Genomic DNA, 139079 nt, shown 5'->3' with positions numbered 1-139079 from the left:
TGGAGCCAAGCCCTGGGTTCTTTTCGGATTTTTATTTAACTGTGAACTTGCACACCTCACGAAGCAACGGTCTTGAATGATGCGGAGGTTGTTGTTTCTGCTCGCCACCAGTCTCCTGATAGAAACACAATAAGACGACCTCAACATAAAACACAGGAGACACCCTGGTGTGGGGCTAAGTCTCAATGGAAAAGCACCCTCCGTTGCTTACAGTGGTCGCATATCATAGGACAAATATATTTGTGCAGGACTGTTTGTATAAGCGTGAGTAGCCTTGATGTGTATCTCCTTTATCTGTAGCATGAGGCAGCTTGATGTACAAATACACCCCCTGGACAGGACACTAGTCTATCGCAGAGCCTTCCCTCCAATCTATCTCCTTAATGCTGATTGCCAAACAGACGCGTCAGGTCCCATTTTTACAGTCTTTGGTATGCCTCGGCCGGGGATCGAGCTCCCAACCCTGATCTGCTATGTTTGTCCCTGGTGTGACCCTGTAGCTGTCTGAGGGGATCCGTGTCTGGGACGTGGGTGCGGGGGCGCAGCACACCCTCCTCCTGGCCGATGGGGACTGTTATCAGCCCATCCTTTACTATAGCGGACAGCAGGTCAGAGAGGGGGTGCAGGACACACCCCAGGACCAGACGGAGGGGTACAGCTACACCCAGCAACCAGTGCTGCTCCCCTTCTGCATGAACGTGAGTAGTGGATCACACACACACAGTACTGAACCCCTGCTTTGTTCGACTTTTATTGTAGTAAGCATCTGCTTCGTGATTTCAACTGCCATTTGGCCTGACTGTGGTGTGTGTGGGTTTGTGTATCCGTGTTTTAGTTGGGCTACGTGAGCGGTGTATTTGCAGGGGGCCAGAGCTGCGTGGCGCTAGCCGACCGCAACGCCATGGGTTTCATCGCCAGCCTCCACGAGCTGGCTACTGCCGAGAGGAAGTTCTACTGCAAGCTGAGCTCTGTGAAGAACCACATCCTGCGCCCCCTGTTGGACCTGGGTGAGAACTACAGCTCCGCTGGACAGAGGCCATGGGTCAGAGGTTAGGGAGAGGGGGAAGGATGAGTTTATTATAACGGTAACTATGTCCAATCAAAAGCAACAAAAAAAAAGTGAATGGTCCGTGTTCAAAAAGATCTGGCATAAAGCTTACATTTTGCTTACATAATGTTGTTGTTCGTACAGACCTGTAACTTTTGGTTAACTGTGTGCTGAAATAGAGTAAGTTAGTAAGCATTAGGTTGATTTCTCTTGGATGTGTGTGTTCTTTCGCATAGTGTTTGTTAACAGGTGTATGTGTGGTGTGTTCTCCGTCTACCCCTCAGAGTCGTTGAGTACAGCTCTAGGCCCGGCGTCCACAGTGCTGCTACGGAGCCTGGTGAGGTGTTATAGCCGCCTGTGTCACCTGACTGGCCAGCACTCTGCCTCCATCACCTCCAACCTGCGCCGCCGCCGGGAGTTTAAAAGCCTGGTTATGCTGGAGCATGCCAGCATCTTCCTGGACACGTACAATGAGTATGTACTGTTGTGTACACAAACGCACAATGCCTGACACTCCCACTGGTTTTTAACAGGTTGTTTACATGCAGTTCTGTGTGGATAATGACCTCTCCTTCTCTCCTCTTTCCATTCCTTCTCCCTCCTCATCGCTCTCTGCCAGGTACTGCTGCTCTGTGGGTAACTTCCTGGTGATGGGGGGCTTCCAGGCTCTGGCCAAGCCCTCGCTGTGAGTGTGTGTACACACACACTAGGACATCTAGCAGCCCTAGCTTATTATCCTTACCATTTGCGTGCCCATTATACTATATGTTCATTGACCTAGGCCTGTGTGCTCATTATCCTTGACATTGACCTAGGCCTGTGTGCTCATTATCCTTGACATTGACCTAGGCCTGTGTGCTCATTATCCTTGACATTGACCTAGGCCTGTGTGCTCATTATCCTTGACATTGACCTAGGCCTGTGTGCTCATTATCCTTGACATTGACCTAGGCCTGTGTGCTCATTATCCTTGACATTGACCTAGGCCTGTGTGCTCATTATCATTGACATTGACCTAGGCCTGTGTCAGAGGACAGCTGTTTGATGCCTTGTAATTCTGCACACGAGACTCAGGAAGCTCATGCAGCTTTAATTGGAAAGGGAAAAGTAAAAGGATGAATTCTTATGGATTATTTTTAATTATGAAACGGGTGGTAAGAGTCCTTAATGCTGATTGGCTGACAGTACCACGGGTATGACAAAACTTCTTTTTTTTATACTATTCTAATTACGTGGGTAACCAGTTTATAATCGCGATAGGGCACCTCGGGGGTTTGTGGTATATGGCCAATATATCAGGCTACGGGCTTTATCCAGGGACTTCGTGTTGCGTCGTGGTATATTGGCCATATACCGCAAACCCCCGAGGTGCCTTATTGCTTAATTATAAACCAATGTGTTTCTTCAAGGCTTCAACCAAGAGTGACTAAATTACCCTTCTCATGCTTTTAACTGGAAAAAAACAGAATCTCTTATTTCCTTTTCCATCTCTCCTCTCTTCCCCGTCCTCCCTCCCCTCCCTCCATCCCCTGTTCCTCTGCTCAGAGAATTCTTTGGGAAGTGTCCAGAGCTGTTGCAGCGGCTGGCAGAGTCCAGCGAGGAGAACATTCCTCTGAGTGACCTGTTGGTGACGCTCTTCTACCTGCCCATGAGACACCTTCACGAGTATGGCAGGCTGCTGCTCAAACTGGGAACCTGCTTCGAGGTGGTACGTAGAGGAACTAGGACCGGGGCGTGCACACACATGCTCACACACGCTCACACACGCTCACACACCTTCATACATACATTCACTTTCTTGTCTCTCTCTCTCTCTCTCTCTCTCTCTCTCTCTCTCTCTGTCTCTCTGTCTCTCTGTCTCTCTCTGTCTCTCTCTGTCTCTCTCTGTCTCTCTCTGTCTCTCTCTGTCTCTCTCTGTCTCTCTCTGTCTCTCTCTGTCTCTCTCTGTCTCTGTCTCTCTGTCTCTCTCGGTCTCTCCAGAGCTCAGTGGACTACCAGAAGCTGCAGGACGGCTGCTCTAAGTTTGAGGCCCTAGCTCTTCATCTGAAGAGGAGGAGGAAGGAGGCAGAGTACACATACCACTTCTGGAAGAGCTTCCCTGGCAAGATGACGGTCAGTGGCCTGGTCAGTTGGTTTGACCACAGTAATCAGTGCCAGATTCACACTATTGAGCCAATGCCGACCATACTGTGCTCGCTCAGATATTTTCTTTTCACATTGTCCTTTCAATGGTTCCAGCAACTATGGTGAATTTATAGTCAGGCCACCACAGTACAGCTTGGTTTGGGTTTGGCTCCATAGTGTGAAATGGGTATAAGAGCTTTTATTCAGCCCAAAATCTCCAGTTTATCAACCTCTTATCCCAATTAACCTGGCGTTCCTGTTCTAGGATTCCCTGCGTAAGCCCCGCCGGAGGCTGATCTGTGAGAGCAGTAACAAGGCCCTGACGCTACAGAACTCTGGAAGGTTCTCTGTCAACTGGTTCATCCTCTTCAACGATGCACTCGTCCACGCTCAGGTAAACGCAGCTCCTCACAGCTCTTACGGCTGGCTCTTACAAAGGTGCCAATGTCCTTTTAGTTCGTTCGTTCTTTCTTTCACTTAAAAAATGAGTTAACACCCTCAGAGCATTTGATATGAATATATCTGGTGTGTTGACTGACTCCTATCAAGTTGTGTGTTTGTCTTTGTCCTATCAGGGCGTGGTTCCCTATAAAAGCCTTGTAAGTATGCAGCAGCAGCAGCCAGTGTACTGACCCCTAGTCATATGCAGCGCCCCCATGTGGCCAGGGCTTGGCTTAGGATGTAGGCTTGATGTAGCAGCTCTTTAGGCACCTTCTGCCTGTCCTAAACCACAAACACTGGCTTCCCAGCTTGAAGTAACACCCACACAGACAGACAGTGTTTCTGATCTTCTTCATGCACATATCATGCACATATGGTGTACTAACACCTGGCTGGAATAAGCCTTGATTTCTTGAAGCTCGCAGTAAAGAGTCAAAGAATGGTGGTTATTTACCTTCTCTGCCTTCTCCCTCAGGCTTTAACTAATACAACTGCTCCTGAACATCAGGAGCCCCAGAGCGGGGTCTGTACACCACTCTACAGAGTGCAGCTTCTCCTCAGCCGAGCCCAGTGCCCCCTTGCCCTCTGATGCTAGCTGAACTGATACTTTTTAATAACTAAGGCTCTCTGTAGTATATTGCCGACTTCTATGACCTCGTCATAGCAACATAGACATCAATATAAACACAAGTCTAAAAAGATAAGACTGACGTTATTGGGTCTTCCCACCGTGTGCGTCTTGGTTATTTAACTAAGATGCCTTTTGGCCCACTTTTTGTATTTGTATTTTTTGCTATCTGGAGCCTTAGTTATCATTACTCTGAAACCATGTGACACAACACGTGAGGATCAGCCGTCTCAGGTTCACATCTCTCAAAACAGTTTCTGTTCCTTTTTGATTTATGTTTAATTCCAAGGAGAGCATTTTCTTGTGTTTTGATGACGTAGTGAGCGTTTTTAATCCCCGTCGGTTCCACCTTATGTGTGCTGTGTCTGTCGGCCTGCCTCGTGCCCTGTCGCCCTCGCCTCTCCGTGTGCCATGCATATTGGCATCTCCTAGGTCATGTGACTGTGTTAGCTCCAGTGCCCTGACTACTTCCCTGACTGTTGAACCAGTGTACTGTAGCTGAGTGTATCGGCATACTGAGGTCTCGCTCTCCCCTCCCTGTCCTGCAGTTCTCCACCCACCACGTCTTCCCATTGGCCACACTGTGGGTCGAGCCAATCCCGGAGGAGAACACTGGCCTGTGAGTCTGTCTGTCAATCACCCGATCTGTCCAATCAGAGTGTTTAACTGGTGTGTTATTGACCCCTTAGCTCAGCGTTTCCCGAACTCTGTCCTGGGGACCCCAAAGGGTGCACAATTTTTTTTTGTTCCCAAGCACTACATAGCTGATTCAACTAATCATCAAGCTTTGATCATTTGAAGCAGCTGTGTAGTGCCAGGGCAAAAACCAAAACGTGCACCCCTTGGGGTCCCCAGGACCGAGTTAGGGAAACGCTGCCTCAGCTGAGCTGTGCTATGTTCCATCCAGGCATGGACTGAAGTTGATCTCACCTGAGGAGACCTTCACCCTGTTGGCCTGTTCTTCCATGGAGAAGGTAGGCCACTAGCCAATAGCCAGGCTTCACTACTCACCTGCTCAGGTTACAAGTATGTAGTGGTTTTCTTTGTAGAGCTAAAGCTGCCTAGTTGGGTTCTGTTTGTGGAGCGTGTGGTGACAGACGGTGTAACAACCCATTCAGTTAAATTAAATTCACTTCAATATGACTATTAACCGACCTGTGTTCTTCAGGCCAAGTGGCTTCGCTCAATCAACCAGGCGGTGGACCAGGCCATGACTGGGGCGGGGCAGTCAGGCTCAGGCTCGGGAGCAGGGCAGAGGGCGGAGCCTCCCATCTCCCGGACCGCCTCCTACACCTTCTACAAGGACAGCCGTCTGAAGGAGGCCACCTACGAGGGTCGCTGGCTGGCCGGCAAGCCCAATGGGAGGTGGGTCTAGCTGGCGAAGGAGGGAATCAGGACCTTGTACTTCTGGTTCCACTTCTGTACAGTCACAATTAATAGATAATTGAGGGGTTGTAGGAAAGCGCTGACTTGTTGTGTATGTGTCCTTGTTTCCAGGGGTGTGGTGAAGTGGCTTGATGGGAGAATTTACACGGGGACGTTCAAGAACGGACTGGAGGATGGGTCAGTCAGTGTAAATCGATCAATTAAATCAATGTATCAATCACCCTGGTCAGAAATAAAGGCATTTCTCATTGTTCTGCTGTTTGTTTATGGGTCGTAGTTTTGGAGATTACGTTATGCCCAGCAAGACGTTGAACCTGAACGACCACTATCAAGGCCACTGGAAAGAAGGGAAGATGCACGGCATCGGAACATACAAGTGAGTCTGTTTGGCTTTGTGACGAGTTCCAACATTATTTAACAAAGACCCTTAAGGTTAAAAATCACTTTAAAAAACAAAGCTTGACCTGGAGTTTGCAGGCATGTCTGTGTACATCGGCTGTAGGGTTTCCGCTGTGTAGCCTACCAATGTGACTGTCGTCTATGCAGGTATGCTACAGGTGAGTTGTACGAGGGCTCGTTCCAGGACAACATGCGCCACGGCCACGGGATGCTGCGCAGCGGCACGCTGAACTCCTCCTCCCCCAGCGTCTTCATCGGCCAATGGGTGCACGACAAGAAGACGGGCTACGGCGTCTTTGATGACATCACCAGGTAGTGGACCGCTCCAGCCCACCCTTTTCATCCTGCAGCGCTAAACTGTACCGAACTGGCCTGGTTACGCATCCAGCTAGCTCAGTACGGTTGGGGTTGAATTGATAGTGTGAAAGGGGTATTAGTGTATCTGAAGTGCTGACGGTGTTACGTGGTGACCTGTGTTGTTCCGGTGTGTTCCGTCAGAGGAGAGAAGTACATGGGCATGTGGCAGGATGACCAGCGGCAGGGCACGGGCGTCATAGTAACCCAGTTTGGCCTGTACTACGAGGGAGCCTTCAACAACAACAAGATGCAAGTGAGTTCTGGTCAGTGGGGTTCTTCCTCCTGATGCTAGCTGAACGTTAGCACCAAGGTGTTAGAGGAGAGGAAGAGGATCACTTCTCCATTTAGCCTTTTTGGGGTTTTTTTTCTCGCTGTCTCAGGGCACAGGGGTCCTGCTGTCTGAGGACAACACCACATATGAAGGAGAGTTCTCGGAGGACTGGACTCTCAACGGAAAGGTCAGTGAAAGAGGAGTGGCACACAAACCAGCCTGAACCCTCTGTCTCTCTCTCTCTCACACACACACACAGCTTGCACTCATACACGTTTTCGCTTAGCCACATGCATTTAAGCAGACACGTGTATAATACAGCACATTGCTGTCCCTATCTCTCAGGGTGTGCTGACTATGCCTAATGGGGACTACTTTGAGGGCTCCTTCACCGGGGAGTGGGGCTCCGGCCTGAAGGTCACCGGATCCTTCTTCAAACCCAACCTCTACGACTCAGACGGGGACAAGGGTCGCGCTGTGTACGTCTCTGTGCCATTGGTTTTAGTATGGTGGAGGATTAGCATATTCAAAGATTTTTGGTTTTGATCTTTAGTGTTTAAAAGAAAATGTGTGTGTGTGTGTGTGTACACACACACACACAAATAAATTGTAAGGCTGTCTGTCTGCAGGGCATCTATGCCTTGAAAAAAGGTTTGATTGTTTTGAAATGAACCCGGTCAAGTGAATGTGAACATAGAAAATGTGCATTAATTCCTTGTATGTGCGTCTCCAGTAAGCTGGGGCGCCTGGCAGTGCCTCCGGAGGAGAAGTGGAGGGTAGTGTTTGAGGAGTGTTGGATGAGGCTGGGCTGTGAGGCCCCTGGCCAGGGAGAGAACCAGCGAGCCTGGGAGAACATCGCTGTAGCCTTGACCACCAGCAGGAGACAGCACAGAGACAGGTAGAGAGAACCGAGACCACACATAGTCCTTCCATCTCACATTCACTCGCTATTTCACTCTCACTCACACACAGTACAGTAGTCTAAGTGATATTGGTGTGTGTGTGTTGCAGCCCGGAGATGAACCTGAGTCGGACTCAAAACAGAATGCTGGAGAGTCTGGAGTTCATCCCTCAGCAGCATGTTGGTCCTGTTACCATGGAGAAGTATGACAGTATCCGGCGTTACCTCATCAAGGTGAGCCAACGACCCCCAGGTGACTTACTAATCCCCCTCAGCCAATGGACCCACGCACCAACGTGTCTGCCAAGCAATATCTTTCAGTATCGGTTAAGTTGTTTTTCTAATAATCATGAAGAGATGTCTGAACCGTCGTTCTGAAGTGTCCTTGTTAATACTGATTTACTCTTTAATTCTAACCTCTGACTTAACACCACAAAACATGAATATCCTGAAACTCACATTAACCTTCTCTGTCCTCCATTATGTGCCCCCCCCCCCCAGGCATGTGACATGCCCCTGCACCCCCTGGGCAGGCTGATGGAGACCCTGGTGGCTGTCTACAGGATGACCTACGTGGGGGTGGGGGCCAACCGCCGCCTTCTGCTGCAGGCTGTCAACGAGATCATGTCCTACCTGGCCCGCATCTTCCAGCTCGTCAGGTGTGTGTGTGTGTTGCCTTAAACAGTTGGATACTATTTTTCCATTCCGTTTGGCCCTAGGCTGGCCTGTTTAAGCCATGTGCTGTATGTGTGATGTACTGAATATGTGGTGTTTTGTCTCTCAGGTTCCTGTTTCCAGATCTGCCTGAGGAGGGTGGAGCGATCCCTGAACCCTCCTCTGACCCCCAGGACAAGAAGGACTCCAACTGCGCAGACACCAAACTAGAATCCCCCAAACCTGGGTACGACCATAGCATATCCACCCTCCCTGGTTGGAGCCTGTGGAGAGTCTTCAGTGGTGTGGCTACGCAGCAGTCATAAACTGAATCAATAGTCTTAGAGATGACTTCTAGATAAATATGTAGGCTATGTATTTGGGTGTTTATTTGATTTGAGAACACATCTATATCATGGATCTGTTTTGCAGTGGAGGGTCCAATGGGAGCTACCTAGGGAGGATTATGTACAAAACTATAGAAGATTACGTTACAGTATGTCTTGTGTAAAAAGAGCACATGTCAGTTGTTCTTTAAATACTGTTTCCTTCCAGAAGAAAAATGAAGTATTTAAGCCCCTGAACGTGTGTTGAATGATGTCCTGTGTGTGTGTGGTTTCCCCAGGCGTGTGGTGAGTAGCTCCGCTCTGCTCCTGCCGGTGTTGCTGCCTCGTCTCTACCCCCCTCTCTTCACCCTGTACGCCCTGGAGAAGGAGAAGGAGGACGACGTGTACTGGGAGTGTGTCCTCCGCCTCAACAAACAGCCGGACGTGGCCCTGCTCGCCTTCCTCGGCGTGCAACAGTGAGTCTCTCTTGGACTGACCAATGAGGTTGGGAATGAATAGTAGCCTCTTCTGATCTCACCATCTTACATTCTGTTGAATCCATGTAGCGAAACAGAATGTAGGCTTGTGAGGTCAGGATAGTTGTACGAGGCTAAATGAAAAGGACCCATGTTTTTTTTTGTTTTTTTATTATCGATCATGTAACCTGACTGTCCTGACCTGGAAAAAACTGTAGTTATAACATGTTAAAATGAATCTCTTTTTGCTTTCAGTAAGTTTTGGCCAGTTTCGGTTCCAGTGCTGGGGGAGAAGACCGAGGTATGACACTTAGTACATTCTGAATCACACTGCCCTCCTGTGGGTGAATTACAACATTACATCAAGTACATGTTAGATTGTCCTCTTTCTAGGTTGTGTCCAGCACAAAAGATGCCTGTTTTGCCTCTGCAACGGAGACCTTACAGCAGATCAGGTACGCTTTATCCAGAGCAGTCCTATATCGTCATGAATGAATGGGTCTCATGCACTCTTATGATATTGCAGTTCAATGTGGTTGATGTGTATTAAGACTGTTTTTTTTTGTCAGCACAACGTTCACCCCATCCGACAAGCTGCAGGTGATCCAGCTGACATTCGAGGAGATCACAAAGGAAGTGATGTCATCTCTGGAGGATAACTTCCTGTGGTCCATGGACGACCTGTTTCCTGTGTTCCTCTACGTGGTGCTGCGCGCCCGGTTAGTCGATGAGAACACACCCATGTCTCTATGTTCCTGAGAGATGCACAGAAATCTGATTTTCATCAAATTACAATCAGAACTACAAATATATTTACAGTACCAGTCAAATGTTAGGACACACCTACTCATTCCAGGGTTTTTATTTTTACTATTTTCTACATCGTAGAATAATAGTGAAGACATCAAAACTATGAAATAACACACATGGAATCATGTAGTAACCAAAAAATTGTTAAACAAATCAAAATATATTTGAGATCCTTCAAAGTAGACACCCTTTGCCTTTGACAGCTTTGTACACGCTTGGCATTCTCACAATCAGCTTCATGAGGTAGTCACCTGGAATGCATTTCAGTTAACAGGCGTACCTTGTTAATTTGTGGAATATCTTTTCTTAATGCGTTTGAGCCAATCTGTTGCGACAAGGTAGTGTTGGTATACACAAGATAGCCCTATTTGGTACAATAACAAGTCCATATTATGGCAAAAAAGACAGTCCATCATTATTTTAGACATGGTCAGTCAATCCCGAAAATTTAAAGCACTTTGAACGTTTCTTCAACTGCAGTTGCAAATACCATCAAGCGCTATGATGAAACTGGCTCATGAGGTCCGCCACAGGAAAGGAAGGCCCAGAGTTGCCTCAGAGGACAAGTTCATTAGAGTTACCAGCCTCAGACATTTCAGCCCAAACAAATACTTCAGAGTTCAAGTAACACACATATCAACTGTTCAGAGGAGACTGTGTGAATCAGGCCTTCATGGGCGAATTGCTGAAGAAAAAACCACTGAAGGACACCAATAAGAAGAGACTTGCTTGTGCCAAGAAACACAAGCAATGGACATTGTGGTGGAAATCTGTCCTTTGGTCTGAGTCCAAATTTGAGACTTTTGGTTCCAACCGTCGTGTCTTTGCGAGATGTTGAGTAGGTGAAGGGATGATCTCCGCATATGTGGTTCCCACCATGAAGCATGGAGGAGGAGGTGTGTGGGTGCTTTGATGGTCTGTGAATAATTTAGAATTCAAGGCACACTTAACCAGCATGACTACCACAGCATTCTGCAGCGATACACCATCCCATCTGGTTGGGGCTTAGTGGGACTATCATTTTGTTTTTCAACAGGACAATGACCCAACACACCTCCAGACTGCGTAAAGGGTATTTGACCAAGAAGGATAGTGATGGAATGCTGCTTCAGATGACCTGGCCTCCACAATCACCCAACCTCAACCCAATTGAGATGGTTTGGGATGAATTGGGGGGCAGAGTGAAGGAAAAGCAGCCAACAAGTGCTCCGCTTCAAGACTGTTTGAAAAACATTCCAGGTGAAGCTGCTTGAGAGAATGTCATGTGTGCAAAGCTGTCAAGGCAAAGGGTGACTACTTTGAAGAATCTCATATAAAATATGTTATGATTTGTTTAACACTTTGTTGGTTACTACATGATTCCATGTGTTATTTAATAGGTATATTTATTTATTCTACAAATTTATTCTGTAGAAAATAGTAAAAAAAAAAAAAGAAACCCTTGAATGAGTAGGTGTTCAAACTTTTGACTGGTTGTGTTAACCAAGGCTATGTTTCTCTTAAGGATCAGGAACCTGGGATCAGAGGTGAGTCTGATAGAAGACCTGATGGACCCCTGTGTACAGCACGGAGAACACGGCATCATGTTCACCACACTCAAGGTACACACACACACACACAGCATACATTCTATGGCAGATACCATCCAAATGCATGCACTCAAATTCAACTTATTCAGATACTCATAACATATTAATGTGATCAATGCACACTTTAACACACTGCTTCATAGGGAATAAATACATCTAACTATCTGTATAATATATTCATGTTTATTTCCCTGTCCGTCAGGCGTGTTACTATCAGATCCAGCATGAGAAGACCACATAAGAACCACAGAGAATCTCTGTATTGTATACTGCAGCAGCTCTATGTAAAGTGGCAGTCCGCCAATTAGAGAGCAGGGATTGGAGAGGTTTGGAGTGATGCTGTCTCAGGGTCGTCACAGGAGGGTCACGATGACTGACACAGGCTGCTGACTGTCCATCTGTTCCCCCGTAGCAGGATCCCCTCCCCCTTACATACACACACATACATAAACACACACACACTACACAGCTCCCCGCTCTAACCGCTACCTTTTGGTGACCATGTCATCAGGCTCATACACCTACTTGATTGATCAGGTTGACCTCTGTAAACCCAAGGTGTTGTAAAACTGTATTGGCATTTTGGCCAGTTCACCTGTCCATAGGCTTTGTGACTCCTTAGCCCCTGAATGAAGGAACCTGCTCCTTGAAGCCGTCTGGAATAGGGGCTTACTGTGATGTGCGCCGAGCCAGTGGAGTTTTAGCTTGATGGTGGACTGTTGTGAATATGACTGGCTATTTCCTATTCGCACTACAGTAGTGGCAGAGATGATAACCGCCTCGTTTGTCACCCAGCTAAGGTAGTGAAATGGAAGTCTATGAAGAGAAACTGCAACGTTTAAAATCCAAGTGAGACTCACCCTGAACTTGGAGCCTGTCTAATAACAAGACCCCATCCTGTATGTACAGTATGAGGTGGCAACTTCCATTGGACCTCAGCCCTCAAAAGCACATGTTATTTAATGGACCAACGCAATACGTCACATTGATGCCACTTAAAACACGAAACAGGATTTAACCTCCGTGATATCTGAGGCTGTGTACGGGTCGCTAGCCTGCGCTTAATCAGAGCAACACCAGATGAAGTTGTTTTTGTAGTTGAAATGTCAAATGCACACTCGGTACAGTTTTGGTGTTATTGTTGTGTTCATTGTTCTGGGGGGAGGGAATCTGAACTATACAGCTCTGTATTCAGGTGATTTGTGAAGATGTGAGGTTGGGTGACGCTCTAATGTTTCTCACGTGATGCAGTTCAATGACAGCCAGCTAATGTGCACCTCAAATGCTAGCCTTTTAAAATATTTCCATTCGTACTGCGTCATATGTATTTCTAACCACGCTGTTTGCGCGGTATTTATAATGCTACAAGGTGTTTGTTCAGGTCACTTTGTTATTGTACACCAGAGCTGGAATTCAAATGAACACCTATATGAAATGTTGACATTTGATGGGTAACACACAGTAGAAGACTGTTTCTTTTTCTTTTTTGTTATAAATCTCTTCCTGCAATATATAGCTCATGTAATGTTCATGTTTTGGAGTTCGTCAAATCAGATGGAGGCTATTACCAGGAAGCAATATTGTTAATGTATTTGTTTGGTGTGCTCCTTTTCATGCAGACTGTCTTATGACAGTATGATGCAGTATTTGTTACTACCTGCAAGGCAATCACTACCCTGAAGAAACTGTCTCTGTTCAACTGGTTGGGGGCTGATCATGCTGTAGTGGCATTGTGACAGTTAGACAGTGGTTATACAGTGACATTGAAGTCTACCAAAAGCAGTTTTCTTTTTTTTATATCTCAAATCTAGGCAGAATGATTAATCTGGGGAAAATAGTTTGTTACAACTATGAATTGAGTGTTTGATGGAACACGCAGTACATAAGAATTGCTATTTTAAACAGAATTTGATTGTATCCTGGTATTTGGTTAACTCTTTATTCAGCTTGTTTGTAAATTGTATGGTCATTCCAAGATTTACCTCCATTTTCCCCAATAATTCCTTTGGCATGGACTGGTTATTTCTCTGTATATTTGTTTACACCTGAAACACATGACATGAGGTGCTGCATGATAGGAAATGTATCAAGTGTTTGACCCATAGACTGACTAACATACATCTTCCTTCATAGATTATGTGACTGCTTGTACTGCCAGGTTAAGGTGTGTTCAATTGGGTAGTGTTATCTGTATGTTGTCACATTGGTCTTTTTTAGGGGAATGATGTCAACATTTTGTCTAATGTACATCTTAATGTAAAGAAAGGGCAATAAAGTGAGCTGACAAATTTCCCTTTTAAATGACATTCGTGTCTGTATAAGTTTGCCTTTAAAAATTCAACCGTCTGTTCCCTGTTAGTTTGGTTTAATTGTTTAGATACTTTGGTTTTAACAGTCAGATTAGAGGCCAAAGGTGACTGTTTTGTAAATATTTGTAGTGCTGCTGACAATCCTCTAAGCTTTGTCCCATTTCTAAAAAGCTAGAGGCAGGGGGTGAATTAATGACCATACAAAAATAACGTTTTAAATCCAAAGCCTTTTAAAGTGCAGCAAGATAATCTTAGATTAATAAATTACTTCATGAATCACCATCAACAACCAGTTTCTGATGTTTGATGAAACCTTGGTAAATAAGTCCACAGTAAGGAGTTGACTGTGTGACAGTCTTAGGCTTAGATTCAATCAGACAGAGGATGTTTTGGTGGTGTCAGAAGTGGAACTGCGTTGGAGCCGTCAAATTGGTGAGCAGCTGTTCTGGTGTTCTATTATGCTTGCCCGGGTGGAAATGGGCAAATCAAAATATGTTTTAGATTATTCAATGTAGCCACCCTTTGCTTTAATGACAGCTTTGGACACTTGGCATTCTCTCAACCAGCTTCACTTGGAATGCTTTTCCAACAGTCTTGAAGGAGTTCCCACATATGCTGAGCATTCGTTGGCTGTGTTTCTTTCACAGCGCTCCTGCTCAGTCCTTAAATGAGAGACCAGATGCTGTCGGAAGCGGTTTTGGAGGGCCAGTAGGAGGGACTCTTTCATCTGGTCAAAATAAAAAATATCCACTGGTCTAACGTCCATTGATTGTGTTTCTTGGCCCAAGCAACTCCCTTCCTCTCATTGGTGTCCTTTAGTAGTGGTTTCTTTGCAGCAATTTTATTTTATTTTTATACCCCCTTTTCGTGGTATCCAATTGTTAGTATTTACTATCTTGTCTCATCGCTACAACTTCCGTACGGGCTCGGGAGAGACGAAGGTCGAAAGCCATGTGTCCCCCAAAACAAAACCCAACCAAGCCCCCTGCTTCTTAACACAGCGCGCCTCCAACCCGGAAGCCAGCTGCACCAATGTGTCGGAGGAAACACCGTGCACCTGGCTACCTTGGTTAGCGTGCATGGCGTCCGGCCCGCCACAGGAGTCGCTGGTGCGCGATGAGACAAGGATATCCCTACCGGCCAAACCCTCCCTAACCTGGACGACGCTAGACCATTGCCCCACGGACCTCCCCGTCGTGGCCGGCTGTCGACAGAGCCTGGGCGCGAACCCAAAGTCTCTGGTGGCACAGCTAGCGCTGCGATGCAGTGCCCTAGACCACTGCGCCACCCGGGAGGCCCTCTTTGCAGCACACGTCTCCTCTGAACAGTTGATACAGTGGGGAGAACAAGTATTTGATACACTGCCGATTTTGCAGGTTTTCCTACTTACAAAGCATGTAGAGGTCTGTAATTGTTATCATAGGTACACTTCAACTCAGAGATTGAATCTAAAACAAAAATCCAGAAAATCACATTGTATGATTTTTAAGTAATTAATTTGCATTTGATTGCATGACATAAGTATTTGATACATCAGAAAAACAGAACTAATATTTGGTACAGAAACCTTTGTTTGCAATTACAGAGATCATACGTTTCCTGTAGTTCTTGACCAGGTTTGCACACACTGCAGCAGGGATTTTGGCCCACTCCTCCATACAGACCTTCTCCAGATCCTTCAGGCTTCGGGGCTGTCGCTGGGCAATACGGACTTTCAGCTCCCTCCAAAGATTTTCTATTGGGTTCAGGTCTGGAGACTGGCTAGGCCACTCCAGGACCTTGAGATGCTTCTTACGGAGCCACTCCTTAGTTGCCCTGGCTGTGTGTTTCGGGTCGTTGTCATGCTGGAAGACCCAGCCACGACCCATCTTCAATGCTCTTACTGGGGGAAGGAGGTTGTTGGCCAAGATCTCGCGATACATGGCCCCATCCATCCTCTCCTCAATACGGTGCAGTCGTCCTGTCCCCTTTGCAGAAAAGCATCCCCAAAGATGCTCCATCCCAACCTCCATGCTTCACGGTTGGGATGGATTTCTTGGGGTTGTTCTCATCCTTCTTCCTCTAAACATGGCAGGTAGAGTTTAGACCAAAAAGCTCTATTTTTGTCTAATCAGATCACATGACCTTCTCCCATTCCTCCTGTGGATCATCCAGATGGTCATTGGCAAACTTCAGACGGGCCTGGACATGCGCTGGCTTGCAGGATTTTAATCCATGACGGCGTCGTGTGTTACTAATGGTTTTCTTTGAGACTGTGGTCCCAGCTTTCTTCAGGTCATTGACCAGGTCCTGCCGTGTAGTTCTGGGCTGATCCCTCACCTTCCTCATGATCATTGATGCCCCATGAGGTGAGATCTTGCATGGAGCCCCAGACCGAGGGTGATTGACCGTCATCTTGAACATTTTCTAATTATTGCGCCAACAGTTGTTGCCTTCTCACCAAGCTGCTTGCCTGTTGTCCTGTAGCCCATCCCAGCCTTGTGCAGGTCTACAATTTTATCCTTGATGTCCTTACACAGCTCTCTGGTCTTAGCCATTGTGGAAAGGTTGGAGTCTGTTGATTGAGTGTGTGGACAGGTGTATTTTATACAGGTAACGAGTTCAAACAGGTGTAGTTAATACAGGTAATGAGTGGAGAACAGGAGGGCTTAAAGAAAAACTAACAGGTCTGTGAGAGCCGGAATTCTTACTGGTTGGTAGGTGATCAAATACTTATGTCATGCAATAACATGCAAATGAATTACTTAAAAATCATACAATGTGATTTTTTTTGGATTTTTGTTTTAGATTCCGTCTCTCACAGTTGAAGTGTATCTATGATAAAAATGACAGACCTCTACATGCTTTGTAAGTAGGAAACACTGCTGATTTTGCAGGTTATCAAATACTTGTTCTCCCCACTGTATGTGTCTGTTACTTGAACTCTGTGAAGCATTTATTTGGGCTGCAATTTCTGAGGCTGGTAACTCGAATGAACTCTAATCCTCTGTAGCAGAGATAACTCTGGGTCTTCCTTCCCTGTGGCGGTCCTCGTGAGAGCCGGTTTCATCATAGCGCTTGATGGTTTTTGCGACTGCGCTTGTAGATATTTGAAAGTTATTGACATTTTCTGGATTGATGTACCTTCATGTATTAAAGTAGTAATGTACTGTTGTTTCTCTTTGCTTATTTGAGCAGTTCTTCCCATGATATGGACTTGGTCTTTTACCAAATAGGGGCTATCTTGTGTATACCACCCCTACCTTGTCACAACACAACTGATTGGCTCAAACACATTAAGAAGGAAAGAAATTCCACAAAATAACTTTTAACAAGGCACACCTGTTAATTGAAAATAATTCCAGGTGACTACCAAAATAAGCTGGTTGAGAGAATGCCATGAGTGTGCAAAGCTGTCGTCAAAGCAAAGGGGTGGCTACTTTGAAGAATCTCAAATTTAAAATAATTGTACATTTTTTAAAACAATTTGTTTTAAACTACATGATTACAAATGTGTTATTTCATCGTTTTGATGTTTTCACTATTATTCTACAAAGTAGAAAATAGTAAAAATAAAGAAAAACCCTGGAATGAGTAGGTGTGTCCTAACTTTTAACTGGTACTGTATATATATTATTTCTCATTTTTAAAGGGTTTTATATGGTGTCAAAGTTCAGGGACAGCATTACCACCATAATTCGGGAACGATCGACTAACTATTAGGGAACGGAACCAGAGAGGAAGCTTGTGTAACCTTTCTCACACCACTACAGTATTAATTTCAACAGACCCTGTTGAAATGCCCAGTTGATTATGCTAGTAGTCTTGTAGGACTAGTATTGACGGTCAATTTGAGGTTGACTCATTGATATGCATGCTCAGAGTGAAAGAGCTGTGAACTCACCTGTGGTGACTCATGTCTACCACAGCCTTTCCTAGTGTGTTAGTAAGCACCACAGCATTTAAGGCAGCCATTGTTCAAAATGTGTTCATACGTACAGTACAAAGCGAGGGGGTGTAACATGCACAGAAGTAGACCAGGAGGTTGATCTCAGAATCTATTACACAGAGTCCAAACCTAAAGTCACTGTGTCCTGATTGTGACAGTGGAGGGCAGTTTGCACCGTAGGAACCAGTGATGGCATCAGTGAAGCTGGAAGAACGCAGTCAAACACTGGAGCTGAATGTCAACATTAAAGATGAAGAAGAGGGGGAGATTGGGAAATCTGTTTATCATGGTAAGAGCAGGTTCTATCTGTCTATACGTTATCTTCACAAGTTAGACCTCCATAAGTTATGACCCAGTCTATTGCTAGGTTGAAATCTGCAGTTCTGACATTACATGTCCTTGATGAACTCCAGAATGCACACAAAGCTTGTTGTTCATTGCAACTTCCCACTGTGCATGAAAAGTTCCAATATAATTGTTTTATGATTAACTGTTTCAATGACAAGTTAGATGTTATTTTGTTCTACTAAGACTAACTTGGTTTGACACTAGTATTGCCAGCATGTTTTATTCACTGGGCTGTCTGGAGTGATCAGAGAGTAGACTAAAGAAATGAAGTAGACAAACCGCCATTGTTTAGAAGTTCTATGAAATTAGACCTACAAGAAATGAGACCTACAACGGCTGTGGGCTACACTAGTTCATTTAGGAGACAAGATTTGCTTCTAATTCCATGACATTTTTGTATATTATTTTACAGTATGAAGAATACAATTGGACATAGCTGAATAAAATAGAAAGGATATTTTCTCCAAACAAGTTCCAAGGAAGTGTGCACGTGGTTATTTTGTGTTGAGCGGTTAACAAAGAAACAGGTCCTCCTATATGCTTAATTTAGAGTTAGTTATGCAACTTTAGTCGTGATACAAATGTTGGGCTATATGTTTTGATTTTCAATACATTCCAAGGCTGCATGACGCAACTGATGATGATGATCTTGTGATGGTTGCACCCACTTCATCAGTCTCTCATTCACAAGCACTTGTTAATATTCTCCCTTGTGTTGCCATAATGCCCCCCTAAAAAATCCATGCCTTTTGCGGCCAAGGTGGCTGTTGTGCCCTTGGGTTGAATATAACAATTATAATTTCCTTCTTCCGGCTGCCACGCTTCCGAAGCACCTCTCACTCCCATGGCTCTATCAGATATCTAAATTCTTATTAGCCAATGCCTGTCACGTGATTGGGTCCTTCTCACAGGAATATCAGCTAAGAGGTAGGCTACAAGTGAAGACAGACACATCGGGGACGCAACTGCACCCGTCCCTCTTATCGAATTCCAAGGCCCATATTGGCTTTTCGTCAGCCAACAAGATAAGTAGGCCTAATGAACAGCAAAAGTGCTAGCTTATGTCAATCTACTATCCCCCATAATACAAAAGTTAATACAGTTGAAGTCGGAAGTTTACATATATATTTAAACTTCATTTTTTACAATTCCTGACATTTAATCCTTGAACAAATTCCCTGTCAGTTATGATCACCACTTTATTTTAAGAATGTGAAATGTCCGAATAATCGTAGACAGAATGATTTATTTCAGCTTTTATTTCTTTCATCACATTCCCAGTGGGTCAGAAGTTTACATACACTCAATTAGTATTTGGTAGCATTGCCTTTAATTGTTTAACTTGGGTCAGACGTTTGGGTAGCCTTCCACAAGCTTCCCACAATAAGTTGGGTGAATTTTGGCCCATTCCTCCTGACGGAGCTGGTGTAACTGAGTCAGGTTTGTAGGCCTCCTTGCTTACACACGCTTTTTCAGTTCTGCCCACACATTTGCTATGTGATTGAGGTCAGGGCTTTGTGATGGCCACTCCAATACCTTCACTTTGTTGTCCTTAAACCTGTTGAGGCGATGGGTTCCACCCAGGGAACCCCACCCCCCCGTTCAGCTGAAAAGGTGGCACAGGGAATGCAAAAATATTCTTTAGAAATATTTAGCCTCCACACATTAACAAGTCCAATACCTCAAATGAAAGATAAACACCTTGTTCATCTACCCAACGTGTCAGATTTTTAAAATGTTTTACGGCGAAAACACAACATATATTTATGTAGTTATGGAAAAAGCCTAACATTGCAATAATCTGAGACGCCGCTCAGACGTAACAATATTTCTCCGTCATGTTGGAGTCAACAGAAATACAAAATTACAACATAAATATTCCCTTACCTTTGATCTTTCATCAGAATGTAGTGCAAGGAGTCCTAGTATAATAATACATTGTTTTGTTCCATAATGCTCAATTCTAGTGTCCAAGTAGCAGCATTTGCTATCACTTTCAGCTCACATGCCCAAAAAATTACTTCTGGTCCAGGATAACTTTGCATGAAAACTTCCAAAAGACATATTACAGTTCAAGGGGCTTGAATTCTCGAGCTCTTCCCGTAGATTTTGCGGTGACGTAGTGTCCCCATGAGTGACAGAACACTGAGCCAATCATGGCACAACTAGAGAATATTACCAACTCATACACGCCATATTTTCCTCTGGCTGCCCCACCACCACAGAAAGCACTGAGCTAGGCTGAAACACCTGCCTTCTGGAACTGCCTTACTCAAGAAACAAAAAAGAGACCATGTTTGTATGCAGCTTTGTTAACTTGATGTTGTAGTTTTTTTACAAACTGATATGTGACATGTATTAATGCCAAAATAACATGCAAAACAGGCTTTTTTTATATATATATTTTTTTTAAGTATATACAGTACCAGTCAAAAGTTTGGATTCAAACACAAACACACATCCAGGCGGTGTAAAGGCTATTTGACCAAGAAGGAGAGTGATGGAGTGCTGCATCAGATGACCTGTCCACCACAATCACCCAACCTCACCCCAATTGAGATGGTTTGGGATGAGTTGGACCGCAGAGTGAAGGAAAAGCAGCCAACAAGTGCTCAGCATATATGCAAACTCCTTCAAGCCAGTTGGAAAAGCATTCCAGGTGAAGCTGGTTGAGAGAATGCCAAGAGTGTGCAAAGCTGTCATCAAGGCAAAGGTCGGCTATTTGAAGAATCTCAAATATTAAATATATTTTAATTTGTTTAACACTTTTTTTGGTTACTAGATGATTCCATATGTGTTATTTCATATTTTTGATGTCTTGACTATTATTCTACAATGTAGAAAATAGCAAACATAAAGAAAAACCCTGGAATGAGTTGGTGTGTCCAAACTTTTGACTGGTACTGTGTGTGTGTGTGTGTGTATATATATATTTATATTTATAGTGTGTTATACTGTAGCATTGTATTGATTTATTAATCTTGATTGTTTTCTGCCCAAGGACTACAGATGAAAATTAGCTATCTAGCTAAATCTGGTGCAATGGAATGTTGTACACGATCCCTTACAAATAAACGTGATAATAATAATGCTTTGGTTTTAACAGTCACATTAGAGGTCAAAGATGACTATTTCGTAAATATTTCTAGTGCTACTGATAATCCTCTAGCTTTGACCTATTTCTCTTCCTAAAAAGCTACCCAGACCGAGGGTAAATTAATGACAATACAAAAATAAGAATTTTAAAGCCAAAGCTTTTTACAGTGCAGCAAGATAATCTTAGGTTAAAGTTCATCTCTAAAATCAATTCTGGATTGTCCTCAACATGAAATCATATTTTTTCCCTGGCAGATTACTTCAAAAATCACCAACTGCCACCAGTTTCTGATCAAATAAGTCTAAGTCCACAGCAAGGAGAGGAGTGTGCGACAGACTTCCATGATCATTTGTATGGTTAGAGAAGCAAAAGTAGTTGTAGGGTACTAAAGTATATAATGACAACATCATGTTCTGTCCCCATCTCCTCCAGCTGTTGGGAGCTCAGTACAGTGATGTGTTTAATTACACACTGTGGGATATCCCCTCTTTTCCCTCTATTCAACACAGGGTAGCTGTGTGGCCATGGGTGCGTCCCAAATACACCCTATTCCCTATATAGGGCACAACTGTTGACCAGAGCCCTCCAGGGCCCATAGGGCTCTGATCAAAAGTAGTGCACTGTATAGGGAAAAGGGTGCCATTTAGGACACAAGCTTTATCGGGCCACGGTCTGGCGGGTTTTATAAGCAGAAAGAGTTGAAGCTTTGGGAGCAGAGCTGTAGCATAGCCTTGGACAGGCCAGCAGCAGGTTGGACACGCTTCTGTCAATTCCGGAGAGCGAGAGACAACGGCTCGCCCAGGATTAACTGGGATAGAGAGAGGATTACGCTCTTCTCTCCTTTCTTTCCGGCTCACTACGTAGTAAAAGCACAGACCTGTTACCAGCAGATCCCCTGGGGATTCTCACTCTGCGGCAAAAATCGGTGAACTGTATTATACAGATGATAAATCCTCCTCTGGAACTAAATATTAAGGGTTGAGGAAGCGGGTCAAAGGGACTGCAAGAAAGGAGACCACAGAGGTAAGTAGTGCGCACGCAGGAATGTGTGTTAAGTCTTTTATAGTTGGCACAGAGCCCAGATACAGTAGACTCTCACTCTGACAGTTTCAGGATTTTCATTGTTTTCCCATCAAGGGGATCCACTGTTTTTAATCCAAGTATTACTACATATTAGAGTCAATTGACGCACCCATCCGTCAAGTAACATGATGAAAAATCCTCATACTTCGGTTTAAGATGTAACACGACATCACCAGTATTGTTTTTTATTTCTGTTGAATGGGTGACATTGACCCACACAGGTACATGGTAGCACGTAGAATACGGAATTAGAAGAGACAGTGCTTAAGTGTGCCATTGACCTTTGAACCCTGAGTTTATTTCACACTCAGGGCATTTAAATTACCCCTAGGGCTTTTAACGTGTGACAGTGGAGGCTGTTTTTACCTGGGAAGTTATTAACACCCCGTTGACGTCCATCATAGCAGAACTGATGACTATGTACTATACATGGAGTCTTTTTATTCAGGATAAATGATATGTTATTGTTATCTAAAATGTGTACGAAGATTAGATGTTATCATTCAGATTTTAGATGAACTACTAAACAAGATTATTAAAAAAATAATACAATTATTACATGTTTCTTTGTTCATTTCTTTCTTTCCTATGTCTGGGTTGGGGTGAATTTCCAGCAGTCAGTGCTGGGCGATCACCATGAGGCAGGCTGGGGAAGCCGAGAGGGTGATGTCGTCCCCTAGACCGAGTGACCATGGTCAGTAATAGGAAACAGCCTCTCTCTCAACCTCTAGCTGATGGCAATGCACTTCTCTCCTGTATGTTGTGATAATCCTATGGTTGTTCATCTTTACGATTTACGCTTTTGTTGCTGTTGTCCTCCAGGCCTAAGGCAGATCCTGTCTGACATGGTAGAGGAGGTGAAACATTCCATCAATAAGGAAATCAACGGGGCAAAGCTCCTAAACAGCCTCCTCAACGCCCCAAGGCTTAAGTCTCTGCTCCAAGTTAGTCTGGGAGTCTAGTTTGTGATATACTCTCATCTGGGGTTTAGGAACGCTGTATTTCACCATATCTCTACGTTCTCTCAGTCTCTGCTCCACCCAGTGAGTGGAGGGTGTCTCTGACTTGTGTTTGTCCATACTCTTGTCTTGTTCTGGGTGTAGGTTTAACCTTTTCTCTGTCTCTGCACCACCCAGGTGTATGAGTGTCTGCGGCAACACCAGAGAGAGCCAGCTGCTCCCTTCCTACCCTACACAACACAGCTCATCCAACAGGTAGGACCTTTCCCTCTACTGCTTTGCCTCCTTCCCTCTTTGGCTTGTCAGTGGTGTCAGTCCTGTCCTGTGTCCACTCTGCTGCTGTCTGTGTTCCAACCCGTCTTTCTGCTTCTTCTAGATTCTGGCTGACCTGAGAACAGTTCGGAACACTTCTGCTGAGGCCAGGGAGCTTTACAGTCTCCTCAGGGGACCACATTTCCAGGTGAGAGATCCTGAGGCAACAAGGGCTCCTATGATCCTAACCTTTGTATCTGTTGTTGCAGTAACTAAGGTCTTCTGGGTTGTGTGAGTTATTTATGTGTGTTGAGTCCGCCTGAATGAATGAATGTACTTAATAGTTGTGCTCTGTCCTAGGCTCTGACATCAGCCCATGATACGGTGGCCCAGAAGGACTATGCCCCTGTGCGGCCTCCTATCCCTGACAACCTCGCTGACGATGAGGAGGCCATGAGGATAGTCTGTCTGGTGAAGAACAAGCAGCAGCTGGTAAGTCGTGGATTGGATACAACTGAACGTTTTTATTGCAAGGTTACAGAACTGTTGTACTTTATGCACACCGCATGCAAAGCATCAACTCCTGAGGACCTGACAGAAGCTGTAAGAAAGGGCAGATGATGCTTTCATAACATGTCCTTCGTTTGATTGTTAAATTGTGTGACAGATCGACTTCAATCAGAGTAATAGTAGTAGAGATGGTTTTAATACTTCAACATTTCAGGATGGCTTATGATTAGTGTCACGATGGGTCAGTTTTGGACACCAAAATATACCATTTCCAGTCACTCAATTTGAACACAAAACATTTTCCTATAGTTATTGAGCTGTATATACTCGGAAGCTCCTACCCATCCACATCTGACATTGCGACCTCTTTTGGAACCCATTTGGAGCAAATCTAAATCCAATCCTGGTGGCAGACAGTTTTAGCAGTACCCTGTGTACCCAGATCCCTATTTCAGGGCTATAGAGGTATCTGTGGTCTCAGACAGAGGTAATCTTGTCTAGCCCTGTCTCTCCCCCTGAAAGAGGAGCTCGGGAGAGGGGATCCGCAGTCGCTGGGATACCCTGAGGAAGATGACCCGCCGAAGGCTGATCCACGGTGGGGCCAGGGCTGTGGAGGGCCCCTGGCACGGTGTGGGGGCTCTGGGGGACATAGTGCCCGGGGAGCGACCAGTCATGCCCAGCTCAAGGAGAGTCAGCTACCCACCAGCTGAATTACTATCTTCTGCGGGTCCACCACCTCTGGGCAAGCCCCTCGCTCTGCCACATTTTAAGCCAATGAGTAACTGCAGAACGTACCAGACTGATGAACTCTGGAAAGAAGGTCTTAATCGCTCTGCCCCCTCGGTCTGTAGCTCTGTCCTGATTGGTAAGAACTACAGTTGAAAAGACCCTGAAAACAATATGATGCAATACTGTATCTACTGCCATGAGTTGTACAGTGCTGTACACTGCAAATACATATCAGTTCAGTACATTGTAATACAACACAATGGAACTTCTACTCTAATTCAGGCTAATAGATGACCTTTTTCCAACCTCTCTCTCCTCCCTGCTTCTGGAGATAATGTGATCGAGGAGCTAGACAGCGACGAAGACAGAGAGTCAGCCAACACCCTGTCCCCTCTCCCACACCACGATCCACCCCTCCAGCCCCGGACTCTCACCGCTCCCTGCATGGCTGCATACCATCTCTCCATGGCTGACTACCACCATTCCCCTGGAACTCCTCCGCGGTTCCGGAGCTACAGCGTCAGTCCCCGGGTGTGCACGGCTCCTCCCAGCCCCATGCAGCATCAGCGGGTAGATGAGATGCCTCTCAACCCCCCTGTGGAGCTGGCTAAGCAGAAGAGCCTGGATGAGTTGAGGTCCACGGTGCAGCAGGCTGCCAGCTCTGTGGAGCGCAGCACCAATGATGTCCGGCTGCTGGGGCAGAAGATGGCCGCCGCCACAGAGCGCATGTCTGAGAGTGTCCAGGAGAATGCCCAGGCCCTGACGCTGCTGGCCCAGGTGGTGAGCAGACTGCAGACACTCATCGTTGCCAGCAGGGCGGGAGCAGATACACCGGAACCACACAGAGGAACCAGCAGCAGTAGCCTGCCAGTCAACATATCAGCCAGGGTACAAGAACACACAGCCAGCAGCATGAAGACTCAGACATCCCTTTCACACCAGTCCAGAGTATGCTCCCTGTACACCTCTTCCTCCTCCTCCAGCTCCTTCACTGGCTCTATGGATAGCATATCCACATCCCAGGGGAAGATCTCTCAGCCTCGGTCCCCAGCCTGTAATGGGTCACCCAAAGCAGGGTTGAAGACCAGGGTTCCGCCTATGTCTCCCAAAAAGCATGTTGGTGCTTCCCCCACATCTCAAAAGAAGCATGTGGAACCCCAGCCCCAGCAACCCCACCTCTACAACAGCCTCTCAACACCTTCACCACCTGCCCCACCCGCCCCCAACCACAACAAGACTGGCTGCTGCTCCAGCTCCAGCCAGGGGAAGAAGAAGAAGAAGAAGAAGAAGAGGAAGTGAACCAGCCAGGAGGACAGTGGTGCTCTGGTATCTTCAGGAGATCTTATATTCCTCTGCTTCAGGGAATGGTCCTCTCCTCAAGATTCCCTCAGAGATCTCGGCTTCAAAAGGCATTTAACCTTTCTTCTGTTATCTTCATCACCATCATGTCATTCATCCCGCAATTGTTATGTGTTGGCTATGTTCATTGTTGCATTTCCATCCTCAAGCCGTCCGCCTGTGTTTCATGCTACTCTGTTTCCCGAATGTCATCTGTTATTTTCACATTATTTCATTTTGTAATTGTAAATAAAGCATGTCCATTATTCCTTGATGACTCATGATGTTTTCATCTCATATCACATGACACCCTCCATAACCTGTAATTGGCCAAATGTGTCATTGTTGCTGTTCCACCCCAGCGATAATTCTCTGTTTGCAGTGAGCTTCAAAAGTATTTGGACAGTGACACAATGTTTGTTGTTTTGACTTTGTACTCCAGCACTTTGGATTTGAAATGATACAATGAGGTTGAAGTGCAGACTGTCAGCTTTAATTTGAGGTTATTTTCATCCATATCGGGTGAATCGTTTAGAAATTCCAGCAGTTTTTGCACATTCACTTTTGTGTATTAAAGTAGTAAAAAGTTAAGTATTTGGTCCCAAATTCATAGCACGCAATGACTACATCAAGCTTGTGAGTCTAAAGATTTGTTGGATGCATTTCCTGTTTATAATGTTTGTGTTTCATATTATTTTGTGTCCAATAGAAGAATGGTAAATAATGTATTGTGTCATTTTGGAGTCACTATTATTGTAAATAAGAATATAATGTTTTTAAACACTTGTACATTAATGTGGATGCTACCATGATTAACGATAATCCTGAATGAATCATGAATAATGATGAGTGAGAAAGTTAGATGCACAACTAATGGTATTTGTGCATCTGCAAATTTAAGCTGACAGTCTGCACTTTAACCTCATAATCATTGCATCATTTAAAAACCAAATTGCTGGAGTACAGAGCCAAAGCAACTAAACATTTGCCAAAGTTCCAATACTTTTGGAGCTCACTCTATGTGTGAGAGCTACAGGAAAAGGTTTTAACCCTGGATTTATGTCCCCTCTCTGTCTGTCTCTCTCTTAGGGAGCCACGATAAAGCGAAATGGGATAACAGGTAGAGATCTTTGTGGTACGGATGATCCATGGAGGACTGGCGGACGGTGGCGGTGAGACCACCTCTCTCTCTCTCTCTCTCTCTCACTCTGCCTTTAATCTGTTTCTTCTTTCTCATTTGTGCCCCCCCCCTCTCCCTCTAGGTCTGCTGCATGCAGGGGACAGGATCACAGAGGTGAATGGCTACTCTGTAGATGGCCTGGAGCCTGAGCAGGTCATTGAGACACTGATGAGTAGCAGAACTGTCATGTTTTGTCATTGATTGTCATGTCTTGTCCCTGTGCTTCCCCTTCTATTCGTTTCCCCCTGCTGGTCTTATTAGGTTCTTTCCCTCTTTCTATCCCTCTCTCTCCCCCTCCCTCTCTCCCTCTCTCTCTCTCTCTCTCTCTCTCTCTCTCTCTCTCGTTCCGTTCCTGCTCCCAGCTGTTCCTCATTCTCCTAACTACCTCATTTACTCTTTCACACCTGTTCCCTATTTTGCCCTCTGATTAAGTCCCTATTTCTCTCTCTGTTTTCGCTTCTGTCCTTGTCGGATCCTTGTTTGCTGTTCTGTGTCCTCGTTCTGTCCTGTCGTGTTTTTGCCTTCTTCAGATGCTGCGTGTGAGCAGGTGTCTAGATCAGCTACGGCCTGCACCTTCCCGAAGCGACCCGCAGTCTGTGGTCGCATCTCCAGTTGTTCCCCTCTACTGACTAGAGGGTTTCAGTTTTCCTGTTTTGACTTGGAATAAACTCTGTTTCTGTAAAGTCGCTTTTGGGTCCTCATTCACCTGCATAACAAGAACACTGCCTGGCTGCCCAAACATGCACACATTTCACACAGTCAACACAGATAGTGTCTGTAGTACGTCTTTATCCACCAGTGATGTACATCGTTTGTTTATCTTTCTTCGGACCCACAGGCCCGGTCTCAAGGCACTCTCGTGTTCAACGTGGTTCCCATCACAGATAAACCAGTCAGCAACTAGACGATAGTGAGTAATGGCATGTTTACCGACCTACCCTTCCCTGGTAACAGTATCAGACAAATCATGTAAGCTGATTGAACCATAATGGCACTAAAACCAAAGTCTTTCTCTTGACAATAGGAGGTTACTATTACCAAGAAAACCTATGGCTCAGTTCCTGTCTTCAGTGTTGTAGTAAAGATATTTTCATTGCATTGTCCTTGTGTCTTGTTATCTGTTGTATTGTGTCTCCTGGTGTCCCAGCTGTATGTGCTTGTCATGGCAGACTACAGTCCCCAGCAGGACCCGGCCATCCCCTGCGCCGAGGCAGGTATGGACTTCAGGAAGGGAGACCTGATGGAGATCGTGGACCAGTCAGACACCCTCTGGTGGCATGCCAAGAAACTACCCAGCACCTCGGCCTGTGCTGGACTTATCCCCTCCACCAACCTGCTCAGGAGGAAACAGAAAGAGTTCTGGTGGTCTCAGCCCTACCAGCCTGCATCAAACTCTGTGAGTAGAGTTCCCTACTCATCTTTACATCTGGCTTTTCAGCTCTTGTAGACCAAATTATAAGCAGCTGGTAACAATTATTACTGTATATCCATAACAGTAATACACATGCCAATAATCTTATTCCTCTTGCTTACCTGAATTGAGCACTGTGAATGAAGGTAAGAACTATGATCATTTTTTATGGTGCCAGTTCTCAATTTGAGGCAGTTATTGTTACACTACATGACCAAAAGTACAGTATGTGTACACCTGCTTGTCGAACATCTCATTCCAAAATCATGGACATTATATGGAGTTGGTCTCCCCTTTGCTGCTATAACATCCTCCACTCTTCTGGGAAGGCTTTACACTAGATGTTGGAACATTACTGCGGGGACTTGCTTCCATTCAGCCACAAGAGCATTAGTGAGGTCGGGCACTGATGTTGGGCTCGCAGTCGGCGTTCCAATTCATCCCAAAGGTGTTCAATAGGATTGAGGTCAGGTCTTTGTGCAGGCCAGTCAAGTTCTTCCACACCAATCTTGAACAACCATTTCTGTATGGACCTGACTTTCTGCAAGGGGGTATTGTCATGCTGAAACAGGAAAGGGCCTTCTCCAAACTGTTGTCACAAAGTTGGAAGCACAGAACCATCTAGAATGTCATTGTATGTTGTAGTGTTAAGATTTCCCTTCACTGGAACTAAGGGGCATAGCCAGAACAATGAAAAACAGCCCCAGACCAATATTCCTTATCCACTAGTTGACACTATGCATTGGAGCAGGTAGCGTTCTCCTGGCATCTGCCAAACCCAGATTTGTCTGTCAGAGTCCAATAGCGGCGAGCTTTACAGCTGACGCGCTGCATTGCGCATGGTGATCTTAGGCTTGTGTGCAGCTACTCAGCCTTGGAAAGAAATTTCCACAAGCTCCCGACGAACAATTCTTCTGCTGACTTTTCTTGCAGAGGCAGTTTGGAACTTGGTAGTGTGTGTTGCAACAGAGGACAGGCGATTTTTATGAGCTGCGCTCTTCAGCACTAGGGGATCCCGTTCTATGAGCTTGTGTGGTCTAACCCTTTGCGGCACGTTGTTGCACCTAGACGTTTCCACTTCACAGTAACAGCACTTACAGTTGACTGGGGCAGCTCTAGCAGGGCAGAAATGTGATGAACTGACTTGTTGGAAAGGTGGCATCCTATGAAGGTGCCACGTTGAAAGTAACGGAGCTCTTCAGTAAGGCCATTCTACTGCTAATGTATGTCTATGGAGATTGCATGGCTGTGTGCTCCATTTTATATATCTGTCAGCAACAGGTGTGGCTGAAATAGACGAATCCACTCATTTGAAAGGGTGTCCACGTACTTGTGTATATCTAGTGCATTTCATTATTGACTTTGCACTGACCGGTCATACTTGGCTCTTTTCAGATAAAGACCTGATGGCCATTGATGAAAAGTGTGATAAAGCTGGTAAGATTTCCCGAATTTCCTCTACAATGGATTTTTTTGTATGTTTTTCTTCTATTTTCTAAGAGATGAGGAAGATTTTGAATCTTTTAGGTAAGTCTTTGTTGAAGTTATTCATGTAGCCTGTGGTATACAAAATACAGTATCACTCAACTATAACACTGTTTACTTTTTCTCAATCATTTCTGAATTACAATTTGGAATGTGAGAGGAGCTAAGAGAAGGTGAACATAACTTGCTCTCCTTTGATCTCAATTAGAATCAACTCCAACACCATGTCTAGTGACATACACATTCATCCCATTATCATGCTCCCCCCCTCCCTTTTCCACCCGCTCCTAGAGGAGGGTGAGTTCAGCACTAACATCGAGGGGATCTATCTAACTGGGTTTAGACGTAGCCTGCGTCTGTGCCGGCGCCAGCCCCTAAGCACAGGTTCCAGTCAGCAGTCCTGCTACACCCGCTGCTCCGGCAGCTGCTACAGTGCCCTCAACAACCCATACGAAGAGGTGGTACGATACCAGTGCAACCCGCAGGACAAGCACCGCCTGGTCACCCTGGTGGGTAATTCCCCAGTCTGGCACTAACCAGCTACACAAATAGATTGGCACAAGATTCAAATATGTATTGACTGCCATGAGTACATGCTAACGCGTAAATGGTTCTGTGGCCAATAATGCAGTATGATTCATGTTGTGTCACTGTTTTTGTACATGGGCAGTGTGCCTCTACTTGTATTGGCGCAGAATATGTGTGACGACATGACAGAGACCTCACAAGTGTGTTCTTCTCTCTCAGGTCCCTCTGGCATTGGAGTGAGCGAACTTCGCAGGCGGTTAATCGAAATCAATCCAGTGACCTTTCAAGGGGCCGTGCCTCGTAAGCAAACCACCTAACCTCTGTGAACCTGCCAGTCTATTTGACTTTCTTCCATTGTTGACATGGATACAATCAATGTCTTGTTTGATGTCGTCCTATGATGTCTTGATATGATGATATGACGTCTTGTCTTCCTATGATGTCATCTGAAATATTTGTCCTTCCTGCTCCAGACACAACACGAGCCGCTAAGAGCCATGGGGAGTCTGATAAAGAGTATCACTTCATCAACAGAGAACTGTTTGAGAACATGGTTTACAACAACAAGTAGGCACTCACTGAATAACAGCTTATCACTTTCCTCTCACAAACACATGAATGGGGACAAAGAGGATTAAGTAAGTTAATAACATTGATGTGGACCACCTGATATTAAGCCAGGGGTTTGTGTTGCATTTGTTTTAAACCATGTTTCTGGAAAATGGGGAGTACAAAGGTAATTTCTACAGCACAAGCTTTGACGCTGTGAAGGATGTGTTGAACAGTGGAAGAATCTGTGTCATCGAAATCGAGCCTCATGTGAGTCCTGCTGGGGTTCTTTCCCAGTGGGGCTTCATCATTGACTTGGCCCTATTGTGGGGTTAGCTCTGTGTTGACCTCAGTTGCATCTTGGCCAGGTCTTCAATTGACCCGTGTATGATGACTGTCCCGTTTTAGGCCATTCAGTCAGTGAGGACACATGAGCTCAAGGCCTACATCATCTATGTGAAGCCGCCCACCGCAGAACAAATGAAGGAGACCAGAAAGGACACTCAGATCGCCACAAATGACTACGTCAACATCCCTTTCAAAGTAAGCCCTCTTATGGTTTTATTATCATTTCTCCTTTTTTTTATTGACCAGGAAGTCGCTCACGGTTTGAACCTCTTTTTTTTCCAAAGATACCTGGTAATAATATGCCATCCCCATGGTGATCAAATGCTTGAAATACTGACCATCATGCCATAGTTAAGATAGTGACCAACTGTCATGTTATTCTGTTCCCAACAGGAGGAAGACTTCCAGGAGATTGAGGAGACAGCCAGAAAGATGGAGTTTCACTACCGCTAGTTCTTCGGAAAAAAATGTGATGGGGAACGACAGGCTGCAAGACTCCTGTGTTCAGCTACTGAGGGCTGTGAGGAGGGCTCAGGACGAGACACAGTGGGTTCCTGCCAACTAGATACGACCCACAGAGGAGTTCTGATGAGAAATGAGGAGAAGAGGGGAGAGAACATAAAAGGATCACAAACAGGGCATCGTAAAAGAGGGAATGGAGAACAACATGGATGAGGAGTGGCTGTCACCTTTGGCTGCTACTTCTGAAGATGCCCTCTGCTCTTCAGTGGAATTTGTTTCAGATTGGATTTCTTGTTTTGTTTAGTGTGAGTTTGAGAGACTCATACAGATACTGTCCTTGTGTCTGCTTGAATCTGTTGTTGACTAATTTGCCTATTCAAGGCTATGATGGCGCTGGATTAAACCAAAAATCATGTGTCTGTTTTTCTCTGAAATTGTGTGCATAGTTGGAGATAATGTATTGATGTGCTACATAGGTACGCTATGAGAGGTTGTAGGTTAACTTCTCATCTTTCGTTTACAATCAGAGCAAATCATTGTCTGTATTTTCTTAATTTCTGTATTTTCTTAATGTTTTTATTTGATTTAATAAAATGAATGTTAATGCCAAAGAACGTATATTCAAGTGCTCTAGATTGGTACGATGTTTCAGTAGGAAGGTGAGCAAGTTAGTGGAGTTGTGTGCTCACCATTTAACACAATGTTTTCATAGTACTGAAGGATACCTTCAGCACAGGCTGTAATCCCAGGCTATTATTATACATAATATTTGTTTGTGTAACATAATTGGATATGGAATAATGATAAATATGTGATGTATACTGTTACCAATTTTTAAAAATACAATTTTATGTGTGAACGCGTGTTTTTTAACATGTGTTTGTGTGACTTTTTGTGTCAACATGTGTAGAAGACAGGCTTTTATTTTGAAAACCGGAAGTTCCTTTTAGTTTTCTCAGCTAAAAATCACTGTAATGGCAAGGCAACGAGTGTAAACAAACTGGTCGGGTAAACACCGTGGCTACTAACATGCGGACGTTACAAGCCCAAAACGTTTTAACAGCTAGGTAGCTAGTTAGCTATCTCTTATCGGGGTTGTTTTAATAGGGTATCCCGCAGAAATGGACACAGGAGGATTCCAGGTATGTAGCTTGCTAATCTTGTAAAGGTCGGAACACAAGGTTGCTCTAGCCTAAATGTGCTAGCTAATTTAGCTGACCAGCTAGTTACAATTTTGCTCTGTCTTAGTTAGATATTACTATTTATCCATAAATTCGTTATAACTAGTATTTTTGTCCTATTCCAATTGCCCAGTGTGTGCAGTTTGTTTTTTAATCCAAGTATTTATTTAGGCACAAAGTATGCGACGGAGGGACCTCCCGCCTCTTCCACAGGTACCATTAGCCGCGCAAGCGCCAATACACTTACACGATCATCCATATCATAAATCTTAAGAGTATTTCCACTTGTAACTAGCTAGTATGCAGCACATTGGTAGCCTATGAGCACAAGCCCAGTCAAAAGACTGCTCTCAAACAGCCAGTTCTCATAGGTCTCTGGTTTCTGCACCCTGCAGAGGGCCCAACAACAACAAATCAGAGAGGGTGTAACAGGGACCTTGCTGCAGAACCATACAGCATTAGGGGTTAAGGTCAACAACACCATGAAGAGGTGTAGCTTATGTCACTTCAAAACTGTGGCCCAATATGAGAGGGAAATTAAATACGGCCTTAATAATCATCAACATTGTTCTTACACCAAATTATTGCATCAATAAAGGTGTTGTAGTTTATTCTAGGCTATTTTTGTTGAGGGTCTTCTTCACTTTCACCTCAAGGGGTCAAATCCCTCAGGTCTGAATAGTCTGATCTGATCTATGCCTGGATTGGTTGGTATTCCAGTACCTTGACAGATGCATACTGCATCTGATTTAGCCCAGGATTAGGCAGTGCCACCAAGGCTGTGGCACAGGAATATCCTCAGAGACCTTTCTGATTCTTGGGTGGAATGGTGAGAAAACAAATCACGGTAAGTTCTCTCTCATACACAGTCCTGGGCCTAGTTTTGGGAAACCGGGCCCTGGTGCTGCTGGATCTTCTGTCTGTATGAGAAGGACTCTGTTTTCTGAGTCCAGGTTGTTGAGTTTTGGAGGATTTTATTGTTGAGATTAGAGGTCGAACGATTAATCGAAATGGTCGATCAGTTTTTCATCGGCGTTGAAAAATCATAATCGATCGACCTCTAGTTGAGATCAATTGGAGAAATGTACTGTTTGTGACTGGGAGTGTTATCTACTTTGAAAGCAAGTTTTGGAGAGCGCTTTGTACAACGACTTGCTTGGTTCCATTGTTCCTTGGTTCCCCTCTGATCCTATCTCTTGGCACGTATGGATTGAGGGCCTCCCAAGAGCGCAGCAGTCTAAGGCACTGCATTGCAGTGTTAGAGGCGTCACTACAGACCCTGGTTCGTTCTCAGGCTGTGTCATAACCGGCCGTGATTGGGAGTCCCATAGGGCAGCTCACAATTGGCCCAGCGTTGTCTGGGTTAGGGGAGTGTTGAGCCGGGGGAGTTGGCCGTCAATGTAAATAAGAATTTGTTCTTAAACTGACTTGCCTAGTTAAATAAAGGTTAAATAAGTGAATGTAATGAAGTATATTAAGTAATCATTAAGGTGTGTTATGTAAGATGTTGGCCAAGCCTCATTCTCTTCTTCCTTGTCCTCTTTAGGGTGGACAGCGTGCCCTGCCCCCCATGTCAAGGTGAGTCTCGCCTCCTTATGCTGTTGTGATACTGTTTCAACTCATTTATCCCAGCAGAACATCTCTCTCACGCTCTCTCTTTCCCTTTTATATGTATGGCATTTGAACAACTGCATGAAGTCAAGATACAGGTGGTGAGTTTCCTTCAGAAGGATGTTGTAATAGATCATTTAACTATTGAATATTGGTTGGCGCTGCTGGCTTGGATATAGTTTTCTTTACCTGATTTGTCTCCTATGTAGACGAGATGCTGGTCCCTAAAATCAAGAGGAAGAAGTCGAAGAGTCAGGTGGATGGTGTTGAAAGCCCAGAGGGTGGGTGGAAAAGGAATATTTCCAAGGAATAGTTCTCGGGAGCTCTTTCTGTTGAATTGCTGGTGAACAGCGTTGTTCCAGATTTTGGAGGCACTTTGCCTTTAAGTTTCAGGCTATGGGTTAACTATAAAGCTTGCATTCTACTGTCAAATAATCATGTATATACAGTTAAAGTACGAGTAATGACTTGAACCACATGGTAAGTACACCTCAAGTATATAATAAGAGAGTTGTGTTGTTTTGTATGTGCAGCAGACTCAGGGATGGAGATGGCCCAGGTGGGGGGTCTGAGCAGTCGCAGGTCATCTGAGGTCATCCAGGCCTTGACCCCCGATTCGCCGAAAGCTGCACCACAGAGAAGGAAGAAGAAGAAAAAGGCAGCGACCATAGGTAAACAACAAATCTCACTATAGCCACACAACATGTCTGGCTATAGGTAAACAGCATGCCTAACTATAGGTAAACAACATGCCTGACTATAGGTAAACAACATGCCTGACTATATGTAAACAACATGCCTGACTATAGGTAAACAACAAATCTCACTATAGCCACACAACATGTCTGGCTATAGGTAAACATTATGCCTAACTATAGGTAAACAACATGCCTGACTATAGGTAAACAACATGCCTGACTATAGGTAAACAACATGCCTGACTATAGGTAAACAACATGCCTGACTATAGGTAAACAACATGCCTGACTATAGGTAAACAACATGCCTGCCTGACTATAGAAACAACATAGGTAAACAACATGCCTGACTATAGGTAAACAACGCCTGACTGGTAAACAACAACATGCCTGACTATAGGTAAACAACATGCCTGACTATAGGTAAACAACATGCCTGACTATAGGTAAACAACATGCCTAATAGGTAAACAACATGCCTGACTATAGGTAAACAACACGCCTGACTATAGGTAAACAAATGGCTGGCTATAGGTAAACAGCATGCCTGACTATAGGTAAACAGCATGCCTGACTATAGGTAAACAACATGCCTGACTATAGGTAAACAACATGCCTGACTATAGGTAAACAGCATGCCTGACTATAGGTAAACAAATGCCTGACTATAGGTAAACAACATGCCTGACTATAGGTAAACAACATGCCTGACTATAGGTAAACAACATGCCTGACTATAGGTAAACAACATGCCTGACTATAGGTAAACAACATGCCTGACTATAGGTAAACAACATGCCTGACTATAGGTAAACAACATGCCTGACTATAGGTAAACAACATGCCTGACTATAGGTAAACAACATGCCTGACTATAGGTAAACAGCATGCCTGACTATAGGTAAACAGCATGCCTGACTATAGGTAAACAGCATGCCTGACTATAGGTAAACAACATGCCTGACTATAGGTAAACAGCATGCCTGACTATAGGTAAACAGCATGCCTGACTATAGGTAAACAACAGGGTTGACTATACAGTTGAAGTCGGAAGTTTACATACACCTTAGCCAAATACATTTAAACTCAGTTTTTCACAATTCCTGACATTTAATCCTAAAAAAAAATTCCCTGTCATAGGTCAGTTAGGATCACCACTTTATTTTAGTGTGAAATGTCAGAATAATAGTAGAGTAAATTATTTATTTCAGCTTTTTTTCTTTCATCACATTCCCAGTGGGTCAGAAGTTTACATACACTCAATTAGTATTTGGTAGCATTGCCTTTAAATTGTTTAACTTGGGTCAAATGTTCCGGGTAGCCTTCCACAAGCTTTCCACAATAAGTCCTCCTGACAGAGCTGGTGTAACTGAGTCAGGTTTGTATGCCTCCTTGCTCGCACACGCATTTTCAGTTCTGCCCACAAATTTTCTGTGGGATTGAGGTCAGGGCTTTGTGATGGCCACTCCAATACCTTGACTTTGTTGTCCTTAAGCCATTTTGCCACAACTTTATAAGTAGGCTTGGGGTCATTGTTCATTTGGAAGCTTGCGACCAAGCTTTAACTTCCTGGCTGATGTCTTGAGATGTTGCTTCAATATATCCACGTAATTTTCCTCCTCGTGATGTCATCTATTTTGTGGAGTGCACCAGTCACTCTTGCAGCAAAGCACACCCACAACATGATGCTGCCACCCCCGTGCTTCACAGTTGGGGTGGTGTTCTTCGGCTTGCAAGCCTCCCCCTTTTTCCTCCAAACATAACGATGGTCATTATGGCCAAATAGATCTATTTTGTTTCATCAGACCAGAGGACATTTCTCCAAAAAGTACAATCTTTGTCCCCATGTGCAGTTGCAAACCGTAGTCTGGCTTTTTTATGGTGGTTTTGGAGCAGTGGCTTCTTCCTTGCTGAGCGGCCTCCCAGGTTATGTCGATTATAGGACTCGTTTTACTGTGGATATAGATACTTTTGTACCTGTTTCCTCCAGCGTCTTCACAAGGTCCTTTGCTGTTGTTCTGGGATTGATTTGCACTTTTCGCACCAAAGTACGTTCATCTCTAGGAGACAGAACGCATCTCCTTCCTGAGCGGTATGACGGCTGCATGGTCCCATGGTGTTTATACTTGCGTACTATTGTTTGTACAGATGAACGTGGTACCTTCAGGCGTTTGGAAATTGCTCCCAAGGATGAACTACACTTGTGGAGGTCTACAATTTTATTCTCTGAAGTCTTGGCTGATTTCTTTAGATTTTCCCATGATATTAAGCAAAGAGGCACTGAGTTTGAAGGTAGGCCTTGAAATACATGCACAGATAAGTCTCCAATGGACTCAAATTATGTCAATTAGCCTATCAGAAGCTTCTAAAGCCATGACATTTTCTGAAATTTTCCAAGCTGTTTACAGGCACAGTCAATTTAGTGTATGTAAACTTCTGACCCACTGGAATTGTGATACAGTGAATTATAAGTGACATAATCTGTCTGTTAACAATTGTTGGCAAAATTACTTGTCATGCACAAAGTAGATCTCCTAACCGACTTGCCAAAATTATAGTTTGTTATCAAGAAATTTGTGGAGTGGTTGAAAAATGTGTTTTAATGACTCCAACCTAAGTGTATGTAAACTTCTGACTTCAACTGTGGGTAAACAACACACTTGACTATAGGTAAACAACACGCTTGACTATAGGTAAACAACACGCTTGACTATAGATAAACAGCAGGCTTGACTGTAGATAAACAACAGGCCTGACTATAGGTAAACAACAGGCTTGACTATAGGTAACAACATGCCTCAGGGGAACCATATACCTACTCTTCCTACTTTTAACTCAAACATTATCTTGATTGTGTATTATTTATTCTATCACTTCTGCATGGTTAAGATTATATTACACTTATATTCAATACATTCCGTACTGTTTTACCGTTGTTCTTACTGTATTTGTGAAATGTATTAAGTTACATGTGGAGCGTTGTTCGTTGGCTTGTTTGTGTCTCAGACATGGAGGATGACCAGGCTGACCTGGTGAACGGGGATGGACTGGTCCAGAACACAGCAGAGGCAGGGGAAGAAGTGACCAAAAAACCCAAGAGGAAGAAGTAAGAGACACTGTAATATGGCCTATCTATTCTACGGTATCTTAGTCAATTAATGTTTACATATCTGGCATTACTCATCTCATGTGTATATACTGTTTCTATACTATTCTACGGTATCTCATTCACTTAATGTTTTCATATCTTGTATTACTCATCTCATGTGTATATACTGTTTCTATACTATTCTACGGTATCTCATTCACTTAATGTTTACATATCTTGTATTACTCATTTCATATGTATATACTGTAGAGTAAAATGTGTGTGGTATGTTTTCACTTATATGGTTCTATTATGATGTGCTTTATTCATGAGCTCAGTTTCCCTCTCTTTTGTTCTTTCTTTTTTCGTGATAACTCCCTAGGAAGCCGAAAGTGTCAGAGACACAGTACGTCAACGAGCTTCATGTAGAGGACGATGACATCATCACAGACGCTCAGCCACCCGTCCCCCGGCATTCCCTGTTCTCTGCTCCCCTGGGACAGAGCCAGCCTGTGGGGAAGGTGTTTGTCGAGAGGAGCAGTGAGTGTCCCCCTTCCTTCTGTTATTTCATGTTAGCTGTACATGGTAGAGTTTAAGAGTATAGTTTGATTTCCAGAACACAGAATAATTAACCTAGTCCTGGACTATGAAGCAATTTCAATGGAAAACCTCCATTGGATGCTTTACTTGGTCGAGGACTAGTCTTGTTTCTGTGTCTGGAAAAATTGGCCTTGTATGAATTATTTGGACATCCTTGTGTGTCCTGTGTTCTATGTTGGGTAATGATGTGTTGTTTTACTTTCAGAGAGGTTTCAAGCGGCCGATCGGTCAGACAGACCGAAGTCCAGCGATCAGGTGGACAACTTCGTGGACATCCAGCAAATGTGGACCACCAAGGATGTGTCTGTTAGGGTACATGGTGGCTTCAGGTGTGTGTGTGTGCAGGTGTCTGTTTGAAAGACTGTGTGTGTGTGTGTGTGTGTGTGTGTGTGTGTGTGTGTGTGTGTGTGTGTGTGTGTGTGTGTGTGTGTGTGTGTGTGTGTGTGTGTGTGTGTGTGTGTGTGTGTGTGTGTGTGTGTGTGTGTGTGTGTGTGTGTGTGTGTGTGTGTGTGTGTGCTCCCTCTATCTCACGTCTCTCTATCTCTCGAATGTACAGGGGGGTTGGGCTGTTCTGCCACGGCTTCCTAGCAGGCTATGCAGTGTGGAACATCATAGTGATCTATGCCCTGGCAGGAAAACATCTCACTACTCTGCCTAACCTACTGCAGCAGTACCACAGCCTGGCCTACCCTGCACAGTCTCTCTTCTACCTGCTACTGGCTATAAGCACCGTGTCAGCCTTTGACAGGTAAGGAGGGGAGAGAGAGTGGGAGTCTGTGTGTGGCACACTGGAGTCAGGCCCAAAATAAATGTGGCCATTGTTGTGAAAATATGGGAAGCCTGTGGCTAGAGCTAAGAGGTGTTTGTGTGTGTATGTATACAACGCACTGCCGTTCTATTCCATCATTGGACCCCCACAACACACACACACACACATCTACTTTCTCTAGCTACAGGTTTGCACATTTTACAACAAACCCCAATGTGCCCCGTCACTCCCCAGTGTGTGTGTGTGTGTGTGTGTGTGTGTGTGTGTGTGTGTGTGTGTGTGTGTGTGTGTGTGTGTGTGGAGAGAGACTCATTCTCTTTCCATTTCAGGGTGAATCTGGCCAAAGGCGCCATGGCTATGAGAGAGTTTGTCACCCTGGACCCAGTTGCTCTAGCCTCTTTTTGTGAGTGAAAACATCTTTACAGTATGTTACTCAATTCATTCATTCAGGACAGACGGAGCCAACCTGTATATGATGCAGCCTATGATGCAGCCCAGCAAGCACTTTGACTCTCTGGCCTTGAGGTAACTTTCCCTCTCCTCCTGCAGTGTACTTCTCATCTCTGGTCCTCTCTCTCAGCCAGCAGATGACCAGTGACCGCATCAACCTGTACCCCAGTGCTAACGAGACCTTATGGTGTGTTAACTTACTGTTCTAATTGTCTTGATATTAACAAGTATGTCTAAGTTAGTTCTTGTATATTGATTATCTAACTCAGCAAGATCACTTTTCCAGCCAAACAAACAAACAAAGCATTGGGACTTTTACAACCCCTCTCCTCCCCAGGCCTCCTGGGTCAGAGCACCAGATCCTGAACCCGTGGATCATAGTGAACCTGGTGGTGGCTGTGCTGGTAGGAATGGCCTGGATCTTCATCTCCACTAGGCCTGAGATGGACTACACCGAAGGTAAGGCTGAAGTAGTTTTTTAAATGTAATTTTTGTAGATTTAATTGAACAAACAGCAACTTAACATTTCCACAGACATAGTTCCACATGACATTGACCAAGATTACTGCACAACAGTCACAATAAACAGAGACGAAAGAAAAAGGTCTACTGAAAACAACACCACCTACTCAGGCGTAGATAAATTGCGACAGACATTGTTGATGTGCTCGGTGCTATATGTTACCGCGGTCTCAATACGTATCTATATAAATTGTTGAATATGTTTTGGATACACCAAACTGAAATTGTATACACCATAGAAATATATTTACTAGAAGGGACACAGCAATTTGACTGGATTGTACACACACTCAGCAACCTTCCCGAATGACGCACATGTTAAAGTCCCTTCAGAGATGTGTTTTAATTTTTATAATAATAATAATATATGCCATTTAGCAGACGCTTTTATCCAAAGCGACTTACAGTCATTTTTCATGTGTATAAAAGCTTTGTATGTCAGTTGCCTTTAGAAGTGACATGGGCTGCCAATCTCTCTCTCCACTTACCTCCAAACCAGGATTCCTAATGGCTATGGAGATCGAGTCCTTGAGACCAGAGGAGAAATCAGAAATGTCTACTTGAGGAATAGTATTTCCATTTTTTTCTTGCACATCTTGTTTTGTGCTGTATTTTATCAGCCAACACAAAATGTACACCTTGTTTGTGGTAATAAGCAGTTTATTTTTGTATGACCCAAATGTGTGTTTGTTTTGTCAAATGTATTGATTACCGTTGGAAATAATAAAAATGTTATCCCACTGAGAGGCTTCTATATGTCATTTTATGGACTTTAAACCAAACATACCATTTGCAGTGTATTGACCTGAAACAGCACGTGTCTTGTTATATACCACACCATTAAATACAGTGCCTTCAGAAAGTATTCATGAGTCAAAACTGTCACTCAGCCACTCAGGAACATTCACGGTCTTCTTGGTAAACAACTCCAGTGTAGATTTGGCCTTGTGTTTTAGGTTATTGTCCTGCTGAAAGGTGAATTAATCTCCCAGTGTGGTGGAAAGCAGACTGAAACCAGGTTTTTCTCTAGAATTCTGCCTGTACCCATTCTGTACATTGTTTTACCTGGAAAAACTCCCCCATGTCTTTAATGATTACATGCATACCCATAACATGCTGCAGCCACCACTATGTTTGACAATATGGAGAATGGTACTCAGTAATATGTTATTGGATTTGCCCCAAACATAACACTTTGTATTCAGGACCAAAAGTGAATTGCTTTGCCACATTTTGTGCAGTATTACTTTAGTGCCTTGTTTGCGAAAACAGGATGCATGTTTTGAAATATTTGTATTCTGTACAGGTTTCCTTTTCACTGTCAATTAGGTTAGTATTGTGGCGTGACTACAATGTTGTTGATCCATTCTCAGTTTTCTGTCACAGCCGTTAAACTCTTAACTGTTTTAAACTCACTATTGGCCTCGTGGTGAAATCCCTGAGAGGTTTACTTCCTCTCTGGCAACTGAGTTAGTAAGGTCGCATGTATCTTTGTAGAGACCGGTATGTATTGATACACCATCCAAAGTATAATTAATAACTTCACCATGTGCAAATGGATATTCAATAGCTGCTTTTTATTTATACCTATCATCTACCAATAGGTGTCCTTCTTTGCGAGGCATTGGAAAACCTCCCTGGTCATTGTGATTGAATCTGTTTTTGAAATTCACTGCTAGACTGAGGGACCTTACAATTATCTGTATGTGTGGGATACAAGGTAGCCATTCAAAAATCACGTTAAAAACTTATTGCATACTGAGTCCATGCCACTTATGTGACTTAAGCACATTTTTACTCCTGAACTTTTGGCTTGCCATAACAAAGGGGTTGAACACTTATTGACCCAAGACATTTCAGCTTTTCATTTTATATTAATTAGTAAACATTAAAAAACAAACAGAATTCCACTTTGACATTATAGGCTATTGTGTGTAGCCCAGGGACACAAAAACATCTACATTTAATCCATTTAAATTCAGACTAACACAATTTATTTGGGAAAAAATCGAGGGGAGTGAATTCATTCGGAAGGCTCTGTATAAAACACCATTAAACCAGATCATTACCACACCACTAAATCGAATCCTATAAAATGTGTTACACTGGAACTAGGGCTGGAACAATAGTCGTGTAACCAACAATGATGGACAATAACTGATATTTGAAAAAAATTGTCATAATCGTTTTAACATACTGGTCTGAAATACTGGTGTGCTCTGACTGAAGCTGGGAGGGCCTGCTGCGCGAGGACTGGGCCGCCTGTGAGTGTTTTGCGACGGGGGTGGGGCCCACGGTAGCACCCGCTGCTCGTTGAGAAGAGTTAGAACGATACGTGCTTTTATGTCAAGAGTTTCCAAAAGTCCAATAACACCAGAAGAAGTCGCTAGTCACTTTTTTGAAAATGTGTCGCTAGAGGGGTCTGAATACTCGCTAAATATAGAGACAAAGTCGCTAAATTGGCAACACTGTGTGTCTGGCAGTGAAACAGTTAATTCAGCCACATTTACTGCCTTTAAAAAAAACATACAGTGCCTTGCGAAAGTATTCGGCCCCCTTGAACTTTGCGACCTTTTGCCACATTTCAGGCTTCAAACATAAAGATATAAAACTGTATAAAAAACATTGGATCATTCAGAGATCCTCACTGAACTTCTGGAGAGAGTTTGCTGCACTGAAAGTAAAGGGGCTGAATTATTTTGCACGCCCAATTTTTCAGTTTTTGATTTGTTAAAAAAGTTTGAAATATCCAATAAATGTCGTTCCACTTCATGATTGTGTCCCACTTGTTGTTGATTCCTCACAAAAAAATACAGTTTTATATCTTTATGTTTGAAGCCTGAAATGTGGCAAAAGGTCGCAAAGTTCAAGGGGGCCGAATACTTTCGCAAGGCACTGTAGCTGATATAACTGACTTGCTTTAAACAAATGTGGTTTCTACTGACAATTGAGATGTACAAATTATGGCATAAGGGACAACAAGCAGATAAGATGCAATCCATAATTTCGATTAATACATTAATGAGTGAGCCAGGACTGATTTAGACAATATAACTATTTATTAAGCACTTTTGAAATGTACAGCGACAAACTTCAGAACATGGGCCATTCTTACAGTGTTTTCCCTGTACACCAAGTCAGAATCTTAGGATAAATAAAGGGGGCATATTAGCAGACAATGAAAGCGCTTACAATATTCGATTATTACATTTCTCAAAAACAGGTTATAGGCTACATGTGCACCACCGAGTCAGAACAGTAATTTTAGGTGAAATTAAAAGGTGAAAATAGACCAAATTATTAGGGTGAGGCACATGGGCTACTAAAAGCTTACTTCACAACATACCCGTAGTATTACTTTTTTAGTTACAGTATACATATCTTCCTGGCATATTACATCATTTATGCAGCAGCATATAAGACATTTTTGGACTCCCCTTGTTGTGATGTGCTCACTTGAACAGGGAGGTGGCGCGACGGTCCTTCGTGGGCAAATTTTGTCATCAAAGGAAGACAAAGAGGCCGGATTTACAATTCCGAGTTGGATTTGGATGACCATTCAAAATGTATTTTCCCAGTCTGAGCTCGTTTATTCTCAACTTCCCAGTTGCAATGCTTGCAGTTAGCCACTGTCACCGATTCTTTCCAAACCACTTACTGTTTAATTTGCGATTTCCAACTTGTTGTGTAATGTTTATGTCCAATGGCCGATGAGCACCGATACGTTTTATCTATAATTTCTCTTCATTATTTCTCATCATATGACAAGGATTAAAAATAATTTTCCAGTAGATTGTCAACTTCATTCATGATGATTACTGCTAGCTAAGATTTTGAAAGTAAGATGTTGACATGATCAGTCCAATCAAAGCTACTGTACATATAACGTGATTTGACGTCTTTTTATCTATGGCCAATGACCTTGAGACTTCTTGGAAGGGCACTACTAATGTAATTCTATTGCAGGAGCCAAAGGGGCTTGAATTCGATGTCTACCGGCGGCAGTCAGCCTAATGTTTAGAGTGTTGGGCCAGTAACCGAAAGGATGTCTATTAAGGCAGCCCCCTGCACCTCTCTGATTCAGAGGGGTTGGGTTAAATGCAGAAGACATGTTTCAGTTGAAGGCATTCAGTTGTACAACTGACTAGGTATTCCCCTTTCCACTTACTACTTGGTCGTGATGTAGTGTCCCCATGAGTGACAGAACACTGAGCCAATCACGGTGCAATGCTCCTATTTTCTGCTGCCTTGCCCCACCACCACAGAAAGCACTGAGCTAGGCTGAAACACCTGCATTTTGGAGCTGCCTTACTCAAGAAAACAAGATAGAGATGTTTGTATGTGGCTTTATTAACTCAATAATATGTATATTTTTTTTACATTGTGTGCAAACTGATTTGTGATTCATACTAATGGTCAAAATAACATGCAAAACAGATTACAAACAACAGTGAGACAGCCTACATGGAGGTGAGGGCACTCAGATTGTGGTGTCAGGAAAACAACCTCTCACTCAACGTCAACAAAACAAAGAATATGATCGTCAACTTCAGGAAAGTGGGAGCATCCCCCTATTCACATCGAACAAAGACGGTGTGGTGAAGAAGGCGCAACAGTGCCTCTTCAACCTCAGGAGGCTGAAGAAATTTGGCTTGTCACCTAAAACCCTGACAAACTTTTAGATGCACAATTGAGAGCATCCTGTCGGGCTGTATCACCACCTGGTACGGCAACTGCACCGCCCTCAACCGCAAGGCTCTCCAGAGGGTGCTGCGGTCTGCACAACGCATCACCAGGGTCAAACTACTTGCCCTCCAAGACACCTACAGCACCGATGTCACAGGAAGGCCAAAAATATCAAGGACAACAAGCACCTGAGACACTGCCCGTTCACCCCGCTACCATCCAGAAGGCGAGGTCAGTACAGGTGCATCATAGCTGGGACCGAGAGACTGAAAAACAGCTGTCAACGCCATCAGACTGTTAAACAGCAATCACTAACTCGGAGAGGCTGCTGCCTACATAGAGACTCATATCACTGGCCACTTTAATAAATGGATCACTAGTCACTTTAAACAACATATCTTACATTACTCATCTCATATGTATATACTGTACCTTCTACCATCTATTGCACCTTGCCTATTCCGCCCGGCCATCGCTCATCCATATATGTATAGGTACGTATTCTTATTCCATCCCTTTAGATTTGTATGTATTAGGTAGTTCTTGGGGAATTGTTAGATTACTTGTTAGATATTACTGCACTTTCGGAACTAGAAGCACAAGAATTTCACTACACTGGCATTAACATCTGCTAACCATGTGTATGTGACCAATACAATTTGATTTGATTTACAGTTTCAGTAACCACCCAGATTAGCGCTATGGCCAGACGCAGGCGCCTGGAAGTCATGATGACCAGGTAGCAGAGGCCGAGGTATATGAAGTTGAAAATCTCCATAGCCATGAGGGCCAGAGTGAACAGAAAGCTCAGGACACCCATATCACGGACTCTGAACTGGACCAAGTGCCAGCCACCAAACACCAGGGTGTGCCTGATCAGCAGGCAGCGCAGCACAGTGGATGACAGAGCGATAGACACCAACAGGTCACTAACAATCAGATTCTTCAGCAGAGTACAGCGAGCAGCCAGGAGAGGCTATCCGAGCTTTTCAGTCCTAACAGCAGGTAGCTGTTCAACTTCACAGAGGGGAAGAGCTATGAACAACAAGACCAGGAGGACCAGTGATGTCTCAGTCTGTACAATCTGCCCAAAGAGACACGTCATGGCGAGATGGAGTTGCCTTGGTGAAATTGATGTGCTCTGGTTGTGAGGAGAGAGGACCATGTGAGAGCAGTATTAAGGTTTACAACTGAGCTGTAGAATTGACAGACTCATTTGGACAGAATCAGTCACTTTGACCAGACCCTCTCATAGATAAAGGAGAGTTTACGGGAGGAGTTGAAAGATTAGTAATGTAAGTGTAACGTAGACGCAGGAAGCAGGTGAAGTTAGTGAGTATGAGGACTACTACTACTACTACTACTACTACTACTACTACTACTACTACTACTACTACTACTACTACTACTACTACTACTACTACTACTGAACAAGAGGAGTATCTGACATAGAAACAAGACTACCTGATGAATGATAACAAAAGAGTGCTATATAAAGGGTAAGTAATGAAGTCCATGTGTGACTGATGATGAGACGCAGGTGTGCAGTAATGATGGTTGGCTGGTCTGCATAAAGATGGGTTGCCCTTGCCAGGACTGGTGATGTCGAGCACCAAAGTGGGGACGTGCCTTGAGCCACAGGATTTGGGAGACTCCTTAAAACAAATGTATTTTCACCCTGTAGCAGTGTAGTTTAATTTTCATAATTACAACCTACCCTGTCAGTTCAATAACTTATTTGAAACGCCTGCTCAAATTCAAAAGGAATTATGTGGCTCAGAATTCAGGGAAATAAAGGTGGCAAAACCAACACAATCAAGATAGTGATCAGTATTCAGATAGTGGCTGTGCTCTGGATATCCAGACTGTTTTGCAAAGTTAAAGTGGATGGCAATATCTTCAGCACAGGATCCTTTATTTGAGTGAACTACTCCTAACTCTTCATTCTTAATTCCCTAACTACAGCGCGATAGACAGCAACAGGTCATTAACGAGCAGGTTCTTCAGCAGAGTACAGCGAGGCTGCCAGGAGAGGCTATCCGAAGTTCTTCAGTCCGAACAGCAGATCGCTGTTCAGCTTCACCGAGGAGAAGAGCTGTGGTGAAATTGATGTACTCTGGTTGAGAGGAGAAAATAACTGTGACTCTGGGTAAGAGCGTCTACAAAATCGGTGTTCTGTTGGGGGGGGGGGGTACTGGAGGACCAGATTTAGCAGAACACATTTTTATTGTATCGCTGGACACAAACACCTCATTCAACTCATTGAGGGCTTGATGATTAGTTGACAAGTTGAATCCGGTGTGCTTGTCCAGGGCGACACTGAACATTTTGACTTTTGGGGACCAGGGTTGGGAAACACTGCTAAATGACTAAAATGTCATGTATCACTTTTGCAACACGGTAAATAGCCTATTAACAAATGAAATGTTGGATTCACGTCTCCATCTCAACAAAAATAAAAGTTAAAGAATAGGACTAATCCAGTGGCTCAGATGGAACTATCCAAGGAGTAGATGTATCTCCTTTAAGTGTTATATTTCAATATCACTTTAAAAAAAAAACATAAAATAGCCTCTTACAAACTAATGTAAGAGTATTTATTCAACCTTAAAATGAGTCACACAGCGATGGCCGCATTGAGGTTACTGTAACATCAAATGTCTTATGTAATCATAGAAAGCATGCAGGTTCAGGGTCACAGGACTGTGTAAATCTTCACAATTGTTATAATCTGCACAGAATATCAAACAGTTATTGGATGAAGCACAATAACACACTAAGGGCTCTAATTCAATCAGATGGGCTTTAGCTGAAATTCTTAACAGTTGTTTTGGCAATGTCAGAGGTGGTGTTACGGATACAGGTATCCTGTGTGTATATGTATCCTGTGTTGTTTTCTCTCCTTCTCCCCTCACAGGTGAAAATCATCACTCTCCAATCAGTCAACAATCAATCATCAATCAGAAGACACACCTCCTCCTGTTTCCTACCCAATCACAGTTCATTTCCCTTGGTTTAAAAACCCCATCAGTTGTTTGCTCTAGAGCTCAATCGCTCTGTAAATGACATGTCTGTAGGTCTCTGTGTTTCACTCGCTTTGTGTATTAACCTCTCTTTTGTTTGAGCACCTCCATAGCACTTTGTCCTCACCTGTGAGTATTGTTATGGTGTTTGTGTTTGATTGCTGGTGGGAAAAGGGGAAACTCAAGACGCCCATGGGCATACACTACCCGTAGGTAGACTTTGTTAAATACACTAGTTATAATTTACATGAGTTATGTTACGGGTCCCACTACCATCCCCCCTAGACTGTCGGGCCAAAAGGGATTCGTAACAGGTGGAACTGTGTTAGTGCTGTCAAATCCACAAGTGGCTCCTGGCATTATACCTAAAGCGGACTTTGCCATTGGCTGCACAGAGTCTCATTTAGAGAAATCCCATGCAACTTTTTTCACAAGTTCGAACACTTGAATGGGAGGAAAAAATGGTGCATTTCAAAAGAATTTGAACAACACCGTTTTTGGGGGGCAATGACAAAGGTGGAAAACAAAAACTTGTAGTGTATTAAAGGTTCAAAAAGGCATCTGAAGTTTGTCATTTCCACTTTGACATATCAGACAAGCTTTTCCCTTATGAAAAACGTGTCAACCCCTACAAAAATATCCATTATAATCCACATAATTCACATTTCCTGTTGCTGCATGATTATTTTCCTTCTGTAAGAAACTGTAAAAATGGGTTTCCATGGCAGAGCAGCTGCACACAAGCCTAAGATCACCATGTGCAATGCCAAACATCGGCTGGAGTGGTGAAAAGCACACTGACCATTGTACTCTAGAGCAGTGTAAACGCATTCTCTGGTGTGATGAATCACGTTTCACCATCTGGCAGTCCAACGAATCTGGGTTTGGCGAATGCCAGGAGAATGCCACTTGCCCCAATGCATAGTGCCAACTGAACAGTTTGGTGGAGGAGGGATAATGGTCTGGGGCTGTTTTTCATGGTTTGTGCTTGGCCCCTTTCTTCCAGTGAAGGGAAATATTAACCCTACAGCATACAATGACATTCTAGATGACATTTTTAGCTTCCATTATGTACAGATCCTTGCGACATGGGGCCGTACGTTATCATGCTGAAACATGAGGTGATGGCGTAAGATGAACAGCAAGACAATGGGCCTCAGGATCTTGTCACATCTCTGTGCATTCAAATTGCCATCGTTAAAATGTAATGGTGTTCGTTGTCCATAGTTTATGCATGTCCATACCATAACCCCAGCGCCACAATGGGGCACACTGTTTACAACGTTGACCTCGGCTAACCGCCCCCCAACCTGACACCATACACAAGGTCTGTGGTTGGACATACTGCCAAATTCTCTAAAACATTAAATTCTCTGGCAACAGCTCTGGTGGATATTATTGCAGTCAGCATGCCAATTGCACACTCTCTCAAAACTTCAAACATCTGTGGCATTGTGTTGTGTGACAAAACTGCTCATTTTAGAGTGGCCTTTTATTTTTCCCCAGCACAAGTTTTTTTAAATATATATTTTTAATTTCACTTTTATTTAACCAGGTAGGCTAGTTGAGAACAAGTTGTAATTTACAACTGCGACCTGGCTAAGATTAAGCAAAGCAGTTTGACACATACAACAACACAGAGTTACACGTGGAATAAACAAACATACAGTCAATAATACAGTAGAAAAAAAGTATATATACAGTGTGTGCAAATGAGATAAGGGAGGAAAGGCAATTAGCAGGCCATGGTGTCGAATTAATTACAATATACCAATTAAACACTGGAGTGATAGATGTGCAGATGATGAATGTGCAAGTAGAGATACTGGGGTGCAAAGGAGCAAGATAAATAAATACAGTATGGGGATGAGGTAGTTGGACGGGCTATTTACAGATGGGCTGTGTACAGGTGCAGTGATCTGTGAGCTGCTCAGACAGCTGGTGCTTAAAGCTAGTGAGGGAGATATGAGTCTCCAGCTTCAGTGATTTTTGCAGTTCGTTACAGTCATTGGCAGCAGAGAACTGGAAGGAAAGGCAGCCAAAGGGGGAATTGGCTTTGGGGGTGACCAGTGAGATATACCTGCTGGAGTGTGTGCTACGGGTGGGTACTGCTATGGTGAGCTGAGATAAGGCGGGGCTTTACCGAGCAAAGGCTTGTAGATGACCTTGAGCCAGTGGGTTTGGTGACGAGTATGAAGCGAGGGCCAACCAACAAGAGCGTACAGGTCGCAGTGGTGTGTAGTATATGGGGCTTTGGTGACAAAACAGATGGCACTGTGATAGACTGCATCCAATTTGTTGAGTAGAGTGTTGGAGGCTATTTTGTAGATGACTTCGCCGAAGTTGAGGATCGGTAGGATAGTCAGTTTACGAGGGTATGTTTGGAAGCATGAGTGAAGGATGCTTTGTTGCGAAATAGGAAGCCGATTCTAGATCTAATTTTGGATTGGAGATGCTTAATGTGAGTCTGGAAGGAGAGTTTACACTCTAGCCAGACACCTAGGTATTTGTAGTTGTTCACATATTCTAAGTCAGAACAGTCCAGAGTAGTGATGCTGGACGGGCAGGCAGGTGTGGGCAGCGATCGGTTGAAGAGCATGCATTTAGTTTTACTTGCATTTAAGAGCAGTTGGAGGTCACGGAAGGAGAGTTGAAAGGCATTGAAGGTCGTCTGGAGGTTACTTAACACAGTGTCCAAAGGGCCAGAAGTATACAGAATGGTGTCGTCTGCGTAGAGGTGGATCAGAGAATCACCAGCAGCAAGAGCGACATCATTGATGTATACAGAGAAGAGAGTCTGCCCGAGAATTGAACCATGTGGCACCCCCATAGAGACTGCCAGAGGTCCGGACAACAGGCCCTCCGATTTGACACACTGAACTCTATCAGAAAAGTAGTTGGTGAACCAGGCGAGGCAGTCATTTGAGAAACCAAGGCTGTTGAGTCTGCCGATAAGAATGTGGTAAGAATGTGGTGATTGACAGAGTCGAAAGCCTTGGCCAGGTCAATGAATACGGCTGCACAGTAATGCATCTTATCAATGGTGGTTAGGATATCGTTTAGGACATTGAGCTTGGCTGAGGTGCATGCATGACCAGTTCTGAAACCAGATTGCATAATGGAGAAGGTATGGTGGGATTCGAAATGGTCAGTAATCTGTTTATTAACTTGGCTTTCGAAGACCTTAGAAAGGTAGGATAGATATAGGTCTGTAGCAGTTTGGGTCTAGAGTGTCTCCCCCTTTGAAGAGGGGGATGATCGCGGCAGCTTTCCAATCTTTGGTAATTTCAGACGATACGAAAGAGAGGTTGAACAGGCTCGTAATAGGGGTTGCAACAATTTCGGCAGATAATTTTAGAAAGAGAGGGTCCAGATTGTCTAGCCCGGGTGATTTGTTGGGGTCCAGATTTTGCGACTCTTTCAGAACATCAGCTATCTGGATTTGGGTGAAGGAGAAATGGGGGAGCCTTGGGCAAGTTGCTGTGGGGGGTGCAGGGTAGTTGACCGGGGTAGGAGTAGCCAGGTGGAAAGCATTGCAAGCCGTAGAAAAATGCTTATTGAAATTCTCAATTATAGTGAATTTATCGGTGGTGACAATGTTTCCTAGCCTCGGTGCAGTGGGCAGCTGGGGAGAGGTGCTCTTATTCTCCAGGGACTTTACAGTGTCCTATAACTTTTTTGAGTTTGTGCTACAGAATGCAAATGTATGTTTGAAAAAGCTTGTCTTAGCTTTCCTAACTGCCTGTGTATATTGGTTCCTAACTTCCCTGGAAAGTTGCATATCACGGGGGCTATTCGATGCTAATGCAGTACGCCACAGTACGCCACAGGATGTTTTCGTGCTGGTCAAGGGCAGTCAGGTCTGGAGTGAACCAAGGGCTATATCTGTTCCTGGTTCTAATTTTTTTGAATGGGGCATGCTTATTTATGATGGTGAGGAAGGCACTTTTAAAGATTAACCAGGCATCCTCTACTGATGGGATGAGGTCAATATCCTTTCAGGATACCCTGTCCAGGTCGATTGCACCTGTGTAATGATCATACTGTTTAATCAGTTTCTTGATATGACACACCTGTCAGGTGGATGAATTATCTTGACAGATGAGAAATGCTCACAAACAGGGATGTAAACAAATTTGTGCACACAATTAGAGAGAAATAAGCTTTTTTGTGCATATGGAACATTTCTGGGATCTTTTATTTCAGCTCGTGTAACATGGGACCAGCACTTTAGTTAGTTAGTATGTGATATGATATAAATTCATATGATTTATATGTTTAAAGTAATGGTAAGATAATGACAATGATTTATATGTTTACTGTAATGATAAGATAATGACTAAAAATATTCCACCCTGAAACCATATAATTGTATGAAATTTATTACAATCATAAAAACTATAATCTGATGATGTGTGTAGTTTTAGTCAGAATTAGAACAAGGACATTTTGTTCCTTTATTAGTATGTAAGCAGGGTGCAAGTGGGGAAACAAATGATAAGAGGAGCTATTGACAGACAAGTTGTAATACTGTGTTCCTTACAGGAAATTCTGTCTCCACCCGTGGAGGGGAGAAACTGTTAGGCATGCAGACAATTATGAAACATGTTGCAAATTAAACAATGCATCTGTGTAGTGGAAAAACACCGACTGTCTGAGCAAGGCGTAGCTTAAGATTTTAACTTGTTTGTAGGTGTTATAAAGACTGGGTTTGTATGCTGGACTTCAGAGTGCTCTCGTGAATAAATGTTTTGACTATTGTAAGCTGAGAAATCTGTCTGTTTCATTTAACCTTACAAACTCTGGGTTGCAGACTGAGTAGATTAATTGAAGTTTATGAACATTGATAACGAAATACTCATAAAAAATATGTTAGTTAGCCATGTTATGAATACAAAGCATCAGCTGTTGACATCACAATACAATTTAAAAACAGTTAGCTCCAAAAAGGTTTTTTAAACTTTGGCTGCATGCTGACAGTGCATTTAGCCATCCTGTGGCTAACCACACTACAAGCTTCATTTTTACCAGGTTCCCGTAAGCAATTGTAATGACAGTCCACCACAACATACTAGAGAGTCTCCTGATTAGCAAGGGATAGTCTGTGTTTAACTTAATTGTATATTAAAATCACAGTTTGAGGTCATTGTGAGGGAATTTTGAAAGTTGTTAGGCGAAATTGGTTTTCCTGGGAAGGTTGCAATATTAACCAAGGAGGGCAGGGATTAGCGAAGGGTCTCCCTCAGTTTTTTATGTGACCACGTTTTCCAAAAACTCTTAAATATCTGCTCTGAATTAAGATGGAAAGGTGTCTGCAGAAGAATGGGGTGTTAGCCACAGTATGACATGACCCCTTGAGTTTGTAAACATCTCTTTTGTTATTGAACTACAATAAATTAAGTGGATTTTCACCCATTAAAATAATAACGGAATGACATTATGCGTCCCTGATCTGAACAACACAGAAATGCATAATTATGTGTGACATGATAGACAACCATATAACGCCACCCCTTGGTAAACACAAACGACCTCTGGCTCAGCACTTTTTCTTTCTCAATTTCTTGTTTTCCACCTAATCACTACATCTTAGAGTAGACGGAAAAAATATGTCACAGCGTTTATTTGCATGAATGGCCTACAACATATGCTTGTGTAGGACAGGGTTTCGCAAATTCAGTAGTGTGGCCCTTCATGGGTGCACGTTTTGGTTTTTGCCCTAACACTACACCGCTGTTTCAAATAATGAACTCATCATCAAGCTTTAATCATTTGTATCAAAAACATGCACCCAGTGGACAGGTTTCTAATGTTTTAGAGCAGGGGTGTCAAACTCATTCCACCGAGGGCTGAGTGTCTGCGGGTTATTTCCTTTCAATTAAGACCTAGACAACCAGGTGTGGGGAGTTCCTTGCGAATTAGTGACCTTAATTCATCAATCAAGTACAAGGGCGCAGCAAAAACCCAGAGACTCTCTGCCCTCAGTGGAATGATTTTGAGACGTGTTTTAGAGGCTACTGAGTCAGAGGAGGCTGGTGGGAGGAGCTATTTATTGGAAGACGGGTATCAAACATATTACACATATGGAAACCACGTTTGACTCCATTCCATCGATTCCATTCCAGCCATCACAATGAGCCCATCCTCCTATAGCTCCTATCACCAGCCTCCGCTGCTACTGATGCCACAATAATCATACTAACACACACCAAGTACTAAGATAGATCTCAGTCTAACGAGATGCACTTTGTAGTGTTAGAAATAATTTTTCAGTTTAGGACCTGTTATACAGGATGCAATTTAGGAAATATTTAATTTTTACACCATTGGTTTTCACAGGGTTCAGAGGGCTTTTAGCACTTTCAAAAATACACACATCCATTCAACAAACAATTCTGGCACATGGATTCCAGGTAAAATGGCTTCTCCCAATGGCTTACTTCCACTTTCCTTATAAAGGCTGGCAGATACTGCCCAATACCTGAAACAGTGCCACTACTGGTAGACCTCCCATGGTCCCACATGTTACATGAATAAATATGCAATATCCTCCTTTGCATATTTGAGTATTATTCTACAGACAGGCACTTTTTGCTATTGAATGAGCCCCGCCCCCAAACAAGACTAAAGTTGGTTGGTCTGGACAATATCTGAACCAATCATAGACATCTATGTTTCACAAGTTTGGACAGTAGAGTGCAGTAAAGTATAGTTCAGTACAATACAATAAAGTACATTATACTGTACTCTATTGTCGTGTACTCAAACATGTGGTTTCCATATGTTTGATTTCATTCCATTCATTACAATGAGCCTGTCCTCGTTGAGCTCCTCCCACCAGCCTCCTCTGCTGTAGAGGTGGGGGGGGGGGAGAGGAGAGAGAGAGAGAGAGAGAGAGAGAGAGAGAGAGAGAGAGAGAGAGAGAGAGAGAGAGAGGGGTTGTCCAGACTGTTTTCACACTTACTTTGATCACATGACAACAGAAAGAGAAAGAAAACAGTTATAAGCTGAACATAACAGTATGCCAGTGGAAGGAAGGACAGTAGCAGGTGCCCCAACCATGGTGTGAGACTTCTATGATTTCCCATTGTGTCCAATTCAATTGCAGTAATTCTGTTACTGATTTTTTGCGTAATTCTGTTAACGATTTACAGCCCAGGATTCTTTCTCCTAACTGCTCCTACATATGTAGGATTAATTTGAGCCAGTTTGCTACAGCAGGAAAATAATCCTGCAGATACAGGAAATGTGAATTATTATGTGGATCAGTGGCAACCAGTCATTCAAAATGGGCTTTCCTGTTTTGTATGTTATTTTGGCACATATCAGTTTGCAAACAATGTCAAAATATATATATCATTGAGTTAATAAAGCCGCATACAAATATGGTCTCTTTTTTGTATTATTGAGTAAGGCAGTTCCAAAATGCAGGTGTTTCAGCCTAGCTCATTGCCTTCTGTGGTGATGGGGCAAGCCAACAGTAAATATGCAGCGCTGTGCAGTGATTGGCTCAGTGTTCTGTCACTCATGGGGATACTACGTCACCGCCAGGTCTAAGGGTAGAGCTCAAAAATTCAAACCCCTTGGGTACTGCCATAGAGTTACATTAGAAGTGCCCATCAAAGAAGGTCATTGGCCATAGATTAAATGACGTAAAATCACAGTATATCTACAGTAGCTTTGATTGGACTGATCATGTCAACATCATACTTTCTAAATCTTAGCTAGCAGTCATCATCATTAATGAAGTTGACAATCTACTGGTAAATCCATTTTTAATCCTTGTCATATGAAGATAGAAAATGTAGAGAAATTATTGATAAAACATATCGGTGCTCACCGGCCATTGGACATAAACATTACACAACCAGTTGGAAACCAGAAATTCAACAATGAGTGGCTTAGAAGGAATGAGTGGCTAACTGCAAGCGTTGCAAAGCAATCATTAGCCTGCTATTCAGTGGAGTGGCTGTGTGGTCCCAAGTCTAAGATTAAGGGTCTATTTTCCTAGTTTAAAATGGTTAACATTCAACATTGCTGTCAATGAAGCACAATTTGTGCTCAAAACAACTTAACTCTGAACTGCAAAATCTGACTTTAGTGAGTTCAAGACAACTGGGAACTCGGGAAAAACAAGCTACGACTGGGAAAATATGTTTTGAACTTTCATCCAACTCAGAATTGTAAATCAGGAACTCTGGTCTCTTTCTAGAGCTACAACCTGAAGATCACCGACAGTATCATGATTCAGCATTTTTTTTCCAGTTCCCAGTTGTCTTGAAAGCACCATAAATCCAGAGAATGCTTTGATGACAAAGTTTTATGACAAAATTTGCCCACGAAGGACCACCGCGCCACCTTCCTGTTCAAGTGAGCACAGCACAACAAGGTGAGTTCAAAAATGAATTGTATGCAAATGCATAAATAATGTAATATGCCAGGGAGATATGTATACTGTAGCTAAGAAAGTAATACTAAGTGTATGTTGTGTAGTAAGCTGTTAGTAGCCTACCCTAATTTGTGGTCTATTTTCACCTCTTAATTTCACTTACTGTTCTGACTTGGTGGTGCACATGTAGCCTATAACCTGTTTTTGAGAAATGTATTGTCTGCTTATATGCCTCCTTTATTTATCCTGCAGTTCTGACTTGAAGTACAGGGAGAACACTGTAAGAACGGCCCATGTTTTGAATTCTGTCGCTGTACATTTCCAAAAGTGCTGAACAAATAGTTTTGACTAAAACATTTTTTGCCCCATTGAGATTTACATGCTAAAATCGTTAATGGGCATTTTTGTAGGGGTTGATTATTTTCGTTTTTTATTGTAAGGGAAAATCAAGTCGGAAATTTCAAAGTGGAAAAAGTACAAACTTCAGAAGCCTTTTTAAACCTAGAACACACTACAAGTGTTCTCTTGCAACAGGGTGATGAAATTAAGATACTAAAACTGTATCTGCTCTCCTCTATCTGCTCTCGGATTTATGATCTACAGACACTTTTGTCATTGCCCAGAATACAAGTGTGTTGTTCGAATTTTTGGGAAATGGACCATTGCTTCCCCCCTTGCCTAGGTCTAAGTAGACCTGGCTAGGACCAATCACTAAATTATCTGGATAGGTGAAAATGAATTGATTTGACCAATTGTGCTATGCCAGATCAAGTAGTTTGTAACATTTTGTAGTTAGATTGTATCTGCTTCTGTACATTCTGATTTATCCATGCGCTCTGAGATGCATTGCTCTGGCCTCCCTGACTGTGTGCAGGCTTTGCAGTAGAACACGGAGTTATGATGCTACCGTAGACGTGGTTGCGATACCGAATGTATAGTATCGCTTTAGCTACCTGTCTAAACGTTTTTTTTAGTAACACCAGCAAACATGCTGGACTTTGCGATATTTGCAGTGACTTTTGTCATCATTCTGGTCGGCGCAGTCCTCTATTTGTATCCAGTAAGTCAATGCCTGTGTTTATATTAGCCAATATTTGCAACATCGTATATCCACCATGTCATTACTAGCTAACGTTACTTGTAAATCTGCTAACTTTGTGCAGTTTTACAGTGACATGACAGTTAAAAAAATCCCTGGACATTTTATGCATCTACCTTTAGCACCCAAATGTTTCAGCAGGTTAAGTGAATTGTGGAGTGGACAAATATTGTTTTCAAAGCTCAAGGTTACTGAATATGTAAACTGCACAGAATTTCTTGTCATGTTTAATTTATGTCTCTCTTGAAACTGAAAGTAACACGCTTGATTCATTTTTTTTATCAAGTCATCAAGAAGTGCTTCTGGTATACCAGGTCTCAACCCTACTGAAGAGAAGTGAGTAGACTATGACCAAATATCTTGATCTCAGCCCATATTTATAAGCGTCACTGTAGGAGTACTTATCCAGGATCAGATCCCCCCCTGTCTATACATCTCCATATAAAAGGCTAAACTGATCCTGGATCAGCACTCATACACTGAGAAGTTTTCTGAATACGGGCCCTGGCCTGACCTAGGTTCCTATTGGTTTATTCGTCTCATTCTCTTAATCTAGGGATGGAAATCTGCAAGACATAGTGAACCGAGGCAGTCTGCATGAGTTCCTGGCTAGTCTACATGGACAGTTTGGTCCTGTGGCATCCTTCTGGTTTGGAGGACGCCCTGTGGTCAGCTTGGGTTCAGTGGACCAGCTACGGCAGCACATCAACCCCAACAGGACTAGTGAGTACTGGGGAGGAATGGAAACTATTGGGAGGAAAGGGAAACAGGTGCTCTGTCCCTACTAACGTCAAATCAACGTTTATTTGTCACGTGCGCCGAATACAACAGTGAAATGCTTACTTAAGGCTCTAGCCAATAGTGGAAAAAAGGTATTAGGTGAACAATGGGTAAGTAAAGAAATAAAAACAACAGTAAAAATACAGTGAAAAACAGTAGCAAGACTATAAAAGTAGCGAGGCTACATACAGACACCGGTTAGTCGGGCCACTTAAAATTCATGCTTAAAAGATTGCACCATTCTAAGTAGAATGTGGGTATAGATAGACATTGTAACAGATTCAGGTGATTTCCGTTATACATGTACAGTGTTGTTTTGAAATAAAGAAACAGTAACACTGTGACATCTTCTATCCTTACTTGTAGCGGACTCATTTGAGACAATGCTGAAGTCGTTGCTAGGTTACCAGTCAGGAACGGGTGGAGGGGCCACAGAGGCTGTAATGAGGAAGAAGTTGTATGAGAGTGCCGTCAACAACACCCTGGAGAAAAACTTTCCAATGCTGCTGAAGGTTTGCCTCTTACACAATGGCTCATTTGGCAGTTTTTAATATTTGGCTGTAGCATTCTGCAATACTTTCTTCAGTTTTTGTGTATTCATTAGTATTTGTTTACTCCAAAAGCTTGTTCTGCTCACTACCCTGGAATGTTATAGTTCGGTAGCCTAGTGGTTAGAGCGTTGGGCCAGTAACCGGAAGGTTGCTGGATCGAATCACTGAGCTGATAAGGTAAAAATATGTTGTTCTGCCCCTGAGCAATGCATTTAACCCACTGTTCCCCGGGCGCCGTAGACGTCGATTAAGGCAGCCCCCTTCGACTCTCTGATTCAGAGGGGTTGGGTTAAATGCGGAAGACACATTTCAGTTGGACAACTGACTAAGTATCCCCCTTTCCCATTGACACACGCTCTCTCTGTCTCCCTCCCCCTTTGTCCTGTTCTAGTTGGTGGAGGAGTTAGTGGGGAAGTGGCAGTCTTTCCCTAAGGACCAGCACACACCCCTCTGTGTCCATCTGCTAGGATTGGCCATGAAGGCTGTCACTCAACTCGCTTTGGGTGACCGTTTCCGGAATGATGCTGAAGTCATCAGCTTCCGAAAGAACCATGAGGCAGTGAGTGAGCAGTCACATTTAAAGTCACCGTTTCTGGTGAAAAGATGCCCATTACGACCGGTGTTTGCAGATTTTCACAGATAATTCCCTTTACTTGTCAGATCTGGTCGGAGATCGGAAAAGGCTATTTGGATGGTTCCATGGAGAAGAGCTCCATCAGAAAGGAGCACTATGAGAGCGGTGAGTGAGAACTAGTTCACTGCTATGGATCATATGTGTTACTTGTACATCTCAGCATACACTTCTTTATAGAATGTATCTGAAATAGAAAAGAGATGTGTATACATTTTCTGTCCTCATGCTAAGTACATTGTTTGTTTACAGCGCTGGCAGAAATGGAAACAGTGCTGATGTCTGTGGCGAAAGACAGGAAAGGACAAAGGAGCCAGACAGCGTTTGTAGACACTCTTCTCCAGTCCAACCTCACAGAGAGACAGGTGATGCACAGATTCTTTGATTATAAGGAGAACAGGCTCATTGAGGCAGAGCATAGAGCCTCCTGTTGCTGTTACTCACGTGTAGAGGAAAATAAAACTTCCTTCCTGCTTTTGTTTTAATGAACGCTTGTTTTCATTGTTTCTCTTTTGTAGGTGATGGAGGACAGCATGGTATTCACACTGGCAGGTTGTGTCATCACAGCTAATTGTGAGTACTAGTAATAAATAGATTATGCCTATCTACGTCAGAACTTGTGGCTTTTATGGTGTAGCCAATCATCAATTTTTTCTGAGAGAATAAAATCATACATTTGCTTAGTATTCTGTCAGAAAATCTCTCTCACAAAGTGTTGATGTTTCTCTTTGTGGTTGTAATATTTCCCAAGTGTGCATCTGGGCAGTACACTTCCTGTCCACATCAGAGGAAGTTCAGGAGAAGCTGCATCAGGAGCTGGAGGATGTTCTGGGTTCTGAGCCTGTTTCTCTGGATAAGATCCCACAGCTCAGGTGACCTCTGACAGCCAAATAACATAAACAATGTGATGCAGTGTGACAGGTGTTTCAGATCCACTCTTGCATGACGTGTACCTTATGAGACCTGAAGACTGGTGTAGCTTCCTGAGCTAATGCCTAAGCTAACAGGGGCTAATAGCCTTGTGGCCCACATAACACCTGGGTTCGAACCCTGGTCGGTCACAGCAGAAGGGGCATGTATCCTCGTGGTAGCATGTCTTCAAGGTATGTTTATAGATACATTTTATCATGCTTATCAAATGCATCTTCTATACTATAGGTATTTTCAGCAGGTTTTGAACGAGACTGTGCGGACAGCCAAACTGACGCCCATCGCAGCCCGGCTCCAGGAAAATGAAGGGAAAGTCGATCAGCACATTATTCCTAAAGAGGTATCTTATTCTCCTCTAACCAACTTAGTTAATTTATTATCCACATCTCATTATCACAATCAGCAAGTGCTTATAGATTTAAAATGTTTTTGTTGTTGTTTAAAGTGAATAATTAAAACACTTTATTCCTATGTTTTTTTTTAGACACTGGTGATCTATGCCCTTGGGGTAGTCCTACAGGATGCAGACACCTGGAGCCGTCCCTACAAGTCTGTTCATATGTATTTTCCTTTGAACCTTTTGCCACCTAAAGAGGCATTTTTTGCTGGATTTTTTGGTACCAAGTTTGAATTCCTGCACTTTGTACATCTAGGTTTGACCCAGACCGATTCACAGAAGATTCAGCCAGGAAAAGCTTCTCTCTGCTTGGATTCTCAGGGAACCAGGCCTGTCCTGAGCTGAGGTAACGGGGATGGGAAAGGATAGTGGCGTGCACTTGAGATTAACCAAGGGGCTAGGGCATTTACTAGTTGTAATTGCACAGGAGCAACTTGTTATACAGTTTTACCATATTTCTTCTATAATATCAAATGAAAGGAAATGGAGGGAGTGTCACTACCAGGCAAAGAAGAATGTGGGCTTGTTACTAACTTTTTATACCACCATTTCGCCACATTTCAGGTTTGCGTACACCGTGGCTACTGTCGTCCTCAGCACTGTAGTGCGCCAACTGAAGCTGCATCAGGTGAAGGGACAGGTGGTAGAGGCCAGATCTGAGCTTGTGTCCACACCTAAAGATGACACATGGATCACTGTGAGCAGAAGAAGCTAACTAACAGTGGACATTTGTCTCAAACTCCATCTGTGGAAGAGAAACTGTGTTAATTGGGAAGGTACTTGTCAGTTAGCTTAGATTCTAGACCGAGTGGAACTGTTTAAAAAGCTGTAAACATGAGCTTAGTAGGGCTACTTGTCAGTCAGCTCTTGAACATGGTTTTGATTAGCTAAAGTCATTGCCAATGGTGACTCGGTTATTTGAGCTACCACCTGAAGTAGCTTTTTGTCCCCCCCCATTTCAATATGAGGATCAGTAGCTATCTTTTCAAGCTACATGATAATTTAAGTATTGTCTTAAACCTTGCCTTAAACCAAATGCTGCACAAGCGATGGCTATTTTATCTCCACTCTTGGACTTCTGCACAACATTCCAGCTGAACTGCCTTCCAAAACACGTGGTCCCAACTCCCCCAGATACATGACATTTTAGACAGTTCATTTTTTAATAAAGTTTACACTAATCCTGTGTTAGGATAGGAATATAATATTTTGCACATTTGTTGCAGCCCCTCTGTTGTGATATCCTGCCACTGTCAAGACATCGAGGCTGTTATTGTCAACAAGTGCTCATTTTGTATCTGCAGTGTCTCTGGTTCAATTCCCATCCCTGTTTCCATTGTATCGCTACATTAGCTTTAATTGTTTAAAATAAAAAATATCTGTAACTTCTGGATTTATTAACAGCCTTTTTCCAGGGTGTATTGTTTCCTTTCAAAACAGACTTGGGGTTTGTAATAATTTACACCAGTCACAATGTAAATTGGAAAGGAATGGAAAGAGCAAAGATCTAGGTATCATATCCACATAAATTTGTCACAGATTGTCATACACTCCGTCATAGTTGGGATGCCCAACGCCACTTCTGCAGGAGCGTTGGAGAGGCTTGGATCTGGCATGCATTGATTGCTAAAGATGTGAAAATGGCGGAGTTACAAATGCTTTTGGAAGAGGAGATTCCAGCTGGACGTAGTGCATTATTAGATAGTTTTACCAATTTAGAAAGAGTTGCCGAGTATTGCGAAAGCAACTATGTTCAGGTAATGATACTTTATAACATTATCAAGTATATATTCTACGCTTATCATCTTTGACGGTGGGCGAAGTGATGGCTACGAGTTATGCCGATGGGGTGCAGCTACTCCACTGCAAGGGTGCTCCTGTTAGCGCGACCAAGCTAGGCTATAGATGGCTAGCTAACCTTAGTTAGCTACTTTATGCAGAACGTAGCTATGTTTTTCCTAATATGAAAACATTGGTTGCCGTTCTCCAACCGTCATACATGTATCGTCATTTATCAAACGTGTATTTAGTTGTTAGTATTTTTACTAACTTGACTTCGTTAGCTAAGTAATAATAATGCTAGCTGAGCTAGCCCGAATTATCTGGGCACAGCTGGTTTCATGATTGACTGTGTCGTGATGGGGTATACAACAAGGTATTCAGCTAAGGTAAGGAATTGGATTTAAAATGTTGGTACACGCTCTGATACCAGAAGAGAATCAAAGGAGCCATAAGTAAACGAATTTTATGACTATAGCTAACTAACGTTAGCCACGGTTTCTAGTTAGCTGCGCTGCCATTACTGTCAAATTCTCCAGTGGTAGGGGTTTGAAATGCCCAATTCGTGTCAACATTAGGAGGCTGTAAACAGTGGTCGCGAAGAAAAAATATATATAATATGTGTGGCACTTGTAAGCGTTCTTCTCCTGCCAATACTTAGCGTTAGCTAGCTAATGTTATAGCCTTATTATGTGTTATGTGCCAAAACACATAACACAAGCAAATTGGATCGGACATCCTGTATCGCCGATGCCGAACTTGTACTACTGACTGTAGAGTGGGAAAATCGGTGTTTCATAGACTACTTACTGGTAGTTCATAACGTTAGTCATGCCATGAAGTACGTTTTTTCTAATATAAAGTGCGGCTCTGACACCGAGTGTGAAACGTTTGTCAATAGTGCCACTGCCCTGGAACTAGAGGTCTTAACGGGTCCAAAAAGTTGGGCCTGTTCCGAAATGGATCTGGGACTTTACCACCGTGACTCGATATGCATAAATTCATTTTTTAAAATATAGAAACCCGTTCTGGACGGACCCGAGGACAATAAACCCATTCCATTTAGACCGGAAGAATCCAGGGCCGATCTGATCCGAGTGATGGAAGTAGCAGAAAATCGTGTTTTTAAGCGACTTAATTAACTGGAGCTGATAAAGCCAAGAGTGAGAGAGGTGCTGCTATAGCATGCGGGGGAGGGGCCATACTTTGAGCAAGTGACTTGGGGAGGTAGGAGGGAGAGATGAGACATCAACCATCCAAGCCGACTCGCCCTATAGTAGACTAATAGCTGCCATAGCTAGGTTATTTATCATCAAATACGATTATGTAGTACCTGTCTAGGACTGAATCAAACTGGGAGAAGCTAGTTAACGTTAGCTAGCTAGGTTAACTGAGGCTGCAAATTAAATGTTATTTGCCACATGTGCCCAAATACAACAGGTATAGATGGACCTTACAGTGAAATGCTTACAAGCCCTTAATAAACAATGCCGTTTTAAGAAAATACAAAAAAGAGTAAGAGAAGAATAACTAACAATTAAAGAGCAGCAGTAAATAACAATAACGGGGCTATGTACAGGGGGTACCGGTACAGAGTCAATGTGTGGGGGGCACTGGTGTCGCGATAATTGAGGTAATATGTACATGTAGCTAGAGTTATTAAAGTGACTATGCATAGATGGTAACGTTGCCATTTAATTAGATGTTAAGGAGTCTTATGGCTTGGGGGTGGAAGCTGTTTAGAAGCCTCTTGGACTTAGACTCGGCTCTCCGGTACTGCTTGCTGTCCGGTAGCAGAGAGAACAGTCTATGACTAGGGTGGCTAGAGTCTGACAATTTTTAGGGCCTTCCTCTGACACCGCCTGGTATAGAGGTCCTGGATGGCAGGTAGCTTGGCCCCAGTGATATACTGGACCGTACACACTACCCTCTGTAGAGCCTAGCTGTCGGAGGCCGAGCAGTTGCCATACCAGGCAGTGATGCAACCTGTCAGGATGCTCTCGATGGTGCGGCTCTAAAACCTTTTGAGGATCTGAGGACCCATGCCAAATATTTTCAGTCTCCTGTCAATGAGAATTGGGATGTGCTCGGTCCTCCTTTTCCTATAGTCCACAATCATCTCCTTTGTCTTGATCACATTGAGGAAGAGGTTGTTGTCCTTGCACCACACGGTCAGGTCTCTTACCTCCTCCCTATAGGCTGTCTCATCATTGTTGGTGATCAGGCCTACCCCTGTTGTCATCAGCAAACGTAATGATGCTGTTGGAGTCATGAGTGAACAGGGAGTACAGGACGGGACTGAGCATGCACCCCTGAGGGGCCCCTGTGTTGAGGATTAGCGTGTCGGATGCAGTGCATGCACTTTCTAATCCTACAGTTACAAATAACTCCATTCAGAATATTAAGTAGCAGCCTGCCAGTTGGCTCGTTGTCGTTGTAACCTATCCTTCTCCTTTAACTTTCTCCGTCAAATCAAATTTTATTGGTTACGTACACATACACTCCGATGCCAGTTTATTAGGTATTCCCATCTAGTACTGGTTTGGACCCCGTTTGCATCCAGAACAGCTGGAGTTCTTCGGGGAATGTAAATGTTGCTCGGTTGGTATCAAAGGACCTAACATGTACCAGGAAAACATTCCCTACACCACTGCCACCCGCCTGTACAATTGACACCAGGCAGGATGGGCTCATGCTTCTTATGCCAAATCCTGACTGCCATCAGCATGACGCAACAGGAACTGGGATTCATCAGACAAGGCAATGTTTTTCCACTCTTCAATTGTTCAGTGTTGGTGATCGTGTGCCTGCTGGAACTGCTTCTTCTTGTTTTTATCTGATCGGAATGGAACCCAGTTTGGTCGTCTGCTGCAATAAACCATGTGTGACAAGGACCGATGAGTTGTGCATTCCGAGATGCCTTTCTGCACACCACTGTTGTACTGCGCCGTTATTCGCTTGATAGTGGACTGCCTGTTAGCTTGCACGATTGTTGCCTCTCAACTCTCATCAACCAGCTGTTTTTGCCCACAGGACTGCCGCTGACTATGTTTTTTGTTTGTTGCACCGTTCTCGGTAAACCCTAGACACTGTTGTGCGTGAAAAGCCTAGGAGGACAGACGTTTCTGAGATACTGGAACCGACGCGCCTGGCACCGACAATCATACCACGCTCAGTTGCTTAGGTCACTTGTTTTGCCCATTCTAAAGTTCAATCGAACAGTAACTGGATGCCTGTGCCTGCATTATATAGCAAGCCATGGCCACGTGACTCACTGTCTGTAGGAGCGAACCATTTTCGTGAACGAGGTGGTTTACCTATTAAACTGGCTACTGTGAATTTTGCAGATGTTATCGCAGGGCAGCGAAATGCTTCTAGTTCCAACACAAAATCGTACACGTAAATCCCAAAAATGTTCATTAGAAATATCAGAATGAGTAATGTCAGTCAGGTGTATATGTATATAAATAATGTTTAATGGTGTGTATGGACAGTATATGAATAGGAAGGGTATGTACAGCAGTAGTTATTAGGGATGCACAATATATCGGAATTGGACGATAATTAGCTAAAAATGTCAACATTGGTATCTGCCCGATGTGGAAAAACAAATGTCAAAGCTGACGTGCATACATATATAACGTAGGTACATGGCGTAATGACGCCAGGTAAAATTTTGCCATGTGCAACACAGAATTCCTAACCTAGCCCTCAATGTCTGCTGTGTGTATTGAGCAGCTAACAAGTCAAGCAGTCATTTGAAAGAGTAAGAACATTTCAGCGAGACAACTCAAAGGTGAAATCCATTAACGCCAAGATAATGGGATTCATTGCCCTTGACAATCAAACCGTTGTCTGTTGTGGGTGATGTTGGATTTTGCGACTGGTTGAGCACCAGTACACACTAACGTTACCAAGTGCGCTATTGCAGCGTCACTGCTATTAGCTTCGCTTCACGACATACTATGGAACGCCGTTTGGGTCTTTGCGTGTCAAAAAAGATACGTCAAAACACTTTAATTGGCTTTTTAATTTGACAAGTCAAATAACACAGTTAAATTATAGAATGTTGTGTGTTCTGAATTTGCATGTGCAAGCCACTACTGTCACCACTGTCAAAGCTGTACAAAAAAGTCCGCAAACAAGCAAAAACCGGTCACGAACAATGTGTTTACAATACCGCGTTGGTAATAAAGCATTTTGTTCGACCGCAACTTCTGGGGTAGCTAACTTTAGCTTGGTACCTAGCTAGTCTGAAAACAATGACCAGTAGAAACTGCAGTCCTGTTCATTGTTCTTAGCAATGATTTAGGAATCCTTGTGAGTAAGTATTAGCTAGGTAGCCAATTGTTGTTTTCCTATTGAAATTGAACTTCTGTTCATGAAAGTAAATAGCTAGCCAGCTACTGTTGCCCAAAGCTAACGTTATAAGCAGCCAGCTAGCTTCATCTGACGAGTGAGGCTCCACCTGACCGGGTTATGTGTTGTGAAGCTAGCCACAATAAGGATTAGGCACAGTAGTGGAATTTGCGTTTTGCCTTCAAAATAAAAGTACCTATTTGAAATTTATGCAGAAGGTTACAATTGGTGGAGTCATGCCATATTTAGACTAGATAATGTTAAACAATGTTGGAATGTGAAGCAATGAAATGTGGTATCAGTCTACTCGGTGACACCCACAGAACACAACTGTGAAGAGCTTACACAAATAATGTAACACCCCCGGGGCGGCAGGGTAACCTAGTGATTAGTGATGCATTGGGCTAGTAACCGAAAGGTTGCAAATTCGAATCCCCCAGCTGACAAGGTACAAATCTGTCGTTCTGCCCTGAACAAGGCAGTGAACCCACTGTTCCTAGGCCGTCATTGAAAATAAGAATTTGTTCTTAACTGACTTGCCTAGTTAAATAAAGGTAAAATAAATAAAATATTAGAGTTGTAGCTCTTATTGCGGACTGTGACTGAAATCACCTCCCTTGTTAGTATTGACATTCATTTTGCACTGTACAGCTTTATCTAAGGATTGGGGACCAATGAAATGGGGTAACAGTCTACTCAATATATTTTTTTTCCCCAACATCCTCACTTATCAGACTCCAAAACATCCAAGCAGTATTGTTTTTCCTCATGAATATTGTTCAATACATATAGCTTGACAATAAATGTGGCTCAATGCAGTTGTTTCAGAGTCCCGCAATAAGAGCTACGATGCTAATGTTCTCTGGGTGTCACTGGAGTAGACTCCATGTCATTAAGCCACAATCCATAGGTAAGGCTGTACAGCGAAATAAGTATGCCCCCAATGCAATTCTAAAGTATAATACATCCAGTGTGATTGCAACAGAATCAGTGAGACAGACCTTCTCGTCAGTGCATCGGATCTGATTTTGTTTACCTAAGACCACACGTCGCGCATTTTTGTTTTTACTTAAGAAATACTGCACCAAACACCGTAACTAGATGTTAAACTGCTTGACTAAAATGTCAATTAATTACTTATTCTTGTTTGTAGAATCATTGACTATTTTGAAGCAGTAATGCTGGCTTTGTTCCTATGGTGTCTTATGGGGGGGAGGGGCAAACATCAGTAACTGCCACATCGAACCACACCACCAAGACTGAAATCTTGTTTTTTTTCTTAATGAGCAGCAGAGAAACGCATGTCAGAAGCCATGCATTGTCTGTCTTTAACACACCATCCATGGCAGACGGGGGAGGGTCGAGGGTTGACCTTTGAGAAAAGTAATGTCATTCAGTACATACTGTCAATAAGGGAAGTCTTAGTCAGAAAAGCAAGGACAGCGTCATCTCCAGGAAATTGTTTCCCTCTGAAAACATATGGCCTTAGCTTGCCTAGTCATCCTTCAGCCCCTGCAAGATCCTATTTATATGATGTCGATGCTCTCCTTTTTTATGCTGCTTGGCTTTGTTTTCTTATTGCCTCTCTACTCTCGTTTCTCTGTTACTGATGTCTATCTGTTTATCCTCTCTCGCACTCTCACTCCTTAGTCACCAGATAAGCACAGAGCGTTGGAGGAGACTAAGAACTACACCACCCAGTCCCTGGCCAGCGTAGCCTACCTGATCAACACCTTGGCCAACAATGTCCTGCAGATGCTTGACATTCAGGCCTCTCAGCTCCGCCGCATGGAGTCCTCCATCAACCACATCTCACAGGTACGGCTGCCGTGACGTGGAACACACTGTATATATACACACACACAGAGATGCACACGTTGAAAAATACACACACATCCATATAGCCTAAGAATATCTGATTCGAAACGATAAGCATAGTTCAAAATTCTGTTTTGTTCAAGTCTGTCAAGAAATAGTCTTAACTGTATTTCTCCCCCTTGTGCGGCCCCAGACAGTGGACATCCACAAAGAGAAAGTGGCAAGGCGGGAGATTGGCATCCTGACCACCAATAAGAACACCTCTCGCACGCACAAGATCATTGCTCCGGCCAATCCAGAGAGGCCGGTGCGCTACATCCGCAAGCCAATTGACTACAGCCTGCTGGATGACATGGGCCACGGCGTCAAGGTAGGGAGCAGTGGGGCATTGACGGTTACCAACTGGATTCCTGATGATAGTAGTAGGTCTCGTTTTTGTACTGGAGGGAGTGAGTTATCAACCTTTCTTGTAGCACTAAGATCATGGACAAACACTGATCTTAGTGCAACAGGCGATTTGGGGGGAACCCCCCTCCCCTTGTTTGGTACAAAGACAGTAGTAGGCCCTGGGGATAAGCACGAGGGTGTGGTGGTAACTGTGTGAGTCACTTTGTCTAGGACAGTGTGTGACTTGTTTGCTGCTTCCCTAACAACATCTGTGGACTGTAGGCCTATAACATTGCTACATGTGTTTCTGTGCATTTTCTCACTATTAGTCACTAATCCTCCTCTTTCTCTCTCTCTCTTTGCATCACTTATTTGCCTTTTTAAAATGAACCTAGTGGTTGCTAAGGTTTAAGGTAAGGATTTCTAACGAAATTTAAAACTCTAAAAACAAAGTTGGTATGCGTGTAAGACCAGAGTGTGTTTTGTCTGATCCCAGGTTATGTTGTTGCTCTGTTGACTAGTACTTCCCTGTTGTTGTTTTTGTAACCTCTCACCGTGTCCTACAGGCCAGTGCTCAGAACATAAAGGCTGGAGCCGCAGGTCTCCCTCGCACCAACCCACCAACACAGAAGCCCCCCAGCCCACCCATGTCAGGGAAGGGAACCATTGGGTATGTAGATGTGGCAGGTACCACTTCCCCTGTCCATGCTGCTCATGTCGAGAAAAACATGCTTTCAGTCTCAGCCAACCACGATCAGACATCTAAAACATGTTCATCAATGGACAAGATCTGATCATCCAAGCACCAGGTGTCCCTTTGTACTACAGATTGCTGTAGTGTCCCTCTAGGGCTAGGGAACAGGCTACCCCCTCACCACCCAGCAGTGACCTTCAGTGACATTTAGTTAAGGTCCGGAGCAGACCTCTTTGTGAAAGGTCAAAGCTAGCCTGTGGCACATTATATTCTGTTTGTTGATCTAATTAATGTGCATACCTAATTTCTTCAGATGTGTGGTCATTCCAGTGAATGGGTATCTTCAAATCTGTTACTTGACATTATGGGCTACTGCTATTGTTGCGCTGTCCTGTTATGTGTCCCTGTCCAGTTTGTATCCCCCTCTACAGACCTGTCCAGAACAGTGATGTATGTAATGGTTTATGACATTGTGTTTTATGGCTCTTCTAAAGTTTAAGTGCTGTGTGTTTGTGTGTGTAACCTTCAAACATGTCCCCCCCCTAAAATGAGACGCATGTCAGTCGTCCATGACACACTGCCATAGTCCAGTCCCTGGTGTAGAGGAGGCATCTCTGTCTGGTGTTTTGGTTGCTTTTGCCCCCCCCCCTGCCCCCATATGTGTGATGTCATGTGACTCCTCCCCCCCTCACCTCTAATTCAGGCTGTTCATGCTCTCCATGGCAACAGCGCTCAACGTTCCATCCCTTAAACAAGCACAGGGGGAGAAAAGACTTGGCTGCTCATCCATACTTTTGAGGCTTTTTATTCCACTGCAGCACATCAATAGACATCACTGTCCTCGGTTGATGTTGGGCTGTGTTTGAACTGAAGCAGCAGCAGCTGTGGACACGACTGATGCATTTAATGCCTTTCCCACCTACACCCCATTTTGAGTTTGCACTGGTTCTTTTATTTATTTTGGTTCCCATGTTTGTCCTCCTTTTCTTGTCCTCCTCCACCCCTCACTTGTGGATGTTAAACTCCTCTCATACCCCTCCCCTCGCAGGCGCCACTCCCCCTATAGGACACTCGAGCCGGTGCGTCCTCCCGTTGTCCCTAACGACTACGTCTCGAGCCCGACGCGCCATGGCAACATGGCGCCCCCACAGCAGAGCCCTGCACGCACTGCGTCTGTTAATCAGAGGAACCGCACGTACAGGTACCCCGCCCCGCATGCTCCCAGCACACCGCTAGCTAAAAACACGTCTAGAACACACTTCGAGCGGCCCTGGACTCACTGAACAGACACGCTTAGATTCAACTGCCCTGTAGTAAAGATCTGCTGCAATAGATTACAGACACTGTAGCTACATGCTACTAAACTCCTTTTTTTCCCCCAACCCTAGCCACATGACTTGTAAAATAATATCACTAGAAAAACTGGTCTGAAACACTTCGAATAGGCACTACACCAAGCACACAGAACAAACGTACAGCTCAGATAGGAATGTATTCAAATATGTTTCTTTATCACCTGCGTAACAGCAGAGGAAATTCAGATGAGATAAACACGAGCAGCTCTGGGTGTCACTGAGGCTCCTACCAGGCAGTGAGAACAAGATCTTTAGGACTAAATGACAGAGTATCTGCCACCAGAGAAATGAAGCTTGGGCTTTGTAATTCAGCTGATCCCTTTTCTCCGTCAGTCCCTTCTCTATTTCCTTCTGAGCACATTATTACGTTAAAACTAATAGTAGCAATGGTTGACCTTGGCTTAAATTAATCAGACAGGTTGAGCTGAAAGAACTATATCTATGCGTTGGTCCTTTCTTCCATCCATCCAGTTTCTCACTCATTCCCTGTCTCCAGTCTCCTCTTTTTATTCTCGCCTTGATTTTCTTCAGATGCCTCCAGCTTTGTGGCGCCTCTGTCTTTGTCACGTCATGTCTCACTAATGGACCACCGCTAAATGTCATGTTGTAATTTGTGACGTTTTATTCATTTCTTTATTGCTGTACATGTCATCTCAAAGCAGAGCTGTTCATTTAAATCCATTCAGTGCTAGGTAGGTGGGGGGCAGGATTTTGGGCCAGGAGAGTCTCTGGTTTGGTAGGTTGTGCTTGCAGGTCCTCTGATACCAATAGGGCTCTAAGGGCCAGTTTCCTCCACCACATATTAAACCTAGTTCTGGACAAAAAAATTCACACTACTTTTTAGTCCAGTAGTAGGCTTAATCTGTATCTGGGAAACCGGCCCTACAAAGTGTATATATAACCTCTAATCTAGACGGTAAATGACTTAATGCAAGCAGGTGTTGATTGGGTTAAGTGATGGGCTATGTGGCATCATTAGCAGTGGCAGCAGTGGAGGCAGCCACCCTAGCAGCAGCAGCCGCAGCAGCAGCAGAGAGAACAGCGGCAGCGGCTCCGTGGGCTTGCCTATCGCCGTGCCAACGCCTGCCCCGCCCCCCACAGCATTCCCAGGTAAGGTCTAGACCCATGCCTTGCCCACTGTCTAAGCTCTGCCTACTAGCTCTCTAAAGAGCAATACGGTCTGTCAGACTGCTTTAAACTCTCTCCTTCCTTCCCCCTCGATAGTGTCTGAGCACCTGTCTTTATCTCCTTCTCCTGTCTTTCCTTTTCCTTTCCTCTTTTTTCTACTGCCTTCCTCCCTTTCCCACCTGCTGATGGTGCAGGTACTGCCCCTGCCCTTCCCAACCCTGCTAAGCCACCTCCCACTACCACCACTACTCCCGTCCCACCTGATGGCCTCCCTGTACTCTCTCTAGCTCCTAACCCCTCCCCCACCCCCCCTCCTGAGGGTCCACCCGTGCCCCCTCCCCCACCCCAGCTCCCCACTGCCGTCACTAGCACCGGCCCTGCTGCTTTCAGCACCCCCGCACAAGGTGAGTGTCCCACCACCACCACCCCTGCATCACATCCATCTCTCCCATCATCCCAGGATCACATCCATCTCTCCCATCATCCCAGGACCTGTATCTGTCTGTGTACCAGCAGGCATGTTGTCACGTGGGCCAGTCATTCTCCACCCCTGCATGATCAGAATTCCTCCATCACCCTCCCTCTCACTGTCTGATCTGTCACTCTGTCTTTTCCTTTTTCCTCTGGGCGTCTCTCATTCCCTCCTTAGGGCAACTCTCTCCCATCGCTCCCAGTCACCACCTGCATGCTATCATCACAACTTGTGCATGAGTTAAATTGTTCTTGTTTTCTTACAGTAAGTGATGTTGAAAAGGGTCTTTGATGATGTCTGAATACCAAAAACAGCAAAGTGCTTAAATTGATCCCATTAATTAAGTGCATCTTGTGACGGGAACCAGAAGTGCTAAGTTAAGCGACATAGCTACACCGTACCAAAATCTCTCTCTTGTTCCCTATGCTGTCTGTACCCCAGGTGCCCCCCAGTTCTTCAGCATGAACCGACCGGTGCAACCACTGAACCCTCCTGCGGTGGGGGGGTCTCTGCCGTACCGCCGGCCCGCGTCATTGACAGGCCAGCCCAACTCCAACATGCCCCTGGCCCTGAACCAGCCCAACGGAGGACCCCACTTCAACCAGGTCCCAGGTAACAGCCCTGACCAGCAACACTATCACTCCTACCAGAACGCAAATTGTCTTTTGTGTTTAGATATTGAGTCTGCATTTTAGAGATTTCTTTCATATATTATTGTCTGGTTTGGATCCTGGAGCGTTTGGGCTCCTGGTCCATCCTGTAACTCATTTGTAGGAAGAAAATGTATACCGACCCATATTATTTATGTTACTTGGCTGAGAGTTTGGTTAAAAAACATGAAATACTAGCTGACAAGTTTTTAGATCTTGTGGAAACAAACTGTCATTTTGTGAGTTCTCAGAACCTCAGAGTATTAAATTCATACACGAAAATGCCATTTGATTTCAGCAGACAGGTGAACCTATGGGAAGGCACAAAGCGCCTAGGTCCCAGCAGCTCGATGTCTTTTTTTTGTGTGAAAGGATTCCTGCTCTTGATTTAGCCCTTTTTAATGCCTAGTCTGCCTACTGATCTAACTGGCTTCTATCATGTTCTAAATTCTAATTCCACCACATCTCTCTTTCTGCCTTCCTTCCTCTCCTTTCTTTCCTAATTACAATCTGCTGCTCTTTTTCTTCCCTCTTTCTTTCTCCTCTCTCGCTCTCCCCGCTTCTCCTGTGGTGTGGTGTGTCTGTAGCAGGTCCTCTTGTTGCCCCCCCTCCCCCGTCCATGCAGATCACTCCCCAGCTCCCTCTGATGGGCTTTGTGGCTCGGGTACAGGAGACCAGTAAGTGGCGTTTAGCTCCTCTGCCTTGTTGCTTCGTCTTCACAGTGGCTCCCTCGTGCATGTGTTTATTTTACTCACAACGTGAGTCTATTTTTGTCGATACTTCAAAGCTGAACTATCCATCAACTTCGATAAAAAATAAACTTCTCATCTATGCACGTTGAAATTGTTCTCCTTTCCCCCAGTTTTTCTTTACACTTTCAGCATGGATACCCAAACAACCACTGCAGCCCTATGCATGGGAATGCCAGTGTCAGTCAACATGTAACTAACCAACCAGTGGAATGTAGGCATGGTGGTTTCTGACTGTTGTAACCCCCCCCCCACCCCACAGTCTCAGACGTGCCCCCTCCCCCGCCCCCCATAGAAGAAGCTGTGTTTGAGGAACCCACCCCGCCCCCTCCACCTCCAGAGGACTATGAGGATGATGATGAGGAGGAGGAAGAGTCGGCCGTTGTGGAGTACAGTGATCCCTACGCAGAGGAGGACCCCCCGTGGGCCCCACGCACCTACATGGAGAAAGGTAGCGAGTGATTCTCTCTGCCACCCTGATCTAACCCCTGCCCTGTCCACTTCTCCAGTTCTTCCCTCTGTCTTTCGCCCTCATCTCCCTGTCCTCTACCCATCTCCCCTGACCTCTTCGTTCCTCTAACATCCTCCTCTCTCATTGGTGCACAGTGGTGGCGATCTACGACTACGCGGCGGACAAGGAGGACGAGCTGTCCTTCAACGAGGGCGCCATCATCTACGTCATCAAGAAGAACGACGACGGCTGGTACGAAGGAACGATGAGTGGCACCACCGGCCTCTTCCCCGGGAACTACGTCGAGTCCATCATGCACTACGCCGACTGAGGAGAGGTGTAGATAGGAAGGTCAAAGACTTTGTTAGGCAGAGCATGATCACATTGTAGAAGTCGACGAGGAGATGAGCGTTCATGAAGAGTATACAACTATCCTCAACCGGTCTACCAGATGAAGTACATTGTACAACGGCCACTTGTAGATATTCCCTGTGTTTTTGAATGATATGAGACTGTATGGTGGTGGTTTTTGTATGTACTATTAGGGCTTCATTTTGTCTTTACTATTATTATAATGAAGGCCACAAGGATTATTGTGATTTAAAAAAGTATTTTTCTCATCTCCTTTTGCCCGTTTGCGCTTATTTTAAAGTTGTATTTATTTGGACCATGTATTATATAGGGAGGGATGGTACGGTGGGCAGGGCTGCTGATTTAAGGATAGAAATATTTGCCAGATTATCCCAATGAAGTTCTCTACTCTCAGCCCAAGAGAAGACACTAGATGAGAATGCTTTCCAATATTTTCTCTCCTGACATTCCCAGAGCCTTTCTAGACTCATATTTTATTTAAAACCCGGAGCTCCTATTGGTTAGTGGGATGAGATGGACTATTGTGCTTACTTTATATGATGTCAAGTTTGGCAACACAACAAAGCTTGACAGTCCCTGACAAAACATAGACATTAGTGGTGGGTAAGACTGGGGGGATTCAGTAGTTAATGAATTGGTTCTGGCACCAGGCTAGCTAGAGCAGCTTAAAACGCTAGGGCTTAGAGCATGCTCAGTCACTACTGCACTTGCCTCACTTCACAGGCCAGTTAGGTAGAGCAGTTGTTTCTCAACCTTTGGTCCCTGAGATGACGACACTGATTTGGTGAGCTCTAATTGAAGACTGCTTCAAAGGCACAAAACAAGTTTGAGAAACAGCAGTCTGGCCCAAAGTAGAAAGGATAACGCAAAATTAGTGTCTTAAGTCACTGCCTCACCTTGTAATCAAGACAGAAGAGATTGATTTTGCCTGTCTTGGTAGAGGGATTGTCAGGAAGCCACCTTTTAGGTAGACAAACATTCTGGCCACTCATTTGCATCAACGATTTCAATATTTCATTCTTATTGTCGTGGGACCTCACCAAAGGGTGGCAGACTGCATGTTTTATTATTCCTGTCTTAATATTTTAGATATGGTGTGGTTATTGGTTTGGTTTGAAATATTCACCCATATTACCATAGTTGACAGGTGGGGTTTCATGATGCATTTATAGGAGGTGATAAAGGAAGCTTGTGCCATATTGAAGTGTGTGTGTGTAAGGTATCACTTCCATTTGCAATAAAAATAGCCAGTGGGATGGGTTTGAAAATGTAGATCTTTGAGTTGTTTGGAATTGAAAGCACATACATTTGTAGTAAGATAATTGTTACTGAAATGATAAAATTAAGCTGTATTACTGCCTCGGATGAGGACTAATTAAAATGAGCATAAAAGCCAGCCGTTGATTACAAACCGGCACCAAAACTGATGCATTGAGTGTTTGAGGTACAAGTATTATTTCCAATGTGCTTGGCCGTGTCTGAGGGCTCTGTGCTTGTCTGTCAGTCAAATCCTTTATTTTTTATTGAAAGTGCGTCTGTTCTTGCATGCCATTTTTCGTAATACTGTAGTGGTGTCTGAAACCCAGTTGGCCCTTCACAAGGCAGCCCCAGAACTGGACCCTAGGGGCAAGGTCAGCGAAGCACAACCTTTTTGAATATTCAGATATGTTATGTAGAATAAACATGCCTCTGACATGTAGCATAAGGACTCATGTCAGCTCTATTCAGGACATTTATCTGCAATGTTCCACAATGCTGTGCAACGCTAAATGCAACCCCAGGTACTACTAAACCAGCCTCATCCAAAGACTAAAGTGTAAGCTAAATCCATGGCAACTTTTTATCCCAACATCTGAAGATCAATTAAGTTATGGGATTTGACTACTCCAGGAGGAGCCATTCATTTAATGTGTAAATGGAGAATATAAGTGTAAGAACAAGTGGTCTATTCCCTCAGACCAAGATCTCTCTGGATGTCAAGTTAAAACAGTCCATAATGCCATTGTGTTGCACAGTAAAAAAAGTTTAACTTTAGAAATATCATATTTGTAAAACCATGAGAACAAAAACCAATAAAACGATTAAGATTTATTGTGGTATTAATCTTCCTTTTTACAGACTATATTAACATGTTAGTTACCATGTGCTCTGTTTTCAGAGATTCCTCTTGTTTCATCCCACTGTACTTGTGACAGCAGATACAAAAATCATTCATTTTCTATGCTAAAGTAAGCATATTCTCATTGAGTTTATATTTCATCAATCTAGTTATACCTGATAACAGTGTAATTAATTGACTTAAGTGTCCATTTAAACACTTTCTTTAACAATAATAAACCTCAGAGTAAAGAAAAGCTGAACACATATCTTATTCTTTGAAGAGAAGAGTTGCCCCCAAATGAAAATGGTACTTTACACAAAGTGAAAAATGCATTAGTTTTATACAACAGTATTGACTTGGAATCATCTGGACTTAAATTTGACAACTCAAAACTACCAGCAGTACAGAATAGTAAAGAATCTATGAGGGGTGATATGGGAGAGAGAGAAGGGTTAAAAATCTCACTGCAGACATTGAGTGAAACTATACATGGATTGTCTGAAGCAGCCAGTCCCCTTTCACTTTAAGGATCACAGATGAGTGTCTCGACCACAAACTTGTTCTCAAAGTGACGGATCGTCCTGCAGTTCAGGGCTTCACGCTTCTCCCTGCCTGCAAGGTACAGATGAAGGAATATGTATTAAAAATGGGTGTGTAGACCTATATAAAACATCTGCTATGGCAACTGTTCATTGGCCAGAGTATAATGCTGTGTGTTTTCAGGTCCACCAAGGGGCCGAAGGAATTTCACAAAATGGTTAATACGTGACTATTTGGGGTACATCTATAAAAGTGTGTGTGTCAGCAGTACTAACCCAGTATGGTCTCTCTGCGTTCCAGCTTGTAGGTGTCTCTGCCCTTGCAGAGGCTGTAGATGAAGTATCCCAGCTGGTCAACGTTCTCCAGACGCTCAGTCACCATCATCTGCTCATGGACCAGGTATGACTGGGGAAGGTAGGTACCAGCCTAGGGGGAGGGGGCAACTCACACACTTAATTAACATTATTCCCTTCAACATTTGATAGATTTTTTTAAATGATTGAAATACATAAACCGTTCCAGTCGTATGTGTGTGTGTTACAGGTACCTTGATGTTGATGAGCAGCTCCAGCAAGTCTTTGGGAGGCATGACGATGGAGGTGTTGAGGGGGATGACGTAGCACTTGTTCAGGCTCAGGTCCAGGTAGGCTGTCAGCCTCTGAGGAGGAGGAAAGGAATTCGATCCAACGCTACAAAAACACCCGGAGGTACTTTACATGCAAACCTCAAGACCTCAACACACACGATTACGTTCAACTTCAATTCAGCACATGTTTTATTAACACAGTATTGAATTGAACACTTACCGGTTTCTAGAAATCGGAGTTTGACGGATAATACGCTGGAGGAAGGACTTTCCTCTTTGAGCCGTAAATGCATGGTAGCAGCTAGATAGACCGAGCTCTGATGTTACATATGCAGTATTTCTCAACAACAATTCACACCACTGTGTGTGTGTGTGTAGGTTTCCATCCAATTAAACAGATTCATGTGAATTTTCTAAAATCCACATAAAAACAACATGCGCATTCCCCCACCAGAGATGCATTTCATCAAATTGACTTGTTGTGGATAAAAGGCTGTGCCTGATGACTTAACACCGTTTGCAGTTAAATTCCCATGAACCAAATAAAAACATACAAGTTAAATGGGTTTCCATCAGATTTTCAGTGTGCCCACTCTGGTATTGCCAAATGCGCTCAAGCCAACAGCTCAGATACATATGGGAGTATGAGCCTACACGACAAGATTATGGACAAAAGAGCAAGATTTTTGATTTGTCAAAACGGCAGCCAAGCATTTGCTGAGCATGTCGCCAGAATAAGACTCTGGATATTTATTGGAAAGGTGCACAGTGGTCAATACCTTCCACGTTCACCACTCCGAAGTTCTTCAAAACGGATTTCATTTGTAGCCTAATAAACTGCATGGTTCCCAAACAAGTCGTAGTGAGAGGTGCATGTCATCGAGTGACCCAAGTTTACTTCGATGTGATGGTTATTATATCAATATTTGCACATAAAAGCGTTTCCACCGACTTTTCTCACAATTAATTTTACTAACACAAAAGAGCTCACCGTGTCTAGTGTATTTATGGTTGTCGACATTTGGAAAGTTGACCGACAAATGTTCAGTTTCGGCCTGTCGTGACTCTATCCGACACGCACTTCAGTCGCATAAAAAAGGTTGAATGGAAACCTGGTTTTGTGTGTGTGTGTGTGTGTGTGTGTGTGTGTGTGTGTGTGTGTGTGTGTGTGTGTGTGTGTGTGTGTGTGTGTGTAGTGTTCTCTTCTCACGCTTTTGAAGTCATGGACGATGTCGGCCGGGTCGCTGTCTGAGAACTCGGGCACAGGCACGTTGATTAGCTCCACCTCCTCCAGCACACGGATGCTCTCCTGGATGTGTCTCAGCGCAGAGGGCAAGACCACCTCGTCCTCATCCTGAACCATGTAGTCCTGCTCAAGGTAATCCACCCCGCACCAATACACCTTGCGCTCCTGAGGAAGTCATGGGAAGACGACAACAGTGAGGACTTGTCTCTCACCCTGACTCTCTCTACCTTACCAACACTGTAGATAGCTAGCACACTGGGTTGGTTTCCCGGAAATATCTCCCGATTAGGGGCTGATTCAAAAGTCCAAGACTAGGCAGACTTAATCTGTGTCTGAGAAACCAGCCCACAGCATATGCAAATGTGTCCTCTAACCAAGGAAAGGCATCTTGAACTACACTGGACAAAAATATAAAAACGCAATATGTTAAGTGTTGGTCGCACATTTAATGAGCTGAAATAAAAGATCCCAGAAATGTTCCATAAACACAAAAAGCTTATTTCTCTCAAATCGTGTGCACAAATTTGTTTACATCCCTGTTAGCATTAATCCTTTGCCAAGATAATCCATCCACCTGACAGGTCTGGCATATTCAGAAGCTGATTAAACAGCATTATCATTACGCATGTGCTGGGGACAATAAAAGGCCACTCTAAAATGTACAGTTTTGTCACAACACAGTGCCACAGATGTCTCAAGTTGAGGGAGAGTACAATTGGCATGTTGACTGCAAGAATGTCCACTACAGCTATTGCCAGAGAATTGAATGTTCATTTCTATACCACAAGCTGCTTCCAACATCGTTTAAGAGAATTTGGCAGTACGTCTAATTGGTATGAAAACCGCAGACCACGCGTAACCACGCCTGCCCAGGACCTCCACATCTGGCTTCTTCACCTGCGGGATCGTCTGAGACCAGCCACCCCGACAGTTGGTGAAACTGAGGAGTATTTCTGTCCGTAGTAAAGCCCTTGTGGGGGAAAACTCATTCTGATTGGCTGGCCCCACCCATGGCTGCGCCCCTGCCCAATCATGTGAGATCCATAGATTAGGGCCTAATGAATATTTAAATTGACTGATTTCCCGATATGAACTGTAACTCAGTAAAACCATTGAAATGGTTGCGTTTATATTTTTGTTCGGTATATAGATGAGCCTATGGCATTATAGGGGTCTAACCAACAGTCCCTCACCAGTATGTAGGTCTTGTAAAGGTAGGCCCCTCCCACCACCACACCTGACAGCATGAGAGCCAGGCCCAGGCACCTGTACCAGCAGCACACCTTGGACTGCCGACGCACTCGCATGCCATCCTCCAGGTCCTGAGTGTAAGAAGACAAATATAGTGCATGCACATTTGATTTGATCACTTAAAATACATTACACCAGGCAACAGATAAAGTACATAGGCCTATATTAAAATGGCAGAGGATACATAAAACAAAAAAGTCAAGACTTCTTGCCATTGTGGTCCTCTATAACATACAGAGTAGAGCCTACAGACAGCCTCTCGCAATACCCGCATGTCTGCCTGTGTTCCATTACATAGGTTCAACCCATCAACCTTTCTCAATGAACAGTAGGATGTCAGCCCAGACGAATCATGGCTAGCATTAAGAAAACTGACCTCTATACATCCTCCTCTTTGTTGTTCAAATAAAAATCGCTCCAACACAACATAGCCAAACGGTGTTTGATTCAAATAGTGTGACTACTATGCAAGCACAATACAGCTGTGGTGTGTTCTGTGGATATCAGTTGGAGTATGGTAGTAGTGAGAGGGGTGCTAGTGAGAGGGGTGCTAGTGAGAGGGGTGCTAGTGAGAGGGGTGCTAGTGAAAGGGGTGCTAGTGAAAGGGGTGCTAGTGAGAGGGGTGCTAGTGAGAGGGGTGCTTATGTAACGTACCCTTCAAAACACACAGCTAAACCTCCCTTTCTCACCAACCCTCCCTCGCTTCTCTGTGACCTCACACCTCCTTTCCATCATAGACTTCTTCAAGACATTATTTCTAACCATTACTCATTTACTGCCTTATATTTTAGGCCTCTCCACCATCTCTGTCGTTTTTGCTCCCTCACTTTAATATTACGGAGCCCAGGGGCACATGTTGTAATTTGGCGGCAGGCCCTTTTCCTGAACTTGCCGAAGTTGTTTATGCAGAGTTGGGGTGGGGTTCGTATTGAAACAAAAGAGTGGATGTCAACAGCTCTAGCTCTCCCTGGAGATCAGATGAGGAAACAGATCTAAGAGATCCCCATGCTCGTACTTTAGTGGAAGAACATATTGTTTTTCCTCCCCATTAGTCCAGTGTCGATACAGAGACGTGCTTGAGATAAACCAAGGTGCATATTTTCATTAATCCAACATTTGCAACAGATCCTCGGGCTATTGAATGATGGACATGCTTGTCTCACTCCTCACTTCAGGTTAGCTTATTAACATGGCTACAGGTCAGGAAGAAGGAGGTGGCTCGTGGATGGTCTCTGTGGACCATGCTGTCTGGTCATGTCACAGACCTTCACTAGTCTGACACCTTATCCAGGATATTAGCATTTAATCTCACCCGTCTGACTGTCCAAACTGCTCCCCTACAGGTGAAACAGACATGATGGCCAGGTCTTTCTATGCAGGGGCATTTTCTCCCCAGGTCTGTCCCTGGCTGCTGCATTCCTCTGCTATTATTCCTCAACTCACTCAGATTCTCTATCGACTTGTAATCTAAACTGCATTCTATTTCCAATGGAACCATGTATCCACCCAGATACTTTGCATTTGGAAAGTAGTCAGACCACTTCAATTTTTCCACATTTTGTTACTTTACAGCTGTATTCTAAAATGGATTAAATAGTTGTTTTCCCTCATCAATCTACACACAATATCCCACAATGACAAAGCAGTGATTACAGCCTTGAGTCTTCTTGGGTATGATGCTACTAGCTTGGCACACATGTATTTGGAGAGTTTCTCCCATTCTTCTCTGCAGATCTTCTCAAGCTCTGTCAGGTTGGAAGGGGAATGGCACTGCACAGCTATTTTTAGGTCTCTCTAGAGATGTTCGATCGGGTTCAAGCCCGGGCTCCGGCTGGGCCACTCAAGGACATTCAGAGACTTGTTCCAAAGCCACTCGTGCATTGTCTTGGCTATGTGCTTAGGGCCATTGTCCTGTTGGAAGGTCAATCTTCAAATCAAAAGTATTTGTCACATGTGCCGAATACAACAGGTATAGTAGACCTTACAGTGAAATGTTTACTTACAAGTCCTTAACGAACAATGCAGTTTTAAAAGTCCCTAACAAATTGAGATAATAAGAACAAATCATTTAAGATCAGCAGTAAATAACAATGGGGGGGCAACGACAACGCAAATGGTGGGTAGCCATTTAATTTACTGTTGCAGAGTCTTATGGCTTGGGGGTAGAAGCTGTTTAGATGCTTCTTGGACCTAGACTTGGCGTTCCGGTACCGCATGCTGTGTGGTAGCAGAGAGAACAGTCTATGACTAGTCTGGGCCGTACACACTACCCTCTGTAGTGTCTCGCGGTCGGAGGCCAACCAGTTGCCATACCAGGGAGTGATGCAACCCGTCAGGATGCTCTGTAAAACATTTTGAGGATCTGAGGACCCATGCCAAATCTTTTCAGTCTCCTGAGGGGGAATAGGTTTTGTCGTGCCCTCTTCACGACTGTCTGTGTGTGCTTGGACCATGTTACTTTGGTGATGTGGGCATCAAGGAACTTGAAGCTCTCAACCTGCTCTACTACAGCCCCACCGATGAGAAGGGGGGCGTGCTCGGTCCTCCTTTTCCTGTAGTCCAATCATCTCCTTTGTCTTGATCACGTTAAGGGAGAAGTTGTTGTCCTTGCACCACAGTGACAGGTCTCATCGTTGTCGGTGATCAGGCCTACCACGGTTGTGTCATTAGCAAACTTAATGGTGTTGGAGTCATGCCTGGCCGTGCAGTCATGAGTGAACAGGGAGTACAGGAGGGGCCCACGTGTTGAGGATCAGAGTGGAAGATGTGCTATTACTGCTGAACCTTCTCCCCAGTCTGAGGTCCTGAGCACTCTGGAGCAGGTTTTCATCAAGGACAACCATCTCCACAGAGGAACTGGAGTTCTGTAAGTGACCATCAGGTTCTTGATCACCTCCCTGATCAAGACCCTTCTCCCCAGATTGTAACATTGAAGGTTGTACAATGTAACAATAATATTTAGACATAGGGATGCCACCTGTTAGATAAAATATGGAACGGTTCCGTATTTCACTGAAAGAATAAACGTTTTGTTTTCGAAATTATAGTTTACGGATTTGACCATATTAATGACCAAAGGCGCGTATTTCTGTGTGTTATTATGCTATAATTAAGTCTATGATTTGATAGAGCAGTCTGACTGAGCGATGGTAGGCAGCGGCAGGCTCGTAAACATTCATTCAAACAGCACTTTCATGCGTTTTGCCAGCAGCTATCCTCAAGCACAGCGCTGTTTATGACTTCAAGCCTATCAGCCTAATGGCTGGTGTAATAAATGTGAAATGGCTAGCTAGTTAGCGGGGTGAGCGCTAATAGCATTTCAAACATCACTCGCTCTGAGACTTGGAGTAGTTATTCCCCTTGGCTTTTGTGGAGCGATGGATAACGCTGCTTCGAGTGTGGCTGTTGTCGATGTGTTCCTGGTTCGAGCCCAGGTAGGGGCGATGAGAGGGGACGGATGCTATACTGTTACACTGGCAATACTAAAGTGCCTATAAGAACATCCAATATTCAAAGGTATATGAAATACCATTGCTAGAGAGAAAAATAGTCCTACAAATACTAACTACAACCGCTTACCTTGGAATATTGAAGTCTCAAGTGAAAAGGAACCACCAGCTTTCATATGTTCTGAGCAAGTAACTTAAACCTTAGCTTTCTTACATAGCACATATTGCACTGCACTTCTCCAACACTTTGTTTTTGCATTATTTAAACCAAATTGAACATGTTTCATTATTTATTTGAGGCTAAATGGATTTTTATTGATGTATTATATTAAGTTAAAATAAGTGTTAATTCAGTATTGTTGTAATCGTCATTATTACAAATAAATAAATAGGCCGATTAAATCGATATCGGCATTTTTTGGTCCTCCAATAATCGGTATCTGCATCGAAAAATCATAATGGTCGACCTCTAGTGCCTTTATTATGGGCAATACCCTGCGCCAACCGTAAACATGAATCCATGCGCTTGGGGTGAGTTTGGACTCACAGGCTTCTTATTGCTGATACAGCAACAATTGATAGGTTAACAAAAACGTCTGTACACAGCATGCATTTTGTCAGGAGGAAAGACAACACACCTAACTTAAGACATGAATACACTTAATTTGGTCAATTCAGATCACGACTGTCTATGGCGTCTACATAAATGCATTTACATTTTACTCTTCATAACCAAAACAGGAAGAACTGTTCGAATGAATAGGAAAGGATCAAGCCTCCAGGCCTCTACTAAATCAACACCGAATCGAAAAGCAAACACGGTCCTGCCCAGGCCAGGAACTACGAACAACACTCAGTCTGCCGAAAATGATTTGTGTAGCAGCCATTTTCCGACATCGCCCGTGTCATGGGTTGAATTATCAAGAGTCTAGACATGTTTCTAATCGACGTTACTTTGTTTCAGTTATGGTTATACGTTGTTTGAACGGTTACAGTTGCGTCTTCCACGTTTGTTGCAACAAATATTAACCACATTGGTTTAGCTCAACTCACCCTCTCCTCCGGAATAAGCGCTTCGGCATTGCATGCTTTCTTCAAATCCCTTTGTCCAAAGGACGAGTTAAATGTTACTTTCACCATTTTAAAAATCTAAATGTTAGACCAAGCGACGAAATCACCTTCTGCAGGAATGTCTTCGTGCGGCCTCTGATTACAATGACGTTGCTTTAAAAAAACACAAAACATCCCGAACGGGTCACATGAGTGATTGCAGGCGTTTGGCTGCATTCAAGAACCTATACGATTTTACAAACTTTCTTGAACGTTTTTTTTCTCCCCACTGGGGGGCAGTACAATCTCAAATATATTTAATGGTAGATAGGCATTTATCGTATGGAATAAAATGTGTTGATTAAATGTTGCACATGAGAAACTCAAAAGAGATCGAAATCATTAATAATGTTAGTCTGACGATCGAGCACGCGCGGCTAGACCAGAGCGCGCGCCTCTGCTCGCCAGCTTGTGGTCCTAAAACCCGGAAATTAGTTACATCTGCTTCGTTCAGCCATCCCTATGGGAAAACTGAATGGCAAAATAATACCGTTTTGGGACAAACGCCAAAAATAAGGTCTGAGGTTAACACAAATTTAGGAGAGTTTATACGTTTTGTTCTTTGATATAGTATCCGTCAGTTAACATTACTTTAGCGAATTATGAAGCCTTAGTGTTTGTTTTTTTAATGACATAAATTCGTAAAAACTCAAAAGTGACATTAGCTGAGGAAGATTATCTCATAGAATAAAATGTTCGAAGCCCGTATTTACCATAGTTTATTTTCGGAGTTAATCCAAAAAACATTCATTTTCTCCATAGGCGTTTATCGAACGAACCATGGCGGATTATAGTGCATACAAAAATACGCCATTACTATTTCTGTCTGCGCAGGTGTCTCGTCGCAGGTGCCTGTCCCGTGCAGACCTTCAACACTGGGTTTTCACCGAACTCCGTCTTATTTTCTTGTTCTCCTCGAGTAGGCTTGCCTAAATTATTTGATTTAATATTTTTCTTTCTTTCTAAAACATTAACCATGTTTTTTTCAGACGTGTCAAAACTTTGGGTTGTTGTTTGCTTAAAGAGAAGCCAGCTGGTTGAAAACGACGCGTGATGCATCAAATTATGCCTGTTGAATAGGCACAATTGGAGAGGAGGGTAGGTCTATGTTATTTCGTCACCGTTGGTTAGTATGAGTGACGGGGAAAATATGTCTGTGATGGAAAACATAAGGAAAGAAAGAGGACAGTTTATATCGATTCACTGTCTTAACCAGGATAAACTACAACTGTACAAACTGAGCGTTGTTGTTATTCATCAGCTAAACGCATTGTCGAGTATGGCAGGTGTTCACATATGACAGCAAATTATAGTGACTAAGTTAGTTGATCTTTCTCTTGTGAAATAAAACGGGGGCTGGTCGGGAACTTCTGATTGTCAGAATTCCCATCCCTCTTCAACACCATGGACGTCGTCGACTACAGAAGCGAGTTAAGGACGTCAGCCAGAGAAGTCAAAGCCTTCCTAGACGCGGACATATTCACGGCTGTCGGGGACAGGAATAAGGATGATGTTGAATATAGATTTGTGGATGTCATGCTGTTTGGTGGGGCCCCTTGGGGGTTCACTCTGAGAGGGGGCCTGGAGCACCGAGAACCACTGCTCATAACCAAGGTATATCTATCTATCCTATCTATCTATGATGATGACAAATACAGAGAACCATATTGACTTAACTTCAGCCACACTAGTTAACAACGTGCAAATTAACAGCAATGTGCAAATTAACAACAATAACAAGTACCATAGATCAATCATGCAAATAAAAACAATATAAATATATTTATTTCTCCACTGTCACAGATGGGTTTTACCTTTCCTGTTTCCCCTGATATGAAAATAAGGCTGTGTGGAGATTAAACACTGGAACATCACTGTCGTTTCCTGTTTGGTTAACTGTGTGTGTTTCATCAAACACTGACATGTTTTCTCAGTCCATAAATAGTTGGGGCTGTCCCCACACCTTTTATGCCTGTGCTATGTTGCACATTTTCACCTTTAAACTTCTGCCCTGGTCAATGTCTTGAGCACATCTCCTCTAGCCACCGCTAGTTTTGTTCTATGCGTGTTTGGGTGGGTGGGCTGCGGCTGTCTTCCATACTCATCACAGCAGTGCCAGGAACCAGTGGGGAATGCAGAAGTGAAGATAAGGTTTGTTTGGCAGACCAGGATTGGCTCAGTCAGTAATGCTCTCCAACGGAATGAGGAAACAGTTTGTTTATCAGTTTCCATTCTCCTCCCCTCTCCTCTCCTGTACTCCTGTATCTGTAGAGAATAAGTGATGGAATGTGCAACAAGTCTGCTCCAACCGTTCTCAAGTTGCTTATGGTTAAATTTTTTATCAGAGCTCTCAGGTTGCCACAGTATAATTCTTCCAGTGCAGGCTGGGCACAATGGACTGAGCACAGATCCATGGTCACTGGCCACCATCTCTTACAGGGATTGGGTTTACTCCATATTGCTTGTGTTCTCCAGCTGTTTGTCACATTCAGAAGCTATAGAAAATAACAATCCATCTTGTTCATTTTAGATTTATAGAATTTACAAAAATATGACATCTCACAGTACTTTGTAACTTGCTCCATTTGCTTGTCAGTAGTAGACTAGTCCCCCTCTGAATGTTGACGGGGCTGGATAGAGGGGATTTGGAAGGGTGGATATGATGGGACCATTTTTAATGAAGTTGACTCAATGCCAGCATGGCAGGGTTGAAGAGAAGGTCCTGTCAACAGTCTGTGGATGGAATGTGATATTCTTCTAAACCGTTGAACTATGGAAAGTGAACTGTTATTAAAATATACTTCACTAATGAGAAATTAAGTCTAACATGTTATTTTATCCACGTCACTATCAGACAGCATCCCTGGACTGTGCCCCTTTTCCCCTGCCAACACTATCTGTGTGCAATTGTTTTCTTATACTCACTTATATTCACTTCAGAAATGTTACCAGTCACAAAATCTCAATATTTGCCCCAGTATGTTATAACTGTTTTATTAAGGATGAATAAACTACTTATAAACACCTTTAATTAAACATTCCTGTTGTGTGATTCAGGTGGAGGAGGGCAGCAAGGCGGCGACAGTCAGCCTGCAGGTGGGAGATGAGATCGTCAACATCAACACAGTTCCCATCAGTGGATCCAGGCAGGAGGCCGTCTGTCTGGTCAAGAGCTCCCACAAGACCCTTGCCCTGGTTGTCCGAAGGTAGGCTATGAGCTGCAACTAAATTGCCCTTACACCTAGGCACAATACATTTCTATTGAATTGAATATGACAGACATTGAATAAGAGTACAATACAAGATGTCTCAATGGGCACTATCATAGAGTGATTGCTGGGTACCATCTCTCCCATTGTGCTGAGAAGTGCCCTGTGTTTAAAACAGTATATACATCCCACTTACGGATATGCATTAATGTATTGTTTTATCTTAAACTGACACACCAATACTAAATTCAGCACACACAAGTTGGGCATATCAGGAAGAGTGGTTTTTTGTACAAATTACTTTCACTCTGGACTCATGTGTCTGCAAAGTGTCAAACAAGCTAACCTTAACCCACAAAGACACTATCTTGGAAACGAGGAGTCCTGTGTACTGTAGTCGGTGCATTCAGAAAGGGCATTTCAGAACCAGCTGGGGGATGTATCATTTCAACACACTTTGACCTGCTGGGATGATACATAAAGCAGTTGTAATTGGTGTTGCGGACAAGATGCAGTCACACATTGACCTTTGTTGGGGTTTGTTAACTATATTTTATGTACAGTACCAGTCAAACATTTAGACACTCCTACTCATTCCAGGATTTTCCTTTATTTTTGCTATTTTCTACATTGTAGAATAATAGTGAAGACACCAACACTATGACAACACACATGGAATAATGTAGTAACCAAAAAAGTGTTAAACAAATCTAAATATATTTTATATTTGAGATTCTTCAAAGTAGCCAAGCTTTGCCTTGATGACAGCTTGGCACACTCAACCAGGTTGATGAGGAATGCTTTTCTAACAGTCTTCAAGGAGTTCCTTGTTGGCTGCTTTTCCTTCACTCTGCGGTTCAACTCATCCCAACCCATCTCATTTGGGTTGAGGTTGGGTGATTGTGGAGCTGATACAGCACTCCATCACTATCCTTCTTGGTCAAACAGCCTGGAGGTGTGGTTTTTTGGCCATTGTCCTGTTGGAAAAACAAATGATTTTTAGTGAGTCCCACTAAGTCCAAATGAACTTTTGACTGGTACTGTATGTGTGAAGATAATGTGTATGGTCACAGGGACTATATATTGGTGCAACTCTAACCACTGACATGCATATACAGGACTGTCATTATACTAGACATGTCATTTAAAGAATATTGCTTGGTCATAAAGTACAGTATACCTTAGTTTGAACTGGAAGAGTGGAATGCTAACTGATCATTACTTAACCACAAAGGGCAAGGCCACAGCTTGTTATGGTAACACTAGGACTAGGTGCTAACTTCTGTCTTTATTTTTTTAAACTTTTTTTTTACACTCTTTTATCCATGATATCTACTATGCTTAGTAAAGCAGTGTGATTTTTTTTTTTTTTTTTTTTTTTTACAGATATCTACCCAACAGGAAAGGATGCAGTACATGGCTTATATTATGTGAGCAAACTAACCCATTCACACAACAGTGAGAGAAAGCCAGTGTAGAGAACATTGAAGACTGCCCAATAGGGAAAGTGCTGTTTTATTTTAAAATATTGATTATTTTTTATTTTATTTTTTTTTATTTATTTGTAATTTTTTAAATTTTATTAACAAATCAATACATAAAGCACATGAGGGAACACAAGCATACATAGATTACAAACAATGGACTATCGAGCTAGGGGGTACAATATCACATTACAATTACACAAGGACCTTAAGGGACATGCATATACTTACAATTCTAACAGCTTTTTTGTTAGTAGAGCATTTAACTGTCTTAAAATACAGTTCAATTTCTTTTTGTAGGGTACGAAAATGTGGTTTTCTGTTTGTAAATTTACATTTGTGTATATGAAATTTGGCCAAAAGAATAATGAAATTAATTACATAAAAATGATTCCGCTTATTTCTATTGTATGTAAATAATCCAAACAGTACATCTCTCCACAATAGTGTAAAATCTTCATAAATGTGTTCAGAGATGGCAATTTGAGTAACATTATTGTGTATTCTACGTAATGACGCAATTTCACGTTATCACGCAATGACATCACGTCATTTAGCAACAAATCAACCTGCCTCAAGCAATTTACCCTGAAAATGTGTTGGCAACACTGGTGGAGTGGCCGTCAGAGATCTATTCTCTCACACACAGTCAATAAGCAGAATAGATCGTTTTTGGAATAGATATTGATTTAAGCGAATGAGTCAAGTTTTGGTGGCAATCTGCTTTGAAATAAGCATATTTTTCATTATGGTTTCTCAAGCAAAGTACCAGAGAGTAGTGAATTGACGTTAGCTTCAGCTGTAAGCTAGAAAGGGAAGTTAGCCTACAAAGCTGGAAGCTACTGGTATCTTCCTGCATAGTAAAGTGTTGTAGCCTGTACGGAGATTGTTTCATGAACAGTTTCAACATTTTTACATTCAGTGTCACATTATTCAAGTGTGTTAGCTCCCCACTCATGCTGCATAGAAGTTAACAGTCCAGGACTCCCAGTGCAGGTTGTGGAGCAGACACGGTGTGCTCGCGCTATAAAGGCGTCCGCATGCGGAAACATTCGGTAGAGTTCGTGTTTATATTATGACGACATTTTGTGTCGTTTTGGACTTCAGCAAGTCATTTTTTAGGCTGTTCAAGCACACCACATTTTTTTCTGGAGGCAAGCCGAAGTTCAGAGCTGAAGTCTACGCCCATTCGTTGGCGTTTGGTCAACTGTAGTGATTCTTCAATTGTCTTTGTTGTTATTCAATGAGAGATGAGTCGTTTTCATGCACATTTTTTCACATAAAAATACTTAGATTTAAAATTGCGCGACTAAGCTCTTTTTGGGGGGGGCATCAAATTAAAGACAGATTTCTTGAGTTAGATTAATTGAATATATTGCTGGCTACGCCGTCTCAAAATGGACAAACAGTACTTAAGGGAGTATGCGAGCACACTCGTTCGTTTTGGCAGCGCGGATAGACAGACTTGATCCGTGACACATTTGACAGAAGTACAGAAAATACAAAATTCTAGTACCAAACCGTTTTTCATGCTCTAATGTCGAAAAAGTACAGAACTTTTGGTATACAGTGCAACACTAATATCTAGTGCCTTGGAGTGTATATTTACACTAGAAAAGCCAGACTTAGCCCCAGTGTTGTGGTTTTTCTCATGCTCCTCTGGCTGTCTGTCTAGGGTTGTGTCCCAAATGGTAGCCTATTCTATAGTGCAATACATTTCACGAGGGCCTATAGGGCTCTGGTCAAAAGTAGTGCACTGTATATGGAATAGGGTGCCATTTGGAATCCAACTAGGTTGTATACAGCAGAAATATACTGCCCATGTCATGACTTAGGCAGGGGGGCTGCATGTCCTGTAGAGACTGACTGGGCCTCTCTGCTCATTGGCTGAGGAAGACAATGGACCCATTGTCCAGACTTCTCTCTGTGTGTCACAGCTGTTATTTCAGGTTAGATAATAACTCTTAAGTGGCACAGAGGAGTATCTGGGGAGTAGGGGCAGAGAGCGAGATATGCCAAGTTTCGAAACATGGAGGACCTTTAGCCCACTTTACCTCGGCTCTCTGTCATCATCAGACATCAGACTGTCCAGAGACACCCATCGGCTCTGTTTCCCTTATGCTTCTTACACTTTTAAATCCCATTGACAGACCCTTAATCATTTTGACTTTCAGCGCCGACTGCCCCACTACAGGTCAAACACTTCCTCATTATGACTCATTCATTACTCGGGAATGTTACCCTTTCAATGCCAAATGACAAGGTTTTCTGAGATGACTTGGCAATTGAAGGTAAACATCAATTTAAGCACAATAATTATGTTACTTGCACACATCTCAAGCGCTATAGTGCCATTTGAGACTCCTAGTTTTTCAGTCGGCCACAGACGTGTGATACACTAGCTAGCCCATCACACCATTAGAGAAGGGACCACGGAACAAAAGGGGAACCATTTTCCATGTGAGTGCACCCTGTCAATCACACAAAGAGGGCCAGTTAGGGTCATTGTTTGGGGAGCCAGGACAAACCAGTGCTCTCCCAGGGGCTTTGTCTGAATTCCAGGGTCCTGGCTGGTTGGTCTAGCTGCCTGGCTGTGGCTGTGTCGTTGACTGTCCCTGACGTAGATAGACCCAGAGACAGCTGGTGGTGGTGGTAGGGGACCGTCACCACTCAACCGGCAGGGCCCCTGTGTGTGTGAAAGGAATTGTGTGTGTGAATAGACCATGGCCAAACTGCCAACCCGTTGTGTTTTGGCACCACCAGTAACTAGCTAATGACCGTATGCTGGTCTAAAAGGCATGCAGAGTATTCTTAGGTGAATTCTTTGTGAACCCCTCGTGGATTTTAGACTTTAACCCTCTCTCACAAACAGTGAATTGAATGGGGGGGCCAATGATGGATCAACCCTGATTTGATTTAGGCATCCAGTATTGATTATCCTCAATCAGACGTTCACACCTCTGTGTTGTATTCTGCTGTTAATGTCATTTAATCTCTCCGGACTCTGGTCTTCCACACTCCCTGCTGCTAACCAGAACAAACAACTGCAGAAAACATGGGATACGTAGAAGAGGAACAACAACATGCCATCTAGTGGATGAAGTTGCTTTTTTATAGCGTAGCCTAGTGGTTAGAGCGTTGGACTAGTAACCGGAAGGTTGCGAGTTCAAATCACCAAGCTGACAAGGTACAAATCTGTCGCTCTGCCCCTGAACAGGCAGTTAACCCACTGTTCCCAGGCCGTCATTGAAAATAAGAATGTGTTCTTAACTGACTTGCCTGGTTAAATAAAGGTAAAATTAATTTAAAAAAATATATATACATGATTTTTAATAAGTTTTATATGTACTATAAGCCTAGTGAATTCATGTAACTCAAAGTGCTCTATGAAAATCAGAATGGTTTTTATATGTAGTTGAATTTCTCTTTGGGGTTTTTGTGTTCTTATAAACATGTTTTTTTCTCTGTTCAAGTGTGTTAGTCTAGTAGGCCACTCTTGAGGCACGTACTTGCATAAAACGGATTTAAAAAAAAATGTTTTGAATGTGAATCCAACGAAATATGTTAGTAGTTTTAGTGTAAACTCATGCCTCATGACATCGTACAAGGTCCCTGCTGACTGGCTCCAGCGTCTTAATGCCTGAATCCTATTACAACCTGTAAAGCCACAGGCATGAACTCCCTCCGCTTAGAGAGAGGGCAAAGTAGTAAACACTGTTAAAAAAATGTTTTTGAAAAGGTGGGAATTGACTGATTGTACCAGGTAAAATCTTGTGCAAATCCTCTATGAACCAGTGTAAAATAATATGCTTTATTTCTGGTGTAGACTCCATAGTTTGTGGAGTATCTGGATAGATTGTCTTTTACTGTATTAACTCTTTTCATGTGTTGTAGAAATAGCCTCCCCCCGCTTGGTGTGGAAAGTGGAACGTTCCATGTTGCCTAGGTGAGTTGACATTGCTGGTTGGGATAGGTTGTCTCACTAGAGCTCATTGTTTTCATCATCTCTGCTTTGGGAAGGCAGTGTAGTCAAAGAGGACAGTCAGGCTCTGGGGGTGGTTGCTGTTTTATCTCCCTTGATATGCCTGGATTGAGAGGGTAGGAATAGGACGTCACTGAAGACATCATTTCAGGTATGCTTTTCTCTGTTATTCACTTTAATGGTAAGAGTTATCTAGAAGTAAGACTCACAGGACAAGGAGGACACTGAAACTATCTGCTGTAAAGCTCATCTTTTAGGAGTCTTAGTGTTTCAAAAATCGTCATTTTTGTACAATGACAATTGTCTATATTGCTTTATTATAGCTATGTCACACACTAGCTTTGTCCTCCATCCATGATCAGATTTGAAAACCGGGTTGCTGACAGCCAAAATAAAACAAGCACATCTGTCCAACTTTTCCTCCAACTTTTAATTGAAATTGGGCTATGTGGTTAAATTGTCCTTTAGTAGGTGTTGTATAGTCAACTTAAACATGTGAGGAGGGAGAAGAAAATCCTATAGTGTTTACTCTGTCAGGCAGGGAGTCGCCCATCCTCAGGCAAAGCCCTGGATTAACACTGAACCATTAACATGACAGTGAGGGCCTCCCTACTCTCCCCTCTACCTCCACTCCCACACAAAGACAAACTGTTCTACTCTAGAGTAAGCATTTGCTCTGAGACAGACCCTTTACATTTTTGGGGTGACTTTATCAGATCTGTGTTAGGCCATCAGTTTATTGTTCCAGATGTCTTTGTAGAATGAGGGTAAAGAGGACTCACCGTCGTTCCTCTGCCACATACTATACCCACTTATTTTACAGACTGGTATCTGAACCCTGTAGGAACAGAACGGCATGTAACGTGGGTGTGGAGCCTGATGCTGAGGTCTCCTCTCTGTAACCAGATGATAAGCCCAGCTGTGATTACGCTTGCTCTTTCTATTGTGTTGCTTGTTTCATTCAGCCCCCATTTTATAAACCAGGCAGCGGGGCTCAGCGGGCCGAGCCATAGCAGGGCACACTGCCTGATTCTGTTTGGGTTGGTTCTTCTGTCCAGCGAGGTGGTGATTCAACAGTTCTACGTCCTTATTAGAGTCACTGGTTTTTCGCTGGTTATCTGAGCCAGTCGAAAAATAGCTCTTTCTCTAAGAAATGTTTACTGTTATTTTAAACTGGGATTGATTGTGTCTAGGGACTTGCAGTGTTTGGTTTACATACATCAACCGCCAACCCCCTCGCCATTCTGTAATGTAATGGTGGAATATCTGTCAATGACGCTTGGTCTTCGACTGCAGGACTAAATAATCTCTACGGGTGCCTTTTTCTTTACCCTCTGTATCGAGTTGCTGTGTTTTCCACCATGACTGATATAATTCAGATAGTGAAGTCAAGTAGTTAGTTATCTTGGCCTTGTCTTTCTGCCGTCAAGGTCGTTACGGTGTTCACTTACGAGAGAGCGTACTATTAGTTGTTTTTCTGTATTCTTCTCTCCATTGTCAGCTGACCTATGACTCTGTTAATTAAGTGGAGATCTCGGTCTCGTTGCTACGATACAGCATACTTCCCAACTGTGTGGTGTGCATTGGTTGGTTGCCAATTGCCTGTTTTGTAATGCTGTCATCAAATCAGCTTGACAGATTCCTCTGGAATGGGAGCTGTTTAAAACAAATCTTTATGTCCAAGCTAACTGCCACGTGCCAGGATTCACTGTGTGACTGTCGAGTGTGTGTGTGCTGACTGACGATGCAAGCAATCTTACTTTTTAAACTCCATGCGAGTTGTTAATGGGCTGTGAGCCAATGAGAGAGCCCCATAGACTGATCTAAAGCAAGGACCCTGGGCATGACAATAACCCTGACCCCTCCCCTCCTGAGGTAAATCCCCACAATCCCCTAGGAAATCTCCTATTATATACAACACTGGGAGCAAACACACTTGTTGGAGCCACACCAAGATGAAGTGTCAGTCAGTTTGTGTGTGTAAAGAGTATGGCAGAAGAGCTCTCTGTCTCTGTGTTTGAGATCACTGTCATTGGACTGATGCAGCAGAAGTTATGGATGTGGAGGATTCCTTTGCACAGATAGCTCCTTTGCCAAAGAAGCTGTAAAATCTGACCAGGGTCTGTAGAAGTGCCTTGTCAATCATTGAAGTTTCTCAAAGGAATGCACTGCGTAGAAAGGCTCTGAGGAGAGGAGCAGTCATTTTCAGCCTGCTTTATCAGTGCTCTCTGAGGCACTGTTATTTGCTGAAAGAGAACTTGACAACAAAAGGGTGCATCTGAAATGCCACAGCGTGATTGATAATTCTTTGGTAAGTTTTCTTTGATTTCTTCTTAAGCTCATTGGACTTCCCTCTCTTTCATCCGTCTCCCTACCTAATGCTCTGTCAACTCCACGCAGAGCGACTTAAAATTTAGTTTCAATAAATCTCTTCTTTCAGTTTGAAATGCTAATTCCCTCCATGTGTATTTACGAAGCTTTCCTCTAGATTTATTCTGTTTTTATCTAAGCCTACAGTCTAGGCTACGCGTTTCACACTTGCTGCCCGCATAGCCTAGATATTCACACCCAATTGGGTCAGTTGGTTTTTTAATGTCATTTTCACTGAAACCGGAGGAGGATTTTCAAAAACTAGCCCCAACGTCTCCTCCTCCTCCCCTCTGAGTAGCTGTGGCAGTTCAGCTGTAACCCTGACAATATGGACTCCTGACTAGAATACTATTTGCATTTCTATTGTGAGCTCTGTTAGGGTTCTGTTAGGGCAGCGTACCACTCTCAGGACCACTGACTGACTGGAGGGAAGGAGGTAGTGAGTGCGTGTCGGTGTGCGTGCGTGCCTACGTGGTCTGTCTTTGACGCTCTCTTTCTTTATGCTTCTTATCGAGGAGAGCTTCTCAGGTTGTCCTCTGCCTCACTCTCATAAATTAGCTTGACTCCATGAACCAAGTGCGTGAGCTTTTGGAAGATTGCCAATGTTGATGTCCCACTTTAGACTGCGCTCCTTTGGGGCTGACTGCAAAGCAAAATACTTCTTCACATTCCTTTTGCCCCCATGATGGAATGTAGGAGTCTTGTATCGTAGATCAGAGAGGTTAAGGATTTGAGTGGGTGGGTCTTAGCCTTACACTTATACAGTATCTGTAGTCCACAATATGTTGCTCTTGTCTAGTCCATTCTGGCCGTTCCAACTGGGTGTGGGTCACAAGGTGAATTAAAACTGAAAATGCCCTGTTGGACCATACATGGGTTGAAATACTATTTGATATAATTTCACATTCTTTATCTGTGCTTGACTGAACTTTCCTGATGCAATGGAACTAATATAATAGTTGTAAAAGTGCAAATGACACCCATCTGGCACTCCAGGCAGGCTAAAGCAAAAACTAAATGTATTTGAAATATTTCAAATAGTATTTGAACCCAGGTTTGTGTTGAACAGACGCCAGCTTGCACATAGTGTGAAACCACTGATCTCATCTTTCTAATTGATTCAAAGGCTAAGCCCCCGCCTACACCAGGCTGTTTACACTCAAGGGATCTCTCTCTGTCTGTCGCCGTACAGCCATATGGCAATGGGTTGACCACCAGACAGACCATGTTAAAGGTCATTTCTATTCTGTGTCAGTGTTGTTTTTCTAAATAACAGACATTTCTCACAGATTTCTACTGCAATGGTGTTTTCCTCTTGCGTTTTGAGGACTGATTCATCAAACGTCTTAAGAGTTGACCAAATGAACTACTAATTATTAAGGTCTGTCACCCATGTTACATACCATTCAATGTACAATGAATATAAAGCATACATCTCTTATTGGCCAGAAGGGGGTGCACAGTTCTCATTGGTCAGTCACTGACATTATACTGAGGATCTTCAGTACTTTGTAGCTCAGTTGGAAAACCAGTATGGAAGAAAAAAAAGTGTGCTCACTATTGTAAGTCGCTCTAGTTAAGAGCCTCTGTTAAATGACTAAATTTTTTATGTTGTTCCTCCTCTGCTGCATGCCCAGGAAAATGAAAATGGTGGATATTGCCTCACAGACCACCATGCCATCAGAATCAGAAACTGACAAACATGTGGCCAGGAACTTTCTCACCAAGATATTACGAAGTTCTATGAGGTATTGTGGAATAGCAACCTCCTCCAGTACACTGGCAAACCCAAACCGATCCTTCAGTGGTCCCTTGTGACCTTCAATGTTTGAACCCAATCCCATTCTGTTGTTGATGTCACCCATTGCATCCCAGCTTCCTACATTACTTGGCGTAGAGTACTGTAGTTGTCTGTGGTGCTTGTCTATGTGTCAGGTTTGTTCGGTGAAAGCTTCACATTGTATCTCATCTGTGCAGGTCTATATTTCATTGTTTTGGTTCATATCTTCTACACAATGAATGTAAAACAACAACTTTTCAGATTATTTTTTTTGTAGTAGTAGTTGCTTCATTTTTTCTACTGAATGACATATTTTTGTTACCTCTCTCCGACACGCATTTCAGGAAGAACCGCTTCAAGGGGTGAGACTGAAATGAGAAATAATTGTTTGTCTGTTACCTTCTGTTTTTAATTGCATTTCAATAACATGCTTTCCTTAACCTTCTCTCTGTAGGAGGAATGAACCAGTCTCCCGGCCCCATTCATGGCACTCCTCCAAGTTTACAGAAGACCACCCCGAACCCACAGAGAGTCACAACGAGCCTCCACCTGCACCCCCACCTGTGTGGCAGGTCAAACATGAAGTCAGGTGAGCTGCTGGAAGAATCTATGACCTCCTTCTCGTGTCATTGTTACTCAGACACTGCCCGTTAGGGTCATCACAGTTCATAGAGAATTTGTCTGAGTTACATTGAGAGTTTATGGTTACTCCATCTCCTCAGAGGTAGGGGCAGCCATTATTCTCATGGGATTCTCATCTCCGGTCATTATATACAAAAATTTAAAAGTAGGTCAGTTATCAAAGAACAAGAAAACACAGAATAAATGGCTAATAATACCTAATAGAAAGCGAATTTAGCTACTGCTAACCAGATTATTAACACAATGTCTTGTTTTATTTCTAGTGCATCCACAAAAGACCTTTCCAGCTGCGGGGACCACGACTCGAATCTACGCCAGTTATCCAGCCAGTTCAGCTCCGTGGGGAATATGGAGAGAGTAGAGCGCCCCTCACACCCCTTCCAACCAGGATGCCTCTCCCCCAGCAGGTACCACCGCAGCGCTGAGCCTCTCTCCGGGGGTGGAGGATCTGGTGGGAAGAGAGAATCGGCCTTCAGTTGCCTCTCCTCCACCAGCCCTCCCCCGGAGCCTGCTCTGGTCCTCGCCAACACTGACACTGCTGCAACTGAGAGCAGCATGTTCCATAAGGGTGTCCAGACTCAGACCAGTGAGGATGGAAGGCCGGGTGAGCAGCGCCACAGCCGGTACCTCCAGTGGCCCCAGGGGGACAGAGGCTCGGAGAGCCCCAGGACAGTCCCAGAGGAGCAGCCTGGCTCCCGCTACTCCAGTTCAGGCTCTGGCAGATCGCACATAGGCCCTGTGTGGCACGTCCCAGAGAGGAGGAGGGTAGCAGCGCCCCCCTCTCCTCCTCCTCCTCCCCTGCGCAGTGACAGCTTTGCTGTCACCAAGGTCTACCCTGCCTACACAGAGGGGCCTGGAGCTCCACCACACGGGCAGATGAAGGCCCAGGAACGAGGGGTGGACAGGCTGGCTGAGGCCCCAGACAACAGCAGCTACAAAGGCCGGGGCAACCATATCCCTCACGATGAGAACGGTGTAGACCCTAGGTGCAGTTACAACCCTCCACCTTGCAAGAAAGACTTCCTCCACCCAAACATAGCAGCAGGAGCACCTGACTACAACCACAACCAGCTCAGCAACCCAAACAAACTGTCATCTGTGTCTAGCCAGGACGTGAGACAGAGTCAGTCTCCCTTCACTTGCCTGCCCAACCATCAGCGGCAGTACAGCGACGAAAGCACTTTCTACCTGCAGACCAGATCCGCCCCACATCCACCGAAGCCGCAGAGCGTCGGTAGCTACTACCACAGCCTCCAGGAGCTCCCTACCAACTGCAGTAACAGCAGGAACCACGTGAGGTCCTCCACCACGTCCCTGTCCACCTCGACCATCGACCAGAACTATGACTGCGGAGGACACATCCGGTACTACTGCATCACAACCAAGCAGCCAGCCCAGACAGAGACTCGTGTTAGACAGAGCAAATCAGAGGTCTGGAAATCTGACATGGAGCTAGCTAAGGGCTCCAGTGACAGGGGCTCCACAAGTTCCTCCCACAAGACCAACAGGGTCAAGTATCCTCCTAATCCTCAGCCTGCTTACACCAACAGCAAGGAGCGGAACGGAAATTTCCAACCGGCCAATGTTCTGCTTTACGGCCACACAGCCTCTAATTCCTCATCCTCATCTGGTAAACCTACCACTGAGGAGAATGAGAGGAGGAGTGAGGGCCAGAGACCTACAGAGGCCCAGTTTAGAAGTTCTTACACTCCCAGTCCGCCCAAGGACCACAAGGTGGCACCACTGAGAGAAGACCCGTGGGTCTCTCAGGAGAACCATAAGATCTCTTCTCAAAAGACACCCATGCTCCACAGTCTGGCTCAGGAGAGTAGAAGCCCCATGCTTCATTCTCTAGCCCAGGAGAGTGTTCTCCACCAGGCTCTTAATCACCCTGCTACGGCACCACCACCACCATCCAACGGCGGGGGAGAAGCCAACCACGCCCTACAGGATGCTTTAACGGACAACACGGCAACGGGCAAATTGGCGAGACGCAGCGACCGATACGCCACCACCCTCCGCAACGAGATCCAGCTAAAGAGGGCCCAGCTGCAGAAAAGCCGGAGTGCTGCCACCCTGACCTGCCCCAGCGAGACGGAGGAGCCAGAGGAAGAGGAGACAGACCCGGGGGGGTGGAAGTCCACCTCCTCCACCTCCTCTGATGGCTCCTTTTCCACGTCCTACAAGGTCCACCTCAAAGAGGCTCAGGCGAGGGTCCTCCAGGCCACATCCTTTAGGAGGAGAGACCTAGAACCTCCCGGGTCAGGGTCGGAGGCTCCGTTAACCAAACCCAACTCGCACATAGTCTCCCGCATTGGTGGCCGCAAGCGTTTCCCTCTGAACAAGAGGGTCCACTCGTTCTCCGAGCCAGACAAGATCAACAAGCTCGGAGTGGAGGGTGAGGGAGAACATCCTATTGGAACAGCACGGTCATTTATAGACCGGCGGAAATTCTTTGAAATGGCTGCTAAACCTTCCTTCTGCAGACCCATCTCAACCATCCACAAGTCAGGCCAGCAGAGCTCCAGCACCACCTCCGGCACTTTGGAGCGCGGAGAGGGCAAGGCCAGAGGGAGAGCCCACTCAGGCGAAACTCAGGTGGCCTGGGGGCCGGGCCTTGCCAGTGAGACCTCCAGTGACCACCACCCAGACCCCCTCAGCCCCGCAGGCAGACAGGCCCTACTGGAGCAGCAGAGGCTGGGGACCTTTGCTGAGTACCAGGTCACCTGGAACATGCAGAGGAAGGCTTCAGACACAAAGCCCCAGGGGAGGTACCACTCTGCTGACAACATCCTGGACCAGGGTACAGAGGAGACGCCTGTCTGTGTCCACGAGAGGTCCAGATCGTCTCCCTCGCAAGACTTCCACACACAGGTGAGCGTTTCCATCGAATGGTTTCTTAGTGTAGCGGTAGTGAAGGGATCTGCGTTACTTCCTTTGACATTAGCACAGACATGCATGAGTTTGTTTCATAGATATCAAAGTCCACGTTGTATTGTCTAAACATTAAACCAGCTGGCCAGAGTGCTGTTTTAAAAGAATGTTATATCGGGCCAGCTATATTAAGGCATTTCAGTGTGTTCTGCATTTTCTTTCAGAAGATCCCTATGCCATGGAGAGAGACTGTTGAAAACCCGTATCTGGATCACAGACGGGACCAGCGAGGAGGCAGTTACACCACCAGGTGAGCATTCCACATTATTCTCTTCTCGACTAAGGTTTCTGTGCTCAGGTCTGTTATAACCTATCCACCTGTTGTTGGAACACATTTCAAGGTGATAGTTACCTGTTGGCGGTGCACTAACGCACACCCGCATGTACATGAGTGTGTACTACAGTTGAATAACAATAGCAGTTTGAGTTAGGGCAGGTGGGGAGCATGCCAGTTCTGCCCAGGTGTAGTTATTAGGGTTTGGGAGGTCAAGCTACAGCTAAAAGTGTTAGCCTGACACAGGATTGGTTATCACAGTCAACTCAGGTCTCCGGTTATAAACACACTCGCTGCATCCTGGGTGTTATTACAGAGATTTGTTTTTAATTAAAAAAAAATTTAAATATATTTTTTCACAGTATATGCTGAATTTGTGAAAATAAAAATGAATAAATCAATTCAGAAAGGACTCTGCTCCTCATTTCAGTTGAATATGTACTTAGTGTGAGTATGTTGATGTCTTATAGTTTCCTCTTGTGTTTGGCAGAGGGCAGAGCGAGAGCAGAGAGCAGCCAGCCCAGCTCCACCACTTCCCACAGCCTCCACAACCGTCTATTCCAAGACTGACCGACACAGAGCCACACAGCAGCAGAGACGTGGCCACCCCCACCCCCCTCCCTCTCCCCTCCGAACACAGATACAAATGTGACTCTGCGAACCCCGCCCACAACCTCCCGGCTCTCCCCCCGTACCCCTCCAATCACACCCACAGCTCTGTGTCTGAGCAACCACTACCACCTCCAATGCCCGCTCCCAAGCCCCAGAATACAGGCCTCATCATCATGCCACATTGGTCTCTCCTAGGCCTGGAAACCTCCTCAACCACACCCTCCTCCTACGGACTGTCTCCCCAGGAATTCCTGCCTGGCCCTTGCACCCATCAGGCTGAACCGTCATCCAGCAGCAGCTGCTCCTCCCATGGCACAGAGCTGGATCCTGCCTCAAACCAAGCCTGCTCCTTGGGCTCCACCCAGCTCCCCTCTCCCTCCCCTGGGAGAACCGCTGGACAGGGCACGGAGGAGGGAGCAGCTGATTCAACACTAGAGCCGCCACCCTCCCCCTCTTCCCACTCTCCTTTTTTCTCCTACCAGCCTGCCAGTCTGACGGTTCCCTCCTCAGGTGGGACTAGTTCTCCCTCTCCTCAGTTTGCTCCACAGAGGCTGACGGACCAGCCCCCTGTCTCTGTGTCTGTGCAGGATGAAGCCCAGAGCAGGTAAGCCCTAAGCAGCTTAACTGGCGTTCTTATGCCCGTCTCCTCAGCTCCCCCTCAAACTACTGTACAGCCTTACGTAACTAACTGGGGATTGTTGTCCTGTGTTGTGTTGCTTTACTTACAGTAAGCCTTGTCCGAGCCAGCACGGCCCCTAGTTGCAGGAGCCTATTTCCTGATTCTGTAGCGTGAGGCAGCTCCATTTGAAGTCTCGTTTCTTTATCGTAGTAGCAGCACATTGATAGAGGAGGCCATGGAAGATTGTTTGGAATTACATGGTGTGATGTGCCACAGAACAGAATGCAATGGTTTAGTTTTCCTATGATCCATTTCCCAATGATTTGGTTTCAGCTGCTCAGCATTGGGGCTCATACAGTATTTTTGCCACAGTAGCCAGGCCATTAACATTAATCCTGGAGACAGAAGGCTGTAATTTTATTTGGTCATATGATTGACTGACTGCGTGACCTTTCAGTCGACGGCGCCGTTCCATCCCTCTAATTATCATTGACTCAACCTGTCCACTGTCAGACAGTAACATGGACTGTAAGCTTGTATATGGTAGATGTGGTAAATGTGACTCACTCCTGACATAAAATCCTATTTCAGTTTCAGTAAACTGAGCTGTAAAGTAGACTAAAGGTTAAAGAATGTGTTAATTTTTCTCACAACACATTGGTTAACTGTAAGTTACTGTTTTCTCTATACAGGCCAGAGAACAGGACCAACTCTGTGATGGAGATGAGCAGTGTAGGGAAGAAGATCCCTGTTAAGATCGTCCATGCTGAGAGCACCACAGAGAGGGAGAGCCGCCAGTACCTGCTGCACAGCGAGAAAAATAGGGCCCCTGGAGTTTCAGAGGGGCCCGACCTTCCCCCGCCCCTACCGACCAGCCTGCCCTCCCCTGAGCCGCAGCCCTACTCCCTGTTCCGTGCCTACACCCCCTACACACGCCATGGGCCCCAGAGTCCCCCCAGGGACCCAACCCTCACTGTAGCCCCAGAAGAGGCCCTGTCCCTTGGTCAGTCTCAGACCAACGGCCCCTCTGGTACCTCCACCATGGGTCCCCAGCAGCCTCAGAAGAGTAACTCGGAGGAGGATGTGAAGAGAGAGGAGCTGGCCAGAGACATCATGGACAAGGATAAGTCCCTGGTGGACATCTTGGACCAGAGTAAGATGAAGACCACCATGGATCTGATGGAGGGGATCTTCCCCCAGGGGGAGCAGATCTTGGATGGGGGGCACCAGAGGAGGAAATTCTCCCCCAAACAGGGATTGCCGCCCAGGGGAATGGGTGACCGGTGAGCTGACTGGGAATGGGATCTGCCAGTCCAGCATTATAACATTTATGAACAAATTAACTGGGCATTTACTGGTAGTCATAACATAATAGAGATAATCACACATTGTTTTTTGTGTTTTTTACGTTTTTATCAGACTGACTTCCTCTCCCACTTCCTCAGTATTTGTTCAGATGAGTTAAAAAACACATTATGGGATGTTAATGTTTCTTCCCATTGAGAGGATGAGTAGAGGGAAATGTATTCATGACAAACACATTAGTCCAATTATAAACACTGATCAACCCATAGACTGTGGCTGTCTTAACATGGATGCCCCCTGTTGGCAATATATTGAATCACAGACTACAACTGAATACAATGGAGGGGCATAAAACCTTCCATTTTACCTGCAATTTGAACCGACCTCTCTGCGATCTTAGAAGTGTAGGAGTTGCTCTGGCCCATCGATACTGAGCGATCACCTCCTGCATTTCACGTGACATCCTATTGCCTGCTTTCTTCTCAATAGTATTGCACTACATAGGGAATATACAGTACTAATAACCAGAATTAAAAACCAGGTAGTTTGGGTCCTGGATGCTGACAGGCTAAAACAGCATTCCAGACGTGTGTATATCAGATAATAATGGCGCAAAACGACTTATATTTATGTTGGTAACCAGTTTATAATAGCAATAAGGCATCTCTGGAGTATATGGCCAATATACCACGGCTAAGGGCTGTATCCAGGCACTCCGCTTCGTGCTTTGCTTCAGAACAGCCCTTGGTATATTGGCCATATACCACACATCCTTGGGCCTTATTGGTTAAAGAACCCTCTGCTTTCTGTCTCTATCCCTTCCAGGAGAGAGGAGGAGGGCATGTCTTCTGCCACAGGTTCCCTGGTGACCAGCTCCTCTTACTACAGCACATCTGCCCCCAAGGCTGAGCTGCTCAACAAGATGAAGGACATGCAGGAGGACGAGCTGGAGGAGCTGGAGCAAGACTCTGAGGACGAACTGGACATCAACCTGGCCAGCAAGAAGGTACAGAGACACAGCGTAGTATACTTGACCCTTTAAAACCACTTTCTCCAACCCTGTTCCTGGAGAACTAGCCTCCTGTAGGTTTTTGCTCCAACCCTGTTCCTGGAGAACTAGCCTCCTGTAGGTTTTTGCTCCAACCCTCTTCCTGGAGAACTAGCCTCCTGTAGGTTTTTGCTCCAACCCTGTTCCTGGAGAGCTACCCTCCTGTAGGTTAATGCTCCAACCCTGTTCCTGGAGAGCTACCCTCCTGTAGGTTAATGCTCCAACCCTGTTCCTGGAGAGCTACCCTCCTGTAGGTTAATGCTCCAACCCTGTTCCTGGAGAGCTACCCTCCTGTAGGTTAATGCTCCAACCCTGTTCCTGGAGAGCTACCCTCCTGTAGGTTTTTGCGCCAACCCCCGTTGTAACTAACCTGATTCAGCTCAACAACAAGCTAATTATGGAATCGGGTCTGCTAGATTAGGGTTGGAGTAGGAACCTACAGGATGGTGTCTCTCCAGGAACAAGGTTGAAGAGCCCTACTCTAAAACAACACATTTCACTGCACCCATCTGGTGTATGTGACAATGAAACATTATTATTATTATTTATTATTACTATTATTATTTTGATTCCACTGATCTTCAACACTTTGATTAGCTGAATGTGGTTCACTGCTGAGCCAAGACAAAAACCTGCCATTCTGCAGCTCTCCGGGATTAAGGAATAGTTCCTCAAGTACGATTCAGTTTGTGAAATGGCTTTCTCCAATGTCTTCCCCTTGTCTGTCCCTGTCTTTCTCCCCACAGCAAGAGCTGATTGACAGCCTGGGTAAGAAGCTGCAGGTGCTACGCGAGGCCAGGGAGAGCCTTCAAGAGGATGTCCACGACAACAACTCTCTGGGGGATGAGGTGGAGGCCGTGGTGCAGAGGGTCTGCAAGCCCAACGAGCTGGACAAGTTCAGGATGTTCGTGGGAGATCTGGACAAGGTTGTCAGTTTGCTGCTGTCCCTGTCTGGCCGACTGGCCAGGGTGGAGAACGCTCTCAACAGTTTGGAGGAAGACACTACACCAGAAGAGAAGGTAGTGGCTAGGGTGGAAGTTAAGGCAGGAGGACATAGCTCACTCCCCACGCTGCTTGTGAGGCAGGATTAGATGGTTTACACTCATCCTCATTAGCTCAGAGCTATAGTGGTATTACACACCAGTCTAAAGGGATGTTTGCATTTACCAATTTACAATATTCATGTTCAACATTAATAGATGTGTGTACTGTAAATTAATCATGACGGTTTTCGACTGCTTCCGTCATAACTGCTTCCCTGCATTTGTTAGTATCCCTCTTACTGATCTGCACCCTCTGTTTGCCCTCTCTCTGTCAGCGTACCCTGTCAGAGAAGAGGAAGTTGTTGATCAGACAACACGAAGATGCCAAAGAGCTCAAGGAGAACCTTGACCGGCGGGAGCGCCTGGTTTACAGCATCATGGCTGCTCACCTCAGCCACGAGAGCCTGGCAGACTACCAGCACTTTGTCAAGATGAAGTCAGCCCTCATCATCGAGCAGCGCAAGCTGGAAGACAAGATCAAACTGGGAGAGGAGCAGCTGAAATGTCTGCTGGATAGTTTATTGTTGGAGCAAAGGTTGCTGTTCTGACGATGCTTAGTGCAATCTGAGATGCTTGGGACGTCCCTAACCTCAACCCTTACCCTGACCTTAACCCTCACCTAATCTTTACCTTTCAACTTCAATAGGGTGACGTCAGAGTTGGGACGTTCCAAGGATCTCGTTTAGACTTTTCATTCTGACAATGGCCACACAGAGGTGATGTGGTGTACTGACACAGACTGGCCACTAGAGAGCCTCAGAGAGGCGCTGTTGGATTTGGATATGATGGATTTTCCGTGTGCTTTCTGTTGTAGTTGACTGATTTCTTGAAGCCTGTTACATTTCAGGTCCACAGTACAGACAGGAGCTGTTTTTCTGTGCTGAAGAAACACCCTGTTTCTGGATTTAAAGTAGCTCCTTAGAAGAAATGCATTAAGATCGATGAAACTTGCTTTGCTAAATGTGTTTGGTTCAGGGATGTTGGTGAGGCCTCATGGTGAGGGCTATGCTCTCAAATGATGCTCAAGACGAGGCGGATCGTCTCAGTTTAATATAATGCGTGATGGAACATGTTTTTTTTTTTAGTAATTTATTGTAGCCTTTTAAATATTTTCAGGTGACTTGACATTTCAGGTAAACTCACCCATAAACCTACGTTGTAGTTAATTACTATACAAATTTTACATATTCTCATTGTGAAGTATAGGTTTTATATTTAGATCATTAACAGGGTTTGTCCTCAATGGGTCAGTGCTGGTTTGGCTCAGAAGTCTAAAGTTATTTTCATATTTGCCCAACAGTACATATCATACTACACACACCACTAATAGCTACAACACAGATGTGTATGTTTTCAACCAATGTTGTTCTTAGCCCCCACTACCCATACATTAGTATGGTATTTCTTGACAATGTTTATTTTATACTCATGTGCTGGGTCTTTTTTTTATTTAATCCAAAAGTATAAAAAGGTAATTAAACATTTGAAATCCGTTGTGAGCAGCAGGTACAGAGGCGAGCCGGGAACCGGAGGATTGCCCATTCGAGTCCCGGGTCCGACAAGAAAAAAATCTGTCAGGAAGTGAGCTGGCAACCGGAGGGTTCCTGGTATCAAATCCTAGATGCCATTGCATGCCATTGTGCCCTTGAGCAAGCCCCCCCCCCCCCCCACAACAACAGGTGCCCAGTGTGTCAGACCCCTGCGCCTCTCCAAAACATGTATGTGTATTTTGAATGGCAGTTTCTCTCTTTTGGAAGAGTTGGGTTAAAAGCGGAAGGTGCGATTTGACCAACAAAGGGATCTTAAAATCAAAGATTGAATTAGCACTTTATCGTCCCAGAATTCCCCTTTTTTAGGGATCCATCTCAACCTGACGTTGTGCCTGGGCGTCTGCCACTGTGAACACTAAAGGATTTGTATGTCCATGCTTTGTATAACCATACATACATGCATTGTACTCTCACATCAATTTGAAGACAATAAACATTATGACTCTTGACGGTCTTGGTATTTGTGACCTTCTTACCCAACTGGCCAGTGGCCGTAACGACAATGACTAAGCTAAGAAATGGCAGGGTTTTAAGTGTGGCCTGATTGTAGGATCGGTTAATTAGCCCCGCCTTCCCTTTCCTCTTTCTGGTGAATAGCAATAGAGGAGTCAATCATTCACAGAGATGTTATGACTGTGACTTTATATGTTGTACAAGATGAGGAAGCGTCGGTCTTGTTTACATCGGTATGAACACAGGACGATTGATGGCCGGTCCGGCACACTGACTGCTGATCTGTAGCTCTCACAACTACTAACCTGTCAGAACTAGGAGGTAATGTGTTGTTTTGTCCGATATCAGTTTTGTATTTTGATTTTTATCACCACATCCTGTGTATTTGATTATCAATCTAGCGTGCTCTGTCTGTCTTTTACGTCATACAGTTGATGTATAAAGGCAATTTTCTGACAAGGCAAACTAAATTGCTAGATTTCCATAGTGATAATTAGGTGCTCGACGTCACCATGGGGATTGTGTTGTTTTAATGATGCTATATGCTTTAACCCACTGTCTTCTATCCAATCAACGTGTTCACATGCTATTCTTGGTTACTGCATGTGTCTTTGAACTCATTTGTTCAGTTTAACAACAACCTCAGCTATGACATATGACAAGTTCACTTTTTGAATTCTCCCACGACCGGCATACTCTTACACATGTTGATTGTGTTGCGTTGTGGCATGCGATAAACCATACCACGTCCTTTTGACGGAGTTAAAATGGGGACATAAAGCCTGTTGAAAACATCTAGTTCATGTGTCCCTATCCACTGCATTTAACCCCCATTGTAATTTCCCTGTTTGTAGACTTTTTCATGGCACCAGTTGCCATAGCCATTCAGTCATTCATCTCTCTGTTTTGTCTTTCCTCCTCAAATATGTATTGCGTCGAGGCTCCTCACATTCACAGGTGTGGTGTTAGCTGCCTGCTCTCACCACATTGCATGTTTATTTTTCCTCTCAGAGGGCAGCAGTTGCTTTGTCTTCCAACCTAGAGACAGCAGGACCGGATCTGGGGGAAAACGACCACGTATTCAAGCCTCTTCCTTAATATGAGGTGCGAGACTGGAGCCTGAGGGTGAAAAACAGGATCAGTAAGAAGATCGATCACTGTTCATTCAGTATGGCAGCTCTCTGAGATGACGGGGCTTCAGTTCATCTGATCGGAAGATGTTGTTTGTCTGTAGGCAGACTAAGAGAACTGTCGGTGGATTATCTTGGCTGTCCGTTTCAGGTGAGGCTCTCTGTGTGTTATGATATGGCATACCTGGTTCACACGGCTCACCCTCAGTTCGTCAGCCTGTGGTTGAGCGCCGTGGGTTGGGTCCTTACCGCGGTGACCCTTGGACTCATCCAGTGGAGGGTCTGGCAGGTGGCCGACTTGACCTTCATCACCTCAGGAGTGGCCTGGGTCGGAATCTGGAGGGTGTGTTTCTATAGCCATACCCTCGTGACCTCGGGGTTCAGGATCATGTATTGTCAGAATATGGCGCTGTCGGACGCCTTCACGCCCCCGGAGGTCGCCACGGCCCAGGTGCTCACTCTAATAGGGTTGGTCGTGGGGTTCTGTGGGAACGCTGCCGCCGTCTACGCCCTCAGGAACGTCTATTTTGGCCTGGAGAAGCAGACGCCTATCCGCTGTGCGTTCGCAGTGGCTGGTACTCTGTGCTTGTTGTCCGCTGTGTGTTTTCTCATACCTCTCCTGTGGAACCTGAACTCTGTGGTGACCAATCAAACGATTGCGTTCCCGTCGAACTTCCACATGCCCCCTGCACCTGTGACCCAGAACGCTGGGGCAGGGATCGGGGTCGGGATCGTAGGGTCGTTCATGATGATCGTCAGTGGAGTTATCTTCATCTTCTACAGGTTCCCTGTCAAGGTGGGACCCAGAGTGGAGCCTTCTGGTCCAGAGGCGAGACACTTTGATGGGTCAAGTGTTGGGACATTATCCGTACCGTGTCCCACAGACCCAGGAGACAGTTTGAATAACTCTCAGGCCATGGACAATCCTGCCTTCCGTTCTGATGAACACTTGTGATTTTAGTTTGTTTCTGAAATCAGACATGATTTGACCATATTCAATGTTGTATTTGATGTGACATAAAAGAATAGCCGTTTGATTTAACTATATGGTTCGTATGAGAACCCACCGACCTCCGAACAAGTGACATCAATAAGGTATCATAGCTTTCACCTTTGATTCACCTAGTCTGTCATGGAAAGAGCAGGAGTGCTTAGTGTTTTGTATACTCCGTGTACACCTAATTTGATTATTGAAGAATATAACTTAGAAATGCTTCATGAGTTCGACTGTTATACCCATCAGAACCCCAAATATAAGCTAGTTTAACTCCGCTTGTTTAAGTAATTGTAAACAAACACTGTATAGCGACAATGTGGTTAACTATAATTTTGTTACCCTGGATGGTCAGTCCTCGTATCCATACTTCTGTCTATGGATGTGAGAATGCTTAAGTTTCTCCAGCCCGTCCCTCAGGTGTTTACCAAAACGGTGGTGGGGTACCCACTTTGCTATTGTTTCAACTGCAGATTGCCCCTTTAAAATATGTCAGATTATATGATCCTACATTGATTCGTAACATTCTTATACCGAATGATTGTGCTGTAGTTGATATCAGAAAAGCACATTTAATTTAATAGTCAAGAGTATTTCACAGTGTGTTTGTGTTGTATTGAGTTAATACTGCCACTGTAGAGAAGCAGTAAATTGGAGGGTACACAAAGAGACACACTTTCTCTTTTGAGGACATGCTTGCAACACACCTCTCTAGTCATTGCCTTGCAATAACTCCGAAGGGAGTTTTAAAAAACTGATTACATTAAATGTTTTACATTTCATACTTGTATTGCTGATGCCATTGAATGCATTTCTTTGTCAATTATGCCGAATTTGTACCGTTTCAGTTTTATTTCATCACATTCAAAATGGGTTCTTTAACTTTTAAGGGCTCTTGACATCCACGAACAATATTGTACACATGCACAATTCAATCAGAAATAGTTGTGATAAATCATGTGATTTAAAAGAGACCATGTTTGAATCAATACAATCTTATCACACACTGTATTTGTTTTGATGTGGAGTAGCAACAGGATTGTTCCTCGGTCTGGTTTTAGACAGCCCGGCAAGGACCTCAATTATCCTCTATCCCTGACTGCCTTGCAGTCTGCGCTCTGTAGAGCTCCCCCACTGACTGGTGAACGCTGGGTAGTTACTGGTTTTGTCCCAAATGGCACCCTATTCCCTATATAGTGCACTACTTTTGACCAGAGATGTAGTGCACTATACAAGGAAAAGGGTGCAATTAGGAACACACACACTGTCTGCCCCTATTAGACCACATTGTTTCCTGGTAACGAGGCTTCCGTTAGGGGCCGTAAGGTGTTACCGTGTTCAAGTTAAATATTGGCTCTGGCAGAAAGGTGTTTTGACAGTCGCAGTCCCACAAAATCATATCATCCATTTGATTGTGCTACAGAAGAGGAAGGGATTCAATTTTATTTTCTCCAAATGTGTTCATTCGTTGCTCTTTTTGAGGATTTTAAATGTTTTCATTCAGGTTTTTTGTTTAACTTGCTTTGATAAATGTAAGTAATGTCCTAGTTAATTGTGATCCCAAAATGAAGACACCAGTGGCCAAGAAGAAGTGATGTGTATTGTGGAGCCTCTAATTCTCATTTTGGGCCCCGTTCATGTGAACAGTGCAGGGGAGGGGGCTGAGACTGGCTGTGGCAGGGCATATGAGTCCTTGACCAGACCTCTCAAAGCCGGAGTAAGGACAATCACAGTGGGGATTGTTACTCTGGCTGAAAGTCCGAACAGTCAGATCCTGTGGACAGCACACTGTGTTGGGAGGGAACAAAATAGCTTTTTCCGTCAGGGGTCCAACACTTCTTTTTTTTTTTTGGTTTGCAGAGGAACTCGACTCATTGAGAGGATTGGTTGTGGTCTGGCTAATGGATGCAGAGGACTTTATAGTGGGCAGGACACACTCTCATCATGGGCAGAATGAGGATATTAAACGACCTGACTGCGGTTTTAGTCTCCAGTCCAGGGCTCTCCAACCCTGTTCCTGGAGAACTAGCCTCCTGTAGGTTTTTGCTCCAACCCCAGCTGTAATTAACCTGGTTCAGCTTAACAACCGGCAAATTATTATAATCAGGTGCGCTAGATTAGGGTTGGAGTGAAAACCTACGGGACAGTAGCTGTCCAGGGACAGGGTTCACTTGGAGAGCCCTGGTCTAGTCTATAGTTAGCATAGCGTTACTACAGCATAACTACGTGGCATAGTGCTGTTGGCTGACGTAAATCTCAGACATTAAGGTAGAAGGTTGAAAGGTGATGACATGTTTATTGTTTTGTAGATGTTGTGTAACATGTTCTGGATTCCCCACCATTGTGTAACCACTCGCCCTGGCATTGAAGTTCTTAGTTATTGTCCCCAGGGCATCGACTTCATTGCGTTACCACCTCCTTATTGCCTTCAGCATAATGTTTCGGGGGAAATATTGCATTTTTTTACATTTTTATTTTATTTGAACTTATTTAACCAGGTAGGCCAGTTGAGAACGAGTTCTCGTTTACAACTGCGACCTAGCCAAGATAAAGCAACGCAGTGCGACACAGACAACGGGGCGGCAGGTAGCCTAGTGGTTAGAGTTACACATGGAATAAACAAATGTATAGTCAATGACGCAATAGAAAAGTCTATATACAGTGTGTGCAAATGAAGTAAGATTAGGGAGGTAGGGCAATAAATAGGCCATAGTGGTGAAATAATTGCAATTTACACTGGAGTGATAGATGTGCAGAAGATGAATGTGCAAGTAGAGATACTGGGGTGCAAAGGAGCAAAAATAATATGAGGTAGTTGGATGGGCTATTTACAGATGGGCTATATACAGGTGCAGTGATCTGTAAGTTGCTCTGACAGCTGGTGCTTAAAGTTAGTGAGGGAGATATGAGTCTCCAGCTTAAGTGATTTTTGCAGTTTGTTCCAGTCATTGACAGCAGAGAACTGGAAGGAAAGGTGGCCAAAGGAGGAATTGGCTTTGGGGGTGACCAGTGAAATATACCTGCTGGAGTATGTGCTATGGGTGGGTGTTGCTATGGTGACCATTGAGCTGAGATAAGGCAGAGCTTTACCTAGCAAAGACTTATAAATGACCTGAAGCCAGTGGGTTTGGCGACGAATATGAAGCGAGGGCCGGCCAACGAGAGCATACAGGTCGCAGTGGTGGGTAGTATATGGGGGCTTTGGTGATAAAACGGATGACACTGTGATAGACTGCATCCAATTTGCTGAGTAGAGTGTTGGAGGCTATTTTGTAAATGACATCGCTGAAGTAAAGGATCTGTAGGATAGTCAGTTTTACGAGGGTATGTTTGGCAGCATGAGTGCAGGATGCATTGTTGCGAAATAGGATGTAAGACTGTACATCCAGTACAATTATTTTTGTAAATGAGTCTAACAATACTAAAGTTGTTACAGTAAAGTTGATAGTGAAGGAATAGATCGATGCAACTCATTGAACTTCATTGATCCAGACCCAAATCCTCAACCTAACCTGCCCTTAACCCGTAACCCACACCCTAATCGTCAATAGTGATAACCCTAACCACCCTGACCCTAATCATTAACCACCAAGCGATAGACATATCCCACAAGGCATTTCACAATCTGCTGAGAAAGGAACTTTATCAGCACTGTACAACAGAGCTGTTGTGGTTTTCTGTGAGGTTGAGGTAGGATAGAATGGTTTCGAATGTCCCCTTTCATGGTGTTTCAAAGTGACATGTGACAATACAGCAGTTTAACATATAGTGGTTGGCTTCATGTGTTTCTCTGATGCAGGACCAACCACTGCCTATGATCGATCATGCGATTAACATTGGAAACTATAATGACTTCCATTGTGAGGGGACAACAATGGGATCTTTCAGATGACAACATGGACACAGGAGGCGGCGGGGAGCAAATCGAGCATTTCAAAGTCCAGACGGGTTCTCGTAATGTGAAGACCTGAAAGGAACTGTAGTATAGCACACTCAGAAGCAAGTTTGTGTCCCAAATGGTGCCCTATTCCCTAAATAGTGCAGTACTTTTAACCAGCTCCCTATGGGTCCTGGTCAAAAGTAATGCACTGCATAGGGAACATGGTCTCATTTGGAGATTCAATTATAGCATTGAAATAGACAGGAAGTATTTTACGGCTGTTGTTTCCGCTTGGCCATGTAGGGAACCCTTGAGAAAGAGATTAATTTCTCAATGGGACTCACCTGGCTAAATAAATAAAGGAGAAATTATATTAAAAAATGAAGTATAAGAACATGACCTGCCTGAGCAAGCTTGTGTGTAATGGGCGATGTCCAGGAAATCTGACAATCCTCCCATTACGTATCATTATTCTGATGTTCATTAACTACAGCTTAGCCCAGGAGCCAAGACCGAAATCAGCGGGAATTAGACTTCAGCTCCGTTTCCACTGGACTTGGTCTGTCACCTCACCTTACTTAAACTCACTTCTTCATCGTTGCCTAGCAACAGTTTGCGCTTATGTGACACAAGCAAGTGGTTTGTGAGCTTAGGAATGAATCATGGTCAGGTTTTTGTCAGGTTTTTTCTTTATTTGATAATATCAACTTTTTTTATGTACAGATTTCTCCACACTGGATATAACTGATATAGGATATGTAGCCTTGTGGCACGATAATGTCTGATGAATTCAGAGTCAGAAAACCACTACAGAGGAATATACAAGATAATGTATATTGATATATATATCTGATATAATGTATGTGGTAAATCTGTAATATTGGCCTCTAACTGGAGAGAATGTATAGTGGAAATTTCAGCAGAAATGAAACGAATACAATCATATCCTCAAATATCCATGAAGTCATTGTCTTGTCAAGTTGTTGCAATCAAGTCCTTATATTTTAAAACACACATTCCCAAATACTTAGTACATTCCTCACATTCATTCTTACTTGCTTTCTACAATATGTTATACCTTTTCTCTTGTTCTATTTACAATTTGTATGATTCATTATTCCTGTAATGCATTGTTGATTGAGTAACTGTGTAGGCTATAAGAAGGGATACATTTTTTATGGCCTTGCTAGTGAGAAATCGGCTTCATTCAATCAGGCTTCATGTAGTTATTGGACAATAATGATGACAGATGCTGTAAAAAATCATTTGTATTGTGATATGATATCCAAGACAATCATTGACATTGACAAACATAATAATCAACCTTGGCCAGAATAGTTTACAGCCATTTCAGACAAAATACTGCTTGTCATCAAATTCTCTGGCACCATTGCACACTATCTCTTACACAGTACCAAGGAAGAAATGGCAGCTTTAAAAGCTTTAGTCTCTTTGGTTCCATCAATAATTTCTGTTTGATAAATGTAGGTGATATTTTTGCAAACATGACATGCACCAAACCCTGTTTGAGTGATTGAAATAAGTACCACCATTGTGTGCCAGTTCTGTCTCAGAATATGAAGAAAGATTTGTCCCAGCAAGAGTACTTAATAACTATAGCTAATGTAAATAAGCATGAAAAAGCTTTAGATAAACAGTGTTTTATTCACCATAGATAAAGGGCAGAGGCTACTGAGAATACTGTTCTCACTTCTCAAAAGCTCATCAAACATATTCCATGGACCTCTTCCTATGTGGGGTATTGGTACTGTGTACGTGTGTATGTCTTCTCTGTAGCGGTATAGGCATTTGTAAGGTGCAGGGCTCCTCTTGAAGGCACACGCAGGAGGTGACCAGCAGAGAGCCAGCCACCAGGTGTAGAAACCCCGCCGTCCAGCCACAGAACAGGGCATCCCCAAACTCCCAGCGCGGCACAATGGCCGGCACGGCCTCATCAAAGAACCGCATGACCGTCAGGTGAGCGATGTAAGACACAGGTATGAGACCCAGTATCCCTGCGACCAAGCACAATATCCCCCCCAGCATCTTCATCAATCTCTTCACCCTCAAACCCTCAGACCCCTGGTTGCAGCTGTTGATCCAGTAGATTCCAGGAATGGCTAGCAGGAGACCCAGGAGGCCCGTGGCCACTGTTACACACATGAGGATCCGGGCTAGTTTGATGTCCGGAGGCAGGCCGAGGAGACTGTCATAGGGTCTGCACTCCAGAATTCCAAGGTCCTGCACCACACACGTCTCCCACAGGCCCAGCTCGTAGCTCTCCGCGGGCAGCAGGTCGGTGGACAGGGTCAGCCAGGTGGACATGATGGTGGTGGCCAGCGAGCAGATCCAGGCACCAATAGAGAAGAGGGTCCCGAGGAGTTCCAGAACGCACACCCCCGGATCCATAGTGCTGCCCACTCTGAGAGGCCACTCTCTGGCTCAGCTCAGCTCCCGAGCTGCCTGCTCTCCCTGTCTCTCTGTGCCACAGTCAACTGCAGCCAGGACTCCCGACTGCTTCTCTCTGCTCCTGTCCTTCTGAACTGCAGCCAGTTGAAGCGAGAGGAAGCCACAGCCAGTAGGTTCCGATCGAGGCTCAATTTGTTCAAAAGACCCTACTACCAGCATGGTCTGGGAGGGAGTAACTTCTTCAAACGATCAGTAGCTCACTCACATGCACGCATCATCTGTAGTTGAGAGGAGGAAAGCAGCGGCTTGATGACATGTTGCCCTCCCCTTGGAGGCTCGCTTCAGCCGCTGCTATACTCAGTGGTCAGGAGAGAGTGACTCTCACTCAGTCAGACTCATTGAACAACAGCATCATTCAGATCTATGGTGATGTCCATTTCCACACACATAGTGAGGTTGTAGCCTAACGCATGATGCTTTTAAAATGCAGACAGGATGTTATACAAATACTGATTTATTTCACAAAACGTACACACACACACACATTATGCCTCCCTCCATTATGCCCCCACTATCCCCCCCGATAGTGGGGGCATAATGGAGGGAGGCATAATGATTCATCTGGAACAATTTTGCATTTTTCAAACACCTGAAAGAACCTTTCTCTGCAATATAGAGCCATAATCATAATGCCTAATTCTATGTAAAAAAAATATATTACAGAGAAACAGCAAAAGATTTTTGTGTTTTGATTTATTCATCAAGAAGGAATCAATAGGCTACATAGCTTGATCAAGTTATACTGAACAAAAGTGTAAATGTAACATGCAACAAACAAAACAAACAATGTTACTGTTCATATAAGGAAATGAGTCGATTCAAATGAATTCATTAGGCCCTAATCTATGGATTTCACATGACTGGGCAGGGGCGTAGCCTTGGGTGGGCCTGGGAGGGCATAGGCCAACCCACTAGGGGGTCAGGCTGAGCCAATCAGAATGAGTTTTCCCTCACAAAAAGGGCTTTATTACAGACAGAAATACTCATCAGTTTCATCAGCTGTCTGGGTGGCTGGTCTCAGACGATCCCGCAGGTGAAGAAACTGGATGTGGAGGTTCTGGGCTGGCGTGGGTTACACGTGGTCTGCGCTTGTGAGGCGGGTTGGACGTACTGATAAATTCTCTTAAATGACGTTGGAGACAGTTAATGTGCCCTTTATGGGCATGATGCCACTGAACACACGCACACACATGGTGAAAAGGCTATTTCTTCTCACTACTAGCTTTGTCTCTTTAGAAACTGTGGGGCCCCATGGAGTGTTGCCAGGGAGATGAGATTAAGTAAGAATAAAACTGACTGTGTGTACCTTTTTTAAAATAAGGCTGATGGAAATGGGAGAAAACATCAGATTCTATGGTTGCTATGCCAACTCAAAAGACAAAACAAGCTATGCTGCTACTTGGGCATTGACATGTCATCTATAGATTTAGGAGACTGAATTGATCAAATACATTCAATAGCCTGTTTATGAAGTGCTATTTTAAAGAAATCAAGTCATTGTTTACTATACAGAGTTACTCAAAGTGGTGCATTTATTTGATGTAGAACAATATCTGGTGATGCGTTCCTTTTTCCTGTATCAGATCTCTGACATACAGAGCTTGTGACCCAAGTAGGAGGCTGAATATGCAGGCCATGTCAAGGAGAGAAAAACAAACATTTTCAACACACAATAGTACACAAATTACCCTCTTTATAGAGGCGGTCTGGTGGTCTCTCTGAGTGAACTGTAGCCTACGCACTGACATGAATGAACGGATTAAAAGAAAAATGTTTTTTTTTCAGCCACACGGTGTCACTATTTCACTACTCACAATTCCACTTTCATGCATTGACAGGTTGAGCAAATGCATTGTGGGAAGCAGAAATCTATGACGTCCTCTTCTCTCTTTTCTAAACAGGTTTGGCCGGCGATAACCTAACACAGTATCAACATGCATTCAATATTGATGATTATATAGCTAAGAGATATTAGATGTCTTTATTTTGAGGAGTCGGGTTGTGTGAACAATGGACGGAGACGGTAAGCATGCAATTCATAGCATGTCTAATAATGTCATAATGAATAAAGGTTGACGCATATCTGGCCAAATCTTAACTAGAATTAACGTTAACATTATTGGTCTCATTACATCCATATCAACTTGCTATAGCTAGCTATATCTAATAGCTACATGACGGCATATGTCGCTGTCACTGATCAATGATTTGTAATTCAGTATTCATGCATGGCCCTCAAGTAGCTAGCCTACTCTTGTATTCTTGACTGCTCAGTAGCGTTACTGTTTTCACTGCTTCTGCATGACGTAGCTACCCCCAGAGGGAAAAAAACATCACAGAATTATAGCGACCATTTATCCAAGTAAGCTACTAATGTAGTTATGTGCAATAAAATGCTAATAAGAACATAAAAATAGGGCCCACTGTCTGCCCTGGACAAATGTCCAAACTGAAGCTAAAACTTGGACACAGTATCACAAGGTCTGTCTGGTGATCCGAATCCAAAGAATTACAATTTTCTACATCTCATGGGCATTATTGGCTGCATAGTGCTTCATACCGTGTTGAGAATCAGAGACCTGCCTTGGCTGGGTTCGCCGTCTCTTCAACCTCTTGTCTGTGTGTGTGTCTTTTAGAGGGGTTGGGATAAAGCAGTTTATCTCTGTTGGACATGTGTGAAGGACTTCATTTAGACAATAAAAACCTCATCTTATTTTTGTCTCTGTCCAGGGGCCAGCAGTACTGGGGCCACTCCCTCAGAGGAGACGAATGGTACTGGGAACCTGATGGACTTCCTGGACGAGCCTTTCCCTGACGTCAGCACCTACGAAGACTTCCACACCATCGACTGGCTCCGGGAGAAGTCACGCGACACAGACCGCCATAGGAAGGTGAGGGGAGCGCACACCCACACACACACACCCACCCAGCTCTACACTCTAAGCATTTTCTTCTTCCTCCTCCCCAGAGGATATAATTATTCTTCTTCGTCCTCTTCTTCATAATCGTCATCACCATAGAAAAACTCTCGTTGTCCACCTGATTATCTTAACCTGATGATCCGTTGAGTCTGCCGCTGATGGTTGATTGATGGTTGATTTGATGGTTGTTCTAGATCACCACCAAGAGTAAGGAGTCTTACTGGGAGCTGATTAAGAGTCTTCTGGATGCCTGGTCAGGATGGGTGGTGATGCTGCTCATAGGAATGCTCACAGGTAGGAACCGAGGAGGCATCCTGCAAAAAGTCTGACCTCTTTGGTACCGCCCTAGTCTCTTGTAGTACGGCGCACGTGAGATTTGCTTCTGGGTGCCGGGATTCATACTGCACACATATGACATGACACGTGGCTCTCTTAACAAACAATCAAAAGTCACACAGCCAGAGTTGTGAAATACCACGTCTGGTTTGAATCCTTTTGATAGGCGGGTCTGTTCCCTTGCGTAGTGTGATCTGTGATCTCGTGCTGTGTGTCCTCCCGTGTAGGCACGCTGGCTGGAGTGATCGACCTGGCTGTGGACTGGATGACCGACCTGAAAGAAGGGGTGTGTCTGTCTGCATTCTACTACAGCCATGAGCAGTGCTGCTGGACCTCCAACGAGACCACCTTCGACGACAGAGACAAGTGTCCGCAGTGGCAGAAGTGGGCCGAGCTGATGACCGGTCACTCTGAGGTCAGCAGATCAATAACCGTTAACCGGACCTCCTCTTGATTTAAAGCCACAGTACTGACTTTGCGTTTTAGCCCGAAGAACGGCAGCCGTCACGTGGCTAGATAAAGGGGTGTGTCTTGGGGAAATGTAACCACTCTCAGTTTCTGAGGTTTATCTTGGTGTTTGTTGTGGTAGCGGGTGGGATGATTGTGTACCAGGTCCTTAAACCCATATATCTCACCTGTTCTTGTTTCTCTAGGGTGCCGGGGCGTATGTGTTGAATTACTTCCTGTATGTGTTGTGGGCGCTGTTATTCTCTTTCCTGGCTGTGTCTCTAGTAAGAGTCTTTGCCCCCTACGCCTGTGGGTCAGGTATTCCTGAGGTGAGTTTTTTTAATATGATAGCGTTCACAAATAGAAAATAACCGCTCCTATAGTATTTGAAATACTTTGTTTTCATTGGCTGAAAAGAGTGTGCATTCATTTCCGATAACTGCACAGTTGCAAAGGTTATCCCAGTGAGGGGACGCTGTGTGTCGTCTTGTGTAGATCAAAACCATCCTGAGTGGGTTCATCATCCGGGGGTACCTGGGGAAGTGGACCCTGTTGATCAAGACGGTGACCCTGGTCCTGGCTGTGTCCTCCGGGCTCAGCCTGGGGAAGGAGGGGCCCCTGGTCCACGTGGCCTGCTGCTGTGGTAACCTCTTCTGCTCCCTGTTCTCTAAGTACAGCAAGAATGAGGGCAAGCGCAGAGAGGTACAGTAATAGCCCATTACGGTCCCATTTTTGCGGAAATAATACAATTTGGGGAAATTGGAACAATTTTCAGTTGTAGTATTCAAGTATTCAGTTGTAGTCTGAATGCAACGCGGCTTGTCATTTGTGCAGGTGTTATCGGCCGCTGCTGCTGCTGGGGTGTCAGTGGCTTTTGGAGCTCCGATTGGAGGAGTTCTCTTCAGCCTGGAGGAGGTGTTGTATACTTAAGCCCGTTATAAATCACCTGCTGTGTCCATTCAATCAAATGTCTTCTCACTTCCAGATATGTCACTGTTATTCTTTTCGATTCATTGCCTTTGAAACGCTAAAGTGTTTGCGGTCGAACTGCCGTCGGTATGTAATCGCTGTCCTCTTCAGGTGAGTTACTACTTCCCTCTGAAGACTCTGTGGCGCTCCTTCTTCGCTGCGTTGGTGGCGGCCTTCACCCTGCGCGCCATCAACCCGTTCGGCAACAGCCGTCTGGTCCTGTTCTACGTGAGTACCACACCCCCTGGTACATGGCTGAGCTGGTCCCCTTCATCCTGCTGGGGGTGTTCGGGGGCCTCTGGGGAACCCTCTTCATCCGGGGGAACATCGCCTGGTGTAGGAGAAGGAAGACCACTCTGCTGGGGAAGTACCCCGTCCTAGAGGTAACTAACTGTGGCACCCTATTCCCTGGCCTATATAGGGCACTACTTTTGACCAGGACCCATAGGGTGGTTCTTCCATTGAGTTACTTGTTACTAGCACTGATTTAGAAGATAGGCCAAATCACAATCTACTATCTTAGTTGAATGCCCTAATTGTACAGTTGAAGTCGGAAGTTTACATACAACTTAGGTTGGAGTCAGTAAAACTTGTTTTCAACCACTCCACAAATTTCTTGTTAACAAACTATAGTTTTGGCAAGTCAGTTGGGACATCTACTTTGTGCATGACACAAGTAATTTTTCCAACAATTGATTATAGACAGATTATTTCACTTATAATTCACTGTATCACAATTCCAGGGGTCAGAAGTTTACATACACTAAGTTGACTGCCTTTAAGTATATCATGGCTTTAGAAGCTTCTGATAGGCTAATTGACATACTTTCAATCAATTGGAGGTGTACTTGAGGATGTATTTCAAGGCCTACCTTCAAACTCAGTGCCTCTTTGCTTGACATCATGGGAAAATCAAAAGAAATCAGCCAAGACCTCCGAAAAAAAATTGTAGATCACAAGTCTGGTTCATCCTTAGGAGCAATTTCAAATGCCTGAAGGTACAACGTTCATCTGTACAAACAATAGTACGCAAGTTTAAACACCATGGGACCACGCAGCCGTCATTCTGCTCAGGAAGGAGACGCCTTCTGTCTCCTAGAGATGAACGTACTTTGGTGCGAAAAGTGCAAATCAATCCCAGAACAACAGCAAAGGACCTTGTGAAGATGCTGGAGGAAAGGAAACGGGTACAAAAGTATCAATATCCACAGTAAAACGAGTCCTATATCGACATGACCTGAAAGGCCGCTTAGCAAGGAAGAAGCCACTGCTCCAAAACCACCATAAAAAGCCAGACTACGGGTTGTAACTGCACATGGGGATAAAGATTGTACTTTGGAGAAATGTCCTCTGGTCTGATAAAACTAAAATATAACTGTTTGGCCATAATGACCATCGTTATGTTTGGAGGAAAAAGGGGGATGCTTGCAAGCCGAAGAACACCATCCCAACTGTGAAGCACGGGGGTGGCAGCATCATGTTGTTGGGGTGCTTTGCTGTAGGAGGGACTGGTGCACTTTACAAAATAGAGGGAAAATAATGAGGATATATTGAAGCAACATCTCAAGACATCAGTCAGGAAGTTAAAGCTTGGTCACAAATGGGTCTTCCAAATGGACAATGACCCCAAGCATCCAAAGTTGTGGCAAAATGGCTTAAGGACAACAAAGTCAATGTATTGGAGTCGCCATCACAAAGCCCTGACCTCAATCCCGTAGAAAATGTGTGGGCAGAACTGAAAAAGTATATGTGAGCAAGGAGGCCTACAAACCTGACTCAGTTACACCAGCTCTGTCAGGAGGAATGGGCCAAAATTCACCCAGCTTATTGTGGGAAGCTTGTGGAAGGCTACTCAAAACGTTTGACACAAGTTAAACAATTTAAAGTCAATGCTACCAAATACTAATTGAGTGTATGTAAACTTCAGACCCATTGGGAATGTGATGAAAGAAATAAAAGCTGAAATAAATCAATCATGCTCTGGATAAGAGCAACTGCTGAATGACTCAAAAGTAATGCCAGTTTCTGCTTCTTGCTTTTTGGGATCTTTGCCGGTTTACTGTAAAGCACCTTGTGAGAACTGCTTCATCAATAAACGTGATTGTTTTGATTGACTTAAGGTGATCGTGATAACGGGTATCACCGCGGTCCTGGCGTTCCCTAACCCGTACACGCGGCGCAGCACCAGCGAGCTCATCTCCGAGCTGTTCAACGACTGCGGTGCGCTGGAGTCCTCTCAGCTGTGTGACTACGTAAATAACCCCAACATGAGCCGCCCGGTGGATGACATCCCAGACCGCCCTGCTGGACCCGGGGTCTACAGCGCTCTGTGGCAGCTGGCCCTGGCGCTTATCTTTAAGATAGTTATTACAATCTTCACCTTTGGCATGAAGGTCAGTATGCTGTACGGCATGGCTAGATGGGGGTTATGATAGCTGACGTAAGCAGCTATGAAATGTTACTGAACTGCTTATGAATGCATTATGTATGAGATATGAAAATGTTAGGTCCTTTTATGTAGGTGCCCTTCAAATAAAGTGTTGCCACGTTTTGATCCCAGATATTGTGAGTAGGGTCACCGTGCTCTTGGGTGATTGTTGTGTTCAGATCACCTCTCAACAGTGTTGTTTTATGTCCTCTGTGTTGTGTTCAGATCACCTCTCAACCGTGTTGTTTTATGTCCTCTGTGTTGTGTTCAGATCACCTCTCAACCGTGTTGTTTTATGTCCTCTGTGTTGTGTTCAGATCACCTCTCAACCATGTTGTTTTATGTCCTCTGTGTTGTGTTCAGATCACCTCTCAACCATGTTGTTTTATGTCTTCTGTGTTGTCACCTCTCAACCATGTTGTTTTATGTCAGATCACCTCTCAACCATGTTGTTTTATGTCCTGTGTTGTGTTGTTGTTGTATGTCCTTCTGTGTTGTGTTCAGATCACCTCTCAACCATGTTGTTTTATGTCTTCTGTGTTGTCTTCAAATCACCTCTCAACCATGTTGTTTTATGTCCTTTGTGTTGCCTTCAGATCATCTCAACCGTGTTGTTTTATGTCTTCTGTGTTGTCTTCAAATCACCTCTCAACCATGTTGTTTTATGTCCTCTGTGTTGTCTTCAGATCACCTCAACCGTGTTGTTTTATGTCTTCTGTGTTTTCTTCAGATCACCTCTCAACCGTGTTGTTTTATGTCCTCTGTGTTGTCTTCAGATCACCTCTCCTCTGTGTTGTCTTCAGATCACCTCAACCGTGTTGTTTTATGTCTTCTGTGTTTTCTTCAGATCACCTCTCAACCGTGTTGTTTTATGTCCTCTGTGTTGTCTTCAGATCACCTCTCAACCATGTTGTTGTATGTCCTCTGTGATGTCTTCAGATCACCTCTCAACCATGTTGTTGTATGTCCTTTGTGTTGTGTTCAGATCACCTCTCAACCATGTTGTTTTATGTCCTCTGTGTTGTCTTCAGATCACCTCTCAACCGTGTTGTTTTATGTCTTCTGTGTTGTGTTCAGATCACCTCTCAACCGTGTTGTTTTATGTCCTCTGTGTTGTCTTCAGTCCCGTGTTGTTTTATGTCACTCTGTCTTCTGCGTTTCAGATCACCTCTCAACCGTGTTGTTTTATGTCCTCTGTGATGTCTTCAGATCACCTCTCAACCGTGTTATTTTATGTCTTCTGTGTTGTGTTCAGATCACCTCTCCTCTGTGTTGTCTTCAGATCACCTCTCAACCATGTTGTTTTATGTCTTCTGTGTTGTCTTCAGATCACCTCTCCTCTGTGTTGTCTTCAGATCACCTCTCAACCATGTTGTTTTATGTCCTCTGTGTTGTCTTCAGATCACCTCTCAACCGTGTTGTTTTATGTCCTCTGTGTTGTCTTCAGATCACCTCAACCGTGTTGTTTTATGTCTTCTGTGTTTTCTTCAGATCACCTCTCAACCGTGTTGTTTTATGTCCTCTGTGTTGTCTTCAGATCACCTCTCAACCATGTTGTTTTATGTCCTCTGTGTTGTCTTCAGATCACGTAATTGTAATAATATTGTAATATATGCCATTTAGCAGACGCTTTTATCCAAAGCGACTTACAGTCATGTGTGCATACATTCTCTGGGTGGTCCCGGGATCGAACCCACTACCCTGGCGTGTCCATGCTCTACCAACTGAGCTACAGAAGGACCACAACGTCTCAACCATGTTGTTTTATGTCCTCTGTGTTGTCTTCAGAACACCTCTCAACCATGTTGTTTTATGTCCTCTGTGTTGTCTTCAGATCACCTCTCAACCATGTTGTTTTATGTCCTCTGTGTTGTCTTCAGATCACCTCTCAACCATGTTGTTTTATGTCCTCTGTGTTGTCTTCAGATCCCGTCTGGGCTGTTTATCCCCAGTATGGCTGTGGGGGCCATCGCTGGGCGAATCGTGGGCATCGCTGTGGAGCAGATGGCCTACCATCACCACGACTGGATCATCTTTAAGAACTGGTGTCGTCCCGGAGCCGACTGTGTTACCCCAGGTCTCTACGCTATGGTGGGCGCTGCCGCATGTCTGGGTGAGTTATCATCAGGGTTGTGTTCATTAGGCACCAAACGGAAGAAGACAGACTGAAACAGAGAGGAATTCCTCTATAAAATAAACACTCAGGTCATCAACTTTTGTTTTGTTGTTTATAGGAGGTGTGACCCGGATGACCGTGTCCCTGGTGGTCATTATGTTTGAGCTGACCGGTGGTCTGGAGTACATCGTCCCCCTCATGGCCGCAGCCGTCACCAGTAAGTGGGTCGCGGACGCCTTTGGGAAGGAGGGTATCTACGAGTCCCACATCCAACTCAACGGCTACCCCTACCTGGACGTCAGGGACGAGTTCACGCACAGGTATTACGGGATACATATTAGGAACTTTTTCATTCCTCCTCCTCAGGGGAGGAGCCTCACACCTCCCCTAGTCCAAGTCTCAACCCTGCAGTAGTCAAGAGTCAACCCTTCTCAAAGGGCTGGTTTTACCAGACACAAATTAAGCATAGTCCTGAACTAAAAATATATTTCAATGGAGATTCTCCATGCTTTTGCTTCCAGGAGTTGGATTAATCTGTGTCTGAGAAACGGACCCTAAGAATTCCCAATATGTGATCCGTACACAGGACCCTGGCCACGGATGTGATGCGTCCCAGGCGCAGTGAGCCCCCCCTGGCCGTGTTGACCCAGGACAGCACCACGGTGGAGGACGTGGAGACTCTCATCAAGGACACCGACTACAACGGCTTCCCTGTGGTCGTGTCCCGAGAGTCAGAGCGCCTCATCGGCTTCGTCCAGCGCAGGGAACTCACTGTGGCCATCAGTAAGACATTAACCCTGGCTCTCACGCACACACACACATTTTAAATACTTTATTCAAATCCACAAATCACATTACGATCAAGAAAGATTCAAACATTTCGAAAGTATTGGATGCATAGACACTTAAGATACAAAAAGCACGTTCTCCATACAGCTAGGATGCCCATATCAGCTGCAAGAGAACGGTACCTTGCTAATTGCTTTGCTCAAGTGTTAAACGGGCCTGCAATCTAAAGGCCGTGTACTGTAAGCCTACAGTATGCAACGTGGCCGAGGCTGCCAAATATCAGTGCTACCGACATGCACTCATATCCAAGGCTGTGCATGCGTGATATGAGGGGCTTGTATTTAAGAAGCTTTTCAGCAAAGACCCACTCCATCCAACAATCAAATGAGCAACCCACTTCCAAAATGACCTCCTCTCTCTGGCCTCCCTCGACAACATCAATATCTAGGGTACTAATAAAGGTTGCATTTAACGAAAAATAGTGGGACTGTTACATTAGGTTGTTTTCACCGTGAAATGACAGGCTAAATATTTTAAAAAGTGTTTGGAAAATGTGAATTATAAGTTGTGATCAATAGCTACTGTAAGTCCCATATAAAGTCATCAGCATGTGTTGAGCAATACTGTATTTAATGTGTCGGTTCATTATTATCTGTCGTGTCTGAGAAGCCACAGCTGATACTTCACCCTCTCTCTCTCCCTCAGAGACTGCTCGTCAGAAGCAGGACGGGGTGGTGAGCAGCTCTGTGGTCTACTTCACGGAGGACAACCCCCAGGTGGCCGAGGCCTGCGACCCCCAGCCCCTGAAGCTGCGGCGCATCCTCAACCTCAGCCCCTTCACTGTCACGGACCACACCCCCATGGAGACCGTGGTGGACATCTTCAGAAAGCTGGGCCTCCGACAGTGTCTGGTCACCAGAAGCGGGTGAGTCTGTCATCGGTCAATGAACCAATCAAACATAGTCTTCGTCCACCAGATGAGTTTAGAATGTATTATGTTGCAGTCATCGAGCAGTTTCCCATGAGCGACATACAGTCCAGGGCCCCGTTTTCCCGATAGCGATGGAATTTAGACTTACGACTGTTTTAACAACGGACCTTTCCTACAACGGCCCGTACAATGTAACGAATACGTTTCCCAAAACACCACCCAGATAGAATGTACGCTAAATACGTTGTTGATGCATCATGGTGGAATGATTTCTATTTTGTTTTGCCCCCCCCCCCCTCTAGGCGTCTGTTGGGCATCATCACTAAGAAGGATGTCCTCCGTCACATGGCCCAGATGATGAACCAGGACCCAGAATCCATCATGTTTAACTAGTTGCCCAAGAAGAAGGAGCTTTATTATCCACAGCACCTCTTTGCCCCCCCCCCCCCCCTTAGACTGTAAATAGTGAAACGCTACTGTAACCTGTAATGAAGAAAAGTCACCTCTCAAATACAGGCCCCCAGTGTTTAGAATGTAGGGATGGAGCAAGAGGGGTGAAGAAAGAGGGGGATAAATGCAACAAAGAAAATTGACAAATAAAAAATTGACAGAGGAGGATGAATGAAGAGGGGGTGTAAGGACGAAGGAGGAGGATGAATGAAGTGGGTGTGAGGACGAAGGAGGAGGATGAATAAAGGGGGGTGTAAGGATGAAGGAGGAGGATGAATGAAGAGGGTGTGAGGACGAAGGAGGAGGATGAATAAAGGGGGGTGTAAGGACGAAGGAGGAGGATGAATGAAGAGGGTGTGAGGACGAAGGAGGAGGATGAATAAAGGGGGGTGTAAGGACGAAGGAGGAGGATGAATGAAGTGGGTGGATGAAGGAGGAATGAATAAAGGGGGGTGTAAGGACGAAGGAGGAGGATGAATGAAGAGAAGGAGGAGGAGGAGGAGGATGAATAAAGGGGGGTGTAAGGACGAAGGAGGAGGATGAATGAAGAGGGTGTGAGGACGAAGGAGGAGGATGAATAAAGGGGGGTGTAAGGACGAAGGAGGATGAATGAAGGGGGGTGGGATGAATGAAGAGGGTGTGAGGACGAAGGAGGAGGATGAATAAAGGGGGGGTGTAAGGACGAAGGGGGAGGATGAATGAAGAGGGCGTGAGGACCAGGAAAGAGGGATCAAGAGGGCGGGGTGGAGGGATAGGGGTGTGAGGACCAAGATGGAGAGATGCCGGAAGAGAGGTGTCAATCATGGCAAGGAGGGAAGCATCTTATGTCTGGGATGAGTATGTTTTAGTTTGATGTGCTGCTGACGCCATATTTATGTTTTCAGTGACACTTCAAGACCGACTGCAACTGACTTCAGTCTAAATTGTCAATGTTAAGTTGGTGGCCCTTAGAACCCATTGTTCCCAGGGTATGTTTCACATGTTGATGTTACTTTGACATTTGCGGCTTCTCAAATGTTTCTCAATATTGAACTGTAATAACATAGTTTTAACACTGGTACTGTATGTATTTGCTAGAAGACCGCGTATCATGTCAATTGATTTAGTTTATCCAGGATATGTTTTTTTTTTTTTTTCAATAAAAAATGCACTTTGGAAGAAAAATAGCTGAACCAGAAAACACCACCAAGTACAATGTTTTTCTTGTTACTTTATAGTTCTCACTCCATGCTGTCCCTCACCAGTTTCATAGGTTTTGTTTTATAATATGCCGAGGGAATGTATTGTGGAAAACAACTGTGGAACTATTGAACCTGCCTCCTGTTCTGTTTGTTTTAAACTATGCTTGTCAGTCCTGACGAGCCACTGTGGTTGTGGATTTAGCCACACTAGGTTCTCTTTGTCATTTCATACTGAAAGATAATTCCATTTTTATTCATATCTTTTCAAATCCATCCATCCATTGTTAATACTCTATTGAGAAACTATCAATTTGTCATTATCTCAAGCAATTGAACACTACTGTAGTTTATATTTATTATTCTAATATGAGCTGGTCAACATTACTGTAACTTGGAACTGGTGCAGAAAACGGATATTAGCACTTTTGTTGGTGTTTGTAAATAACGTCTAAGTGATGCACAATATACTATTTGCAATGTACGCAGTTCTGACATTAAATAAAAGGGACGTTGTGTCAACAAGGATGAGAATGTATTTCTGTAATTGTATTATGTAACATAGATACAAAGTTTAAGACATAATTCAATTGCGGGAGGCATATGATACTCATCACATGCTAGTAATATCTTTGTCATATGTGAGGTTGAAACACAAGGAACCCAGACAAATGAATAATTGAGGGTTGCTATAATAAACTTAGCAAAAAAAAGAAACTATTCAGGACCCTGTCTTTCAAAGATAGTTCCCATGCTTGTTCAATGAACCATAAACAATTAATGAACATGCACCTGTGGAACGGTCGTTAAGACACTAACAGCTTACAGATGGTAGGCAATTAAGGTCAGAGGTATGAAAACGTACGACACTAAAGAGGCCTTTCTACTGACTCTGAAAAACACCAACAGAAAGATGCCCAAGGCCCCTGCTCATCTGTGTGAACGTGCCTTGGGCATGCTGCAAGGAGGCATGAGGACTGCAGATGTGGCCAGGGCAATACATTTCAATGTCCGTACTGTGAGACGCCTAAGACAGCGCTACAGGGAGACAGGACAGACAGCTGATCGTCCTCGCAGTGGCAGACCACGTGTAACAACACCTGCACAGGATCGGTACATCCAAACATCACACCTGCGGGAAAGGTACAGGATGGCAACAACTGCCCAGTTACACCAGGAATGCACAATCCCTCCATCAGTGTTCAGACTGTCTGCAATAGGATGAGAGAGGCTGGACTGAGGGCTTGTAGGCCTGTTGTAAGGCAGGTCCTCACCAGACATCACCGGCGACGTCACCTATGGGCACAAACCCACCGTCGCTGGACCAGACAGGACTCAACGCTGTGCATTACAGGAAAGACATCCTCTTCCCTCATGTGGTACTCTTCCTGCAGGCTCATCCTGACATGACCCTCCAGCATGACAATGCCACCAGCCATACTCCTCGTTCTGTGTGTGATTTCCTGCAAGACAGGAATGTCAGTGTTCTGCCATGGCCAGCGAAGAGCCCGGATCTCAATCCCATTGAGCATGTCTGAGACCTGTTGGATCGGAGTGCGAGGTCTAGGGCCATTCCCCCCAGAAATCATTCCCCCCAGAAATGTCTGGGAACTTGCAGGTGGAAGAGTGGGATAACATCTCAAAGCAAGAACTGGCAAATCTGGTGCAGTCCATGAGGGGGAGATGCACTGCAGTACCAGCTACAGATTGTTACTTTTGATTTTGACCCCCCCCATGTTAAGTTTGTTGAAAATAAACGCAGTTGATAATGAGAGGACGTTTCTGAGTTTATTATTTAGGTTCTACTGACAAACAGGTTATGGTCACATAATTTTTTAAAAGAGGACCAAGTTCTAAGATCAGGTCATCCCATAACAGCCTGCTTTGACACCTGCGCTGTTTTAAAATTCAAATAGTGTTATTTACACATAGTGTTTTATTATAAATAAAACTGAAACTATTTGAGATACAACACACTGTACAAACTCTTAATTGTCAGTGTTACTGTTTTGCAATGAAATATTTAAAAGTGAGAGATAGCTTTCAGTAATAGACAGCAGAGGGCACTACCCTTGGCCTGGGGCGGCAGGGTAGCCTAGTGGTTAGAGCGTTGGACTAGTGACCGAAAGGTTCCAAGTTCGAATCACCGAGCAGACAAAGTAGAAATCTGTCGTTCTACCTCTGGACAGACAGTTGAAAGGTTGTAGGTTTCTAAGCCGTCATTGTAAATAACAATTTGTTTTTAACTGACTTGCCTAGTTAAATAAAGGTAAAATAAACTGTTGTCGTGCAAACAAGCTACAAATGTATGACATTCATTGGAAATTATTACTGTAAAAAATGTAACCAAATAGCTAATGTAGCTAGCAGAACCTTTTTTAATAAACTGTTGCTAGCTAGATGATATCATCACACATTGGATCGAGCTAGCTAGCAAGCTTCTTAACGTTTGCTGTGAGTACTGTACTTGGCTCCACGCATACAGTACGTGCGGGTTCATCGTCTGCTACTAGCTATAATACTCCTGTTGGAAGTCCAGTGTCCTGGCTCTTGATTTTTTTCAGAAAAAATCTGATTTGAGACGAGCGGCTGGATGCAGATGATTGGTAATTGGCTAACTAGATAGTTAATAACCCCTTGATACATTAGTGACAGGAATTGCTTAATGAGTTGACCGCTGATATTTGTTAGCATAATTTCAGTGTTTGCTGGTAGCTGATAGAGACAGTTAGCCAACGGAAGCTTGCTAGCTGGCTAGAGGTTCAGCGTTGATTTATAGCTTTAGCTGCATTTAATCAAATGTTAGCTAGCTAACTATTTAACACTACTGTTTTAACTACCTAGATAGTTATGTGTCTGTATAGCAAGTCATTCGTAATGTTTCAAGTTAGCTAGCTAGTCAATTTTGTTTAGCACAAATGCGACCTGGCTAGCTCTCATTTACTAAGCTTGCCAGCAGCTAGCATGGCTAAACCAATAACACTAGCTAGCAACTTTCACAACATGTGAAGTAGCTAGCTAACTAGCTCGGTAACTGACGTTAGCGAAGTAAATTCTGTATCGATGCTTCCAATAAAAATTAGGCTTTATTGCTTTAACGTTCGTTGTAATTCCCAGTTCAGTAGTCCACCTAAATACTATTGTTATTAACTAGCTACTCATTGTTACACTGACTGTAATTACACTGTGTTGCTTAGTTTGTGTTACAATGAGGTCTATTGTTTGCAGTACTTGTTATAATAGTTCTGTATCCCCTTTCTATTTTAGGTCTACAGGAAAGTGAAGAATTACTGAAGAATGAAGTACAATCATTTCAGCAATCCTCTTCTTCATCCTCAGTCCTCTTGTCCACAACTGATCATATTTGTAGTTTGATCTGGAACACGAGTGACCTAAAACCCCTGGACAGTTCCTGACTGCACTCTGTTATCTCTGCATTCTTGACTTCCCCGTGATTTCATCTCCACAGCATATTTTGGGGAAAAACATTACACACTTTCTGGGATATAGGAAAGTGTGTAATATATCTGGGATATAGGCCTACACTACACTTGAGATCTTCTCTGTGAGCAGACTAGGCCTATACATTTTTCCTTGTCTCGTGATATTGTGGGCGTTATACCATTGGTGAGACACGATGGAGTGGAATATGGAGTACTGTATGGAGCAGGTTATGCAGAAGGACCTGGGTAGGAGACTACAGGTGGGCCAGGACATCATAGACTCCATCCTGGACAAGGACAAGTCCCAGGTCCTGGAGCAGGACCAGACCATGCTGGACAGAATGGTGGATGGTGTCGCTACCAACTGGGTCAACTCCAGCAATTTCAAGGTATGGGATACCATGGGATGGCACTGTCACAGGCAGCTAAAAACTTGCCGCTATAACCATAAGGTGAAAGTGGCTGGTGTAACACAAGTGTAGGAAAGAATCTGTCACTCACTGGGACATAATTCAGCAATGGTGTGTGAGACTCACCTGGGGGGAGAATATAACCTACAGGCCCAGTGTCTGCAAACGTCACACAAAGGCTTGCTGTGCATAATATTAGGTGAATTGCTTTATAGGCCTACTTCATGTCAGTGATGAGCTGACCAGTGGGTTAGCTCCTGATGACCCGTTGATGGCCGCTTGGTACAATGGGGCTTTTAATAGATGGTTGTCATAAAGAACAGTGCAGAATGAGGTGGATGGACTCTAAACCACTTGGTGTCTGTGATCCCTGTGTATTCTAGTACTCAGCTAATTTGAAGGTCTTCTTGACCCCCAGATCCCACCAAAGTAGATCTCACCTTGTCAGTCCTAGATAAGATGTGATTGGGATTCATCAGATGTATCCTAAGCCTAGCTAGCCTACATGTCCAGCAAACCAAAACATTACATCACCCACCCATTCTTTCACTGTTAGGTCTTCAGCCTCAGCACAGGCACAAACACAAGATGAAGGCTGAGCGGTAAGGAATTCATTCTTCACCAAGGGGACGGTTATCTGTTTGTTGGCCTGAATCCTTTGTGTTTGATCTGTATCCACTCGAGACAGTATTCCCCTGGGGACATTTGTCCTGCAAACTCTAGCTAACTACAACATCACTGCACTGCGGAAAGGCTATAGTATAATATGGGACCCTGATGTTATCAGCAGAGCAGACAATTCCGCCCAGCTATTCAAACTCCACAAATGCTCAGACAGACTGTCAGGGGTCAGAGTCTCTAACTGCTTCTTCCATGTAAACATTGAGGTGGCGGAGCGGGACACTATCAACACTACACCTTGTTTTTCTCATGCTCTGATGTTGAGCAATCTATCGACTGAGCTCGAGCACGGGGTTCGCTTGCTTTGATTTGTCTGTGCTTTCAGGCTGGAGCTGACCTCTGAACTCTGTGTGTGATGAAGGGAGAAGCCATGTCAACAACTCTGCTGCCACACACACACGCGCACTCACACGCATAGAAAACAGCTTACCTCTCTCGCAGCGAATCGGAAAGCTGCACCCTGTGCTGCTCTAGAAACGGTGTCCGCTTCAATCAGAGTGATTACTCAGAGAGAACAGTACAGTAATGGGGACATGGATTCCCACGGCGATAGTGGTGAGCTTATTTTTACAAACTATCATTAGGCTACCCCAGATGAGACCCAGTTTGTCTGGTGTCTATCTACCAGAGCTGGCCCCCACAAGTAGAGGGGAGGAGAATGCCACATGAATGACTAAGAATCAATTAATAGGCCCCCTACGTGAAGAATGATCAGGATTTAGTTGATTTTTTTTATTTTTGCTTGCTTCTGTCATTGCCCTACTAGTAAAGACCAGTTTGTTTTTACTATCAGCGCCGGAAGTGCTGTGTTTTTGTTTCAGCATCAGATGGGAGTAGGTTGAAAGCTGTTGATGAAGAAGGAAAGGAAGGCAGGCCTAGTCAAACACTGCAGGACTTTCAGAGGGAGGGGGCACTGCAGCAGGCTCACAGCTCTACACAGCTGTTGACGGACAACCTGTTCTGAAATGGTGTGTTTTTGTGTCCTGTCACTTCTGAATAGACTTCAGCACTTTTTTTAAAATGTCAATTCAAGCTATTAACACATTTTTTATATTATGAATTTGTTGTTACAACCAGCAATAGTGTTGTTTGTGCAATGTGAACTTATCCACTAGAGGACATAAGACAGCAGGAAATGGTTCTCTTTCTACAAATATAAACCCTGAGGTTCCAAAAATTGCACCACAGCCCAAGCAAGAAGCTCAGGTGATGCGAAGGTGTTGATTATGGTGTTAGCAGGGATACTCTCACTACACGTTCATTGAGTGTCCCATACCACCCCAAGACAAGGAAAGTTACCTTCCCTGGTGCCAGCCAAGACCTAATCAAATCTCAAAGTGGTTTCCGACATGGTTAATATTTTATTTTCTACTGTAGTCCTACAGCAGCATCAGTACGTTGTTACAATATATATTATTTGTGTTTGAGGGCTTCCTTTGCTTTTAAACATTTAATAAAGGGAACAAAAGCAAGATTTTTCACATTACCCACAATCCTTTGCAACATCACTTGTATTTCAAAGGATTTATTTTTTTAATGTTATGCATTCTTTCTCAAAATGTCGTAACATTTATGCTTTTGTTGAATAGCCTATGTTATTTAGTTAGTATTTACATTTTTTATTTTGATCTTCATTCTTAGGTGGCTTTGTTGGGAATGGACATACTCTCAGCTTTAGTAACAAGACTACAGGAACGGTTTAGGACACAGATTGGAACTGGTAAGCTATCCCTGGCAATTGTATGCATTCCAACAAATGTTTATGATTCATCGTTTTCTTCAGTCAAAATCAAATCAAATTTTATTGGTCACATACACATGGTTAGCAGATGTTAATGCGAGTGTAGCGAAATGCTTGTGTCCTTGTCACCTTGAGTTGTTGTCACAAAATTCATATCTTTGTCCTTGCCTTCTTCCTCCCATTAGTTTTGCCGAGTTTGATAGATCGACTAGGCGACTCAAAGGACCAAGTCAGAGATCAGGACCAAGCTCTTCTACAAAAGATCATGGATCAAGCTGCCAACCCACAGGTAATGTCAGCACGTACTGTAGACTCACCTACGTGTTAGTATAGAAAATAAACGTTTAATTATTGAAAAAAACAGACTACAATAAATGTTTTTATTTGTATTCATTTGCAGTATGTATGGGACCGAATGTTAGGAGGATTCAAACACAAGAACAACAGGACCCGGGAGAGTGTCTGCATTTGCCTTATCGCCACGTTAAATGTGTAAGTTCATAATAGCCAGGAATGGTTTAAATGTACTATTTCATCTGTTTTGTCTTACACATTCTTTGCGTGCTTTAAAGAATATATGAAATGCTCTTTTCCTTACAGATATGGAGCTCAAGGATTGACCCTCAGCAAAATTGTCCCCCACATATGTAATCTTTTAGGAGACCCTACAAGCCAGGTATAGTTACATTATTTTAGACTATTCAATTATACTGAACAAAAATACATAAATGGAACAATTTTAATGATTTTACTGATTACAGTGCATATCAGGAAAATCAGTCAATTGAAATAAATTAATTAGGCCCTAATCTATGGATTTCACATGACTAGGCAGGGGTTCAGCCATGGGTGGGTCTGGGAGGCAGTAGGCTCACCCATGGGTGGGTCTGGGAGGCAGTAGGCTCACCCACTTGGGAGCCAGGCCCAGCCAATCAGAATGAGTTTATCCCCACAAAAGGGCTTTATTACTGACAGAAATACTCCTTGGTTTCATCAGCTGTCCTGGTGGCAGGTCTCAGACGATTCCGCAGGTGGAGAAGCCAGATATGGAGTTCCTGGGCTGGCGTGGTTACACGTGGTCTGCGGTTGTGAGGCCAGTTAGACGTACTGTCAAATTCTCTAAAATGATGTTTGAGGTGGCTTATGGTAGAGAAATTAACATTTTAATTATCTAGTAATTGCTCTGGTGGACATTCCTGCAGTCAGCACGCCTCCCTAAAAACTTGAGACATCTGTGGCATTGTGTTGTGTGACAAAAGTGCACTTTTTATCGTGTCTTTTTATTAACAGGGATGTAAACAAATTTGTGGCCATAATTTGAGAGAAATATGCTTTTTGTGCATTTGGAAAAATTCAGGGATATTTTATTTCAGCTCATGAAACATGGGACCAACACTTTACATGTTGAGTTTATATTTTTGTTTTGTATACATTGTGGTGTTAAACTGGATTTTAGACAACAGCATTATTGGTGTTTTAGAACTCTCTGGTGGTTGACCAACAGTGTTACAGATTCCATGTGAACTCATCAGACTTCAGTATTTTCCTGATACCTCATGTCTGTTTATTCCTTGCAATTAGCCTGTTTTGTAGACTTTTTCAAAAGGCTTTGCTCTGTCTCCGGTCATCACGCACTTCAACAGCATTTCCCACTTCCTGTCGGGAACAGGAAGCTGTGTCCATGGACCTCTCTTCCTGTACTGATATAGTGCCAGCCATCTTTTATCATTGTCCGTTTCATATGCATAACTATATTGACTATTAGTCAACAGGAGAGGATTTTTTACATCTCATTTTATGCTCATTCCAGACAAATGATTATGTCCGCAGAGTCGAGCGGTTAGTGGGCAGACCGATGAGTGAAGCCGTGTGAAATCTCCCCTGTTTTATTTCCTGACACACAGGTGCGAGACGGGGCCATGAACTGTCTTGTTGAAATCTACCGACACGTCGGGGAGCGGGTGCGGATGGACCTGGGGAAAAAGGGACTGCCACAGTCACGGTACCTTCATCCTCTGTTGTGTTTCCGATACCAAGGCTTTCTGTGGGAAGTGCAATTCCCATGACCCAGTTCTCTGCTATCACCAGGGAGCCTGACTGTCTGCTTTTAGGCTTGCGCCTCCTCATAAATGTATGATGATGCCTTTAAAACAATGTACTCTCTTTTGTCTTTCCAGGTTGAATGTCATTTTCAGTAAATTTGATGAAGTTCAAAGATCGGGGAACATGATCCTGTCCCCTGTCTCAGGTAAGCACAGTACTTCCTTTGCTCCCACTGTTGTACGTTCCCTCTATCCAACAACTCATGGAAACATTCCTCCCTTTCCATTGAGCTTTGTTATTATATTGAAATGTTCTGGTGTAGTGCAAGCAGTGCACTGGGATTATGACTATGCTTAGGGAGTTGATGGGGATCTCCTATCCAATCTGGGCCTATATCAATAAAGCATCTCAGAGTATGATTGCTGATCTAGGATCAGTTATTTGGCTTTTAGATCACAATGCATCAAATTATACACGGCTGCTATCTTCATTTGATCACTGCTGTTGCAGAGAATTTTCCTGCCCAGCATGAAATGCCACTTGTAGTGTATTTGAGGTTTAAAAAGGCTTCTAAAGTTGGTCATCAACCC

At 44.1% G+C, this 139079-nt stretch overlaps 12 protein-coding genes and 1 non-coding gene across 61 annotated transcripts in view; 10 read left to right on the top strand and 3 right to left on the bottom strand.

Annotated features, from left to right (window-relative positions):
* LOC124010814 (alsin-like) overlaps positions 1-13716 on the top strand; it is a 19173-nt gene extending 5457 nt beyond the window's left edge. The window contains exons 9-35 of one of the 4 annotated variants that reach the window (XM_046323496.1): positions 501-698; positions 836-1007; positions 1333-1522; positions 1668-1733; positions 2594-2756; positions 3029-3160; positions 3438-3566; positions 3748-3771; positions 4790-4860; positions 5149-5215; positions 5410-5606; positions 5739-5804; positions 5905-6003; positions 6174-6338; positions 6525-6636; positions 6764-6841; positions 7000-7133; positions 7388-7552; positions 7666-7789; positions 8057-8214; positions 8340-8456; positions 8835-9011; positions 9267-9312; positions 9405-9466; positions 9581-9730; positions 11326-11422; positions 11613-13716. In XM_046323496.1, coding sequence (XP_046179452.1) covers positions 501-698; positions 836-1007; positions 1333-1522; positions 1668-1733; positions 2594-2756; positions 3029-3160; positions 3438-3566; positions 3748-3771; positions 4790-4860; positions 5149-5215; positions 5410-5606; positions 5739-5804; positions 5905-6003; positions 6174-6338; positions 6525-6636; positions 6764-6841; positions 7000-7133; positions 7388-7552; positions 7666-7789; positions 8057-8214; positions 8340-8456; positions 8835-9011; positions 9267-9312; positions 9405-9466; positions 9581-9730; positions 11326-11422; positions 11613-11651 — 3198 coding nt within the window. In that variant the 3' untranslated portion in view covers positions 11652-13716. Of the gene's footprint in view, positions 1-500; positions 699-835; positions 1008-1332; positions 1523-1667; positions 1734-2593; positions 2757-3028; positions 3173-3437; positions 3567-3747; positions 3772-4789; positions 4861-5148; positions 5216-5409; positions 5607-5738; positions 5805-5904; positions 6004-6173; positions 6339-6524; positions 6637-6763; positions 6842-6999; positions 7134-7387; positions 7553-7665; positions 7790-8056; positions 8215-8339; positions 8457-8834; positions 9012-9266; positions 9313-9404; positions 9467-9580; positions 9731-11325; positions 11423-11612 lie in introns of all 4 variants that reach the window. The other 3 variants (XM_046323495.1, XM_046323498.1, XM_046323497.1) reach the window with 3 other exon arrangements.
* An 8042-nt stretch (positions 13717-21758) lies between these two features.
* LOC124010970 lies at positions 21759-27083 on the top strand. Of its 4 annotated transcripts, none has more exons than XM_046323818.1 (9): positions 21766-22115; positions 22793-22869; positions 22998-23119; positions 23312-23389; positions 23511-23594; positions 23747-23878; positions 24419-24761; positions 24957-26034; positions 27053-27083. In XM_046323818.1, the coding sequence occupies exons 2-8, from the start codon at positions 22812-22814 to the stop codon at positions 25922-25924; spliced, it is 1785 nt and encodes a 594-aa protein (XP_046179774.1). In that variant the 5' UTR covers positions 21766-22115; positions 22793-22811; the 3' UTR covers positions 25925-26034; positions 27053-27083. The 4 variants fall into 4 exon arrangements, with proteins under 4 accessions (XP_046179776.1, XP_046179775.1, XP_046179774.1 ...); XM_046323817.1 differs by having other exon boundaries at positions 21767-22115; positions 22790-22869; XM_046323820.1 differs by lacking the exon at positions 22998-23119 and having other exon boundaries at positions 21759-22115; positions 22793-22930.
* A 653-nt stretch (positions 27084-27736) lies between these two features.
* LOC124010972 (MAGUK p55 subfamily member 4-like) lies at positions 27737-32799 on the top strand. 2 transcript variants are annotated; one of them, XM_046323826.1, is made up of 9 exons: positions 27737-28539; positions 28687-28700; positions 29950-29991; positions 30198-30212; positions 30331-30548; positions 30787-30867; positions 31041-31134; positions 31525-31659; positions 31858-32799. In XM_046323826.1, exons 1-6 carry the CDS (start codon positions 28421-28423, stop codon positions 30805-30807), a joined length of 429 nt encoding a protein of 142 aa, XP_046179782.1. In that variant the 5' UTR covers positions 27737-28420; the 3' UTR covers positions 30808-30867; positions 31041-31134; positions 31525-31659; positions 31858-32799. The 2 variants fall into 2 exon arrangements, with proteins under 2 accessions (XP_046179782.1, XP_046179783.1); XM_046323827.1 differs by lacking the exon at positions 30198-30212.
* A 92-nt stretch (positions 32800-32891) lies between these two features.
* LOC124010971 (transmembrane protein 237B-like) lies at positions 32892-41589 on the top strand. Of its 4 annotated transcripts, none has more exons than XM_046323822.1 (14): positions 32892-33068; positions 33279-33320; positions 34654-34685; positions 34806-34819; positions 34928-34999; positions 35252-35389; positions 38423-38522; positions 38887-39044; positions 39310-39433; positions 39661-39852; positions 40203-40276; positions 40423-40510; positions 40661-40782; positions 41345-41589. In XM_046323822.1, the coding sequence occupies exons 1-14, from the start codon at positions 33048-33050 to the stop codon at positions 41407-41409; spliced, it is 1242 nt and encodes a 413-aa protein (XP_046179778.1). In that variant the 5' UTR covers positions 32892-33047; the 3' UTR covers positions 41410-41589. The 4 variants fall into 4 exon arrangements, with proteins under 4 accessions (XP_046179778.1, XP_046179781.1, XP_046179779.1 ...); XM_046323823.1 differs by having other exon boundaries at positions 32903-33068; positions 35255-35389; XM_046323825.1 differs by lacking the exon at positions 39661-39852.
* A 16081-nt stretch (positions 41590-57670) lies between these two features.
* Positions 57671-62734, top strand: LOC124010959 (cytochrome P450 20A1-like). The gene is made up of 13 exons (XM_046323797.1): positions 57671-58003; positions 58329-58378; positions 58599-58765; positions 59189-59334; positions 59765-59932; positions 60034-60112; positions 60257-60369; positions 60523-60577; positions 60756-60876; positions 61163-61274; positions 61419-61483; positions 61588-61677; positions 61896-62734. The coding sequence occupies exons 1-13, from the start codon at positions 57932-57934 to the stop codon at positions 62044-62046; spliced, it is 1389 nt and encodes a 462-aa protein (XP_046179753.1). The 5' UTR covers positions 57671-57931; the 3' UTR covers positions 62047-62734.
* A 163-nt stretch (positions 62735-62897) lies between these two features.
* Positions 62898-77636, top strand: LOC124010546 (abl interactor 2-like). 17 transcript variants are annotated; one of them, XM_046323097.1, is made up of 12 exons: positions 62898-63088; positions 69120-69287; positions 69481-69657; positions 70070-70087; positions 70241-70344; positions 71417-71569; positions 72703-72833; positions 73046-73255; positions 73765-73935; positions 74564-74650; positions 74985-75173; positions 75329-77636. In XM_046323097.1, exons 1-12 carry the CDS (start codon positions 62972-62974, stop codon positions 75502-75504), a joined length of 1701 nt encoding a protein of 566 aa, XP_046179053.1. In that variant the 5' UTR covers positions 62898-62971; the 3' UTR covers positions 75505-77636. The 17 variants fall into 17 exon arrangements, with proteins under 17 accessions (XP_046179053.1, XP_046179052.1, XP_046179054.1 ...); XM_046323096.1 differs by having other exon boundaries at positions 74561-74650; XM_046323098.1 differs by lacking the exon at positions 70070-70087 and having other exon boundaries at positions 74561-74650.
* Positions 77619-86825, bottom strand: LOC124010548 (integral membrane protein 2B-like). 2 transcript variants are annotated; one of them, XM_046323115.1, is made up of 6 exons: positions 86542-86825; positions 81212-81340; positions 79983-80183; positions 78734-78844; positions 78462-78612; positions 77619-78258 (listed from the first exon to the last, which is right to left on the bottom strand). In XM_046323115.1, exons 1-6 carry the CDS (start codon positions 86542-86544, stop codon positions 78170-78172), a joined length of 684 nt encoding a protein of 227 aa, XP_046179071.1. In that variant the 5' UTR covers positions 86545-86825; the 3' UTR covers positions 77619-78169. The 2 variants fall into 2 exon arrangements, with proteins under 2 accessions (XP_046179071.1, XP_046179070.1); XM_046323114.1 differs by lacking the exon at positions 86542-86825 and adding an exon at positions 85772-86211.
* Positions 86218-109129, top strand: LOC124010545 (protein Shroom2-like). 12 transcript variants are annotated; one of them, XM_046323084.1, is made up of 14 exons: positions 86247-86345; positions 86818-86926; positions 87210-87442; positions 88886-89034; positions 98511-98621; positions 98998-99015; positions 99108-99242; positions 99559-102169; positions 102394-102479; positions 102994-103719; positions 104427-105017; positions 105865-106045; positions 106834-107106; positions 107406-109129. In XM_046323084.1, the coding sequence occupies exons 3-14, from the start codon at positions 87233-87235 to the stop codon at positions 107676-107678; spliced, it is 5364 nt and encodes a 1787-aa protein (XP_046179040.1). In that variant the 5' UTR covers positions 86247-86345; positions 86818-86926; positions 87210-87232; the 3' UTR covers positions 107679-109129. The 12 variants fall into 12 exon arrangements, with proteins under 12 accessions (XP_046179041.1, XP_046179042.1, XP_046179043.1 ...); XM_046323083.1 differs by having other exon boundaries at positions 86248-86345; positions 86818-87442; XM_046323088.1 differs by lacking the exons at positions 86247-86345; positions 86818-86926 and adding an exon at positions 94416-94467 and having other exon boundaries at positions 87306-87442.
* A 169-nt stretch (positions 109130-109298) lies between these two features.
* On the top strand, positions 109299-112266 carry LOC124011112 (claudin-34-like). The gene is made up of 2 exons (XM_046324147.1): positions 109299-109454; positions 110145-112266. Exon 2 carries the CDS (start codon positions 110439-110441, stop codon positions 111216-111218), a length of 780 nt encoding a protein of 259 aa, XP_046180103.1. The 5' UTR covers positions 109299-109454; positions 110145-110438; the 3' UTR covers positions 111219-112266.
* A 3716-nt stretch (positions 112267-115982) lies between these two features.
* On the bottom strand, positions 115983-117797 carry LOC124011113 (putative claudin-24). The gene has a single exon (XM_046324148.1). It carries the CDS (start codon positions 117544-117546, stop codon positions 116863-116865), a length of 684 nt encoding a protein of 227 aa, XP_046180104.1. The 5' UTR covers positions 117547-117797; the 3' UTR covers positions 115983-116862.
* Positions 117798-119453: 1656 nt separating this feature from the next.
* Positions 119454-129144, top strand: LOC124011110 (H(+)/Cl(-) exchange transporter 4-like). The gene is given in 15 exon segments (XM_046324146.1): positions 119454-119629; positions 120337-120497; positions 120722-120821; positions 121091-121278; positions 121517-121639; positions 121806-122012; positions 122145-122225; positions 122391-122505; positions 122508-122662; positions 124400-124672; positions 126634-126820; positions 126942-127143; positions 127410-127606; positions 128318-128537; positions 128846-129144. Coding segments are annotated over 15 exon segments (2313 nt in total). The 5' UTR covers positions 119454-119616; the 3' UTR covers positions 128937-129144.
* Positions 129145-132626: 3482 nt separating this feature from the next.
* The window catches only part of LOC124011410 (CLIP-associating protein 1-B-like), a 43231-nt gene continuing 36778 nt past the window's right edge, over positions 132627-139079 (top strand). For 6 of the 11 annotated variants that reach the window (XM_046324760.1, XM_046324759.1, XM_046324754.1 and 3 more), the window contains exons 1-8: positions 132628-132777; positions 133439-134003; positions 136347-136425; positions 136632-136735; positions 136847-136938; positions 137047-137122; positions 138351-138448; positions 138624-138694. In XM_046324760.1, coding sequence (XP_046180716.1) covers positions 133809-134003; positions 136347-136425; positions 136632-136735; positions 136847-136938; positions 137047-137122; positions 138351-138448; positions 138624-138694 — 715 coding nt within the window. In that variant the 5' untranslated portion in view covers positions 132628-132777; positions 133439-133808. Of the gene's footprint in view, positions 132778-133438; positions 134004-136346; positions 136426-136631; positions 136736-136846; positions 136939-137046; positions 137123-138350; positions 138449-138623; positions 138695-139079 lie in introns of all 11 variants that reach the window. The other 5 variants (XM_046324761.1, XM_046324751.1, XM_046324753.1 and 2 more) reach the window with 1 other exon arrangement.
* On the bottom strand, positions 135872-136001 carry LOC124011722. Its single transcript, XR_006834620.1, has one exon. It is a non-coding gene; the product is annotated as a U4atac minor spliceosomal RNA (small nuclear RNA).

The sequence above is a fragment of the Oncorhynchus gorbuscha genome, linkage group LG23 (assembly GCF_021184085.1).
Source record: "Oncorhynchus gorbuscha isolate QuinsamMale2020 ecotype Even-year linkage group LG23, OgorEven_v1.0, whole genome shotgun sequence".
Classification (NCBI taxonomy): Eukaryota; Metazoa; Chordata; class Actinopteri; order Salmoniformes; family Salmonidae; genus Oncorhynchus; species Oncorhynchus gorbuscha.
The sequence above is the reverse complement of the archived record's forward strand: the minus strand, read 5'-3'. Positions and strand labels throughout refer to the sequence as shown.

Coding starts and splice junctions, on each gene's coding strand:
- LOC124010548 (XM_046323114.1), bottom strand. CDS start 85,858: ATGGTGAAAGTAACATTTAACTCGTCCTTTGGACAAAGGGATTTGAAG. Junction 80,184..81,211: donor TTTACAAGACCTACATACTG/GTGAGGGACTGT, acceptor TGACTTCCTCAG/GAGCGCAAGGTGTATTGGTG. Junction 78,845..79,982: donor TCGTCCATGACTTCAAAAGC/GTGAGAAGAGAA, acceptor CCTCCTCCTCAG/AGGCTGACAGCCTACCTGGA.
- LOC124010546 (XM_046323096.1), top strand. CDS start 62,972: ATGGCGGAGTTACAAATGCTTTTGGAAGAGGAGATTCCAGCTGGACGT. Junction 63,089..69,119: donor GCGAAAGCAACTATGTTCAG/GTAATGATACTT, acceptor CTCACTCCTTAG/TCACCAGATAAGCACAGAGC. Junction 71,570..72,702: donor CAGAGGAACCGCACGTACAG/GTACCCCGCCCC, acceptor TGGCATCATTAG/CAGTGGCAGCAGTGGAGGCA.
- LOC124010959 (XM_046323797.1), top strand. CDS start 57,932: ATGCTGGACTTTGCGATATTTGCAGTGACTTTTGTCATCATTCTGGTC. Junction 58,004..58,328: donor CAGTCCTCTATTTGTATCCA/GTAAGTCAATGC, acceptor TTTTTTATCAAG/TCATCAAGAAGTGCTTCTGG. Junction 59,335..59,764: donor ACTTTCCAATGCTGCTGAAG/GTTTGCCTCTTA, acceptor GTCCTGTTCTAG/TTGGTGGAGGAGTTAGTGGG.
- LOC124011112 (XM_046324147.1), top strand. CDS start 110,439: ATGGCATACCTGGTTCACACGGCTCACCCTCAGTTCGTCAGCCTGTGG.
- LOC124010545 (XM_046323084.1), top strand. CDS start 87,233: ATGGACGTCGTCGACTACAGAAGCGAGTTAAGGACGTCAGCCAGAGAA. Junction 103,720..104,426: donor CAGGATGAAGCCCAGAGCAG/GTAAGCCCTAAG, acceptor TTCTCTATACAG/GCCAGAGAACAGGACCAACT. Junction 106,046..106,833: donor TCAACCTGGCCAGCAAGAAG/GTACAGAGACAC, acceptor TTCTCCCCACAG/CAAGAGCTGATTGACAGCCT.
- LOC124011113 (XM_046324148.1), bottom strand. CDS start 117,546: ATGGATCCGGGGGTGTGCGTTCTGGAACTCCTCGGGACCCTCTTCTCT.
- LOC124010972 (XM_046323826.1), top strand. CDS start 28,421: ATGCCAAGAAACTACCCAGCACCTCGGCCTGTGCTGGACTTATCCCCT. Junction 30,549..30,786: donor AGCACCGCCTGGTCACCCTG/GTGGGTAATTCC, acceptor CTTCTCTCTCAG/GTCCCTCTGGCATTGGAGTG.
- LOC124010970 (XM_046323818.1), top strand. CDS start 22,812: ATGAGGCAGGCTGGGGAAGCCGAGAGGGTGATGTCGTCCCCTAGACCG. Junction 23,879..24,418: donor TGAAGAACAAGCAGCAGCTG/GTAAGTCGTGGA, acceptor TCCCCCTGAAAG/AGGAGCTCGGGAGAGGGGAT. Junction 24,762..24,956: donor CTGTAGCTCTGTCCTGATTG/GTAAGAACTACA, acceptor CTGCTTCTGGAG/ATAATGTGATCGAGGAGCTA.
- LOC124010971 (XM_046323822.1), top strand. CDS start 33,048: ATGGACACAGGAGGATTCCAG. Junction 33,321..34,653: donor ACCTCCCGCCTCTTCCACAG/GTACCATTAGCC, acceptor TGTCCTCTTTAG/GGTGGACAGCGTGCCCTGCC. Junction 40,511..40,660: donor AGTGCTAACGAGACCTTATG/GTGTGTTAACTT, acceptor TCTCCTCCCCAG/GCCTCCTGGGTCAGAGCACC.